We start from the raw sequence: 144,179 nt of genomic DNA on the forward strand, positions 1-144,179 counted from the left end.
CTGCCAAAAGATCAAAAATCATTCATAAAATCCATAAAAATACCTGGACCACTACTAAAATTAAATCATCTGTTCCTTGTGTCACTTTCAACTGTCCTAGATGTTTCATCCAAATCGAATCACAACTTTTTAGATTTATTTTGCGCACAAACAAACTGAAAAACAAAAGGCAATGAAAACATAACCTCCTTCTTTGGCGAAGGTAATAATCAAAATGACATCCCTAGCTAATTTTTGAAGATTCAAACACATTTCCAACATGTTATATTCTATACTATACTTTTGTGTGAAAGGCTTTAAAAATTATCAGTCTCCTTAATAATAAGCTGAGCCTTAAAAACCATGCCCTCAAGGCCACTATGGAGACCATATAATCTTATGTGTTCTGAAGAACTCTGATTTTCCTCCCCACTTTGGATAATTCCTGCCAAATTTAATAAATGTGGCCCCCATCTCTGGAACTGCCATGGAATCAGTTAGCTTTTCCCTTGAAGTAGAGTACACCCATGCAATGCAATTACAGAGTCACACTTGATCTGAAGTTGTTTTCTACAATCAATGCATTGGATCTTAAACTGGGTACTCCCTCTGGTGCCAAATTAGTCCATCTCTGCCAATGCCACAAACATTCCTTCTCTTTACTTCGATCTGGTTGTACTACTTCTAGATCAGAAGAAAATTATCTTTGAAATGCACTGTTTGGACCTTTGAACCTGCTCCTGTGTCCCACTGGGGCTATCAGCAAAACATTTGAAGTAAACAACTTCATATTCACTACTTATCAAAAGAATGAGCCATGCCAAGTTTTGAGAGTGTGTGATCATGCACTGCAAGGTAGAAAATGTGTATGTCAAATTTAACCCTTGTACCCTTCCCACACGTGAGCACAAACCAAAATACACAATTTTTTTTTTTCTTTATGAAGTGGTGGAAGGGTTGTGGAAATCACAGTTCTAATTCACACCTTTCCTTCTTTCACTATCATCTTGAGCATTGAGTTAAAAGCTTCATTTGAAGGGGGAGTTCACTATAAATATATATTCATGAGTAGATTCACTGAATGTACAAATGATAGTACACAGTAGTGAAAAAAATATAAGAATTCCACAAAGTTTCATTTTGTATGTAAAGCACACATTCCTTGGACTTGTTTCAAGACAAACATTAAGTGTAACATTATTCCCCCGTCTTTCAAAAGAGGTAAGTCACATACTCTTTCAATATGCTAGAAAAACCAAAATATGTCAAGTTCTGCATATATATATATTTTCCTTTTATCGTTGCCCTACTGTGACAATACACATTGTTTTAGTTTTCTCGTCTAGTCATGACGGCACATGGATTTGATCAAAACTTGTAGGTAAAAATTTACAACTTCTGAATAGATAGTCCAATGTTACTCAAAATTTGTTGACATGCATTCCTAATATTTCTGCATTTACACTGTATCCACATATCTGGCATAAACTCCCTTTTAATTATTAGAATAGGTGTCATGCTCTAAAATGAGAAGTAAATCTTGTTCACTGCCTTATAGTCCCATGACATGCTTGCTCCTCTTCCACGCAGTAAGCTTTGACTGCGATTCTCCACTAGTCCACCGAACATAACAAGTTCACCTCGAGCTGTTGTCAAGGAGGCCATGATAGTGGAATCTGGTGGTGGGCCATGCTGGGCTGGGAGTACCCCTGAAACCAATCTCTCATGGAACTCTGGTGATGTTGAATCTGGAACAGGCAACCAGCTGACAAGGGCCTGAGTGGTTGCCTGACTAACATCTAACACATACAGCTGCAATGTTGATTTCTTTGGCTGAGGCCCTGGTGTTGGCCATGGATATGGGCTAGCCTGTGCCTCAGGGCGACATTTACATTTTAGGAGATTTAAATGTGCCCTCTCTGTGGTGCTTTCTGTCACAGTCGAATCAAGCGAAGTAACATTCTTTGTGAGCCCCTTCTGTCCATTAATGATCTTCACTTTAGGTCTAGCTCCCCCATAGTCCTTAGGTCGAGCACCACCACATTCCTTTGGTACAGACTCAACAACACTATTCGTTTTAGTACATGTGCTTGGACAAGGACTGCCATTATCTGCATTGTCTGTAGAAGAGTTTGTGCCAGCGTTGATACTGTCCTTGATACCCGACACTGCCACCTGATGGCCAGACAGGTGCTGGCTGCGACGTAACAGGCTCTGCAGATTGTTCTGACCACGGTGGGAGCTACGCCCCTTGTGCTCCAAGTCTGTGGTGCTGCTCCTGGCAGACTGCTTGGTATGAGGCCTTGTGGGGGATGGTGTGTTGGTGGTATGATTCCGCTTGCGGGAAAGTCCGAATGGCTTCTGCCGTTTTGCTGTTGAATAGATGAGCACAGTGTCTCCAACCTGTAATGAATATGAAAGTTTTTAATTGATAAGCAAATTTCTATATATATTTAAGGGCTAGTGTTATCTGAACACGATACCTCCAGGACTTTACTGTATCACACCTAGCAATTTATACCGGGTGCTGTTCGTTATTCCGAGGGTTCGTTAATCCGAAACACACAAATTCCCTATACCTAGAGGTTCGTTAATCTGAAAATGAAAAAGGGTTTTAATCCGAACATTTGTGGCGTTATTCCGAAGGTTCGTTAATCCGAAAATGAAATAGGGTTTGCTATTCCGAAGGCTCGTTTATCCGAAAATGAAAAAGGGGTTGTTATTCCGAAGGTTCGTTAATCCGAAAATGAAATAGGGTTCGCTATTCCGAAGGCTCATTTATCGAAAATGAAAAAGGGTTCGTTATTCCGAAGGTTCATTTATCCAAAAATGAACAAGGGTTCATTACTCCGAAGGTTCGTTAATCCGAAAATGAAATAGGGTTCGCTATTTCGAGGGTTCGTTGATCCGAAATGATATAGGGTCCGTAACAAACTTTCGGAATAACGAGCTTTGTTTCATATTCGGATTAATGAACCTTCGGAATAACAAACCTTATTTCATTTTCGGATCAATGAACCTTCGGAATAACAAACCTCATCACATTTCGATTAATGAACCTTCAGAATAACGAATCTTTGGAATAATGTACCTTCGGAATAACGAACCTTCGGAATATCGAGCTTTAACTATAAAGACCTTGCTAACCAAGAAGGGAGAGTAACACAGATGCAAAGTGTACAATACATGCACACTATTCTTTCTTCTCTTTCACTAAATACATGCATGTATGCACACACAAACATGCACACACATGTAGGCCCCCTACATGCACATACACTGAAACCCTGTTATTCCGGTTATAACGAGGACATTATCGGTGCATCATGATAAAGAAAAACATAATCTGATCGAAAATGATGAGATTCCATTTCTTGACCTGCCGCTTTCAAACATGCGACAAATGAAACACTGAAAACTGAATTCACCCTATCAATGTAATCTATTTCTTGTTCTGCATAATCTGTGCTCAACACAGTAATGTGCAACGTACACACATGTGCATAAGAGATGTACTGTATGCTGTCCCTTGAGACATGAATTATCTGAAGCGGAAAGAGGAAACAAACATGCTTTATCACCCATTATCAGTGACGAATAACTGAGTAACATTCTTTCTATGTTTTCTTATAAACCACCCGATAAGACACACAAATACCGTCCCATGTTCTAAGATCACTGAACATAATCATTAGATTTTTTCTTGTACATTACACATGCTCAAACCAGATTGCAGCGTAAAACAAGAGACCCGCGGGTCTAGCGCTCACCTGAGTATCGCAAGTTCACCTTTCACGCAGTCACTAATCTAATTTATTCACAGCTCTACTAAAATTTGACCAGGCATTCTCAAGTAGAAGATGAAAATGTACAATAAGGGCCCAAATTTTTTAAGATTCCGTAATTTGGGGGGGGGGGGGGGCAGTAGCTGGATCTGCTATGAACAAACTTGAAACTACAGTCATTAATGTACTCACTCATAGTATTATTGTAGCTCTATAACTTCTGATTCTGGAGAAGATTTTTAAAGATTCCTTCATTTTGGGGGGTTTCGGCCCCCCTGGGGGCCCCCTGGGTGGGGCATGGTGCCCACTTTAACAAATTGAGATCCTAACCCCCTAGGGATGCTACCTGCCAAGTTTGGTGAAAATGGGTCATGGGGTTCTCAAGAAGAAGATGAAAATGTACAATTTAGGCCCCATTAGGAACCCTCCCCACCCCCTTCCCCTGGGTCCCAAGGGGGGCACCCCTGATTCTGCCATGAACAAACTTGAAACTACAGTCATCAATGTACTAACTCATAGTATTAACTTAGCTCTATCACTTCTGGTTCTAGAGATGAAGATTTTTACAGATTCCTTAATTTTGGGGGGTTTGGGCCCCCTGGGGGCCCCCTGGGTGGGGCATGGTGCCCATTTTAACAAATGGAGTTCCTAACCCCCTAGGGATGCTACCTGCCAAGTTTGATGAAAATCGGTCCTGGGGTTTTCAAGAAGAAGATGAAAATGTAAAAAGTTTACGCACGACGGACACCGGACGATGGACGCCGGACGAAGGGCGATCGCAATAGCTCACTTGAGCCTTTGGCTCAGGTGAGCTAAAAAACCAAAACAACAAAGTTCATTCAAAAACTTTTCACCTAATGAAACTCGTGGCAGAAAATAGAATGATAATTTACGTTTTTGAAATGCATGTGCAGCTTATCATTATCCTTTCGATTTTTTTTTTTTTTGCTGGTTGGTCAATATTGGCATGTACCGCATTACGTAAAAGATTAAAGCTGAAATAATTTATGAAATCATCGTGATCCCGCTGGGTGGCAATAGTATTTGCAAGTTGAATAGTGCATGTTAACCTATATGAGTTGATGTTCAGAAGAATTAACAAACTATACTGAACGGTTTTAGTAGATCTGATTTTTTACATAACCATTTAACACTGCATTTCACAATTGAATGTTTTCATTCTCTCATAATGGTCAATGATGAGGTAGAGATATGCGTAAAAAGGATCACAAATTCAACCCTGTGAAGCATCTTTCAAGAACGCAAGTACATAATGTAAAGAGATTTCTGTTGCAACCACAAAATCCATCCGTAGAAGCTGCTGGAGGGTGGGGCAACAGCAAAACTAAATAGTAACAATGAAAACAGTGCATCATCAGTACCGCAACGCAGACAAGTCACGCCAGTGAAATGGAGTCAAAAGGAGCCTGAGCTTTTGATCCTAGCAGAATCTTTGTCAGAGGTAAAATGACAAACGGGCAGGGAAAGCAATCACATATAAGAACTACATACAACAGGCACAGTCAGGGGAGGGCTAGGGACACGGAACAGAGAAAACAAAAGGGATGGGTTAGAAGTCAAGGGCAGGGGGCCCAAAAGGCAAGTTAGGGAGGGGGATAAAAGCAAGAGGGTGGACACCCAAATGGCAGAAGTGGGTCAGTGATGATCCAAAGGATCACAGGGCAACTTGTGAAGGATAAAGATGAATAGAGAGGCAACATCACACAAGATAAGCAACAACAGAGTGATAAAGAATGGGAAAAGAGTGATACAGAGCAACAACATGAGTGAAGGGGGGGGGGGGGGCTGAACAAGCAGCATGCCCTAACCTGGTGTACAGAGAAGTAGCAACAAAATGAAAGCGAGAGTCAACCAACGAATTCAAGATACAAAACATATCAAAGTGTGTGTACACTTATTCATGGTGTAAAACAAGGACACACATACGAACTTTACATATAAACCGTGGACAAACAGAGAACCGAGGATGTCCTCGGTACACAGATCATTCCAAACGGTCTGCTTTTGCATGCTTTTGAATGTAGGGGTACATGTTTGTAGGTCCTTGATTAACAATATTGTAGTAAGTCCTCGGTTGGATGGTAATATACTAGTACACATGAGTTCTCGGTTGACAAGAGTCCTACTTACACACAGGTCCTTGGTTATGTGGTAAAATTCCTATGGGTAAGACAGGCCTCGGTTTCCACCATAGACGCGTATACATGTATGTGTGTGTGTGATGTGATCTGTCACATCAAAAGTAGCCACAGGAGCTTAAAGGAGCTTAAAAAGTTCTTTAGAACCCCTGCTGCCCCGGCAACACTAGGGAAACCCCCTCACACACTGCCCTATAAAAGCTTGTGCGCGCGCCATTTCTTCCGCTTTCGATGCTGGTGTATAGGTTGAAACTACAGAGCGGGGATCCGGAGGTGGGAGGGTTCCATAGGTAAGCAAAGCTCATCTCATAGATAAAATGTTTGATACTGAACATACATCTACTTCACTTCGCTTTACTTACCTATCATTATATGATTGCCAGATTCCAACAGATCTGTGGATGGTTGGACTGTGGGAGAGACCTCATTTGTAAGGAAAAATACTTCCCCTATCTTATAGACCACAATTTTAGTGAGCTAGCTCATCGCCGGGGCAATGTGATTCGGTCAAGGATGGGAACTACTTTCTAATAGGGCAAGAGAGGACTGCAGAGGCAAAGATAGCCTCACTTGAAATCACATCTGTTAAGTAACAGGATGTAATTGTGTTAGGGTTATGCCAGTAAGCGGCCTTTAGTATGTCTTCAAGAGGGACTCCCTGAAGAAGGGCCCAGGAGGATGCCATACCCCCAGTATGCATACCCCAGAAAGTTGCTCCACGGCATTGTGAAAGCGTCTGTCGTTAGAGCTGCTGGGTTGTTGTGTTTCGTGCAATACACTGGAAGCTCCCTGTTCAGAGTCGATGCAAACAGGTCGACTTGGGGCAGTCCAAACTTGTTGAAGATCTGTTTGACAGTGCTTGGATTGAGTTGCCACTATGAAGGGAGATAACTGCCCCTTGACAAGAAGTCTGCCACATAGTTATCTTTTCCTGGTATGTGCGAAGCTAATAGTCACAAATTTGGAATCTCTAGGGTTAGACTGCACAAGTGTTTTGATCTTGTGCCCGTTTGTTTACGTAGGATACTACTGTGAGGTTGTCTGACTTTATCAGAACCGTTTTCTTCCGAATTCTGTCTTTGAAAGTGTACAGAGCATTTTGCATTGCCTGCATTTCTAAAATGTTTATGTGCCGACCTTTTTCCCTTTTCTCCCCAAGGCCCTTGAATTTGGTCCGAGTTTAGCACTGCATCCAACCCCATGCTTGACGCGTTTGTGAGAATTGTCAGGGATGGGACTGGGTGTATGAAAGGCTTTCCTTCCTGTAAGGCATTTGGGGTAAGCCACCAATGAACAGCCTGTGTCATAGTTCTCATATGAATGATAATTTTTGTCATCGGGTCCCTTTGTGGGCAATACTGACTTAAGAACGGCATTTGGATTTTTCTCATCCTCCTACTGCACTCTGAGACTGTGTCCATGAGGCTTGCGAGGAGGCCCAAAAATTGTAGCCAGTGCTTGGCCTGTGCTCGAGTTTTGCTCAGCAAGAACCCCCCTACTTGATGTACCTTGTCTACCACAACCCAGTTGTCTAGACAGACGAAAATTCTGATGCCCCTTTGTTGTAAGTGGGCTGCGATTGTCTGTACAATTTGTGTAAATATGCGGGGTGCAGTCTTGAGACCGAACGGCAGAGCCTGATACTGGTACATTTTGGTTCCCACTGCGAAGCCTAAAAGATGCTGGGCAGCACGAGTAATTGGGGACATGAAGATAGGCATCTACTATATCTATGGATGCCGCCCAGTCGTTTTCTTTGATGAGAAGTACGTTGCAAACATTTTCCATTTCAAATATTGAGTTTGCAATGAAGCGGTTCAGCATTTTTACATTCAACACCATGCGGAAACCACCTTTTTGTTTGGGAGTCAAGCAGACTGGGGGAGATTACAAGATGCCTTCTTGAGGGAACATGTTTGATTGCCTGTTTAGTAAGGACTCTTTCTTCTAGAAAGGCCCTTCTTTTTTTTTTTTGTGGGTTTGCTGGCAGTTTTGTTTTCATGTTTATGTTTGGGAGCATGTTTGAGTGTGTCAGCTTGGGGGCATATATATAGCCCTTCTGGATTATTGAAAGAACCAATTTGTCTGTCGTTATCTGTGACCACTGATGGGCAAATACTTTGAGTCTGCCCCCTACTGGGGTTTGCCCTGTGTGCAACTTTAGATAGTCATAACTGCGATGAGTGGCCCCGCTGAGGGGCAGTTGAATGCATTTTAGGGGAGGCTGACTGATGGCCCCGAGTCTTCTGAACGGTCTTCCACCATGCTCTCTACCTTCTGGCCTGCGAGAGCCGAATGATGGCCTGTAAGACTGATTGTACAATTGTCTCCGATAATGAGAAACCTTGGGAGAAACCACCTTCATGAAAGGATCCTGACCGCAGAGGTATTTGCTCTATTGAGGGCCGAAAGGGGCAGTGGGAGTTGCTCAGTCTGTAGGCGGCCGCAATGATGTCCTCCAGCACCTGCTGAAACTTTCCAGCAAAAAGATCTGCACCCGCATATGGCAGTTTTCCGAGCATGGTGTCAGCTTGAGCTGTTCCATTACCTGAGCTCTGCGGAATTTGGTGCACAGTAATGCTGTTTGGGCAGCCTGTTCAAACTAAAAGTCCAAGATATGGAGAAGTAGGTCAGAATTTTTTTCTGATCTTCTTTATCGATTGCTAGGCGGTCTGCTTCCCTTTGGGCTGTGATCAAATAACTCTGATACGCTACTAACCTCATAGAGGAGCGTGCTACTCTGTAGATGAGAGAAATCTGCGAGTCTGCCTTTCTAAATGCCCAAGATCTCATTCCATTGAAGTTTGTTTCATGGGCACATGCATCTCCCACACGGTATGCTGCCTCTGGGACTAAGGGGGTGCTAAATACCGCATTAAAGTCCTTGTTGTTGAAGCGAAAACCGGAGGGCGTGTCATGTTGACATGAACATGGGTGCAGGGATGAGTGAGCCAATTTATTATAGCATGCAGCAAAGGGGGTGTCAAGTTTCACTGCTCTGGATCCCTGACTATGAGCACTCAATTCAGAGTCCAGACAAAATATAAGCTTGGCATCACTGTTTCCCTCAGCACTAGTTGCCTCGGCCTTTAACTGAGGGCAGTACTACATACTTTAACTGAGGGCAGTATTTCAGCAGCTGCCTGACCGTCCTTTCTACCTGCCTGTTTTTTTTTTTTTTTTTTATTTCTTTCTCAGAGGGAGGTTGATTATTGGTAAAAGGGCTTTCCCGACTATCTGATCTGATAGAGTGTACTGAGTGAGAGTATGAAAAACTTGTACATGTATCATCATCTGCCCAGTCTCTCAATCACGAAGCTACACTGTATTTTTGGTGGGTGATAGCCAAACTCATCATCGGTATAATCACCCAAACTAAAAGCTGGTTTGCGAGAGTGGTAGAGAGACCCGATATCTTCCCCCTAGCAGCGGTGGGGGAAGTCCTATCTCGGATTCAGCTTCGTGATTGTCTGTTTGGGGCCGAGTCAGTGTGAGCAGTAACCTCGCGTGTATGCAGGCCGACGGGCCTGGGGAAAACAGGAGCTCGTGATACGGTGGCTGGAGTGGGGTTCTGGGGGCCTGTCGAATCGACTGCCTGTGCGGGAAGGGTCCACTGAGTGTACCAGTTGTCGGAGCTGACAGATTGCTGTAAGAACGGGAAGCCCGAAGAACATGTAGAATCGTCAGCCCATGCAGGAAAGGTTCATTGGCTTTGCATAAGAAAAACTGTAAAGCCTGCATGAAAAAATTGCAGGCCACTGTGGAGTCAATCAGGTTGGCTGGTGTGGAATTTGCATTGCTAGAATTTCCATTAGCAGGCTGATTTGTGCTCGTAGACTTGCCGGTGCCTACTGACTTAGTCGGCAGGGCCAGGTTTGTTTCAGCTGACTTCGCAGCAGAAACAACTGCTGCCTGAGAGGGGGGTTTTTCGGCTGGTTTGTAATTAGAACTAGGTACGTTTTTCGATTTGTTCTTGTTCATTTTCCCCTTTTTAAAGGGATGTTCTGAGGCAGGTGCAGCGAATTTGTTAGGTCTTATCTTCCCACCCTGACCTGCTTCAGCGGTGGATGTGATATTGGAACTCGAATTTGGCATATCGCTATTGTCTGCCTCCGGTATTGAGCAGGGAGGCGAAGATGGCAAAGAGTTTGGCATGTTGCACTAAATGGGAAAACAGGTTAAACAAACCAATAACAAACCAATTTTCGGCTAACAAGGAAGCGGATAGAATGTTCAAATAATAGAGGAAACTATCTGTATAATATCGATCGAAAAATGGGGATAGGGATGTATAAAAATAATAAATCTTACCTGTTTTTGGAAAGCTACTTCAGTGGGCATGTGACACTTCACGTGCGGCAGAAGAAAGAGAAAGAGATTGTGTGTGCACAGGCTTTTATAGGGGTGTGTGTGAGGGTTTCCTTAGCGTTGCTGGGCCAACAGGGGTTCTAAGAACATTTTAAGCTACCGGGGGCAATTCAAATTGGCATTAGAATGGCAATCATTATAATGATAGGTAAGTAGAGTGAAGTGAAGTAGACTTTTGTGCTTTTCACATGAACGCAGCCTCTTGTAACGCACCTTGTGCTGGTGCACCGAAAACCGAGTCATGTACAGGTGTACTTGGACGCAAATAACGTGCCGTAAGACGCCAAAGAAGATCCCTCTTTCTAATGCTAATTACGCATGCAGGGAGGCCTTTTATTCGGCGCATTTGGCCATATTCGTTCCAATTCGGGTCGACATTCGGGTCGTCATTCGGCTGTAATCAGGGCATTCGGGCCACATTTGAATCAATTCTGGCCACTATTCGGGTTGGCATTCGGGTCGTCATTCGGCTGTAATCAGGGCATTCGGGCCACATTTGAATCAATTCTGGCCACTATTCGGGTTGGCATTCGGCTTTATTTGGGATGCCCACAATTGATTCGGGTCAATTCTTGGTGATTCTGTTCTGATTCGGGACTTATTTGAAACCTATTGGTCTCTGATTCGGAGAGCTCCTCGAATCAGAGGCGAATAGGTTCCATATCCACTGAATCTATCAGATTCAGGCCATATCTAGGCAGAATCGGTCCAAATTTATTCGGGAGAATTCGGTTCTAGTGTAACCCTGGCTTTAGACAGAATTCCTCCTTCAATCTTCGTGAAATCTTATGAGTATGAAGTCATACATATTGTGATGCACTGTGTGAATTTTTTTATAAGTAATGGTTCAAGGAAACACATCATTGCTAAGAGGAGTTTATGTACGCAATATTTTCAGTCCCATTACAATGTGAGCAAGTTTCTCCATATTTTGTTGTACAAAAATTCCTACGTTTGCCATATTTGATCAGAATTATCTCTGGATGTAAAAGTGCTACTTGTGCCTTTATATTGCATTATCCTTTAATGCTGCCCTCAGTCTCGCAAAATAAAGACAGAGAAAGCAAAGACGGCCCCACTGATGTGTCCTATATCACCCCAGACCCCAACCATTACTGCCTTGTAAAACCTGCCTAGCAGCAGACATGCTTCCTCTTCCTTTTGCAGATACTATCACACTCCAAGCAAAAGGGGCATGGAGGGTGGGACCTCACAGGTAAGAGTTTATCCATTACAGATAAGATGATCATTACTAATCCTATTAATCTGCCTCATGATAAATTTAACTGTGCCTTTATATTGCAGAATAGCACAGACCCCACAGGCTGTAATGGAAACAGGGTGGTGGCCTGAAACGTCATCCTATTTAAACTTAAAGAACTATATACGGGGACGCGAAGCAACAGAGGGCTAAAGAACCAAAAGAGGCTTCATGTGCTAACTCCTCTTGGGAATCAGATGGAACTTGGGAAAGCCCAAAGGGTAGCCTGTTGAAAACAGTCTAAGAGGGCCCTAAAAAATGTAGGAGCCAAATGAGAGCTAGTTCGAAGTACCACTTCAAGGCCAGTGCAGGCACCACACCTAGTCCTGTACAATTACGGAGGAGGAGGGAAGGCCAGAGGGAAGCCCTCTAGAGGGCCCACAAAGGCTGTCTAATTCTTCACTGAGGAGGCCCTTGGGGACAAGGCAAGTGCCTGCATTTTCCCAGCGCAAAAGCCTGGATCAGCAGAGCAAGGATCAAGCTGCAAGATGGACCAGAGTCAAGAGCTAAAAGGAATACCGACTTGAGTGTCTCTTACTCATGCAAGAGGGTCAACACCTTTGGTGCAGTAACATGAAAGGTGAAGCATCAGGGAACAAGAGAAAGATTCATCTGAGGAAGAGTTAAAGACCCACAAAAACTTAGAAACACAGACAAGGTGGTGAACACTGCAGAAAGAGGAAGTCACCCCCGCTTAGCAAGTCTGAGATCACACAACATTCTCCTGAAAAGAGAGAGGATAAGTGGAAAGTGGAAATTACATGATGCTGAACTAAAAGACCAAGTGTCAGCTGGCAGAGTACAATTGCAGGGAGTTGTAGGGGTCCAAAATGTGCTGAAAGAAGGACCTCTCATCCCGTTCAAGGTGCATCTGACAAGATGAAGGGAAGGCGGGAGGGCTTGAGAATGGCAGGCTCAGGACAAAGGTTCTCAAGATAACCACATCCATGACAGGGACCTCAACTGCTAGGACTTGGCTTAGGTAAAAGAAGCTGTTGTACATGTAGATGCAGGAACCTATGACAAACTACAATCAGGTCTGCAAGATTGGTAAGGTACTGTACGAGCTGAAATTTTCGCGAATTGCTACTGGGAGGACATTTGCGCGTGTTGTTAATTTCGCGGTTGCGACGGTCTAACTGAACGTAGCTATTTGCGCGTTGTTATATACGCGTGTTGTTATTTTCGCGGTTCAAAGGCGATTCGCGAAATTCGCGAAAATAAAACCACCGCGAAAATTTCAGCTCGTACAGTAGTCCACAACTAGAAATGTCGCTAAAGCGACTGGTATGCCTCCGCCATAATGCATGATTCTCCTAATAGGTCTATAGTACATGTGGACAATGTGTGATTACATTTTCACAAAATTGGCAAAATATCAAAATGACAAGTTTGTCACAATGTTGAATGTTCACCTTCCTTGACCTAGGTTTAATTGGATGAATAGGAGAGCATGTATTTGGGGATTTAAGGAATTTAACTTGACTTTGACCCATTCATAAGGTTATGCATTGAGTAATTTTCAAGGTATGGAGAAAAAGTGCAATTTCTGTATTGAAAAGTACATTGTTACCATTTTCATCTGGCCTTTGACCCTAAAATTCATAAGATTATCACTGTCAGGCAGAACATGCATAGATATGTAGTAAGTTTCAAGATAACTTGAGCCACTTCAGAGGAATTCAGATGGAGGAAAAAGTTAGTTCAGCACCGTCCCTTGATCTTTGACCTTTTGACCTTTGAGGCAAGCAAAATAAGAAGAAAAAAAAAGAAAGTTTCCAGAGAATCTCTATTAGGTTATACATACATACACCAAGTGTAAAAAAAAAATAATCCTGCTGGCACTGCATAAATATGAGGGAAGTAGTAAAATTTTGAAGTGTTGACCTTTGACCCATGAACCCTAAATTCTCTAGATAATCACTGCCAGTCAGTACATGATTATATACTATGTTCCATGAAGATAACTTGAACAATTTCCAAGGTACAGAGAAAAAAGTGAAGTTTTAATATTTTCACTTGACCTTTTGACCTTTGACCTCATGATCCCAAACTTTCACCAAGAGAATCGTAATTGGGTAATACATGTATACACTAAGTTTCAAGAAAATATCTTCAGGCATTGCATAGATATGGTGGAAATAGTCAAATTTTATGTATTTGACCTTGACCTTGAGCATGTGCACCCAAAAGGCACAACTTCACCCCCTGATACACATGCCAAGTTTCATTAGGATACCTCAAAAGGTTTTTTAGTTACTCTGTCCACAAAATTCATTACGGACGGACAGAAGGACGGACGGACGGATGGACGGACAACCCGAAAACATTTATGCCTCCGGCAGAACTTCATGGCGGAGGCATAAAAAGACTTCAACCCTAGTCCCCCTGTAAGGGCAGAGAAGGGAGGAAAAGCTGCCACAGCAAGCCTGTGGGTTAAGAGGGCAGATACCACTTACTTAAGGGGCCACAAAAAGATGCATGCTGGTTGGGGGTGGGGGGGGGGGGTGGCACCCTCTGGATAAGGGCATGCACAGGATAGCTAAACCTCTTTGAGGACGGCTAAGACCTGGGTGTGAAAAGCCAAAAGGGGGCTTACATCTGGACGGGCAGACTCGCTCTTGACCTGTGACAAACATGAGATAACAGGATAAAGGGTACAAATATGTAGGCATCAAGGGATGACAGAAAGTACACACGTACCAAGTTGCCAGCAGAGAGCAGAGGCAGGCGGCCGAAGGAGTCTCTACCCAAACTGTTGGAAGGAAGGGCTAAAAGATACATAAGAGATTTAAATGACACAGAGGTTGCCTATCCTTCTCAGAACCTTAGAGAATAGGAGTAAATAGGGAGGTGTACAGTTGATCACCTGAACTACAAAGACCACAAACTAATCAAAACTGATTGTGGTGACTTATGGCCAGAAGGAAACCAGCCAAGAAAGGGGGCCACTGACAGACCCAAGGGAACATCTGAACCTGTTGGGTGTTGGGAGGTTGAAGAGAGGGAAGTGAGGAGGGAAAGAGGGAATAGAAGACTTTCACATGAACTGTGTCGCGCAAGAGAGAGAGAGAGAGTCTAAACTCTGAGACACTGCGCGAGAGGCTTTATACACTCTGATGCATAGATATCTCCCTGTCCACTGCTTCAAGGAACTGCACCATAAACAAAACATGGCCCAGGAAATAGTATGAAGAAGCACCAATAATGACTGAACGCAGCTCTAGACAGAGGGTGCAGAGAGCAACCCTAAAAACTCTGCTGCAGGTGGCTAGCCAACATACAGTCCTCCTGTGAGACAAATACTGTAAAAGTGGAAATTTTCGCGATATTGAAATTTTTGCGCATTTCGTGCAACCAAAACTAGCGCGAAAATTAAAGCACATGAACATTTTTGTTTGCCATATGTTCCAGCAGTTGAGGACTTGATTCAATTAAAAACATACGAAACTCTTCTTACCCCGCCGAGCGTGAAAAATTAATCGCGCGAAAATTATCCACTTTTACAGTAGCTTGCCTGCACAGTGCAAGGATTGAAAAGGACCGACGCAACACTGCTAACCTTGGAGCATGCTGCAATGCCCGAGAGACAAGGTGCAAGCTCTCCATGCTTAACCTGTACACGCCAGTTCAGTTCCACTTCGCAGAAGAGCAAAAATGGATCATTAGTTCTAATAAACAAGTTGGACTTTAAATTCACTGGGGAAGAAATAGTATTAAAATGATTATCAAAAAAAACCCTATTGTAACTGCTTGTCAGTACTTTACGCCGAAAGCAAGCAAGATATTTGACCAAAATTAGTTAATGCAGTTACTGCAAAACAACACAGGGAAGCTTCCCAAAGAATCAAAAGAAGGACTAATCTGGTTCCCTAGTCAATGCAAGAAGTTCATTGTGAGAACATGCATATGAAGAAAAGTCCAATTGGAACAGCTTTAACTCAAGTTGATTAAAGGACAAACAAGGTGCCAAACCAACTGAAAGGAGGAATGACTTCTGCACCAAAGTGTACCTTCAAACTGGCTTATACACAAAGTATATGTGCACATTGGGGGTAGAATGGATACCCCCAGGACAAACGTTTGAACAGCACTTCTCCTGCGCTCTCAAGAAGTTGCTCACCTCCCCTTACATGCAGCAAGGACAACCGAATGATGCAAAGCGCAAATGCCAGGGAATATTCTGCCGGAAGAGAGATGCAAGAGCCTGGGATACCAGACTAGACAGAAGCATCACAGTACTGTGAAGACTAAAAGGAATGTTTGTTTGTTGATGTTTATATGAAAATGGCAGTATTTCACCTTTCAAGCAAACAGAAGTGCACAAACACCAATAGAGGAATAAGAATATTCCAAACTAGAACTATCACTCAATGTGATTAATACCCCCACCTAACACTGAGGGAGTTAGCTCAACCAGCAATTATTTCGTAAGCTTTTTATTGAAAGAAAAAATAGAAACCATGGCAATGAATTGTTCAACATTGAATAAATGTATATTTTGCTCACTGATAGTCACATGTGCCATATCTCAAGTCGAGTGTTCAAAACATGAGGGAGCAAGATAAGTTAATGAGGAATTTTTATGATTTTCCTGAAAAAATGTTGTTACCAATACAACACAATGTTTGACATTCACAAAAAAATGAAGTTTGCACAACTATATATCACAGCCGTCACATGTGCCAAATTTCAAAAAGCCAAATGCTTAAAAGCTTAAAATTAGCTGAATTCATATTATTGCATAATTTTCATTCAAAATATGCTGTCACCATATCAACACACTTGCCTATGAATACCGTGAAAAGAAAGATTAAAAGCAAAAAGCAGCAAATACATGCTGCATTCTAGGGAAGTTTTGAGGTGAAATATGTATGACTCACACAATATTTGCGTGGAAGTTTGCTTGTTTTTTGTTATTTTCAATTTTAGATCCGAAAGTAGGGGTGCATCTTATACACGGAACTTTGGGGTAGTTTTTGGAATTTAAGTGATAAATCTTGTGCACTCAAAATTATTATTCAGATTTTTTTTACTGTCAATCCTAAAAGTGTACTTATACTAGCGAAAGGGTCACACAGGGAGGGTGTGGGAGGGGGTATCCCACTCCCAAGGAAGAGAGATTTTGCAATTTCAGAATTGAAATTCAACAATCTGGTGCACACTTTAAGTGAAATATTAAAACAATCTTACTTGAAATCTTACTTGATGGGCAAGGAACCCTGTAAAAGTAATAACAAACATTTAAGAGATGTTCAGGACTCCTGAAAAGTCATGGCTACTCCATGGCAGTTACAACTGCCAAATATGCAAAACAGCACTAGAGGTTTGCTGCTGATAGCCTACCAGACCCAGCCTAAAAGGAAGTAGGGGGATTTGGGAGCTAAAATTTGGGGTGTGTCATAGAGAGGAAGCCAAATGCAGAGACCAAATGTCTTTAGAAAGTGACAGAAAAACTTTTAGTTTTTCTGTCACTGTGTGCACTTCTTTGGGGTTGAGGAGAATCACTGAAAAAAATGCATGAGCCTTCAACTCACATCACCCAATCTCTACCAAATGAGAAGCAGTCAGATACCTCTACAATCGAGCCAGCAAGATCATCACTCAACCCTCAGGCAACTAGCTGAGAAGCATCACTTGCCGTTAGCATTGTCTGCCAATGGCTATTCCAGGTGCTTCATTGACTAGGCACTACTAGCAAAAAGCCTAAGCGAACAGGACACAAAGGAATACAAGTCCATGATTGTGCTTCCCTACGCGGAATCAATCGCTTCCATTCTCAGACACCAGCTGGCGAAACACAACTTCCGTGTCATTTACAAGGCCGACGCCACCATCAGGAACCACCTGGTTCCAGCTAAAGACCTGGTACCACCCCTCAGGAAAGATGGAGTAGTCTACCGAAACCCGTGCAGAGACTGTGGGAAGCATTATTATTAGCATTATTTGTTATTGTGCATTCATATACATGTACTACATTAATAATGTAAGAACAATATTACCAAGAACAAGGATTACACAAATTTAGAGTCCATGATTTTAGGCCAACTGAAGTAGCTTGCCTGGCCTGCTTCAGAAGAGCTGCCAAATGGGTCATTGCATAGCAGGGTGTTGCAGAAGCCATCATACTCATTCTTTGTGTCATCAAGTTCCCTAGGACTTTTGTAGAGAGGCTTGAATGGAACTCAGTTTGTTCTTGATTACCCAACTAAAACTCCTCTCATAGTGCTGAGTATGTCCATGGTCATGAACTGATGAACGCCGTGCCGTGGGGCTAAATTCACAAGAACTAGTACCGGTATGGCAAGGGTCTGTCGTTTATCAATCTCCCGTAGTACAGCACAGTTGGCAGGCCTGCAGTGTGGTAGGGCCTATTTCACGAGTATTCCTTCAAAAATGTGTGTAGGGTCCAGCAAACTAATAAGTCCAGTGCTCTAATTAAAACTTATTAAAGTAAAAGTAGATCTAATCTAATTTGCCTACTCGAATTCAAAACGTCCATTTCCAACTCCAATCCAAAGAAGAGTAAGATGGATTTCAATCACAACATTCAAGTTAGTCCACGCAATTCCCACATTGTCATTAACACAACACATCAATTGAATGACTTTTCGAACTGCTCGAACTTCCAAAATATATTCCACAATACAAGAAGTCCATCAAAAAGGATAAAAATAACAAGGCAATGACAATGTGATCCAAAATATGTCCATGAAATTGAATTTCAGCAGTACGGATACGATACTAGCTTGAGCTTGAAGGGATGCTGTATGCACTTAAGAAAAGCCGGCATGTGCCATTTTGAGTCTCCTAAGACGCAAGCCTTACTTTTGCGTAGTGTAGACCAAAGAAAAGTGCATGCACCTCACTGTGTGCACTTCTTTGGGGTTGGGGAGAATCACTGAAAAAAAAATGCATGGGTATGGGTGACTCAAAATGGCTGCAGGAACCCTTCCCATGGCTTTAATTCTTGTACCGAGCTCAATAGCCCTTCAGTGTGTACCTGTGCACAGCATCCCTTCCAGTAGCAGTTAAGAGTTCAGTGAGCTGGACACACACCGAAGTTCAGTGTGCACATAACTTTTTATTGTATGTACATGAATACGACACCACAGCAAAGCGCATAATAGCACTAGCGTTATGGTAGCCGCAAGCTCCAGCCATTTAATATTGTGGTATGTGTTAGTCGCATAATACAGCTGTTTCAATAATTTAAATACAGTTTGACCTCGATTATCCGGCCATGTCGGGACCGGCGCTCATCCGGATTAAAGCGAATTGGCCGGATATGGGAGACACAATGTTAATGTATATAGCTGCCGTCCAAGCTGCCTTCCCAGTGCACTGGCAGCTGTAGGCAGGTAGCGTACCCCGCAACGGTGGTGTAATCTATGCTAGCCTGTGCAAAAATTGTAGTCCCTTCTTCACAAAAATAAAGTATAGGCCTATCTCTATGCGAAAATCATACATGTTTTACCTCATAAGATATTGAGAAACCTATCATGCACATCTTATGAAATAAGTGAAATAGATCCATGAAAGTCACTGTTTTTTCTCAATTTTTGGATGAAAAAAAAAAGTCCTTCACTGCGTGAACGCGTCCGGATAACAGAGATTTCCGGATAAAAGGAGGCCGGATAATCGAGGTCGAACTGTACTATACTGGTTTACCCCAAAATCAGAATTTTGATTTTAACAAGAGACCCAGGGGTCTCGCGCTCACCTTCCATGCGTTCTTGCAGACTCTCAACTGAGAACATTGTGAAACGTGGGGCGGGGGCAGCTTTGAGAGCTGGAGGCAATGGTGTCCATTTGAATATTCCATCACACTGGTAAAAGTACCTGCCAAGTACATTGTACTCAGAAAGTGGGACTATGCAGTTTGGAGGGAAAGACTTAAAGCTCTATCATTTCTGACTCTAGAGAAGAATATATTGAATATTCCTTAATTAAGGAGGTTTGGGCCCCCTGGGGCCCCAAAGGGGTAGCATGGGGCCCATTTGAACATATTGAGATCCTATCCCCCTAGGAATGCTACCATAGGTACTTGCAAAGTTTGGTGAAAATCCATCGCTTTTAAGAAGAAGAGGAAAATGTACAATTTAGACCTGCATCTGGATCCCTTCAGAAATCTTCGACTCAAAGGTGGGCATCCCAGAATTGGAGCTAAAAAATCGGAAAAAATCCACAACAATCGGAATGGTTAGCAGGTATGGGACGGGTGTGAAGTGCATAGACACAGCCCGACACTGGTACACCAGGAGAGTGAAGGAAGTCATCCATCTACGACTCAAAAAAGAAAACATCAACAGAGATGTTGGCATTGGAGTTGCCCGAGTCATGGATGCGCTGCATATGAATTCACCAATGCACAAGACACAAAACGCATGCAGTCTCACCTTCAATGTCGACAGCAGAGCCTCTGAAATGGAATGTCAACCAGCAGACACAGGATGGTGCACTGCCTGGCACGTCCTGGGAGAGGGCATGTTGCCAACTAGGCATGCTGCCAACTAGGTCGGCATGAATGCTGTGAACATCAGTCAGAGGATGGCGCACTGCCCCACTCGTTCTGGGAGACTGCATACTGCCAACTAGGTCCGCATGAATGCAGTAAACAGCAGACACAGGATGGTGCACTGCCCTACCCGGCCCAGAAGATGGCATACATGCCTACAACCAAGTCCACATACATGCTATAACATGCATGCATGCGCTACCATGTCTCATTGTACCTGATGAAGCTCAGCAGTAGCGAACAAAATGTTGTACACACCTTACTACAATTTTCTTCGCGAGACAAACAATTAATTTTACCCCTATCGTCTTAGATAGCTGTATTCTTCATCAGAAATATCTGTCAGATGAATTTGAGGCAGTTGGTAAGTGTGAAGTGCCCCGATATTTGCGGTTTCATATTGCCCAGAGGTCACCCCTTCCCTGGTACGGCTTCGCAATTTTCTGAAAAATAACTAATTTTCCCCATCAATGTCAATCAGCTCCCTTGCTTAAGCCTGACAAATACGAGGGTGCTGTGACTCTGGACTTCGCCGCAAATATTGGAGCACTTCACACTTACCAACTGCCTCAAATTCATCTGACATATATTTCTGATGAAGAATACAGCTATCTTAGAGGATAGGGGTAAAATTAATTGGGCATATCATATCGTCTTTGGGGGCAGGTAGGACTGATGTTACTTCATGCACGAGAGTGCTTGAGCCTGAGTTCAATTCGGAATAGCCTTTAGAGCCTGCCGTATTCTTCACTCATGGAGACAGGGTTCCCAATATTTGGTTGTGAAACACCACTTGAAGAGGCTTCAGAAACACATTACACAAAGTTGTTGGGTCTAAAGCCAGATTTGTGGTAGTGTTCTGAATACCAGTAATCGTGCATGTATTTGTTGCAGGTCGCAACATGGGCAGGTTTTTGTTCTGTACTGCCGGAGAGGCAGGAGGTTTACTTGTGGCCTCATCTCTGGCTATGACTGTGGAGGTGGGAGTTTACCCTATGGCCTCATGCACAGTGGCTTTCTCTTTGGATTTGGTTGTCTTACATTTCCAAGTATCAGCAGTAGCTTTGCTGCCCTTCATATTCTTTTGGGAGAATGTTTTCATTTTGTTGGGGGGACCTTTGGATGATATTTCAGACTCATTCAGTCTTTTCTGTCCGTCCCTACTAGCGTTAGAACTTATCTCCCGCATCCCATGTTGAGACGTGGTCGCAAGAGACTTGCTCGCTGAGACAGCGTGGTTGCAAGAGACTTGCTTGATTCCCCATCTTGTTTAGGCGGCATGACTACCGATCACGAAGCCCTTAAAAGGGCTTATAATATCTCATACTGTAAAAGGGAAATTTTCACACATTTCATGCAACCAGAAACTAGTGCAAAAATGAAAGCACACAAATATTTTTGCATGCCATATGTTCCAGTACTTACAAAAAGGTGACTTGAATCTGGGGGTCGGGTAATGAATGAAGAGGCATTCATTCCAATCATTTATTCAATTATATTACAATTTGTTTTTATCACATAATGTCATATTTCAGCAATACATTACATAAGAGTTAACCATTTTAGCATAAAGTTTAAAATAAATTCAATCATGTCTCACATACCTTGCAGGAGGGATGTTGCCAGATCTGAGGAGCAGCAAACTCTTCATTGCATACTCTCATTTCTTGCCATTTCCACTTAGGGCCACTCATGTCCAGCAGCCAGGCATCTGACAGAATCTCTAGAGGGGCCTGTAGCAGGGACAGAATATCAAGAGATATTGTGCATGCTATTAAAGCCAAAACATAGTTATCAGAAGGGCTCAAAATTCATCTTCCATCCTTTGGAGTTTGCATGCAATATATCGAAAGTGTCTTTAAAACAAAAGGCAAGTACCAAAATGAGTCTCGCCCATCTGCCTAGAAGAAATTAATGTTTTTCTAACAATGGGCCCTAAAAGTTTGTTGACCCCTGTCTGCGACTGTAGACCTCATGGTGACCTTCAACTCCCCAAGGGACATCTACCATCCAAATTTGGTAACAAACGGACCTATACATCAAAAGTTATGAGCCATAATCGAAACACGCCGTAAAACATTGGGCCCTAAAGTTTATTAACCCCTGCCTGTGATCTTTGACCATGAGGTGACCTTCATGTTTGGTAAAATGTGTAACTTTGCATAACCACTCTTCCCTCCAAGTTTGATTGAAATTGAAGTCCTCAGCAGAGAATTATTCTAGTTTTCGTAGCATTACAGACGGACTGACGGATGACGGATGGAGGACGGACAGAAGCCACAGGCGATCCCTTAGTCTCCCCGCACCTCCGGTGGGCTCGACAAAATAACTTGTCTGGCTGATGCGATTAACCAGGATAATGGACTGTTTTGGAGTATTTTTAGATCAAAGTGTGAAATAGTAAAAGTCAATTTACGCGACTGTTATTTCTGAAGTGCCCTCCTGATTCAATACTGGATACACTAGTCGTATGTGATGACTGAATCATGCCCTAGCGGCAGTATTGAAAAGCATTCAGCTAACATGCTGCACACAATTCACTCTCGTGTTTGATACTGCTGTGGCCCTATATATTGTAATTGTGCAAATATTATATATGAAACATCGAAAAGCAACCACCATCGGGGTATGCTCTGAGACTGTAGTACTTCCGGCAAACCTTTTTTGGTTGGTATTTTGCATCTTTATTGTTTCCCAACTGAAACTGCGTGTTTAATCATTTTTCACACATTCCTTATGCATCATGTGTACATTTTAGAGGAAAAATTGACAGTTCTGCAGGTAACTGAGAAGAATATTGTCTCCATAAAAGTTGAGAAATATGGCTCCCTGTATTAATTGTGCATGCAACGCACATATTTATACAATGTACGTCCCAAGAAAATGAAAGTGTTTAACAGATATCACCCATACAGCCATATAAAGAAATGTCATATGAAACCACTGTCCCTACATCAAGCGTTACCACAATTGCAAAAACAACTATGTAACTATTTCTATTCAGACCGCAAAATCCTGCATTAAATGTACCTGAACACACTTGCAAGGTGTAATGCATTGATTTCTACATTTTCTACCATATAATACTAACATTAGACGATGCCTGTACCAGCTGAAAAAGGATTTAAGCAAAAGTTCAAGGATGTTTGACCTTGAACGATTTTGCCCATGATCTTATTGAGTTCATGTGCACTTAGTGGAGCATTCCTTGGCCAAGTACCAAGAGAATGAATTAAAAAAAAAAAAAAGTTGTTTAATTGCACTGAGGAGACATGTGACAGACAAATACATAATGGACAGGCAACCTGAACAGAGACCATGCACATTGTATTGATGAGAATACGAATATGTCGTGGAGTAAATCATTGCCAAGGCATACTTGGCAACATTTGAAAATCAGACAAGAGACCCGCGGGTCTAGCGCTCACCTGAGTATCGCAAGTTCACCTTTCACGCAGTCACTAATCTAAATTATTCACAGCTCTACTAAAATTTGACCAGGCATTCTCAAGTAGAAGATGAAAATGTACAATAAGGGCCCAATTTTTTTTTAAGATTCCTTAATTTGGGGGGATTGGGAGCCCCCTGGGGCCCTCTGGGTGGGGAATGGTGCCCATTTTGATAAATTGAGATCCTGACCCCCTAGGGATGCTACCTGCCAAGTTTGACGAAAATCCATCATGAGGTTTTCAGGAAGAAGCTGAAAATGTACAATTCAAGCCCCCATTTGGACCTTCCCAACCCCCCCCCCCCCCCGCCCCCAAGAGGGGCACCCCTGGATTTGCTATGAACAAACTTGAAACTACAGTCATCAATGTACTAACTCATAGTATTAACTTAGCTCTATCACTTCTGGTTCTAGAGAAGAAGATTTTTACAGATTCCTTAATTTTGGGGGGTTTGGGCCCCCCTGGGGCCCCTGGGTGGGGCATGGTGCCCATTTTAACAAATTGAGATCCTAACCCCCTAGGGATGCTACCTGCCAAGTTTGGTGAAAATTGGTCTTGGGGTTCTCAAGAAGAAGATGAAAATGTATAATTTAGGCCCCATTAGGACCCCTCCCCACCCCCCTCCCCTGGGTCCCAAGGGGGGGCACCCCTGACTCTGCCATGAACAAACTTGAAACTACAGTCATCAATGTACTAACTCATAGTATTAACTTAGCTCTATCACTTCTGGTTCTAGAGAAGAAGATTTTTACAGATTCCTTAATTTTGGGGGGTTTGGGGCCCCCTGGGGGCCCCCTGGGTGGGGCATGGTGCCCATTTTAACAAATTGAGTTCTTAACCCCCTAGGGATGCTACCTGCCAAGTTTGATGAAAATCGGTCTTGGGGTTTTCAAGAAGAAGATGAAAATGTAAAAAGTTTATGCACGACGGACGACGGACGACGCACGACGGACGCCGGACGAAGGGCGATCGCAATAGCTCACTTGAGCCTTTGGCTCAGGTGAGCTAAAAATGGAACACTTTTTGAAAGGAAGAAACCATCCCCAAAATGTGCAATTCACAAGCATGAAGGCTCTTCAGGCAAGGCCTGTCTAGGGGCCCTGGAAACTCTGGGGTACTAGACGCTCTGATGCAATCTGAGTTTATTTTAGAGATCATTTTCCCGAAAGTATAGAACCTATTTACAGGTGATTTTCATATAAGCACCTGTCTGGATAATGCTATTTTCCCACTGTCATGCGATCCGTTATGAACACCACGATTGGCCATTTGTATTTGACCGTGGAAATTTTAAGCTTCTCTGAAATTTCACATTTAGGTATAAGGTGATGCAAATCCATATGTGCTAATATCATTTGGTGTGTTTGGATGCAATATGGTTATGATTAGTCAATTTTATGTGACACAATCTGTCACGGTCTGGTCTCCCATGATTCAGATAGAAACCCATAGGATTATCCCAATCAAATCCATCAGTGATACTGAACTGACATGATCGTAGCAATCAAGGTCCCTGATTTGGGACTATCTGGTACATGGTGTATGTGCAGATATATTCCGATTCATTCCAGTACGACCATCACATACTGACTCACTCTGTTGAGATAGGATACGATATCTTTCACAATCAGGATCAAGAGCAACCATCATTTGAGCTACATGTATGATTGGATATAGAGCCGGGGGGGGCCTCCCCCCAAGATCTCGGCCATCAACCGTGATGAAAATTCACACACACATTGCCTATGACATAATCTAAAGTACCACCAAGTTAAATTAAAACAAAAAAAATTATCATCTATGCTAAATAATGCTAATTTATGCTTAATGATGCATGAAATCAGACAATTTGGTATAAATCACTAAATAAAGCTCAAAATGGGCACATTTTTTTTGGTAAATATTCTTTTTAGTGTCCTGAGCAAAATAGAGAAAAAGAAATTGTGCCATTAGAAAAAATTTCTGAAGTATTTTATTGTTTTTTGAATTTCTTATGTATTTCTTTGTTTTTCAACTTTATGTTTTTCATTGTTTTTTCAATGAATCTTGTCCACGACACTGTACCTAACAAGAAAATATGTTGATTTTACTCAATAAAACCCTAAAATAATCATGCTTTTATGAAATTTGCCTGTAAGCACAGTTTGCATTGAAATTGTACACAAATTCACGTTTTTGAGCAATTTTTGGTCGACATGCACGTACATATTTATGCGCAACTTCGGAACAACGCACCAAGGCATCGCAAATTTGGTGTCAAAAGATGCAGGCCCAGGAGACTCGAAAGAAAAAAGTCATGAAATGTCGCAGCTACAGCTCTTTGCGTTAGCGATACATCGTGCGAAACGTTGAGGGTGGGGAATGTTTTCACAGTGCTGATGTTGTTATTACCACTCACTGTGTGACCCCGTTATACAATATGTGACCGTGCATCACAAAACGAACAAAAAGTCACACCCTTTGATTTCACGTGAGGATTCAAAAAAGGTGAAATGGGTCAACCGTGTCAATCTTCAGTTTTCAGTATTTTCTGAAAGAGCTATCCTTCTTCTACACTATTCCTTAGTTTGGGATCATAACATGAATGGGAAAGTGTGTTTTCATCAGTTTTTCTACAACCCATTTTTGGGGGAGAATAGAATGATCAGGTATGTCTTATCGTCCCCTTTTCATTTCTTGAAATCCTTTGGACACTCTTCACTTTCAAGTCTAATAACTTTTGAAAGGATGATTCTTCTGCCTTGAAAGTTGGCATTAATCATGGGTAGAATGTGTTGATAGAACATGTTAATTTCAGCTTAATCTGATAATTCCTTCATTGTTGTTGCTGAGGTGGTTTACATCCTGTGTTTTATACCTTTCATTGCACAGCTAGCACGGCTCGGTAAAGATTAAGCGCTTGAATAGACTCTGTACTTCAGAGCCTATTTTCTCAGTTCGCACTTTCCAAGAGTGTGCACTTTCCTTCTAGTATTTATATAAGGTACCGGTAGTCCATTTAATATGAGTTACACATCATCTTAAAGCTTACAGTTGGCTCTTTAAGAATCTGTCCTCAACTAAAAATCCATATCTGGCGGCTTTTTGTTTTGAGATGCAGGGTCACATATTAAAAATATATTTTAGCATTTACTGTTCATCTTTATAGTGTGTCCACTCAATCACTCCTTATGTTCACACAACATGTGCTATTACTTTGGTAACAATATCTGATGTCAATTCTGTTAACTAGAAATTATTATATGTCCATCACTGCGCAATGCGATTGTATCCCCTGGCACCAGCAGCAGCTTTTGCTTTATTTTCACGTTTGAGTGAGGGACAAAGATCCCCTCCCCTTCTTCAAACATAAAGGTGAATATTGTGAAGACTAGGCGCAGCTTCACAAAACAATATTTATGGATATAGATCAGAGTATAATGCATCTGAATACAAATTCAAAAGTACTAGATCTGAAGATATGTCACCTGCATGCAGAGTGGCTACAGGATAGCCACTAATGTCCCAGTCACACAGTTGCTCAAACAATGCTCTGAGTCTGGTGTTGCATCATAAAAAGTGTAATTTTTAAATGGACTTTTTGGACGCAACGCTGATGTAGAGGACTGTTTGAGCAACTGTGTGATTGGGGCTTAAAATGTGATATTTGACCATTTGTAAGGAACATCAGAGTAGCATCAACTAGAAATGTCGCCATGGCGACTGGTATGCCTCCACCATAATGTATGATTTTCCTAATAGGTCTATAGTACGTCCTGACAATGTGTCATGACAGTTTCATCTAAATGGCAAAATATCATGTTGACATGTTATAATGTCTTGAATGTCCACTTTCCTTTAACCAGGCTTAATATGATGAACGGCTACATTTTCTAAGAGAGCATTTTTTTTTTTTTTTTGGGGGGGGGGGATTCAGGGACCTTTACTTGACTTTTGACCCTTTCATAAGTCTCTATGCATTGAGTAATTTTCAAGGTACAGAGAAAAAGTGTAATTTCTGTATTAAAAAGTAAATTGTTAGCATCTTGACCTGGCCTTTAACCCTTGACCTTTGAACCTTGACCATTGACCCTATGACCTTAAAATTCTCAAGAGAATCACTGTCAGGCACAACATGCATATAGTTTCATGATGATACCTTGAACCACTTCCAAGATATGGAGGAAGTGAAATTTAGCACTTTCACTTGACCTTTAACATTTTGGCTAAAAACTTCCCAGAGAATCTCTATTGGGTAATACATGCATACACCAAGTTTAAAGAAAAATCCGGCAGATATTGCATAAATATGATGGAAAAAGTGAAATTTAATGAGTTTACCTTGACCCCCTGATCTTTGACCTCATGACCCCCAAATTCCGTAGATAATCACTATCAGTCAGTACATGCATATGTACTATGTTCCATGAAAATACCTTGAACCATTTCCAAGATATGGAGGAAAAAAAATAAATCTTTTACATTTTTACTTGACCTTTGACCTCATGACCCCAAACTCTCACTAGAAACTCTTTATTGGGTAATACATGTATACACAAAGTTTCAAGAAAATACCATCTGGCATTTCACATATATGGGGGAAATAGTGAAATTTTGAGCATTTGACCTTGACCTTTGAACTTGAGCATCTGCACTCAAAAGTTGAAAGGCACAACTTCACCCCCTCATACACATCACATACCAGTCAAGTTTTATTAGGATAATTCAAATAGTTTTTTAGTTATGCTGTCCACAAAATTGATTACGGACGGACGGATGGAAGGACGGACGGACGGAACTTGGAAATACAACCTGAAAACATAATGCCTCTGGCGACACTTCGTGGCTGAGGCATAAAAACTGTGGAAGAGTAAACTATGATGCTCACTATAAATAATCTGGAAGAAGTCAGTTTAAAATGTGACTGTCAAGTGCATGCAAGACAGCAACCAATATGCGACATTTGACCTGTAACAGATGGAACACTGGGGCAGTATCAGAATAAAATTAGGTAGAGTAAAGTACATGTATGGTACTCCTTACAAATCTGAATGGAATTAACTGGGAAAAAAAAGGTGATTGCCGGAGAGGAGGCAAGACAAAAATCAAAATGTGGTATTTGTCCCTGTAAGAAAAAAAGGAAGAAGAAAAAAAAAAGGTGGATCAACAAGAGCATTACATCAAGTATAGACACATCCAAAATCTTTTGACTCATACAACTTGTAGCTCATATCATGGCAGACCTTCATACCAAATTTGAATAAAATCCATCAAGAAATGTAGCCTATAGAGAGCACACAAACCATCCACCAACAACCTGACCTTTGACCCCATAAAAGACGGAACACTGGGGGTAGCACACCTAAAATCTATAAACTTGTAGATTACATCATGATAAACCTCCAAACCAATTTTGAACAAAATCTGTTAACAAATGCAGCCTACAGATGTCACACAAACCATCCATCAACAATATGACCTTTGACCCTATAAAAGACGGAACAATAGGGGTGGCACATCCAAAATCTTTTGACTTGTAGCTCATATCATGGTAGACCTTCATACCAAATTTGAGCAAAATCCGTTCTGAAATGCAAAGTTTGGCACTTTTTTTTTCTTCAGAAAATATGAAAAATCGGGGGTGCGTCTTATACACAGGAACAGTTGAATCACAGAAAAAAGTCTGTCACGAACACCCAATTTTATAAGGACTTGGGGCGATGTACCCCCATCGATGTCTGCAGGGTAAGACCCCAAACTTTCACCAGAGAATCTTAATTGGGTAATACATGTATACACTAAGTTTCAAAAAAATATCTTCAGGCATTGCATAGATATGGTGGAAATAGTGACATTTTACGTATTTGACCTTGACCTTGAGCATGTGCACCCAAAAGTTGATAGGCACAACTTCACCCCCTAATACACATACATGCCAAGTTTCATTAGGATACCTCAAACGGTTTTTTAGTTACGCTGTCCACAAAATTCATTACAGACGGACGGACAACCCGAAAACATAATGCCTCCGGCACCACTTCGTGGCGGAGGCATAAAAACAATAGGGGAGGGTAGGAGGTCATGGGCAAGGAGCCCATCAGGTAAAGGGAGGGGGATCAAAGCAGGAGGGTGATTGCTTTCCCTGCCTATTTGTCATTTTGCCGCTGACAAAGGGGGGGGGGGGGGAGGGGGCACCCCTGATTCCGCCAACCCCATAAACAGACTTGAAACTACAGTCATCAATGTACTAATTAAACTCATCTCTAAGCCCTATCACTTCTGGGCCATGGTGCCCATTTGAACAAATTGAGATCCTATCCCCCTAGGGATGCTACCTACCAAGTTTGGTGAAAATCAGGCATGGTGATCTCAAAGTGAAGATGAAAATGTACAAATTAGGCCCCACTATGAACCCTCCCCACCTCCCTCCCCTGGGTCCCAAGGGGGGCACCCCTGATTCCCCCATGAACAAACTTGAAACTACAGTCATCAATGTACTTACTCATAGTATCAACTAAGCCCTATCACTTCTGATTCTAGAGAAGAAGATTTTTAAAGATTCCTTAATTTTAGGGTGTTTGGGCCCCCCTGGGGCCCCCCAGGTGGGCCATGGTGCCCATATGAACAAATTGAGATCCTATCCCCCTAGGGATGCTACCTGCCAAGTTTGGTGAAAATCGGTCATGGGGTTCTCAAGAAGAAGATGAAAATGTAAAAAGTTTACGCACGACGGACGACGCACGACGCACGCCGGACGCCAGACGAAGAGCGATCGCAATAGCTCACTTGAGCCTTTGGCTCAGGTGAGCTAACAAACTTTTGTTCATAAAATGAGAAGTACTAAATGCTATTGCTGAAAAATATCATGTCATCTGAAAGCTGAATAAATTCTCAACAACATTTGTGAGACTTTTTCGTGATACATGAGGAAGCTTTGTGTGAAAAAATGGGGTGGAAACATGTAGAAGTAAGTCTGCAAAGATAATTATGTGACATAAGATGGCTTCCTACTTAAAACTTAAGGGCGTCCTAACTCAGATTATTACGTTATATGGAAGTTGAGACCATAAGCTTTCAAATGATGTACAATGTATAACATGACACATTAATGTCAAAAACAACATTCAGAAACGGCCATCAACAATCTTGTGCCTGCGCACTGCAAAATGTCTGAGCAGTCTGGCTTCACCTTATATGATGTGACAGAAATAGGGTTTAAGAAAGTGAAATGCTGTGACATTTGGGAATGACAGTCCCACAAACAAAACAGTGTATCTGTCTGTGGGAGTCCTTCCTCCAAATAGACATGTTTTATGCCAATACATTCACTTTTTGTTATTACATTGGTAAATGAAATTATCTCAGCATTTCTATGTGACGTATACTTACTTGAGCATGACTTACCTCTTGAGAGGAGGTACAGCCACCAATGATCATTACATGGCGATCATCAATCACAACCTGCACCAAAGACAAAATGGTTTTTCAAGAGTTTCTCTAGATAACAAACATATTATTGTTGCCAGCATTGTTATAGGAGAAATTAGCTAACTTCACATTGAGTTGCTCTGCTTATAATATAAGAATTACTCTAATATATATTTGGATTCTGTAAATTGGTGAAATTTGAGGAAAACTGGACAATCTGTTAAAAAGTTGCTTTAAAGTTTGGGTAGATCCATGTGTCATCATTGTTGAATGCATATTTGGAGTAAATTCCCCATAGATACAGTGGAATTTGGGGATATCATAATAATCACGCTTCTATTTGCTTTCCATGTGCACATTCCTTTACTTTTAAAGAATAGTTGACAAAATGAATTCTTGATCTTCACACAATTGAATGTCAATACAGGTAGAGATTACTCCTTGAGAATTCAATATCAAAGAACATGGCAAAATCAAAAGTAATCTTGTATATTTTCAGAATTGCCTCCTCATGATGTTTTGATTTTATTTCAGATCTGATTGAGAAGTTCACAGTTGATTAACCCTAACTAGGCCGGGGGGGGGGGGGGGGGGGGCCTCCGAGGCCCCCCCCTCGACGTTCCGCGCAATGTATCGCTAACGCGAAAAGCTATCGCCGCGACGTTTTGTGACTTTTTTCTTTCGAGTCTCCCGCATCTTTTGACATCAAATTTGCGATACCCGGGCGCGCGGTTCTGAAGTTGCGCATAAATATGTATGTGCATGTCAGACCAAAAATTGCTCAAAAACGTGAATTCGTGTACAATTTCAATGCAAACTGTGCTTACAGGCACATTTCATAAAAGCATGATTATTTTGAGGTTTTATGGATTAATATCAATTAATAACATATTTTCTTGTTCGGAACAATGTCGCGGACAAGTTTCATTGAAAAAACAATGAAAAACATAAAGTTAAAAAAACAAAGAAATACATAAGAAATTCAAAAAACAATAAAATACTTAGGAAATTTTTTCTAATGGCGTAATTTTTTTCTCTTGTATTTGCTCAGGACACTGAAAAGAATATTTCCACAAAAAATGTGCCCATTTTGAGCTTTATTTAGTGATTTATACAAAATTGTCTGATTTCATGCATCATTACGTATAAATTAGCATAATTTAGCATAAATGATAATTTCTTTAAAATTTAACTTCATGGTACTTTAGATTACATCATAGGCAACGTGTGTGCCAATTTTTGTTGCGATCGCGCGGTCGACGGCCGAGATCTGGAGGGGGGGCCTGGGAGGCCCCCCCCCGGCTCTATGATCTACCTAAATAGCCCGGCCTAGTTAGGGTTAAGCCTAATAAAAATGGGGGGGGGGGGGGGGGGGGCGCCTGCACGTCACAGTCACAGTAGTTTGAGAGTGACTTTGCATGCTCCAGCTGAGTGTAGTTTGATTGCGCTCACATCAGGAAAAATCCACGACATATGGGGAACAGATGCCCAAAATGATCTTTGTTTCTAACACCTTACGTTTTCAAAAGATAATTGAGTTGAAGACTTAAGAATCAGCATGTGACAAAGTTGGTGATGCGCATATTATTGGCATAATTTAGTTTATGAAAGAAGTTAAAAACCTGGAGATTCTCCTGCCTGGATCCCCTAACAATGGCATGGAGACTCTGATCACTTGGACATGCACATATTATTACAAATGTGAAATGTGACATCCCATGCGGCGAAGTCCCTAATGAAGACGCGAGTTTTACTTTTTTTCTGCCACTAAATGAGACATTTTCACTTTTGTGAACCGTCCATTGGTAGCTGGGTGGACAAGAAAGTAGCTATACTACGGTTTCCACAACATCCAGAAGATAGGCTGCTTACAAGAAAACAGAATTTTCACCACTGACCTCTCTTTCATTTCCTATTTATGAACTGCTGCCAATACAAAGTATGGAGTTTTTGCATGGTTTCTGTGAGAATATGCCTCTCACAACGCTCATTACATCTCGGTGAAAAAGTCTCATTTGTGGCATTTTAGTTGAGATTCAACGGTGTTGTAATGAACATTACAAAGTCTTCAATGGAGGGGGATCCCCTCCCATACCTCCCCCCCCCCCTTGCGCAGGGTGCATTATAAACACAGCAATATTTACATTAATATTCATCCCAGACAATCGTGAGGAAATTCCACACTGAGAACCATGTCTACCTTGAAGGTTGCTGATTACCATGACTCACATGTCTGATCTTCTACATGTTTTATGTTGGAATAGAAGCCAGATTTCTTGTCTCTGTTGAATGAGGGTATGTTACATGTGACAATTTGTTAGCAGTTTTGCTAGTCTTTCTTATTTATCACCTTAATTTCTTTACACATCTGCTGGTTCAGGACAGTAAGTCTTTGTCTTCATGCTGCGTACTTCCTTGTGTTACAATCATTTTGGCCAAGTAAACAAAACCACATGATTAGGCTTAACCTAATTGCTGCAGAATGCTCCATTGCTCACCTGTTCATGGCCATATCTTTCACATGGTTTATCATGACTCCTTGTCTCCACCTCTCTCCATGACATCTCCCGCAGATCCAGGACCCACACACTATTTGACCTGCAAAAATACAACACAACGAGAAAGAGGTCTCTATGTAGAGGTCACCACATTTAATATGTCTTTGTTCCCTCGTGATTGTCATTTAGTCTTTGATTCATCTGAAGAAATGATTGCCTCCATGTTAAATACAGTACCTGATAGTAGAAAATGCAACAAGATATGTGAGGGTCTTGCGCTCACCCGAGTATCACTAGTTCACCTTCCACGCATTCACTTGGCAACCTGAGAACATTGTAAACTTGGGAGGGGGTGGGGGCAGCTTTGAAGGTTTTTATGGGGGCATTGTGTCCATTTGCAGATTCCATCACACTGGTAAAGTACCTGCCAATTACACTATATACAGAAAATTTAACAATGCAGTTTAAAAACAAGGGGAAGGGGGAGTCTCGCGCTCACCCGAGTATCCTAAGTTAACTTTGGAACTGTTTAAACGATGAGCACAGTGAGTGGGTTCTAGATCATTTTCAAAGTTAAACAAGAGCATCCAACTCATCAATCCATGAAATAGGCCTGTGTATCACCTGTAAATTCATGAAATTCAACCTTTCTCCCCATCATGCGTCCGGTACATCTACCAACACAACACCAAATGAGGCTTGAGCCATGCGTTCAGAATTCACTGGACACATGGCTCAGTGTGGATCAGTATACAATATGACACACAGGTCTGAGTGCGTCAGTCGGAATTGTGTGCATAAGGTAACTATGGAATGCTTAACCCACGAGGCGAAGCCGAGTGGGTTTAGGTTAAATTCCATAGTTATCGCATGCACACTACATTCCGACTGACGCATGAAAAGACATGCGTCATCTACTTGCCCAAAACCCATTTTTCTATCGTGTTACCCGATGACAAATTTACTAGATACATTTCCTTTTGGCTTGCAATAGACGACCATACATCAGTTTTTACTGGATGCATGGTTTCTCTTCAGAACCATGCATCCAGTAAATACTGATGCGTGGTTGCTTTAGCCAATAGACATCTCGTACTGAATGCGCAAACGCTTACTTAATGCGCGATAACATGTTTACCACTGTCTCGGCCAGTACAAAATATCATATACATTGTAGCTCTCGACCAATGAGATCGCAGGATTCTTGCTACCCATTCTATAATAAAAATCAATGCAGGATAATTGACCAATCAGACTGCAGAGATTCTTAAGCCCATTCTATTTTGTTGGATTAGGATCTTTACCTTTGTTGGCCATCCAAGAGGCCACCAAATACAACCATCTTGGTGCCGACAACACTTGCTGTGTGTCCTGCCATTGGAGGAGGGCAGAGGCTTGTGGCAACTGCTGACCACTTGTTCTTGTGGGGATAATATATGTGTAGTTCGTTGAAGATCTGCGGAGCAAGGTGAGGTGGGTGTGGCACAGGTGGAGCCATGCCACCAAAGAGTATCAGGTTCCCCTTGTAGTTGACCATAGTTGCAGAGCCCTTTGGACTAGGGTATGTTCCTGATAAAGAGAATGAAGTTGAATGAAGTTAAATCAAACTATCACTTCATTGACAGCTAAAGATAACCCTGAAAATAATCATTATTTGCAAAAAGTGACTTAGCCCTGACATTGGTATTTGTAGTACTAGTATTCTTAAAACAGGGGTGGGGGCATTATGGCCCTTTCAAGATCTCGGCCGAGGATCACCCAATTGCCTCAAAATTTTGCATGATGGTAGAGGATGAAATATTCTATAAAGATGTATAACTGAATATCCAAAAGTCCTTGTCTTTTATTCTTTATGAATTTATTTATAATGCTCATGTGAAAAAACATAGCTTTGGTTAATTCTCACTGAATAAAGCTTTAGGAATACATTAAGCTATTTTTTTTTTTTTGTACATATCATGTCTTTTATAACTTTCCTCATCAATACCCTAGAGAAAATAATACCTTGTGATTTTATTGCTTATGTATTTTATGTTTTCCAATTTTTGTATATATTTCTTTGATTTTTTTTCAACCTGATTTGGCTGTGCATGGGTGTGTGTGTGTGTGTGTCTGAGAGAGAGTGTGTGTGGTATTTGTTTTACACTATTATAAAAGTGGAAATTTTTGAGGTGTTAAAACTTTTGCGTATTTTGCACAACCAGAAACCAATGTGAAAACAAAACAACGCAAATATTTTTGCTTGCCATATGTTCCAATAGTTGATGTCTTGATTCTGTGGAATTAAAAAACATGCGAAACTCTTCTTATCCCACCAAGCTGTTCTATTGTATAAGCTGCTTGCGTACAGATATTTTCGCGAATGAGGTCACAGACATTTTTGTGGGATGTTGTTTTTGCGAATTGACACTGACGCTGTCATTACTGGGCTATAAGTGTAGTGCATTGAAACATTTTTGTGTGTCGTTAAAGGGAAGATAAACCCCAAGAGCAATGTGGATTGAGTGAAAGCAGCAACATTAGTAGAACACATCAGTGAAAGTTTGAAGAAAATCGGACAATCGATGCAAAAGTTATGATTTTTTAAAGTTTTGGTGTTGGAACCGCTGGATGAGGAGACTACTAGAGGTTATGACGTATGAGTGGACAACAATACCAAGAAAATACAAAGAAAATTCTACAAAATTCCATTTTTCATGAAAATTACAAATTCCATCAACTTGATATTGACATATGTTAAGGGTAGCAATTATTCCCCATGCTTTCTGAAAGCGGTTGGTCCATTGCTCTTTCATAATTCTAGAAAAGTGAATTTTTGTTGAATTTCCTTTATATTTTCTTTGTATTGTTGTCCACTCATACGTCATATCCTCTAGTAGTCTCCTCATCCAGCGGTTCCAACACCAAAACTTTAAAAATTCATAACTTTTGCATCGATTGTCCAATTTTCCTCAAACTTTCACTTATGTGTTCTACTAATGTTGCTGCTTTCACTCAATCCACATTGCTCTTGGGGTTTACCTTCCCTTTAAAGGTAAAACATAGTTCTAGTACGCCTGCACAATTGTTGAATTTCACTCCAAAATGTACAAGTATGCCTAACAAATGTGTGGAATAACGATGTAATAACAAGGTATATATCAATTTCATTGGATAATGATCAAAATGCGAAGTATTAACCAAAAAGGTTTGCCAGAGCCATAGTCTCAGAACGGGGTCAGGCTAACTTAGACTCAGGGACAACTCGGCCTCACTTTGATGGCGGGCCAAGTTGTCCCTTTGGATTGTAGAGTGCTGTACTATGGGAGTGCTTCGCATTCTGGCTGGCCGCAGTTCTGGGCCGAGTTGATACAACGCGGTCATCAAAGAACCTCTTTAGCATGCATACAAAATGAATGTGTGCCTTTGTATAAATATGGTGACCACGAACTGCATGTAAATTGTTGTCCCTGAGACCGAGTTAGCCTGGATCCTGCTGGAATAAACGTCGAAATACTGACTTTTATTTTTGATCTCAAAATACTCTGAACAACTCATCATCCCAGCAAATTGCGTCAGCCAGGTAAGTTTCTTGGTAGACTAGATATTGCAAGCAAATATGAAATGGTGCAAGACGGGTTCTCAAACCATCCAAGAATTATGTTTTCACTTTAAACTTGTGGTCCAAATGCGATTCACAAAATTCGCAAAAACTACACCCTCACAAAAATAACAGCTTCTACACTACTTACCTGAGGCCAAGACTCTTGTCCATTCACGCCCGCATAGGTCCAGCTGCCACATGTCATTGAAGGCAGTTCGAGAGCCAGAACAGCCACCAAAGATAAAAACCTTGCCATTCATATACACCACACTGTGCGAATTACGTCCTGTCACTGGTGTAGAGGGGCATTCACAAGAGCTCCACTTGAGGACTCCCTCACAGGCAGCATTGACAAAGGACTGTTTCCGCTTAAGAATGACCCCTGTGATGGGGAAAAGAAGTCAGTGTAGAAAAATACTTAAATAAAATTAACCATAAAGTCCTGTGATTGCAACTGCTTGACAAATTGCCCTTCATTGACGAAAAAAACACACTAAATCAATCAGTGTTTAGTAGTAGTTATGATAAAAAAAAAATAATGGGTACACATTACTCAGGAAGGATTCAAACCTACAATTGTACGACCTCATGATAAGCGGACAGGCGTCTTGTCCACTAGACCACCCAGCCTCCCCCAACAGCCAGTGCTGGTTCTAATCCTTACAGCATGCAGTGGGTACTGCACATTAAGAGGAATTCCAGTGTAGTTGAAAGTTAGTCTGAAAAGGAGTACAATTTTCTCAACACAAGAATGGAAATTTGATCAAAATTGGATGAAAAAAAGGAAGTTACAACATTTCGAAGTCGCGCTGATTTTTTTTTTTAGGAAACAGTTCTCGAACAGTCAATATTAATATGCGAATAGCAAAGTGATGATGTCATCAGTCGGTAGAGCAACGGACTAGCTCGGGAGGTCTCACGTTCGAATCCAGATGGAATCCCATTTTCTTTGCTCAATTTTCCCCTCACAACTTGCCACATACAGTTGTAGTTAGTTGGTACTCAATTTGAAATATTCACTTTTTTCCTCAAATGGAAGAATGCCCTAGTTTCAAATCCTGATATACCTTACATATCTGCTGGGCCCTGTTTTATGAAGAGTTAAAATTGATTTTATATTTGATTTCGACTGTAAGTCTATGGCAGCTTGTGTGGTAAGGAAATTTAAAATCGACCTTATGTTTTGATAAAATGGGGCCCTGCAGTCATCATTGTATCCCCAGATGTATGCTGGAGGATACTTTTGATTCAGCAGCGTTATGCCGCCACCGTCTCCGCCGCGTCACATTCTTGTGTGTGCTCTACATGTAGCAGCCACAAATCTGGACGGATTTCTTTGAAATTTTGTATGGAGGTTCATATTAGTAATATCCCCACGCCTACAATTTTGGGTGATGCTGCCCCCACTATTCAGTCTGTTATAGGGTAAAATGCCATTTTTTTGTGTGCATAGTTCGTGTGCGCTCTAGAGGTCATATTTGTCAACAGATTTTATTAAAATTTGGTATGGAGGTTTATCGCGATGTAATCTGCAAGCCTTTAGATTTTACATGTGCTGCCCCATTGTTCCGTCTTCTATAGGGTCAAAGGTCATGTTGTTTATGGATGGTTTGTGTGCGCTCTATAGGCTACATTTGTTTACAGATTTTGTTTAAATTTGGTATGAAGGTCTACCATGATATGAGCTACAAGTCCAAAGATTTTGGATGTGCTGCCCTCAGTGTTCTGTCTTTTTTGTGGTCAAAGGTCATATTGTTGATGGATGGTTTGTGTGCACTCTTTAGGCATTATTTCTTGATGGATTTTGTTCAAATTTGGTATGGAAGTTTATCATGATGTAATCGACAAACCTATAGATTTTGTATGTGCTGCCCCCGGTGTTCAGTCTTTTAAAGGGTCAAAGGTCATGTTGGTGGATGGTTTGTGTGAGCCCTATAGGCTACATTTCTTGACGGATTTTGTTCAAATTTTGTATGTCTACCATAACATAATCTACAAGCCTACAGATTTTGGATCTGCTGCCCCCAGTGTTCCATCTTTTAGAGTGTCAAAGGTCATATTGTTAATGGATGGTTTGTGTGCACTCTTTAGGCTACACTTCTTAACAGTTTTTGTTAAAATTTGGTATAAAGGTCTACCATGATATGAGCTTAAAGTCTATAGATTTTGGATGTGCTGCCCAGTGTTCCGTCTTTTATGGAGTCAAAGGTCATATTGTTGATTGATGGTTTGTGGGCGCCATATAGGCTGCATTTCTCGATGGATATTGTTCAAATCTGGTATGAAGGTCTACCATGATATAGGCTACATGTCCATAGATTTTGGATCTGCTGCCTCAAGTGTTTCATCTTTTATAGGGTCAAAGGTCATATAGTTGGATTGTTTGTTTGCGCTCTGAGCGCTACATTTGTTAACAGACTTTTAATTTAGTATGGAGGTTTATCATGATGTAATCTACAAGCCTATAGATTTTGTATGTGCACCCCCAGTGTTCCGTCTTTTATAGGGCCAAAGGTCATATTGTTGTTGATGGATGATTTATGTGCGCTCTATAGGCTATATTTCTCGACAGACTTTGTTCAAATTTGGTAAGAAGCTCTACCACGATATCATCTACAAGCCTATTTATTTTGGAAGTGCTGTCTCCAGTGTACTGTCTTTTATAGGGTCAAAGGTCATATTGTTGGTGGATGGTTTGTGTGCCATCTCTAGTGCCAGGGGATGCAATCGCATTGCGTGGTAATGGAAATTTCTAGTTATTCTGTTATAATTTAGCCACTGGGAATAACATGCTTTTCGCTTCAATAACAGACACATTGAATTTTCGTCATTTTTTGTACATGATCAATGGAAAATTGTGGTGATGACATCCTCAGTTCACTCAGTTGCATTTTTATATCAACTTGTACAAGAACTGTTTTGCAGAAATTAGCAAAACTTCACAATCTTATAACATTTTACTTGATTTTTATAAAATTTTCATTGTTGTACTCTTGAATAAGCTTTCACTTTCTTACGAGACCAACATACACATGTCATGTACACTGTACATGCATGTAACTGAACTAGAATTCCTCTTTTTAAATACAAATTAATTCTTGCAATAAGTTGTTTTTATTACAACTGATTGACAACTTGCCTTTAATCAATGTAAATAAGCACTGAATTAATCAGTGTTTAGTCGTACATACATATTTAAGTATTTTTCTACACTGACTTCTTTTCCCCATACATACTTACATACTTGGGCAGGATTCAAACCTACGACCTTGTTGAACTAACAAATTATGTGAAAATGCCCACTAATGTAGAAATACATCAACCACAAATGTAGGTAGTCACCCACAAATGTATAAATTGAACAGGGGCCGGTAATGTAGAAATAACGTGTTGGTGTGCTGTGCAACCGCATATTGTATGTGTGCGTGAGTGTGTGTATGTGAAATATGATGGTATTTTACATGGCCAGTGCAACATATTTGTGTGTGTGTGTGTGGGGGGGGGGGGCATTTTCGGGTTTCATGAGCTAACAAGCAAAAAAAAAAAAATAAATAAATGAATAAAAAAGGCCTTTAGCACAAATTCATAAAAAGTTGATAACTCTTGCTGGAATGCCAGTTGTCATGGTAATGACAAGAATGCAGCTTCCTGATTGGCTGTTGCTATGGGAAGTTGTCATTCAAGTAAGAGTTGACATCCTAACATCTTTTAAGAAACGGGGCCCTGTTGCAACTCCGGTATTCTTCAGCTGACAAGCAAAATAAAGAAAAGTATTCACCACATGTGCTTAAAGGTTTCATTTTTTTTTCTCTACTACTGCTTCTTGGGTAAAATAAGGCAAGTGCCAAAATGTGTCTCAAACATTCGTGCAGAAGAATTAATGTTTTTATAACTCCCAGAAGTTCATTGACTCCGCCTATGACCTTTGACCTTGTGGTGACCTTCAACTCACCAAGGGACATTTACCAGCCAAGTTTGGTCACAAACGCACATAGGGATCAAAAGTTATGAGCCATAATCGAAACGTGCCATAAAAACTTTACATTGGGCCATAAAAGTTCATTGACCCCTGTCTGTGACCTTTTACCTTGTGATGACCTTCAACTCCCCAAGGGACATCTACCATCCAAGTTTGGACACAAACGGACATAGGAATCACAAGTTAGGAGCCATAATCGAAACACACTGTAAACACTTAACATTGGGCCCTACAAGTTCATTGACCCCTGTCTGTGACCTTTGTCCTTGTGGTGACCTTGAACTCCCCAAGGGACACCTACCATCCAAGTTTGATCACAAACGGACACATACATTAAAACTTATGAGCCACAATCGAAATGTGCCGTAAAAACGTGACATTGGGCCCTAATGTGTAACTTTGTATTTATACAGTTAAACTCGCCTAAGTCGACGTCCTATATGTCGAATAATCGCGTAAGTCGATGATTTTAAAAAGTCCCGATTTTTCCCCATTGACGTACGTGTATTAATTCACTCACAAGTCGAATTTTGTAAGTCGAATACTTGCCTAAGTCGATGAAATTCCAAGAACGCTTTCACGGAAAACCATTGAATTCACTGTGCCTAAATCGAATAAGATTTTATTGTGTAATAAATCACTGTCATTTATTATTCATTATTTGTTACTCATCATTATTTTGTTTGTCAGATGAGTTTGAGGTGACAAAAAAATGATCTAAAATCAAAATTCAAATCGATCGCATGGGATCGTTTAACTCTCTTCATATTTGCAGGTCCGCTGGTACAGCCCTGTCAGCTGTCGCGCTACGTACGTACAGCGTTCGTACAGTACACATGCGTTCATTTACACGTACAGTATTGAGCTTGCAGTGTACATGTAGCTTGGCATTTGCAGCGCTGTGCAGTGGAGTGGTATAATGGATGAAGCTGCTGAGTTTTCAAAGCGGAAAGTAGGGGGAAAGTTACGGGCACGGGTAAATCAGAATTGCACCTCTACACGCATTTCAAGCCACGGTATGGTAAACTGGAATCAATCACTGCTCAAATATCGTTCATATTCACTTCCCCAAGGTTTAACAAGGGTGTAAAGTAATCGGACCTGTGCCAATACTAATGCACTGTCCATGCAAAGTTAGCCGCGGCCCTGCTGGGCGACCCGTGCTGCGGCACACCGCTCCAGCTCTCGGCTCCAGAGTAGACAATATACATGTCATTATGTACCTGTGGTGAAACTGTAAGTCGATTTTTTTCGACTTACGCACAAGTCGAAAATCGCCTAAGTCGATGTGTTTTGCTCAGTCCCGAGAAGATCGACTTATGCGAGTTTAACTGTACCAAGAAGGTTTGAGAAACGGTTATCAACAGTCTCATTCCCTTTGATCCCATGTTTCATGCCACCACTCGGAAATATCTGAAGTATGTGCTAAACTGGAGCTGCCTCACAGATAGGAAGACAATAGATTCATGTGGCATTGTATCATGTCTCGTCACTCTCAGAGGAAGATATGTCTTTATGATGGTAATTGCTTTTCGCCGTCCCTTCGTAGTGAGTTCTCAGAAAACAAGTGGCACATTATAAGTACAGGCACGGGGATGTGTGAATAAAAATTGAACAAAAATTGATGAAATGAAAACTAAAATTACTTGCTTTTACATGACTTTACACTAATCCATAAATGAATAAAGAACTATATTTGAAAATTGTACCATATCAGTTTCATTTGTCGGAAGCGATCGGAAAGATGATAAAATCAGCTTTGTAGTGAGAGTATACTAGTAGTTTCAAATATTTTTACAACATACAGCTCAGGTTTACATTTTTGCACATAATCTTGGACGGGATTTACTTTTGTTTCATATGTTTTATCATTAAGAGAACATTCATTCTATTTGACAAATAAACAAGCAGAATGTTAGAGTTTAAAATGAATCTTCAGATTGCTCAAAAAGACGGCGGCATGGAACCCTGATAATCAAAAGGCACAAGTGCATCTGTGGAATTCTTTTGTGCATCAATGGAAAAATGGCAGCTGTTTGAATAATTACAGCCAGTTGGAACTCCATCTCTTACACCTCCTTGGTATAACCACTCTTCCCTCCAAGTTTGATTGAAATTATAGTCTTCAGTAGAGAGTTATTCAAGTTTTTGTAGTGTTACAGACGAAGACAGACGACGGGCGATCCCTTAGTCTCCCCGCACCTCCCGTGGGCTCCACAAAAATGATGTCAAGAATGAGAACCCCAATATTATCAACATTTTCCCTTTGTGGTTTGGACCTTCTTGGTACAGCGCTGTCGTGTTTTTACAGCGACTGGGCTGTGTATAGTTAAGACAATGGTACGTGCAGGCAAAGAGAGCACGAGATACAGTAAAACACAATTACAACATAGTTACTTTCAACTTTCAACAGAAGTTACAACATTGCGATAAAATGGTGTTCAGAATATAAATGACTGATTTGTTACAGCAGACTTAAAGGTCAAGTTCACCTTCATAAACATAAGGATTGAGAGAGTGCAGCAATATTAGTAGAACACATCAGTGAAAGTCAGCAGTAAAAATTGGACAATCGATGCAAAAGTTATGAATTTTTACAATTTTTGTGTTGGAACCGCTGGATGAGAAGACTACTAAGGCTCATGATGTCATATGAGTACAACAGTATAAAGAAAATGTAAAGGAAATTCAACATATTTTCACTTTTTTCGCATAATAAAAGAGCACTTGACTTGCCTCTTTCTAAAGGCAATGGAAATAATATTACCCATAACATATGTCAGTAACGAATCAAGGGAATGTGTACTTTTTTCAAAAGATGAAATTTTGTGAAATTCTCTAAATTTTCCTTATATTGTTGTACGCATGTGACATCATACACTGCAGTAGTCTTCTCATCCAGCGGTGACTGCACAAAAACTTTAAAAATTCATAACTTCTGAACGGATTGTCCGATTTTCCTCAAACTTTCAATGATGTGTTCTACTAATATTGCTACATTCTCTCAATCCTGATGTTAATGAAGGTGAACTTGTCCTTGAAAGGGATGGTACATTGATTGAGATGAGAATTGGGCTTTTAACTTTTTGTGAGATACCAAGAAAACACTTATGATATAGTACAGAGCATACCATTTGAAAAGGAATTCAAAGTTTATTTGATTAAAATCCGGTTTGGAATGACTGAAACATCCAAAAACAAAGTAAAACAAAGCGATCGTAATAAAGTGTGGGTCCCACACTTCATTAAAATTGCTCTTTTTTGGATATCTCAGCCATTTCAAAACCAATTTTCATCAAACAAATGTTGAATTCCTCAGAGAATGACATGCTCTTTCATATTTCATAGGAGGTTTCTCATTAATATCTCACCAAAAAAATGTTAGAAACTTGAAATTAGGTCTCAACCAAAACTATACGTTCCCTTTAAGGACGTTCCTCAGTTAAAGGGACTGTACAGTACTGGTTGGGGTGGGGATTCATGTTTTGAACATTCCTAAGTGAGATGATGAGAAACCTCTTATGAAATATGAAAGAGCATGTAATTTTAAGAAGGATTCAACATTTATTTGATGAAAATTGGTTTTCAAATGGCCGAGATATCCAAAAATAATGCCTCCGGCACCACTTCGTGGCGGAGGCATAAAAAATGATAACAATAAAAGGCGACAGGCCACGCCTTTTATTAGAATCTCTTTGTTTCACCCTGTTTTTGGATATCTGAGCCATTTCAAAACCGATTGTCATCAAATAAACTTTTGATACCCCTTAGAATTGCATGCTCTTTGACATCTCATAGAGTGGTTTCAGAATATCTCGCAAAACATTAAAAGCTAAATCCTCACCTCAACCAGAACTGTAGACACCCTTTAAAGTGAAGTCCATGTCATTTTCCTCAACCTTTCCATACCGTAACTTTGACCCATCCGAGGCCCATATGTAAATAAAACCACAAAGTGCTTGTTTTTCTTCTACAGGACTTTGAAGAATATGACTAAAAGATTGTGTTACAGGATCAAGACCATGACTGGCAACAAAATATGCAATGACAAACTGAAATCCCCATAATTCTTTCAAAATCCATGTTATTTTCTCCAAATTTGCAAGAATTGCAGAGAAAGATACCCAAAATAAGGAAAAGGTTTTAAGATTAGGGTTTATTAGGGGCCATGTGCTCGTTTTTGTGCTAAAATATAACATCTTTCCTCTATTTTGCAGAAAACCCCATTCAATTTGCTTAAGCGGTTACAGAGAATTGTGGATTGTTGTAAAGCATATCATCAGTCTGATTCTTCCAAGTTTAGCACTTGGATGCTCTTGCGTGTGAAAACAATAGACAGAACTTGGAGGGAAGAGATTCTTGACACCCTCTACAAATTCCTTTCTCTTTGACCACTACAGCAAATCGAATGGGGCTTTCTGTAAGATGTGAGCAATGAGTTATACTTTCATACCCTGAATTTGTACTTGGATTGATTCACTATTTCTAAAGATATCATTGCGGAGGGTCCCGTTGTAATTTTTTGGGGGACATACGGTACATTCAAAACCCATGTCATTTTCACCAAACTTGACCAAATTGTAGAAGAAGGCTTACTAATTCCAGAAAAACAATAATAAGTGGGGGTTCATGTGCTTTTTGTGTGTGCTAGCAGTGCCCCCAAGCGACATATATCATTGTAAGACCCCAAAATCTGGTCAGGAACCTATGCAGAAATGCCCTGACAGGGTGGGTTCATAAATCTCACGCAGTACATTCAAAACCCATGTCATTTTCACGAAACTTGACCAAATTGTAGGAGAAGGCTTACCAATTCCAGAAAAAAACAAATAAAGTGGGGGTTTGTGCGCTAGTTTTTGTCCAGTGGTAGCACCCCGATATGATAAAAATAAGCCTAGGACCCCAAAATCCATATATATAATACGCGAAGTTGTTGTTGTTGTCACGGCCTTATGTATTTCCTGTTTTATTCCGCCGTTGCTGGATTGTCTATAGCATCTCCTCCCGAGACATTCAAAACCCATGTCATTTTCATTAAACTTGATCAAATTGTAAAAGAAGGGTTACTCAGTTGATGCAAAACAATTGTAAAAATGGTGGGGGGGGGGGGGTTTGTGTGCTCGCTTTTGTGCTAGCAGCGCCTCAGGAACCAATGCAGGGATACCCTGATAGGATGCATAAATCTTATGCGGTTCACTCAAAAACCAATGTTTAAAAAAACAAGCATCACAATTGCAGTGACAGGGTGGAAAAATATTCAGAAAGGAAGGTCCATGTGCGTTTTTGTTATTATTTCCCTTGCACAGCCATATAATGTTATCAGGCCTATAATGACGCAAGCGTGGAAAACTCCGCTTTGACATGCCTGTTTGTTGTTGTTTTTTACCCACTTACTGTAACCATGTGCAGAAAGTGATACTGGAAGAAGAAGAATCAATACGGAAATGGGAGTTTTGGCATAAGTCTGACGGTCTTCCAAAGGAAAAACGAATCTTAATATAATGGCGTTGATTGTAGATTGCATTTGTTGGTTGTTGCAGTGGTTGGTAAAAGTGTGTGTTGTAAACTATGGAGATGTACCTTGAGTACCCCGACTATAGGGGCTACAGGCCCTACACAATTGTAGGTACCTTGGCACTCGACTTTACCATGTTGATGAACAGATAATGAACTGTATGTTACAAAACAGATCTCAGAAATGTACAGAAATGTACCATTATTTAAAAAAAGAAGAAGAGATGAATGAATAAATAAACAAATAAATAAATGAATAAATAATAGCCATAATAATACTAATAATATAGTCTGAAGCAACGTCAGTAGCGAACCGCCGAGTCCCTGCCGGAGAGCTAGTTTGGTGTGTATGGTAACCCCACTACATATCGACCACACGTTCTTTTAAACCGACCGCGTATAATTCGCGCACTGAACACTTAGTACGCACTTCGTCTGCGCGCAAAGCACATAAAAATGGATCGGCTTTGAATGTAGATGAGGATGGTGTGGAAAAACACGATAATTCACTGTTCATTAATGGTTTTAATGAAGGACAAAATTTCGACTGAATATTTTCACCGAATCGTAATGACAGCACAATGTAATGTCTATGGAAGTTTCTAAAAAGCTTCATTGACGTTTTCTACAACACGGTGTTCAATACAACTCGGTTTGCGTGCATTGTCAATGCAAAAAACAGCGGTCGATCCTGATAACGCGATTTACCGCGGGGAGCTGAAACGAGGCCACGCTAGTTCGTCGGCGACATTTTTGCACTGAAACTTCGAATCAAAAAGGGAACAACGGCATTTGATAGAGCTGGATTTTCTCAATCACGTAGGTCAAGTTTTTTATGTGAATTTCAGTGTTAAATATTCTTATCAAGCAAATAAACATTAGGCGGTCGATGAGTAGTAGGTCCAACCCTACATAGGCTACTCCACTACGTAGATCCTTACGTTAGCTAGGTCAGAGTTCTTGTTCTACCGTAACGTTAGGCTCTACTACTGTACTAACTAGGCCTATTAAACGGTTACTATAAGCCGTTTAAGAGTAGAGACTGAGGCGCGAAAGCGCAAGTAGAAATTTAAAAAGGTATACTTCATGGTAATTCGAAGGAAGGAAGACTCACTTTTGCTTGATAGAGTAAACAAGACACGTACAGATACCTCGGTGCACTCAGGCCATCGCCCTCGGCGGCGTGATACAGAGCGTAGCTTAGGTGCAAAGTTAGCTAGCGGTAGCGTATCACATCAGCGAGCGCAGGGCTGATTCGTCCATGTCATGACGTCATAATTTTGGTCACCAAAATTTCGCCATCAGATCGGGTTCAGGTGGTCTAAAAAGGGCCTCAAAACACCATCTCTCAATCGTTCTAAAGACATTTTCACCTTCTGAAAGTTAACTATTCATATTCCTAGAGACTTAAGCTTTGCAGAAATATATAAATCACTTTGTTTATGAATACCGACATTTTTTTCTTGATCACCATACTTTAAGATTTGTTTTTCCTTTGGAGGACAGAGTACTTCAGTAATGTCAAAACTCCAATTTCCTTGAATATTTTTTCTTCTTCCTCCAGTATAATTTTCTGAAGTTACAGCAAGTGGGTAAAACAAACAAACTTGTCAGCTGTGGAGTTTTTCACAATTGCGTCCACTCTCATTATGGACTGTGTAAGCGAAATAAAAAAATAAATAACTTAAAAAACACACATATGGACCTTCCTTCCTGAATATTTTCAACCCTACCACTGCAATTTTGACAAGTTTTCTTTTTTTCTTTTTTAAATACATGGGGTTTTTAGTGTACAGCATGAGATTCATGAACCCATCCTATCAGGCTCAGGGTATCCCTGCATTGGTTCCTGACCAGATTTGGGGGTCTTGTGATGATTTCTGTTGCACGGAGGCACTGATACTTTTTAGCACAAAAGTGAGCACACGAACCCCCCATTTTTACAATTGTTCTTCATTAAGTACTGTAAAAGTGGAAAGTTTCATGGTGTTGAAATTTTCGCGTATTTCGCGCAACTAGAAACTTGCGCGAAAACAAAAGCATGCAAATATTTTTGCTAGCCTTATGTCCCTGTGCGTGATGTCTTGATTCCGCGGAATTAAAAACACGCGAAACTCTTCTTACCCGGCAAAGCATTAAAAATTAGTTGCGCGAAAATATCCACTTTTACAGTAACCCTTCTTCTACAATTTGATCAAGTTTCGCGAAAATGATAAGAGTTTTGAATGTAGAGCATGACATTCATGAACCCCACTCACTCAGGGCACCCAGGATAGGTTTATATTATAACCAGATTTTTGGGTCCTATGATGATTTCTGTCATATGTGGGTGCTACCAGCACAAAAATGAGCATAAACCCCTCATTTTTATTGTTTTTCTGCAATTAGTAAGACTTCTTCGACAATTTTGTCAGGTTTTGTAAAAATGACATAGGTTCTGAATGTACAGCATGAGATTCTTGAACCCACAATCAGGGCTTCCCTGGATAGGTTTATGACCAAATCTTGGGGTGTTACAATGATTCCTGCCACATGGGGGTGCTGCTAGCGCAGAAACAAGCACAAACCACTCATTTTTACAATTGTTCTGCATTAAGTAACCTTTCTTCTACAATTTGGTTAAATGTCATAAAATTGACATGGGTTTTGAATGTACAGCACAAGTTCTATGAACGTTTTCCTTCAGCCCAGCCCTAACAGTAACAGAAAAACGCTCCTGACAAGGATTTGATAGATTTCTGTGGTTTTCTTTCTCAAGAATGAGGGTGCACTGTAAACCCCAATTTTAAAACATTTTCCTTGTTTTGGGTACCTAACTCTGCAATTCTTGCAAATTTGGAGAAAATAGGCCCATTTACACTTACTTGGAAAAATCGTGATTTTTCTAAAATCGTGACATTTGGGTGCAAGTTGCTAAGCAACTACACCCAAACGCCCTGGAAACATCGCCAGAAAAATCGCCAGCAGGAGTGCGACTTTTTGAAACATCGTGATGTTTGAGGCAAAGTTAGCGAGTGTAAATCCCAGCTGCAGAAATATCGCGATTTTTCATCACGTGACTTTCGGTCTCGGATTGCACCGGGAGTTTACGCGCGCTCCCGATCCCTCTTTGGGACGTGTAGAGAGTACGTCGGTCATTGGCCAGAGTACTGGTACATGGTATTTGCTGTACAGGTCTACTAAACGGCCGATCCTCGATCGGCTCGTGATCTCTCACCTCCCTCTCCCTGATGAAACTACAGGGTGTAGTACATGAAAACTAGTAGCAGACTTGTACAACCACGTATCATCACCCCATGATGACTTAACAAAATAATGTTCTCCCAGAAATGCGTTGATTTTGGGAGTGCCCATACTGCTCTCGGTATTATATACATTGTTTGTGGAATACAGGAGTATGTAACAAGTGTCGGTAAAACAATGGTGAGTTCTTGCTGTCGCCTGATAGAATACCAGTCCTAAAAAAAAAACGAGCCTGCTTCTCACTTTTGTCGGGATATCGGTGAAATTTCATGATCCTCCTGAATGCCGCTTTCATCAGCTTTCTCATACTTAGATGAAGTTTTACACACCTACTACTAAGTGATCTAATATAGCAAGCTATGCAGTTTTACCGTAAGTTTACACTCTCGAGAAACACAAATATATGTGTGCACTGTACTGATGATAAAAAGCCCTGGCTCAACGTTCCAACCAGCTAGCTGTAAACAAAATATACTGCACTGCAGTGAAAACGAACAGAATAGCGCGCGCTTCCACTCAGCTACCATGTTGAAAAGAGGTAAATTATACATGCGCACTACGGACCAAAAAATCGCGATGTTTCGTGAAGCTCAAACTTCGCAAATTTTTGCGCAAGTGGAAACGGTGGAACCAAAATATCGCGATTTTAAAAATCACAATGTTAGTGGTGTAGGTGTAAATGCGGCTAATAAAGTGGATTTTGAATGAATTATCATGGGGATTTAAATTTGCCCTTACAGATTTTGTTACCTATCATGGTCTTATCCTGTAACGCTATCATTTCTGCACTGGACCGCAAAATGTGACAAAGTCCCGAAGAAGAAAAACAAGCACATGAACCTGTGGTTTTATATGCATATTTGGGTTTCGGATTAATCACAGCTAGGGTATGGGAAGTTTGAAGAAAATGACATGGACTTCACTTTAAGTTAACTGAGGAATGTCCTTAAACAGTCTTAGAATACCACCCACAGGTGTTTCACAGTAAATTTTGAAGTCTCTGTGCGAAGACTGCACTGGAGGTGTAATCCCGGTGCGGGGCGCTTCAACTCATACGGGTTGGGGTCGCTGACCGTGCGGTTACACTGGAAATAAAATATTACAGCCGTAGTAATTCATGAAATCTTCACAATCCCGCTAGTATTTGAGGTAGAAATGGGCACAAAAAGGATTGTGAATTCAGCCCTGCATGTCGTGTACCTTTAAAGAATGCATGCACAAATGCGAAGAGATTATTGGGAAAAAATAAAGAACCCCTTGTAGCGCATGCATCAGAAAATATCACAGCTAAAATAATTCATTAAATCATCGCAATCCAACTCAGCACCAAGAGTACAAGTGTAGGTTACGCAGCAAGTTCGTGCGCCGATGTTCAGAAAAAGTCACAAACGCATTTGATACAATCTGATTTTGTTCATTATCATTTTACACTGTAATTCACAAACAAACATTCTATTTTTTTTCTTATTTTTTTTAAAATTTCTTGTGCGAGAAATAACGCAAGTTTTAAAAAAATCAATCTGTAAAATGTACATGGGGGGGGGGTACGTCCATAAAAAACAAGAAAATAAGTTTGCAAGTCATTTAATGTTTTTTTAGGTTGTCGTTGTTGACTGGTAAATTTTCTGTTCGGATCAGTAAAAAATGGTAAAACGGGGCATTTACCGGTCCGACAGGGACAGGTCGGACCGGCAGAAAAAATGGGTTAGTGTGCAGCCCTGCCTTTTGCCATTAAAAGTTAAATTTAGTGGACAGTGCATTTATATCAGTCTGGGAAACCCGCTCACAAGGCCTGCTCCCCCGTGCGAGCACTCCTCCGCCTCACGAGGCCCCCGGGGAGCCTAATGAGGCCTCCGGGGAGAGAGACTCAAGAAGCTCCCTGTTCACTTTTTATTCATCTCACATCTGACATATAAATTGTCGCAACTTTGCACGGTGATTTTTTGTTACACACACATGTCCACTATCCATAATGAAAAGAAGAAAAAATTATGTCTGTTTTTTTTTATAATACAAAAATCGAGTTTTATTCAACTGATGCACAGTGACCCATCAAAACACGGGCGCCAGCGTGTTTGCACAATGCAAGACTGCCGCACCTAGCAGCCTGATCCAACTAAATATTTTCGATGCTTTTTTCTGCGGCTCTCACCTCTCCACGCATGAATTAGCCTCGTGAAGCTGAAGTCTGACATCTTTTTACAACAAGGCAAGTGCCATAATGTGTCTCACCCATTTGCGTACAAGAAATTGCACGCGAATGGGATATAAAAGATTAAAAAAAGAGATATAACAGATAAAAAGAGATATAAAAGGGCAAAAATTTATGGCAAAAAAAAAAGTACCATAAAAACTTAACATTGGGCCCTTAAAGTTTGTTGACCCCTGCTTGTGACTTTTGACCTTGTGGTGATCATCCACTCCCCAAGGGACATCTACCATCCAAGTTCAGTCACAAATGGACCTATGGATCAAAAGTTATGACCGATAATAGAAACACGCCATAAAAGCTTAACATTGGCCTCTAAAAGTTTGTTGACCCCAGCTTGTGATGTCTGACCTTGTGGTGATCATCCACTCCCCAAGGGACATCTACTATCGAAGTTTAGTCACAAATGGAATTATGGATCAAAAGTTATGATCCATAATAGAAACGTGCCATAAAAACTTAACATTGGGCCCTACAGTTCATTGACCCCTGCCTGTGAGCTTTGACCTCGAGGTGACCTTCATGTATGGTAGAATGTGAAACTTTGCATGACCCCTCTACCCTCGAAGTTTGATTGCAATTGAAGCCCAGAGTACAGAGTTATTGAAGTCTTTGTAGCGTTACGGACAGACAACAGACGGACGGACGACGGACGACGGACGGACAGATGCAGCAGGCGATCCCTTAGTCTCCCCTCACCTCCAGTGGGCTCGACAAAAATTTGTAACAAGAAAAACAAAATAAGTACTAACCTGATCTTGTGAATATATTCCAAATTACTATTCCACACTGATAGAGTAGGTGGGTACTCCAGTTTGCTAGCAAACTAATCACTTTGTAGGTATGACGGGTTCACTTTCTTCGTCAATTCCGCCGTCCGCAAACCTTTGGGTGCTTTTTCTGGAATTCCGCGACGCAACTGCGACATTACATCACATCACATCACGCATCCAGCACATACAGACAGCGCGCAAGCTGTGAGATTTTCAGAGCGAGCTTGCGCACGCACTGGAGGATACTAGTACTGTATCCTCCGGTGCGTGCGCAAAGGTTTGTGGGCGGCGGAATTGACGAAGAAAGTGAACTCATCATCATACTATAATTCGAGCAACGTTTGTCTTTCTGTTTGTCTGTCTGTCTGTTTGTTCCTCTACTCCTCCCAGGTCCTTGGTCCGATCTCCATTAAACTTAGTGGGTGGATGCAGGTTGACCGCGAAATTGCCCTTGAGGGGTTCATTTTTGGAAAGGTCAAGGTTACTGGGGTTAAAGGTCAAATAACTTCTAATCTTCGTCAGCTGCAATAATCAGACACCCGATAGAGGGCGCTATATTGATATCTTACTTTACCTACCTTGGCTGCATTGGTACATGCGGTGGCACCTCGGTATGACATATTTCCCCCAGAAATATCCTCAATGGGGGTTTCCCAGGCCTTCTCATACTTCCAGCAAGTTTGGCCAAGATCGGACCAAGGAGTAGCGCAAAACAGTTATTTGACCTCCGTTGACCCAGTGACCATGACCATTTCTGGGGGGAATCCCCATAGAGGATTTCTGGGCACTGGCTGAAACCAAACAAGCATGATACATGTACTTCATCATAGCCCCCCCCCCCCCCCCCCCTCTATGCCCCATTTCGGCTGATTCAGCACTCCACAGGTACATTGACTAGTACCTACAAAGTGACTAGTTTGCGAACAAACTGGAGTACCCACCTACTCTATCAGTGTGAATAGTAATTTGGAATGTATGCACAAGATCATGTTAGTACTGATTTTATTTTTTCTCCTTACGAATTTTTGTAAAAAGATGTCAGACTTCAGCTTCACGAGGCTGATTTGTGCGTGGAGAGGTGAGAGCCGCAGAAAAAAAGCACCGAAAATATTTAGTCGGATCAGGCCGCTAGGTGCGGCAGTCTTGCATTGTGCGAACACGCTGGTGCTGTGTTTTGATGGGTCGCTGTGCATCAGTTGATTAAAACTCGATATTTGTAAAAAAAAAAAAAAAAAAAAAAACATAATTTTTTCTTCTTTTCATCATGGATAGTAGACATGTGTGTGTAACAAAAAATCACCGTGCAAAGTTGCAAAAAAAGTGAACAGGGAGCTTCTTGAGTCTCTCTCCCCGGAGGCCTCATGAGGCTCCCCGGGGGCCTCGTGAGGCGGACGAATGCTCGTACGGGGGAGCAGGCCTCGTGAGCGGGTTTCCCGGACTGATATTACTAGACCTCTAGTGGGCATTGTGGGTGGGTTCATCAGAATTCTTATTTCAAACACTGAAACAAACGTCCCGACTCCTATCCATTAAATTTGCTAGGACAATGCGACTAAACTTTGAGACTAGCTACAATATGTATATAGAAATAGGGAATTAGACTATTGACTAGTACTGTTGTAGATAACTGAAGTCTAGAACAGTGAGTTTACTGAGTTAGTGACAATTCTTCCACAGGACAGCAGTAGACTGGAACCTAGGGTGGTATTCTGAAAATCTTCCTAAGTTTCTTCCTAAGTTTCTTCCTAAGTCAGAAACTCGGAAAGTGCTTAGGAAAGACAAAATTGGTAGGATGTCTATTCTGAAATTTCTTCCTACGTAGGCACTTCTTAATGCAAATTAGGCCATCCTCATCCCCGCCCACGTCAAGCCAATGCGAAATGCCGTATCATAAGGAACTAACCAACGACAATCGCATATAAGTAGGGTCAAATCAAAGAGGTTCTATATTATGTAATAGAGCGCGCGCTCACATATAGAAGCGGGGCCAATTGAACGACCCGCCGCCATTAGCAAAGAGGTCGACTACCAGAAGCCTGAACCCGGAAGTACCTATCGACCATAGTAATACACTTAAAGTACAGCTTCGAAGATGGGGTTGGGTTGGAAAAATCATTCTAATTTTAAGGAAAATCAATATTTCTCCATATGCCTCCGGATTTTATAAGACGGATACATTCTCAACACAGTAGCCTATTATAATATACTGTACGAGCTGAAATTTACACGGTGGTTTTATTTTCGCGAATTTCGCGAATCGCCTTCGAACCGCGAAAATAACAACACGCGAAAATAACAACGCGCAATTAACTAAGTTCAGTTAGACCCTCGTAACAGCGAAATTAACAACACGCGAAAATGTCCTCCAAGTAGCAATTCGCGAAAATATCTGTACGCGAAAATTTCAGCTCGTACAGTATGTGTTCTGATGAAAAAAGGACTTGCTCTAATGTGTCAAATTGCCATACAGGCATTCATGCATTCATACTACATAAAAAGTTGGCAGAAAGGTAGTGTATACTCTTTGGTATGGGAGTACCGATTTACACATAATATATGTCACTTAGAAACATCAGACACACATACAACACACACTCCCACACACACATACATTTGTACAACAAACACACACACTCACACACCCACACACATATGCACACACATGTACGCCTACACACCAAACCATTTTTTTTTCAAATTCCAACTCACACATACAACACACACACACAAAAACACTTTTTTGTTTTTCAATTTCAACATGCACGCACACACACACGCACACACACACACACACACACAATGCATGTCTTGAGTCCAGACCATGCGCATAACTCAAGGCACAGACAGCAGGAAGGACTGCAAAAACACTATTGGATACAGTACACTATCACCTTGGAGGCTTTAAAGTTGATTGCATAGTGTACTCTTATAATAGTTATTGGATGGTACGCATATGGACAGTTAATTATGTGCGATCCTGTCTTAAATGTTGTTTGTGGCACCGGTTTATTAGGCAGTAGGTAATCATTCACTGACAGAAGGCACAAATATTCAGTGGTTATTCATCGAGTGCCTCATCATAGTACTGTATTTGAGGCATTTTGTCCTAAACAAAGTTAATCATGTCAGCAAAAGTGAGAGTGATGGGTATTATGTGTGGGAGTGTGTGTTGTATGTATGTGTGTCTGATGTTTCTAAGTGACATATATTACTGTAAAACATGATATATTCGCGGCATGAAATTTTCGCGAATTGGAGCCAACAGCCTTTTTCGTGGCATGAAATTTTCGCGAATTGCCACTGGCGTTCAATGCATGTAAGTGTAGAAAAAAACTTTCGCGTGCATTTTAATTTCGCGAATTTTGGCGCTCGCGAAATTCGCGAAATTAAAATGCACGCGCAAATTCCTCGTTTTACAGTATGTGAAATCAGTACTCCCATACCAAAGAGTACACACTGTACCTTTCTGCAATCTTTATATGTAGTATGAAATAATGAATGCATGAATGCCTGTTTGGCAATTTTGGCTTCATGTTAAAGGCACATATTTGACACATAATAGAGCAAGTCCTTTTTTCATCAAAACATGTATACTGTGTTGAGAATGTCTCTCTCTTATAAAATCCGGAGGCATATAGACAAATATTGATTTTCCTTAAAATTAGAATGATTTTTCCAACCCAATCCTATCTTCGAAGCTGTACTTTACGTGTATTACTAGTATAGGCACTTCCGGGTTCAGGCTTCTGGTAGTCGACCTCTTTCGTGCGCGCGCGCCACTGTTCAATTGGCCCCGTTTTCATTAATGTACCTACTGAATGGTGAGCGCTTACTCTATTAGTACATGTGGTAGAACCCCTTTGGGTCAAATACGCTTGTGCGCGGCATGTTCCCTTTCTCACGTTCATTTTGCGCACCAAAGTACAACATCATAGTGCGCGCAGTGACTGACAAGCGCGCCTATCACGATGCTTGCAGTTTGCAATTCATAACAACGTACTTCGGACAGGGGAGTAGTAACTTTCCTAAATATCTTCCTAAAATTCTACATCTACTGATCTAGAATACCGACTTCTTCCAAAGTCAGAAATTTGCATATTCCCGCCCCCTCCCTAAGTTTCTTCCCAAGTTTACTTTCGGAAGAAACTTGGGAAGATTTTCAGAATACCACCTAGGAAAAAATCCTAACGCGTTATTTCTTCCTAGCCAAGTAGGAAGGATTTCATTTATCAGAATACCACCCCTACATTAACGAGGAAACAGTCACGTCTATTTAACCGTGTTAGAACCTATCCAATAACATTGATAATATTAATACAGTCCAGAAATCTAGAGACTTCAAAATGTGAAACACTTTTCCTGCCCTGCACATAAACGACCATACTAGTACTAGTTATAACATTGGTGGAGTACAGTTAATTCTGAGTATACCAAAGCCAAAGGCCTACAAACATAATGACAAAGTCAAGGATATCCAACAATCCCACTTTCTCATTACCTTGTATCAACCGCCTCCATAGCTTACACACGCGCGCGGCAAGTTGTAATTCACCGTACGGTGAAAGATGTACCAATACGCGTTCTAATATTTCCTCAGGGAGGTCATTGATGATAAATGTCGTCGTAGAAGAGTCTGAATCTGATGAGCTGTCATCGTTTTCCTTCATACTGGACTTCACTCAGATTCGGACGATACGATCCTGAAACTGAAGTATGCCGGTGTACAAACAACGTTATAAAGCTTCACTTAAATACCAGCTTAGCCTTCGAAAAACAGGGGAGGTCAGTGTTGACGAATCGGTCACATCAGATAGAGATCTATGACGATTGTATACACCATTTCCATGTCCGTATAGAGAACACACTGCACTGAGCTGATCTAAATTGAGTGAGAAAACAGTTCAAATGCTCTTACGAGATCGAGAATAACACGAAAAGTGTATACTGGTCTACTCTTTCGGCGTGTCTTCACGGTCATTTAAACTGCATTCCAGTCTGAATCGATGTGGGTCATTAAACCCAACTCCTCTGTGATGACGATTCACAATTTCTTGACGACTATAAATGCGGTGTTATTATCACTCATACAACACAACAGAAATTTTGTACAGAAACAAATTGCACAGACCTATACACGTATAAAATGCACGCACACGACGACGAGCTAGCTAGCTGCGCTGAGCGAGCTGCATGCGCTGCGTATAAAATTTTGCATGCTCGCAACTACTAGGGGTGATGCATTGCACTCACTCCGCGGCGAGTGTTAGCCTGCTGGAAGCCCACGTCACGCGCCCATTACAGAAATCCTAGTACACATCACCACACAGTCAGTGCGCATATACAGCAAGCGGTTCCGCGTACTAACGTTAGTAACTTCCAGTACGTCGAGAGCTGCAAGGGTTGGTTGTCATTTCGGCCGTCATGTCCTCCACTCTGGCTAATGTTATGATAATTTTACGCAGACTAGTCTTGTAGAAACTCCTTTTGGATATACAACCTTCACACTGCATGACGAGTGGTAAAAAATCAAGTCGAATCCGTGGAATCGAGTAGAGTTCTATAGATATAGCGAATGAAAAGTTTAAGAAGCACACAAAAGAAAAAAAAACCAACAACACAAAATGAAATAAAAAGGAAGAAAAAAAAAAAAAAATGAAGGCACTCTTTCTCTGAGAGCGCAGACCTCCGCCAAACAGGTCATTTCCACCACTTGTTATCATACGCATGCTGAAAATCGCCCAATTTCCCAATATAGAAGCCTTTGTACTAGTAGTACATGTACGTCATCAGCTTCCAGCTGCGTTATCCCGCATCACCTCGCATCATCCCGCATCATCTCGCATCACCGCCAATTTTTGTCCAAGATCCGGGCATGTATTCTTTGGTCTTCTATTATAATCATAATTGTAAGTGCGGACATTTTATCAAATATCTGCCTCCTTATTGTCAGACCGTGTTTTCAACAACGGAGGACACCGAGAAGTGAAATTTGGCACTTTTTCATTGTTTGATTATTCTCGATGATTTTTACCACGAGTTAATGCTTGACTTCAGGAGGTCGTCACCATCAAGAATCAAAATCTTAACGCCAAATCAATATCCATTAGCATGGTTCCAAGGATTTAATTTGTATAATTGCTCATCTCTATGCACTGAAGCGTAACATAGTGGGATTTTTATCCAAATAAGATCAGAATAGAATGCTTCAATCCATACTTCCTATTGAATTTTAATCGATTAGCATAAAAAAAAAGTTGTTTTCCAGACCCACATGCTCATTCAGGCATAAAATTTTGAAAGAAATGCCATAGGAATACTAATACACTTACATCTGCTATAGGTACAATAACAGAATGTTATTCAGTTGATTTTCAGTACACGAAATTAAAGCTCGATACTGCACAACTAACGTGGTATTTTTTTTTTTTTTTTTTTGGTTTTACAATTATCTGCTCATTCAACCACGGATTAACACATTATTATGTGGAAACATCGTAATTATTGGATAGCTTTCCAAAACATGAATTTGATTGCTTAAAGGCATAATTTACCATTTGCAGATGAAACAAAACCCAGCATTATGGCTTTAAAATTGTTCTAAAATGTGATTTAGGGATAGAAACAACCACTGTAAAAATTTGCATCAGTAAAATCGATGTGTAGTATTGTTAAATATACAAAATGTGATCAATAGTTATAATGAATATGTTTCGAGACTAAACCGTCTAGGCCTACAGTCACAGTTTTATTAAGAAAAATATTGATATCTCCTTATGAGTAGGCTTTATTGCAAAAATTTTATATGGTAGGATGTTTTGTGGTAATGGTAAACAACATTCCTCCTGACATGCATCAAATGTGATATCTGGAACATTTTTTGAATTACTACTCCCAAAGGTAAACTGGACTTTTAAGATAAAATTTACCACAGGAAACATTTAAAAACTGCGGTATTGGAAATTTTTACCCCATGGTCACTAAACCGTGAAATTTTACCAACAAGTCATAATAATTAGGCATATGGTACAATATGAGGCACATAAGTAATTTGCATACCTTCTTGTACTGGAAATGTGAAATTTGTTCTGACGTCTTTAAACTGAAGTTATGAAATTGAGCTCGTGAACACATAGCACTACTGTCGCCTATCGCTTACAATTTGAGAAAAGAAGATTTTTCAAAGATTCCTCAATTTGACGGTTTTGACTGTTGTAGTGTTCCCCACCCCCCCCCCCCCCACTTTGGGCATCGTGCTTCAGCCACTCCCCCCCCCCTTCCCGTGGGGAATCATGCCCAAAAAATATCACGCAAACAATAACTGCCAAGTTTGGTAAAAATGTGATCACGCATTCTTAAGAAAAAGATGAAAATGTACAAGAATGGTCCCGATTGTCTAGAGAAATAGAGTTTTAAAGATTCTTAATGGGGGGGGGGGGCCTTTTGGTCCAAGGGGGAGCATGGTGGCAACTGATTTAAAAAAAAAATGCGATCCTATCCCCCTAGGGATGCTACCTGCCAAGTTTGGTGAAAATCCATCATGGGGTTTTCAAGAAGATGAAAATGTAGGCCTACAATTTAGGCTCCCGATTAGGACCCCTCCCACTCCCTCCCCTGGGTCCCAATGGGGGCACAACTGATTCCGTCATGAACAAACTTGGAATTATAGTCATTAATGTGTACTACTCATAGGCCTATAGTATTAACTTAGCTTTATCATTGCACTATAGCTCTAGCGAATAAATTTTTGTTTTAAGATTCCTTACTTTTTTCGGGGGGGGGGTGGGAGGAGTTGGGGACCCCCAGGGGCACCTCAGGTAGATCATGGTGCCTATTTAAACAAATTAAGATCTTATCCCCGCTAGGGATGCTACTTCCCAAGTTTGATGAAAATCGGTTTGGGGGTTTTCAAGAAGAAGATGAAAATGTACAATTTTTACCCCCATTAGGACCCCTCCCATGGCAGCACCCCCACCCCAGGGTCACAAAGGGGCACCCCTGATTCCGCCATGAAAAAAAAAATGAAAATGAAACTACAGTCATGAATGTACTCCTATCTGGTTCCTATCTGGTTCTAGAGAAGAACATTTTCTTAGATTCCTTGCCCCTGCCCCCCCCCCCCCAAGATGAGGCATGGTACCTTTACCCATTTGAACAAATTGAGATGCTACCTGCCAAGTTTGTTGAAAATTGGTTTGGGATTTTCAAGAAGAAGATGAAATGTTGGACCCCATTAGGACCCCTCCCCGGGGTCCTAAGGGAGGCACCCTTAATAAAATAATAAAACAAACTTGAATGATATACTGCTTACTCATCAATTATCTAGGGATCCACGTCCTACAAGCTTAGCTTTTTTGTGGATCGCTATTTTCCAAAATTGAAGTTATTTTCTGAAAGCTCGCGAAGTATACATGTATACGCATCGTTCCTTCTGATTATTGTACATATGTTGATGTATATAATTTATTTCGTATATTACATGAACCTTTTGTAAAAGTGTAGACAATATCATTTTATGATATGTATACTTTGCATTACGTTTTGATTTTCTTTGATTGGAAATAAACTATGATTGAACTTGAACTTGAACTTGAACCTCTGATTCCTCCGTGAACAAACTTGAAACTACTGTCATTAATGTATAAATTCATAGTAGTAACTTAGCTCTGTCACTTCTGGTTCTAGAGAGGAGGATGAAAATGTAAAAAGTTTAGGCACGACGTACGACGGACGCCGGACGCCAAACGAAGAGCGTTCGCAATAGCTCACTTGAGCCTTTGGCTCAGTTGAGCTAAAGAGCGAGTTTATCTACCATCTTTATACACAATATCGGTAACGTAAATGATTTGCACATTGTTGAACGTTTGCACATATTCCTGGCGTTTGCACATTTCCCGGCTCCACAAACCTCCACCACTATTTCTTTTATATTTTGGGTGTTGTGTGTATGTGTGTGAATGTGTGTAATCGTAGGTGTACTCATGTACACATCGTTTGCGTATACTGTATAGCTGTTTGCGCCCAGGTGGTTGCGTGCACCAACCATGATCTGAACTTGAACAAAAAGATATAAGGGCAATTCCATGGGAATGTGGACATGGCACTAAAATTTCAAGTTTATTATATTGCAAAAGAATTACTCATTATGTATTACCCATATATTGAAGTTGAAGAAACTCAAAGAATTATATCAATCGGTCAAATATTTCCCGAGAAACAGCTACAAATGTTCAAGACAATTTTTCAGTCATCCAAATTGCTAAAAATGCATGCTTAACTTGATATACATTTTTTTAAAGAAAAATCCTGCTAGCACTTCAGTTAAATCATTTTAAAGAAGCAAATTGGTTCTACTTCAGTCTCCCATGAGAAAATTTCTATGCCACCTTCAAAATTTTTTATCACCACCTGAAAGTTCAGCCCTTGAGCCATGTAACGCGAGTTACCGAAACAAAAATATTTTTCATTCTGAAGGAAGCAGTGGAGGTAATTTGTTGGGATTCATAATTTTCTAAATTCATCACACCCTGATACTGTACACAGGATGTTGACTTGAATAAACACTGTCATCACATTAAAAAATGTCAATGAAAAGTGTAACGCGAGTTACCATGTAACGCGAGTTACCGGTATGTAACGCGAGTTACCGACTAAAAACACAAGTTTCCACCAACGTAAGCAAATTCTAACACTTATTGAGCTATATCATGGTGAAAACAATCAAATCTAGTGTTATACATACTATGCTGGACTGAAACAAAGGAGAGTAGCCTAATAAACTGTGATTGTATAATACTAGCATCAAGGCCACTGATCACATGCAACATTGAGGAGTCTAGCCAGGCTTTCACTGCATGTGTACATGTACATGTACATCCAGCAGTGGACGAGGTTAACCTAAAATTTATCTTCTGAAATTCCTGCATTAGTATTACAGAATTTTTATTACAGAATGCTATAAAGCAGCAAGTGTTGGTTCTAATACTTATTCGGTGGTCTAGTGAAAATGACGCCTGTCCGGAGATCAGGAGGTTGTGGGTTCGAATCCAGCCTGCTCAAGTATGTGTGCCCATGATTTTTTATCATGGCTACTAATAAAACACTGATCAATTCAGTTTTTATTATGTTGATGTAGGGCAATTTGTCAATTAGTTGCAATAATAACATCTCAACGAAAGAATTTCATGAATTTGAATAATCATGCAGTACCCGCTGCATGCAAAGGATTAGAACCAACACTTCTTGTCGGGCGGAAGTTCGGTGGTCTAGTTCCGAGATGATGCCCGTCCGGAGATCAGGAGGTCTTAGTTCGAATACTGCTCGAGTATGCACGCCCATGACTTTTTTTTTTTTTTATCATGGCTACTACTAAAACACTGATCAATTGAGTGCTTATTTAAGTTGATGTAGGGTAATAAGCCAGTTCGTAATTACACTGTAGCTCATGTACACATTGGTACAAATGACCTTTCTTTTCTCTCAGTTGGTTCGGCACTTCACTCTTTTTCAAAGTGCCATAATGCATAAAACTTGCCCGACATAACAATTTATGGAATTCATGTTCAAAAAAAGAATGAACTTGCATTTGGATCAGGGGATCAGAATACTCCCATCAGTTTATAATTTAGCAAGCATCCATTTCATTGTTTTGTATTGAATGCAGTAACAGCTTATTTCCTTTTATATTGCAAAATACCATTCTTGCTGTAAGGTGGATGTGCTGGCAAGCATCATTTAGATAAGGATCACATGAATAATCATCGCATCATGCTTATATCAGTGAATTTACAAACCAAAATGCCTGTTGGTACAAATGAACTTTTTCTGCTCATGCGCAAAGTGGAATTACGAACTGGTCTATTTGTCAATTAGTTGCAAAGAAATTAGAGTTTTCAAAAAGACAGGATTTTAATTTTTGAAAGATTGTAGGCTTTTTTGTAAACTTGTCAATAGGGTTTGATACTTTTATGTTTTGTTTTTAAAAGAATTTCAACATCTTTCATTTTTACACTCTGAAAATTATGTACATATACACCTAAATCATCTGGGTATATATTGAAACATATTCAGGGTCTCTTTGAGGAGTGAAGCTCTTTTTAGTCTTAAACACATTCTTCTCTATCAATTGGGTTGATTAGTAAAATATTTGTTTAACATTTATTCATTTTACTATGTACTAAGCATCTCTCAAAATATTCAACACAAGATTCAGTGCCATCAGAACAGTTGTATGTCATCAATTTGAGTCACCCTGTGTTAGTGGACATAATGTAACGCGAGTTACCGTAACGCGAGTTACCGATATAAAGGCTCCCTACATTTTACCAGGTCATTGTTACTCAACTTTGATAGTGTTAATTCATGAGTCCTAACCCACTATCAATTCAAGGTAGGAAAACTTTTATCAGGATTGTCTAGTATGAGGAGACTTTCCAAAAAGAGGCCTTTATAGAATTGACCATGTCCTTTTTGTGTAACGCGAGTTACCAAAATTAAATGATTCAAGAATCCCAACATGTTTGTCCTTTATTTTTCTTTTTGGATTCATTTAGTTGGTGTATGTCTACTTAACCGATGATGAAAAAAGTAACTTGTGGATCCTTCCAATTACAAAGATATTGGCACATTATCCCATAAATGTACCCATTATTTGTAACGCGAGTTACCGTGGAATTGCCCATAAGATGGTTCTCGGCAACTATTATGCAGATAAATGTTATGGGGCAAATAGTAAGTAGTCTGGCATTCACCGAACACCGAATACCAAAGGGGGCATCCCACGAGACCGACACCCACGAATCATACGGTCCACGAGACCGACATCAATAATAGGCCCATGAGTCATACAGCCCACGAGTTATACGGCTCAGGAGTCATACAGCCCATGAGTTCGACACTACGCACAAAAGGCTCATGAGACCGACACTAAGCAAACATAGCCCACGAGACCGACACTAAGCAATAAAGGCTCATGAGACCGACACTAAGCAAAGAAAGCCCACGAGACCGACAGTAGGCAGAAAAGGCCCACGAGACCGACACTAAGCTAAAAAGGCTCACGAGACCGACACTAAGCAAAGAAAGCTCACGAGACCGACAGTAGGCAAAGAAGGCCCACGAGACCGACAGGATAAACAGCAATGTCAATTAGCTGTACAGGGTGTTCCATGAACGGAAAAATAAGATACTGGCGGTTGTAATTTGTAAATTTTAATGAACGACATCAAACATGTATTTCTACATACTTCTGGTGGGGAGGGGGGGGGGGGGCAAGTGTGGGAGCGACATTGTTATCAAGTAGAAAAATAGAATTGTATTCTTCATGCCTCCCCCCCCCAAAAAAAATAGAAGAATTAGTATTCTTCATCCCCCCCCCCAAAAAAAAAAAAGACAACCCCCCACAAATGAATTAAAAAGAGGGCAACAACGATGTACGGATTAATTTTAAAGTTTTGATAATGCCATTGTGCTATTTTAATAGGCTTACCCAGTTTTTAGCTAGAAGATGGACAGAATATAATTTTTACCTCTTCTCTTTCCCTATTCACTTGCTACTTATTCTATATTAGATTTTCTACCCTCCTGCATGGAAGTTTTGCAGTAAGATCTATTTGTAATTTTCTCTGTAACTGTAATGTAATGCTACTGATTAAAACGTTTTATATCGCAGGGATTCACCTCAATTTGTGGCTTGTGTTATTCTCCTCTAAACAGTACATTTTTCGTGAAATATAATAGCTGTTTTCATGGATGCATCTATTTTTTTCCGAATCCCTTACGCTACCTTAATAGACGATTACGTTATTTTTATTTTTTATTGATACTAAATCAACACCCTCACAGGTTTATTGTAGAAAGATCTGTTACACACTTTTACTGTACTTTGTTCATTTTGTTTCACAAACACACACCCATGCAAACACAATTAAAGATCCTGATCATTTCAGGGGGGGGGGGGGCAACTGATGGGGTTACACCCTGCCGGAGATGGCAACTCTTCTTTTCCATCTCTCATATCTTCCTATGCTAAGTATCAGGACACCCTATACAATTTATTGGTCTATAGGTGGCGCTGTTCATCCTGTCGGTCTCGTGGGCCTTCTTTGCTTAGTGTCGGTCTCGTGAACCTCTTTTGCGTAATGTCGGTCTCGTGAGCCTTGTATGCGTAGCGTCGGTCTCGTGGACCTTTTAAGTGTAGTGTCGGTCTCGCGGGCTTTGTTTGCTTACTGTCGGTCTCGTGAGCCTTTTGTGCGTAGTGTCGGTCTCGTGAGCCGTATAACTCCTGGGCTTATTTTACTTGATGTCGAACTCGTGGGCTTTATTCACTCAGTGTCGAACTCGTGGGCTGTATAACTGGTGGGCTGTATGACTTGTGAGCTGTATGACTCGTGGGCTGTATGACTTGTGAGCTGTATAACTTGTGGGCTGTATGACTCGTGGGTGTCGGTCTCGTGACGTGCACCCATACCAAACACTACCCTAACCCGCCCTAACCCTAACTCACCCAAACCCTTACCCTATCCCTAACACCACACACCCAACTGTAACCGTAACTCTAACCCACCCTGTGACCCTAACCCTAACACCAAACACCCAATTGTAGCCCTAGCCCTAACCCACCCAAACCCTATCTCTAACACCAAACACCAAACTGTATATAGCCCTAGCCCTAACCCAAACCCTAACCCTATATTAAATCCCACCCTAACCCTCTTACTCACCCAACCCCAACGCCAAACCCAACACCCACACCCCATCCTAACCCATAACCCCCAACACCCAAACCCCAACCCCACCCCAACCCCCAATATTAAGTGGGTTAGTCAAGCACCGGTTAGTGATGTGGCTGAACACAGTCATGTGATGGAGGCACATTGGTTATGTTCGCCCACGGGCAGAATTTTGAATTGTAAGTTCTCCCATGGAAAAACATTTTCACGTAACAAATGACGAACGATACCAAACGATTGAACGATCACATTTTTGACGCAATTTGCATATTCCATACAATGTGACAAAGCAGATTACCGATTATTGTAATGCGTACGAAACTGTGATTTGAAGGACCCGCGCACAGTGAATTTGGCTCTGCGCGAGCTATCGAGTGCGTTGTGCTGGTGGTTGACGTTGCGAACAAGGCTTCCACGGAAAATTCTGCGCAAAGCGCAAGATTTATGGTATTTGACTAACTCATAAAATAACAGATGATGACTTTTGTTGTCGGGAACATGTACCAAACGTTCCACCCTCAGGGTATGAAATGCTATTTCGGGAGGCTATAAGTCCCTCGACTTCGTCTCGGGGACTTATAACCGGGTGCACGTCACGAGACCGACACCCACGAGTCATACAGCCCACAAGTCATACAGCTCACAAGTCATACAGCCCACGAGTCATACAGCTCACAAGTCATACAGCCCACCAGTTTATCCCACGAGCCAATGAGCCAATGAGTTCGACATTACGCACAAAAGGCTCACGAGACCGACACTACACTTAAAAGGCTCACGAGACCGACACTAGGCAAAAGAGGTTCACGAGACCAACCCTAGGCAAAAGAGGCTCACGAGACCGACACTAGGCAAAGAAGGCCCACGAGACCGACACAGTGCCGTATATAAAGAGAGTCTGGCCAACTCGCTTTTTGGCTCATGAGTTTTGAAGCCTGTGATTGGTCAAAGTGGGTCCCGTGATCTCTGAGGACCCATGTCGTTACCAAGGTGTGCTCATACGCAGTACCCATTGTTCACAACCCTTTATTTGGCAGGTTTTCATTACAAAGTAAAGCTAAGTCATATAAGAGATTTATTCGGAAGGCTTTTAGAAGTTATAATAAAGATTTGTGTAATCGTATGCGAAATTTAAAAACTTGCAAACCAAAAGAGTACTGGAACATTTCAAATAATGCAAGCAATTGTGATGATAAGCTAGGTAAAATAACACTGGATATGTTTAAGGGGCACTTTGAAAAGTTAAGCACTAAGCCTAGTAGTCCAACTACTGAGGCTGGTACAGATTTTGATTCCTCACTATTGCACACTCTAATATTAATGGATATATTGAGAATTGAGAGGAAGTTTTGAAACTCATTACTAGTCTGCGGAATAATGAGGCTTTTGGAATTGATAACATATTGAATGAATATTTGAAGAATTGTCCAAGTGAATTGGTTTCATTTATAGTTAAGATGTTTAATATCATTTTGATATCTGGTGTGGTTCCGTCAGTATGGTGTTTAGGAATGATCAAACCTTTGTACAAGAAGAAAGGTTCGCTAGATGACCCTGACAATATAGGGGAATCACCCTTCTTAGTTGTTTAGGAAAGTTGTTTACTGCTTGTATTAATGCGAGGCTTACAGAATATTTAGATTGTTCTGGAGTAATAGGTGATGAGCAAGCTGGATTTAGAGGGAGCTACAGTACCTTGGATCATATATTTACATTACATGGGCTGATTGATCCGTATTTACAACAGGGAAAGAGGATTTATTGTGCCTTTATTGATTACAGAAAAGCTTTCGATTAATTGACCGGTCTTGTTTGTGGTCAAAATTGATTTCAAGTGGTTTAAATGGAAATGTTATTCGTGTTGTTTATAACATGTATGAAAATGCCAAATCTTGCGTTAAGCTTGGACACGCAGCATTTCAAACTTTTTTTCATGTAATATTGGGGTGAGGCAAGGCGAAAATCTATCTCCTTTATTATTTGCAGTGTATTTAAATGATTTTGAATATTTTGTTAGCAGACATTATAAGGGTCTTGATATGTGTGCATCTGAGATAAGGAAACATCTCAGTGATGATGATGTGGAAATTTTTCTACGCCTTTACGTGTTACGCTGATGACACAATAGTCATGGCCGAGTCAGCTGATGAATTGCAATCTGCTTTGTCTGCTGTTCAGCAATATTGTGACCTTTGGAAGCTATCAGTTAATACAAGTAAGACTAATGGTTATTTTTTCGAGAGGTTAAGTTCGTAAATATCCTGTTTTTACGTTTGGTGAAAGTCAGCTTGATGTTGCGGATGATTATGTTTATTTGGAACAGTGTTCAACTATAATGGATCATTTAATAAGGCTATTAAAAGACAAGTGAATCAAGCTAGGAGGGCTATGTTTAATTTGATCTGTATGGCTAAGAAGTTATGCTTACCCTTAGATATACAATGTGCTCTTTTTGACCAGCTTGTTGTTCCAATTTTATTGTATGGTAGTGAGATTTGGGGTTTTTGTAAGCTGGATTACATTGAAATGTTTCATAAGAAGTTTGTAAAAAGTATCCTTAGGCTTCAGCGTGGTACTGCAAATTGTATGGTGTATGGGGAATTGGGCAGGTTCTCTTTAACAAGTACAGTAGAGAAGCGTTCGGTAAATTTTTGGGCGAGGATTAGTCAAGGAAAAAGTCTAAGCTTTCATACATTATTTATAAATTGTTACGCCAGCTACATGATTATGGTGACATTGAATCAGAGTGGATCAAGAAAGTTAGAGGTGTCTTAGATAAGTGTGGTATGTCAAATTTATGGTTAGAGGATGACCCATTGAATCTAAAATGGGTGAAAATCATCTTTGAATCTTAGTTTGGATGATATGGATAAGCAAAATTGGATTGCTGAAGTTAACAGAAATCGTTTATGTTTTGATTATAGAATTTTTAAACAGGAGGCTGGTTTGGAAAATTACTTATTAAAGTTGGATGAAGTGGACAGAATAAATCTGTGTAAATTTCGTTGTGGGAACCACAAGCTGCCTATTGCTACTCAAGTATCCCAATTATGTACTTTATGTAACTTGCATGTTCAAGGGGATGAATTTCATTACTTGTTGGATTGTCCTTCCTTCAGTGAAACACGTAGGCATTATATTAAGAGGTATTTCTCATGCCGTCCTATAACGTTATTAAATTTCATCAATTATTTAGTAGTAAGAGTATTAAAACGTTGAAGAATTTGTCCAGATTTTGTAAGATAATTATGTTGAAGTTTGACTAGAATCATTTTTAGTATAGGTTTTCCCATTTATTTTCAAACTTTTTTCATTCAGTTTCACAAATTTTTACTTCAATTTCGTCGCGGAATGTCGGGAGTAGGCCAATATTACTTTCAAATTCGTCTTTCGTCGTTCATTTTCAAATAAAGTCCATTCAATTTAGTCATTTGGCATACATTTTCGTCATTTACAATTCAAATTCGTCAGTCTCACTCGCAGCACTCAAAACCGCAGGATCGATTTCGTCTTTTGTCAATCATTTTCGTTAAATTTTCATTCATATTCTACTCATATCTCTACCCGGTGTGATTTTCCAGTCATTCATGTATTGCTTTTTTTCTGTAACCATTCACATTTTACATTCAGGAGTTAACATACACAATTAAGTGCCCCCCCCCCCACACACACACACAGAACCACAGATACAGACACACTCACAAGCAATCCGAGTACACACTGATACAAACAGACGTATACCGTCTCGCAAACGAAAACACTAACAAACGATTTCTAGGCAAACATGATTAAAGACAAAATTTAAAGTATGGTGAACAAGAAAAAAATGTCGGTATTCATAAACAAAGTGATTTATATATTTCTGCAAAGCTTAAGTCTCTAGGAATATGAATAGTTAACTTTCAGAAGGTGAAAATGTCTTTAGAACGATTGAGAGATGGTGTTTTGAGGCCCTTTTTAGACCACCTGAACCCGATCTGATGGCGAAATTTTGGTGACCAAAATTATGACGTCATGACATGGACGAATCAGCCCTGCGCTCGCTGATGTGATACGCTAGCTAACTTTGCACCTAAGCTACGCTCTGTATCACGCCGCGCGCGCCGTGGTTCGCATTCAAAGCGTGAATTCCACATGATGGCCTGAGTGCACCGAGGTATCTGTAGTCAGTCAGTTTTAACTCGCGATTTTTCAGTGGTACGAATATATTTTTAAAAGTCAGATAAAAAATATGTTTTAACAGACATTTCCCTCTGCTTTGACACCTTCTTTTGTATGATTTTCTTGATTTTAATGTCTCGTTCACCATCCTTTAAGTGTAGAATTGTCGCCTGTTTAATGTCAAAGAATGGATAACATAATTATGTTTGCTGCTTTCCAGCGTACAAAATTTAAACTTTGCTTCATCTATTATGATGCGAAAACCTGAACATTACGAGTTAAAGTTCAAAATGTGACACTGACATACTGTCCTGGGTTATGACTTTTGACTGTCGTTTATCCTTCAATCATTTTCGTTGGCAGACTTGTTTTTCGTGTGTATTGTTAAAGCAAATGGTTAGGGAATAATGTGTAACGATACAGTTTACGAGAGAAAGTAAAAATATTTCGGCTTAAAGTTGGTTAACCATCAAAATAAAGAATCGACAATATCTGACTAATTTGAATGAAAAATTCATGAAATTGTGTGAACAAAGACGAATTTGTTCTTCACATTCTGCGATCCGTCAGCGGGAGGGACGAATTTGAATGACAGTTGACGATTCTGGATGCTATGTCTTCGAAAATGTGACGAAAAACGAATTACAATGACAATTGACGAAATTGAAGTTAGGATTTGCGTTCCACCTGCTTCTCGGGACGAAATTGAATAATAAATCTTTGAAATTGAATGACAAAAGTGCGAAAATGGATGGGAAAACCTATAGTGCCAAAACTTGTTTCTTTGGAACCTACATCCTACAAGCATTGCTTTTTAGTAGGTTCCTCATATTTACACATCATTTTATTACGTGTCCTTATACATTTGTGAAATTATGTCTAAAATTGAATGTTGTGTTATACATATTTTACTCCGAAATCAAATGGAATATGAAGCCTGAATATGGAATGTGGAATATGGAACTTGAATAAAAAAAAAATGATTAAAAAAAAACCTGTGAGGTGTGCCAGTTGGCACAGTGTGCTCTATTTGTTAAATCTTACCGATATTATATTACATGTATTTATGTTTTGTGACTGCCAAAGATTTAATCTTTTTTACTGTGTGTTTTATACTCATTGTATTTCTTTCATGCCCCGAGAGGGGCCGTTTTAAGAAATAAAATTCATTTTCATTGTCATTATCATTGTCACGTGTGAGCGTACACGCTAAGCCTGTAACGCGTAATACGCTGGGCAACGACATGGCGTTCAATTTAGTAGTCTTCTTCTTGCTTATGAGGCAGCAGCAGCTAAATAATGTCCCTCAATTGTTGTAGCCAAGTTACAGTCTGTGGAGTAGGGTGTGTCAGGTCCATGTTGTCAGGAGGGTGGAGATCAGGGCACTCACGCAAGATGTGTTGAGCAGTCTGTTCTGGTGCACCACACTGGCAAGCTACTGACGGGCGTAGCCCCCAACGATGCATGGCTGCATTGGAACGCCCCACTCCCGTTCGAATCCGATTTAAGAGACACCCACTAACTCCTTGGGAGGTTTGCTCCTGGGGGGACAGATGTATTGGGCGTGACAACGAGTTGGGCAGGTCGTTGGGTGTCTTCCCAGCTTGTTCTCCATGTCTAGCAGATGTTGAAGTCTGATCCTCTCAGCGTTGCTGCATGGCGGGAGAAAGGGCGGCGAGACTTCAGTCGCTGATGCCGCTGACCCAGAGTTACAGAGCCCTCAACTACGTCGTGGAGGAGGTCGTCCGGGTTGCTGGAGGCCTTGGTGACCAGCCTATGTGTGTGATGTTCTCGGCGCATGGAGGCGGGAGCGATGCCTGAGAGAACAGGTAGGAATTCTGTTGGTGTAGGCCGGAGACATCCTGTAATTAATCTCATGGTGTCATTCAGAACTGAGTCAAGTTTCTTGGTGTGAGAGCTCCTACACCACGCAGGGGAAGCGTATATTCCGCGGCACTGTATACCAGTGCTAGCGCACTAGTGCGGAGAGTGGTTGCACTGGCACCCCATTTTGAGCCTGCAAGTCGGCGAAGGAGGTTGTTCCTTGAAGACACTTTTGCACTTATGGCCTTGAGTTGTTCCTTGTAGGTCAGCTGCCTATCCAACTTCACTCCAAGGTAGGTTGGTGTAGCATTGTATGGAAGAGGTGTTCCATCAAGAATGACACTGAGTTGCCGATTAGCCTCCTTGGTATTCAGGTGGAAGGCTGTTACCGTTGTCTTGGACATGCTAATCTTAAGTCTCCAGATCCTGAAGTACTTCGCGATTTCCGATATATCTGCAGTGAGGGTATTCTCTACATTTGACCAGGCTCTGTCAGAGTGAAGAAGGGCAAGATCATCTGCGTAGCCATACTGTCGTGAGGTTGTGAAGGGGATGTCACTGATGTATATGTTGAAGAGCAAGGGGGATAGTACAGAGCCTTGAGGAACTCCATTCCGCAGTTGCCGTGGTCTGCTGGACTGTCCATCACTAGTCTTCAGAACGAACCTCCTGTTGGCTAGAATGTTGCAGAGGAACCTCACCATGTGGCGATCAGGGATTGTCTTTAATAATTTCAGAGTCAGACCCTGGTGCAGTGTCATAGGCTGCAGTGAGGTCGACAAAGATGGCGCCGGCTTTGTGATTCTTCTCAAAGCTGTCTTCGATGTCATTGGTCAGCTTGACAATTTGGTGGACTGTACTCCGACCACGGCGGAAGCCCGCTTGTTCATCTGGTAATTGTGGGTCAACCACAGGTTCTATCAGAAGGAGACGTTCCAGAAGCTTGTAAGGGACACAGAGAAGGGAGATTGGTCTGTAGCTCTTGGGGTCGTCAACTGGTTTGTTTGGTTTTGGGAGAGCAATTACAGTAGCTTTTCTCCATATCTTAGGGATGACTTGGTTGGTGAAACAGCAAGAATAGAAATCTGTTAACCACTTCTGGCATTTTACCCTGCAATGAATAAGGAATTCCGGTGGGATGTTGTCCGGACCTTGGGCCTTTCCACTCCTAAGTAGGGCTAAAGCATTAGCTAACTCCTCCTGAGAGAAGGGGGCCGACAACCATCCATCCACTCCCGGGGCCTGCCATAGGTTGGTAGTCTCCTGTTTCACAGATCGAGTGTGGGCCTTGTCACAGTCCTTGAATCGCCCATTGCTAACAAGTTGTTCCGCGATGGAGTTGGCTGACACGGGACATGTTCTAGGTTTGGTACTGTTTCCAGTGAGGCGTTTGAGAGTCTTCCAAGCAACTCTGCTAGAGTGAGTGAAGTCTATCCCTTGCACGGTTTCTTCCCAACGTTTACGGCGCTTCCTGTCTAGACAATCAGTCCGTTTTGAGCCTTTGGTGGAAGCCATGTCTCCAGGTTCAGATAGCAAGAACTGGTTGTAGATAGCATCACATTCTTCGTCCCAGGTGGGGATGTAGTGTCGGCGAAAACCGCGCGGGATGGAATTCGTTGCTGCCTTGATAAGTATATTGCAGAAGTCTGAGTAGGCTTGGTCGATGTCACGGGGAGTTGGTGGAGGGAGATTGCATACGGCCTTGTCTACCAAGTTCGAGAATTTTTTCCAGTCAGCCTTGCGGAAATTCCAACGCTTAACAGGCTTGGTTGTGACTGGTCGGACTGGGTTTACCGGTATGAGCAGTGATGGCCTGTGTTGTGACTTGGGAAAGGGGTCTAAGATAATCCGGTGAGGTGATGGGCCTTGAAAGTTGACAAAGGCTAAGTCAGGATTTGACGTTGTATTCCATCTGCAAGAGTGGAAGCTGTCTGGCTGTTTTGGGTCAAACAGTAATTGGACACCAGCTGTTGAGGACCAATCTTCTAGTGCAAAACCATCTGGATTAGTGGATGAGTAGCCCCACGAAGTACTGTGACTGTTGAAATCTCCAGCATAGATGCAAGGAGCACTGAAGATAGGAAGGGTATTTGGTTGGAGTCGAAATGAGGGTGGCTTGTAGATGTTTATAATGGTAACCTCTTCAACTAACGTTGCCGTCCACTCCACTGGTGAGTCTGATGGACATGAAACCAATGCTTTCCAACTGTGAGTACTCTTGACAAAAGTTGCAATCCCATGAATTTCGCTTACTGTATGTGCGGCCAGAGTGAAGCCAGGGATCTTCAGATAAGAGCTGTCCTTAGCATGAGTTTCCTGTAGAAGAACTACTGTTGCTTTATGTGTCTGAAGTAACTGTTCAATAACATTGATCTTGGCTTTGGTTAGGCCTTCTACGTTTAGTTGCAGCACGGAGACGCCTTCCTGTATGACATCAAAAGATGCTTGCCCTGATAACTTTGTGTCAGCTTCAGGCTGTGAACATGAAGGATTCATCTTATTTAGAGCTTTACTGTGTGCTGCTGCTGTCTCAGATTGTTGTCATTCGCCTGATAAATCAGTCACCTGATCGATCAGTTGCCCCGGGCCCACCACAAGGAGGTTGACAACACGGACCCACAAACACTATTCGGTGCTACTCGATATTCGTGTGTATCGACTCGAAGGATATGATTTATAGCTGAAAGTTCTAAAGGAGAAAAAAAAATTGGACGTGTCCTTTAGCTCTTGTGACGTCACAATAATGAATTACGTCAAATCTGGCTGCTTACGGGTGCTTTGTGTGCGTTCCCGAAAGTTAGCTGCGATGACTGTAGGGGATGACTGTAGTAGTGATGGCCAGACTCTCGGCCGACACAGAGCTGTATATAAAGAGAGTCTGGCCAACTCGGTTTTCGGCTCATGAGTTTTGAAGCCTGTGATTGGTCAAAACGGGTCCCGTGATCTTTGTGGAGCCATGTCGTTACTAAAGTGCGCTCATACGTAGTGTATTTGGCTTGGTTATTTTGTTACGTCTGAGCGTAGCGGTTATACACGCTAACCCTGTAGGGCTCACACGGGTAAATAATTCCCCATAGAGACGTGTGTTAAAATTCAAATTTCAAAAAATTCTGTAAAATAGCCAGGAGAAATGAGGTGTTTCAGCTTCACTAACCTGGATAAGTGAGATATACCCTTTCATCCATCAAATTTCTAGGGTGCATGGATTCTTCGGCTCAAATTCTGTCCAAGGGTCCGCAAAGCCAGACTACGAGTTCTTGTCACTCAAAAAATCACCTATTTTCGTACACGTACCCAATGAAATATAGTCCCCTCAAATTCCATCAGAAAAGCTTTCATCTTCCAACCAAAATGCAATTTGTAGAGGAATTCATACTCAATATCTACAGCTATTCAGTTTTTTTTTTTTGCCAAACTACATCATTGATTTTTAATTAATTTTTTTCTTCATTTATTTTGGTATCTTTGTGAAGGGGTCTGGGACAGTCCATTTTATTTACAGGTGTGAGCCCTGTAACGCGTAATATGCGCGGTAACGACATGGCGTGACATGGCGTCCAATTTAGCAGTTGGCCATACTCTCTTTTGATATATACGGCACTGGACCGACACAGTAAAGAGAGTCTGGCCAACTCGGTTTTCGGCTTACGTGTTTTGAAGCCTGCGATTGGTCAAAAGCTGGTCCCGTGATCTACAGGCGCCATGTCGTTACCAAAGTCAATCACGCGGGCGCGAGCAGAGCCCACACGCAGTGACCATTGTTCATTACAATATCAGTCATGGTGCAGTGGGGGTTATAAAATTGTCATTGCCGTTGCGTCTACTATAGTACTTCACTGAAGTAGAAGGTATATACGAAAGATATTTTGATATCTTACTGCAATAAACTAAAGATACACTGAAGATTCAGCCCAACGGCAAAATTACCTCCATGAAAAATACACACCGCTGCATGCTCATTATCCTGAGATTGGGTTAGTGGAAAGAGATAAGGGAAAGATTATGCGAGGGAAGGAGAGAAAGTGAGAGGGAGAGAGAAGGAGATAAGGACAGAGAGAGAGATTGATATTTTCCTCTGGAACATACTTTGTACTAAGTGTGGATTATGTGCTTGTGTGTGTGGCATGCGTTGGGAGTCTGCCCCTCTCATATTGTGTGTGAGCTGTTACGATTGTGGAAAAAATTATATGTATAGGTCTAATCTACATAAATTAAAGACATCTTACATTGTTTACAGGCTGTATGAATACTATATGACATTTTTATGACGCTCATTTTGGATGGTGCAAAGATGGTTGTAGGCCTGTACTGGATGCTTGTAGTCGCCCGGAGGAGCGCACGCAAATCCCTTTTACCCGTACCATGTTAAGGCCTTGTCACACCTTTCCTGGGGACAAAAACCAACTGCACTTACAATTTGTGTTTGTGATGGTTGTGGAGGAGCAGAAAGTTACCAAAATGTGCCGTCAATGTCCTGCACATTTTGGTAAATTTACCAAAATGTGCAATTTACCAAAATGTGCCGTAACATGGTGCGGCAGCTTTAATTTTGTAAAGGCGCCTCGAACCCCTTTACGGAATTCCTGGTTCCGCCCCTGTAATGCAAGCAATGAGTTTTGACATTTGTGGTTGACGCAATCATGGATGGAGAGGGGACGCATCCCTCTCTGGTGCCCCCCCCCCCTCAAACAGAAATTAAAAGAAGGAAATTGGGAGGGGGTGTGGAAGCCTTTGATTTTGTAAAGGCGCCTCCCTTTTACGGAATTCCTGGATCCGCCCTGTAATGCAAACAGTGGGTTTTGACATTGACTTGTGGTTGATGCAGCCGCGGATCTAGAGGGGGACGCGGCGCCCCCTCCCCGTCCTATATTTGTGTTCAAACAAAAGAAAGAAAAAGAAAAAGAAAGGGGAGGGGTTTCGGCCGCCTTTGATTTTGTAAAGGCGCCTCCCCTTTACGGAATTCCTGGATCCGCCCCTGTGACGCGTTTTGACATTAGTGGTCGACGTGTTATGACATTTGTTGTTGACGCAATCGCGGATCGACAGGGGGCGCATCCCCCTCTGGTGCCCCTCTCTATATTTTGTTAAAACAACAGAAATAAAAAGAACAAATTGGGGTTGGGGTCGCGTCAGCCTTTGATTTTGTAAAGGAGCCTCCCCTTTACGGAATTCCTGGATTCGCCCTTGTGACGCGATATCACATTTGCATTAAATTTGGAAATTTTGACATTAAAAAATAAGTTGTCGACGTGTTATGACATTTGTGGTTCATCCGATTTTGACATTTGTCGTCGACGTGTTATGACATTAATGGTCATGACATTCAAGTAATGGTCGTCGACGTGCTATGACATTAGTGGTTGTTATGACATTTGTCGTCGACGTGTTATGACATTAGTGGTTGTTATGACATTTGTCGTCGACGTGTTATGACATTAGTGGTTGTTTTGACATTAGTGGTCGATTTTGACATTAGTGGGCGCTACAGACCCCCCCCCCCAAAAAAAAAAACAAACAAAACAAAACAAACAAACAAACAAACAAAACAAAACCAAAAACCAAAAACACACACACACACACACACAAAATGTATGAAAAAAAAAGTGATACTTCATAATCATTTTTATGCGCGGGGATCTGCTGTCATACGGTGTTTTTTTTTTTCTTCTTTTTTCCCTCACTGGGATATTTATTATTCTCTTTTGTAATACATCATATTTCAAATAACATCATACTTTTTCGAATTCAATACAATATAATATACATCAAGAAAAAAGGTGTCTAAAGAGACACCATTTTTTCTGAAACACTTGCAACTTATGATTATTTCTTGCAATAAATTTCTCTTTATCATAATATTCCCTTATACTATATTTACATAAATCAAAACGAGGTATCATTTTCTTATTTTACAAAGATAAATTTCATATCTCACAAGCATGGTAATACAATTCAATGCCGAATTGTTAATACCCCCAAAACCAAATAATTTATTTTCCGTCGTAAATGTTATGTCTAACCCCGTGTTAAAATTAATCCATTCTCTTACTTCAACCCACAATCATTCAACATATTGACACTCACTCAAAAAATGTATTAAAGTCTCAACATACACATTACAAAATGAACATTCTTTTCTTTCAACCAATCCAATTCTATTCAACATCTTATTTGTATATAAAATTCTATGCTGTCATACGGTTAATAGGGCAGATAAGTCCTGGCAGTGATGCTTGCTGGTAACAAACTCTGGTTAGCCCGGCTCGTACATTGAGCTGGCTTCTCGGTCGCGCACACTGACCTAGAGCCCTCATTATTTTGTCGCACGCAAGGCGCTCGAGAGCCGATCGAGGCAACGAATGCCAAACGGATCCGAAAATTTGGAGATACGCTCACATCCGTTGCTCGTCGTTCGTGACCTGCTTGACATTCGCCGTATCCGCTAGCTGTTCGTAGACATTCGCAGAGATCCGCCGGAGCCAAACGGAATGACGATCCGCTTTGTGTTTGTTTAGCATCCGCTGTACGAATGTTTTGCTCGCTCTGCGTTCGTTTCTTATTCGTCCGCCGTTTGTCCAAATTCACCTAGCAAATCTGCACAGGAACACACGTTAATTAAACGTAGTAGAAAACAACAACAACAACAACAACAACAGATATTCATAGTACACATGACATTTCACTATTCTGGCATTAAGTAATAAATGATAGATATAACCGCACTTGCAGTGCTTGTATCGAGAACATTAGTCTAAACCGCTGCCATAACAGTCAACCTGTTGTAAATGGGAATCTCTACATGGTAATTGGGAATTGTGAAAGTTCGACTTCCGTTATCATAGGAGGAATAATATCAACTGGTGAATATAATGCTTTAACCGTGGTTTAAGGACTTTACCTTATACGCATTGTGTATAGATGTTATTGATAAAACTATGCATTTTATCTCAAGTTGAATTTTGATAGATCGACTCGAAGCACTAAAACATTGAAACTCCGATGCACATTTTGAGCAATACAACATATTAACAACTATCGACAATGTTACTCTGATTTTTCCATTGTTATTGGTGCTGCTGGTGAATATTATTTCCTGTATATTTAATCAGTAGGGCCCACATTTTATTTAAGATAAAGAACGTGAACAAGCATGCTGAAAGAGATGAGATGAAGAGAGGACTGTCGTGAGGAACACATTTTTTTTTCTTCAATATAGTATTTATTTTGATGATCTTTGATGATTCGCCCAATCACTCTTCATGAACATCCAGAAATCCCAGATAATGATTATGTATGAGCCAAAACCAACGCATAATTTTGACAAATATGCCCAATCAAGGTAAATATCACCATCAAGCTAAAATTATAACACACCATTACATGACACACCCATCAAAATGCTTATTTTTAAAGCAAGAGAAGCAGACAAGATCTTGATTGTCCACTCATAAAGACAAGAAAGAAAGATGGCTGTCGCAAGAAAAAAAGAAAAAAAAAAGCGGTCGAATTTAAGTTCTGCTCAAAAAAAAAAAATTGGTGAAGTGTGCGTCAGCCGAGATCCGTCGCGTGATTGCCGCAGTATCGCTTTGCATATGTTGGGCATTCGCTGGTCATTCGTTTTGTTCGCTCAGCATCCGTTGGATGGCCTGTACGCATGCGCTCGTAACACGGTCAGCATGGGTCAGCATATATGCTCATCATTTTTTTTTTAGGCGAACGTTCGAAAACCACAGCGGATTCGAGTGTATCTGGACTTTGCCAAATTTTGCCCCTAAAAATACTATCCGCTAGGCATTCGCTGATTTATACGCAATAGTGTGACGGGGCCTTAACGCATGATATTATGGTACAGAAACCAAGACTCCCGCATGGGATATGTTATAAGCATCAAAACAGATTACTCTGTGTATTTCATATATACGTTTCAATAAATAGACATATACTTTACAATAATTCTAATTTAACGTTATGTAATAAGCAAATATCCGTTGGTGCAATGTGCAAGTCTAAATTAGACAAAAACTCCGTTACATATTAGTACCGTCATCATTTAACAGGCTTGGGTCTTTTAAAACATCTTCTGAGTCTCTTCACGTATAAATGGCTTTAAATGGTTGTCATTTTATGTGGATAATATTTTTCTTATATCCCATTGATCTTTGCCTCCAATGTCTACGATCAACATGGCTCTCTCTATCAGATATTTCGGACAATCACATAAGTAATGACTTAAATTTTCTTTTTCCTGGCAGTGGGGCCAGTTGCCTGTTTCATGCAAATTTACTTTCCACCTGTCATTATTCAGTCCAATATTGCACATACGGATTTGGTGAATAAGGATTTGTTCATCCCTGTTTTTCAATCTGCATTCAACTTTTCCAAAAACATACTTCTGTACTTCTTTTAAAGGGGACTTTATTTCTTCCCATCTTTTTTTTGCCACTTCTTGTTAAAATAACCATTTAAAACATATTTAACTTCTGTCTTATTGAGTCCATTGTTGACTCCGATATGTTTTTCTTGTAGAGCTGTTTTTGCCGCTTTATCTACTGTATCATTGCCCATGATGCCACAGTGGCAGGGCACCCATTCAAGATGCATTATCGTACCCCTGAATAGCAAGTGCATCGAAAGAATGTGTATTTCTTTCACAAAAGCATCCTCAAATGTACATGTTTCAAGGGCCCGGAGAGCACTTAAACTGTCAGTAAAAATTACAACTCCTGTATACACATTACTGAGTTGTCTCAACCAGGTTAATGCCAGAAGAATTACAGCAAGTTCCAACCTATACGATGACGTAAAATCCAGCAGTCTTTTCGATTCAATATATTTGCAACAGGGAACGCAAAAAGTAGGTCTCACTCTGCCTGTTTGACTTCTGGATCCATCCGTGTATACATGCAATATAACTCCATTTCTTTTGTGTAATTTCTAATCTCATTTGATTTTGAAACAATAGATTACCTGACTTTCGATATTAACCTACTTAACTCAGTTGAGACATTCATTTTGGGAATATACCAGAGCCGGGATAGTTAAGGGAGTTACCGGCTCAACAGGCATATCGAGGTAGTTTTCCTCTTTAACTGCATAACCCCTTTTCCAAAAGAGTTACTTGAAAGGGTTTTGCCATCATGAAATCTGTATTGCCGACAGTCCTTGTCATCTTCCTGCAAAGGGTGGTCGAGAATGGTTTCAGTTCATTTTATATACCTTGCACTCAGTATTTGTCTCCGAATGTCTAGGGGCTTCGCTCCTGACTCTGTTTGGAAAGTTCTCAGGGAGGTTCCGACTTCGCTATATACCCAGACATAATTGACAGGGCCTTATATGAACTGAGTTGAGTATGTTTTTGATATGATCAGATGCTGAGGCATATGCTTTATGATTTATATACTGTTATCAAATCTTTTATTCTATTTTACATATGCCAAACATTTAAGTATATTTATTTTCTTTTTACTTCTACATGCCAAGTCTTGTATATGAGATTTCCACGTTAACTTCTTGTCTAATATAACTCCGAGATATCTGTGTTCTTTTCTCCGAATAAGTGGTTGTTCGTCTAGATAGTTTAGAACGGGTTTTTCTTTATTGGAGCGTGAAAACAGTATTGGAACAGTTTTAGGGGATAAGACGAGCATGCCCCGTCTTTTGAACCACTCATTAAGTGTATTGAAGTATCCTTGTAAACATGAGGTCACCTCTGTGATGTCGTTACCCGATTGCCACAATACGTAATCGGCGGCGTATAATAGAACTTTGGGGTTGGGCCTAACCGGAATATCCCTGAGCATCAGGTTGAACAGAATGGGGCTCAAAGGGCTTCCTTGGGGGTAATCCGTTAACCATTTCCATTGTTTCAGATAGTGCATTGCCCACACGCACCTGAAAGGTGCGCTTTGACAGCATGTTTGCGATTTCTCGCGAATGTTTGCCTTCTACAGTTTGACCAGGAGAGCTAAAGAAATACAAAAAAGCTAAGACGATACTTCATAGTATGTCACGCTGAGGCCGCAAGAGCGTATCGGGCAAAAGAAAAACAAACAAAAGAAGGGACACAGAAAACTCCTCTTCTCTTCATTATGCCTTGACTAGATCAATGAATACTGCGATTGTTTTAATACTAACTTTAAGATTGTTCTGTATTTAATTTTCCAGGTGAATTATATTATCCACATAGCTTCTACCTTTACGGAATCCACCTCTGTATCGGGAATTTTAAATTATTCTTTTCCACACACACACACACACAAAAAAAAAAAATTATCCTCTTTTTAACCATACTTTCCATGATTTTCGTAAAGCGAGGTAGTATTGTAATTGGCCGGTAAGAACTCACTTCTGTGGGGGTTATTTGCTTTCAAAATTGGAATCAAGATCTAGTGTTTACATACGTGTGGTGTAAGACCAGTTTCCCAAATTCGCTTGTAAAAAAGTTCCTTAGAAGGTATGGGCATGTTGCAGTAAACCTCATATCCTATTCCGTTCAACCCAGGCGTAATAATAGTGTCTTTTCTTGAGCTAAATGCTCTGTCTAATTCCCGGAGCTGAAAAGGCTCATTATAAACTAATTCACGACTATTGTCAGAATCTACCTTCATCATTTCCAAAACTTCACATGTCCTTATAATTCTTATCATTTTCCTGTTTCCTTCCTATGCTATATACCAAAATATTTTCCTAAAAATATGTGCTTTACGTTTTATCGCTGACGATAATGTCCTCTTCGGAGTGTAAAGTGGCATGTTTCTATGTTTCACAATCCTTTTTATTGTTTGCCATACCTTTGAAACTGAGGAGAAGCGTTTAGTTTCGAACTAATGCCGCTGTCACACTTTGCCGGATAAGGCAAACGCGTGGAAACCAAAGGTCGATTTTTGGCATCCGTTGATATCCATTAAAATGCGTTTCATGTCCTCTTTATCCTTTGGATCGACAATTGTCTTCTGGTGATGTTTGCCAGAGCGGCCAGAAAACTTTGTGCATGCACAAAGTTTTTCCTCGCCAAAAACGGATAGCGCGATCCGACCATTGTCCTATAGTTGGACGTTTTCTCCTGTATCTGACTGTACTTTGTCGTTTTCCCCGCGTTTCGATCCGCAAGGCCTTCTGTAAAGTCCGTTGCTGCAAAATGCCAACATGGCCCTCCATAAGTATATTGCCGCCTGGAGGAGGGAAAGCAAGCAACAGAGAAGGCAGATGCGGTCCAAGAAGTGGCATATTGGTCCAAGAAGTGGCACATTGGTCCTGAGAGACACAGGCAATTTGGTCTGAATGACAAGTTGTCATAGACACAAACGCGAAACAAATTCTAACTATTTTGCTAAGTTTCCCCGATTTGCCATGCAGATGTTGTGTTTCAGGTGAAAAGGTGAGAGGCACATAAAAAAGAAAACAAAATGCATCATTTATGTTTCCAGGTCGAGAAGACCATCATCTTCTTGGGGGGGGGGGGGGGGGGAGGGGGACTTCTCACCCCTCTGTGACAGGACAACAAGTCTTTCGGAGAAGCAAGATATTCAGTCAGGTTACCATCATGGCTGTTGTAAGATTGTCTGAGGAATTGCAGAGATCTGAACAAAATTTATGGAAGCATGCATAATTAACACACTAGTTGTAGGTTTTACCAGCAAAAAGGGTAGCCTTAACCAGATTCGCTATCATGGGGCAATGAAGTATATTTGATATGACTGAGCATCGATTGAGATAAACTGTTGGATATTCACAGGTTAAAAGTTATGAGTCGAACATGAGACAACGAGTAGAAGCCATTAAAATCAAAACCCATGACGTTAAGGTTCGAAAAGCATTAGGAAATCTAAATGAGCCATATTAGTGTCATGTGACTGTGATGCATTTGATTTGATGTAGCAGAGAAACTGTTTGAGAGAAAATAGAGACTGCTTCAAACCTGGAGTCAATGTCCAAATTTGAAAATGTATTGCTGACATTGCTATTTTGAATGCAGTCAAAATTGTGTTTAATGACTTCAGGATCTTCAAATACAATGGATGAGCTCAATGAAGAATAACTATGTGCCTTTACTTGAGAAATCAATGTTCATCCTGCTGTTAATCATTGTAAAGAACATCTGAAAAAATAATCAGAAACAAAAACAGAGACGGTTAAATTTGTAACATCGGGCATGAATGACAGTGATTTTGTGTAAAGTGAGAAACGTTTGTGTATAACAAATCTGCATGTAAGTGATATTTAGGACCGAAATGAAGAAAGTGGTGTAAAAGGTCCAGCAACAAGTAGCTAACATATTGCGAAGGAGGCCAAGTCTTGGCCTTCGATCCCTTGGCATATTGATGGGAGCTGATACGAGATGTGTCAAGTGAAGTGCACAGGTAGTAGAAGCAGAACTGGCCAAGTGTTGGACGCTCCAAGATGATGTAATAAATGTATAGCCCGATTTACTATAGCCGTAACGTCAATGGATCTCGACGTTCGATTTACGTCTCATGCGTTACCTATTTGTTCCTCGTGCGTTTTGTCCTGTGGGCAAGCAGTTCATATTCATTTCTCATTCATTTGCGCACGTTTCACTGTCCTGTACACAATCGCCCCAGGTTCGTTGTTTCTTTATTTGGTTCGGACCCTTTTCCGTGCACGTTTGCTCCTCTATAACGGAATCTTTGCATTCTGTTCACCGGATTGACGATTTGAACAACGGATGAGCAAATATCGCTTTAAGGACTGCCAGTAATCGTGTTTGGCTTTGGCCCCTTTTTCACTTTCACCAAGGAGGTTTAAGAGATGGAGTTCCAACTGGCTGTAATTATTCAAACAGTTGTCACTTTTCTATTGATGTACAAAAGAATTCCACAGGTGCATCTGTGCCTTTGGTGACGGGGTTTGATGCCGCCGTCTTGCTGAGCAATCTGAAGATTCATTTTGAACGTTAACTTAATGTTGGCTATATTTTGCTTGTACATCTATTAAATGAAACGAAATCTCACTTAATGATAAAGCTCATTAAACAAAGGCCAATCCCTTCAAAAAATATGTGCAAAAGTGTATATAAGAGCTGTATCATGTGAAAGTGTTTAAAACTGTACCCTCCCGGAAAGCAGGTTTTATCACTTTTCCACTCAATTCCGCCAAATAAAACTGATATGGAATAATCTTCGAGTATAATTCTATATTAATAGATATATCAGATTAGTGGCCGGGCACGGCCAGTCGAGTAATTTTCATTTTCATTTCATCATTTTTTGCGCAATTTCTATTCGCGCATCCCCGTGTCTTTACCATTATATACCACCTATCTTTTATAAGTAGGGATGGCGAAAAGTAATTACCATCACACAGACATATTTTCGTTAGAAAGTGGCTGATGATTATGCAATGAGACATGAGTCAATTGTCTTCCTATCTGCGCGGCAGATCCAGTTTGCCACATGCTTCAAATACTTTCGAGTGGCAGCATCAAACGTGACTTCAAAGGAAATACGACAGTTGTGACTCCACTCTCTTGAACCTCCTTGCTTTCACGGATCGCATATTCTCCGTATTGTTTCCGGCATAACCATGTTGACTCCTGTATCTGGCATCATCCTTGATCATCCGGCGTGTCCGCGGAAAAAAAAAATAAGCCTGCTTAAGTTTTCATCCCGGACATCACGGAGGAAAATCAATACGAACTCTTCCTTGTTGGCACCGTCTACTCCGTGTTACCTCCGTATTTTTTTCTTGTAGGCACCGGCCACTCCGCGTTACCTCCGTACTCATTCCGGGACAATCCGTGAAGACATCGGGACATCCGTAAATAGCATCGGCTCCATCCACAAAGCCATAAAGGTGACAAAATGGGCAAAATTTCTTTATTTCATTCTTAGATTTTTGGAGTGTAAGAATCCATGAGGCAAATTCAAGAACCAAGAACCAAATGTTGTTTTTTGATTGTCCTAATTTAGAATAACATTTCAAATGTCTATCATTTTTGTTTATATCACTTCTTCTCTAATGCCATTTGAATTCGGATTTGACAGGAGATTCATTTTCCTCCATTACATTCAGCCTTGCATGATATATCTTTGGGGGCTACAAAGGCATTGTAGAGACCATAGTATTATTTTTATTACGAATTCGTGTTTCTTATTGTGTTTATATTGTCTTTTGTTCTCACTTTTATATGGAAGAGCACTTGAGCATGAATGACAACTTGTTCATTTTTGCAATTTCACTTTTGTGCCTTGGAGGAGAAAAACTAATGTGTTCACTAATGCATAAAGTTTCCTTTTCAATGTACCCACCAGGTTGATAGCCAATTAGATTGGAGTCATCCCACGAGACCGACACCCATGCGTCATTAAATTTGTCTTTTGTTCTCATTTTTATATGGAAGAGCACTTGAGCATAAATGACAACTTATTAATTTTTGCAATTTTTACTTTTGTGCCTTTGAAGAGAAAAACTAATGTGTTCACTAATGCATAAAGTTTCCTTTTCAATGTACCCACCAGGTTGATAGCCAATTAGATTGGAGTCATCCCACGAGACCGACACCCTTGAGTCATACTGTCCACAAGACCAACATAAAAAATACATGTAGATCCAGGAGTCATACAACCCACAAGTTACTATATACAGCTCACGAGTCCTACAGCCCATGAGATCAAAACTACATGTACACGCAGAAAACGCTCAAGAGATCGACACTACGCAAAGAAAGTCCACGAGACCGACAATACGCAAAAAAAAAAAAAAAAAAAAGGCTCACAAGACCGACAGAACGCAAAAGAGGCTCACGAGACCGAGACTAGGCAGAGAAAGTCCACGAGACCGACACGAGCAAAGAAGGCTCACGAGACCGACAGGATGAACAGCGCCATCTACATATGTACCTGTACAGGGTGTTCCATGAAGGGGAAAATAACATACTGGCAGGCGCAATTTCGGCACGCAAAGTGAAGAGATTGTAACTACTTGAACAGCACCATCTACATATCGACTACATCAACTACATGTATGTATTTCTACACGTGTGGCTTTTAGGGGGCAGTTCCTTCACAACATTGTTACCAATTTCTTTTTTTTTTTCCAAAATAAAATTGCGCTCTTCGTGGCCCCCCAATAAATGAAAGATGACAAGAATGATATATGGTTTAATTTTAGATCTTTGATATGCCTTTTTTTTTTGCACATACTGCAGTATCTCCCAAAAAAATTACAATCAGATTTTCGCATTGATAACACCCAATATGATTAAATCTTTTTAAATGCTACTTCAGGGTCTTAAGATATAACATTTTAGCTCTATTTTGCAGAAATCCCCATTCGATTTGGTTAAGCGGTCACAGAGAAATGTGGATTGTTGTAAAGCATGTCATGAGTCTGATTCTTTCAAGTTTAGCACTTCGATGATCTTGTGTGTGAATAATAGACAGAACTTGGAGGGAAGAGATTCCCGACATCCTCTACAAAATTCCGTATATCTCTTTGACCACTGAAGCAAATCGAATGGGGTTTTCTGTAAGGTGTGGGCAATGAGTTATAGTTTCATACCCTGAATTTGTATTTGGATTGATTCACTATTTTTAAAGATATCATTGCGGAGGGCCCCGTTGTAATTTTTTTGGGGGACATACGGTATTACGGTCAACCCTGTTGCAACACTAACTCAACTCTATACCATATTACACCGTAACATTTTGGCAACATGAACAAAGTTACACATTGCAATGTTGTGTTACTACCAAAATCACACATGAGAATGATTGCACAGAAAAACCAATGAATTAACGGTCAGGCGGTTTATTAACAGTAATATTTCAGCAATAAATCACCATCGGTACAATCAGAAATATGATCATCAATTTTGTTAGGGTAATCCCCTAAAAATATCCAAAGATGATGTTTGATGCACTGGCTTACATGCACACATATAAGCAACCATATAATATATCATAATAATATGTACATTCATTACAGTTGGGTAACTAGTAATTAACTCAACTCTTTGCCATTAGAAACAAAAGTATGACAGTGGCACAACACTGAGCCAGCGTTTAGCTCATAATTTGCGTCCTTGCCGACCACTGCCAACATTGGCCCAGTGTAAGAAAGTCAAGCAATATCTACAATTTGTACCTTGTATAGATGACAAAACAGCCCTGCTTTAACAGACTTTACTTGACAATGCCAGGACAAAGCCCAGAGAACAAATTCCTCGCCTCCAGCAATAAAAATGCGGGAGAGATCGAGGGGTACTGTTTAAAGAGACACACACTGAAAACCTTAGTAAGTTCCATATCAACCTTACCTTTCATGCCTGAAGAGGGTTTGATTACAATCCATGCACATGATTGGGGAGTAGTGTGTCATTCTGTTTGGACTATTGCACAAGCATGTTGAATGTATCAGGGAATGTTACCGCAAGAGTGTTTTTTAGCAGAAGGTTTGTCAGGGTATAGGGGAGGTGCAAGAGAGTTGAGCCACTTTTTCCATTTTTGGAAATATTTCCTACAATTTGTCTTCCTTTACAAACAAGAGACCCGCAGGTCTAGCGCTCTGTGACCTGAGTATCGCAAGTTCACCTTTCACGCAGTCACTAATCAACTAATCACTATCAAGTACACACAGCTCTACCAAAATTTGACCAGCCATTCTCAAGTAGAATATGAACATGTAAAATTAGGGACGCCCCCCCCCCCACACACACACACACACTCTCATAGTATCAATTTTAGTTCTATCACTTCTGGTTCTAGAGAACACTTTTATTAAGATTCCTTAATTTGGGGGGGGGGGGGATGGGGGAGGGGGGCAGGAGCATGGTGCCTTTTTTCAAACAAATTGAGATCCTAACCCCCTAGGGATGCTACCTGCCAAGTCTGGTGAACATTCATCATGAGGTTTTCAAGAAGATGAAAATGTACAATTTAGGCCCTAATTTGGACCTCCCCACCCCTCCCCCCTGCTGCAAGGGAGGCACCCCTGGATCTGCTATCAAACAAACTTGAAACTACAGTCATTCATGTACTAACTCAAAGTATCAAATTAGCTCTATCACTTCTGATTCTCGAAAAGATTTTTAAAGATTCCTTAATTTTGGGAGGTTTGGGTCCCTTTGGGCCCATCAGGTGGGACACGGTACCCATTTGAACTAATTGAGATCCTACACCCCTAGGGATGCTACCTGCCAAGTTTGGTGAAAATGGGTTATGGGGTTCTCAAGAAGAAGATGAAAATGTACAATTTAGGCCCCATTAGGACCCTTCCCCACCCCCTGCCCTGGGTCCCAAGGGGGGCACCCCTGATTCCACCATGAACAAACTTGAAACTACAGTCAATAATGTACTAACTCATAGTATTAACTTAGCTCTATCACTTCTGGTTCTGGAGAAGATTTTCAAAGATTCCTTGATTTTGGGGGGTTCGGGGCCCTGGGTGGGGCATGGTGCCCATTTTAACAAATTGAGACCCTAACCCCTAGGGATGCTACCTGCAAAGTTTGGTGAAAATCCATCATGAAGTTTTCAAGAAGATAATGAAAATGTAAATTTAGGCCCCATTTGGACCTCCCCCCCCCCCCTCCTGTCCCAAGGGGGGCACCCCTGGATCTGCCATGAACAAACTTGGAACTACAGTCATTAATGTACTAACTCATAGTATTAACTTAGCTCTATCACTTCTGATTCTTGAAAAGATCTTTAAAGATTCCTTTTTTTTTGGGGGGGGGGGGTTTGGTGCCCCCTGGGGGCCCCCTGGGTGGGGCATGGTGCCCATTTTTACAAATTGAAATCCTAACCCCCTAGGGATGCTACCTGCCAAGTTTGGTAAAAATCGGTCTTGGGGTTTTCAAGAAGAAGCTGAAAATGTAAAAAGTTAACGCACAACGGACGATGGATGAAGGGCAATCGCAATAGGTCACTTGAGCCTTCGGCTCAGGTGAGCTAATAAAATGTGTAAAATGTGTAGGAATTTAACAAAATACATGTTGAAAAAGAGGAACCAAGGGACCTAAACCTGTCATCTACTGCTTACCAGGAAGCGACACTACCACCAGGCTACCCCTGGTTGCCCGCCGACATGACGAACTTGGAACAGGCTCCGAAATTCCAACATTATTGCGTTAAAGTAGTCCAAGGCAAACAAGGCAAGAGATTGACATTTCTAAGATCGCAACTGCTGATACGTAATTTAACAAACATGTTGGAAAAAACAGTAGATGACAGGTTTGAGTCCTGTGGTTCCTTTTTTCTGACATGTTTGTTAAATAATAGATCAACAGGTGCGATCTTAAAAAATGTGATTTGTAGAGGGAGACAAATAATTGAAGAAAATTCAACATTCACTCCTCTATTAATATTCTTTTCCTTTAAAAAAACAATTCCTACTTAATCATTGCTTATATCAAGGGTTTGTTACCAAATTAAAGTTACAACTATAAAGCTGTCTTGTAGCTATGGAATTTTATTCTAGCTAATTGCCTAATTAAAAAGACTTTCCTCGAAAAAACAATAACAACTCAAGTGGCTCAACACTCCCGCAGTATGAGGAGAGTTGAGCCAGCTTTCGAAGACATGTGCCACTTGTGGGAGAGTTGAACCATGATGTAAACAGATAAAGATGAAATTTTAAAAATGGGCTGACAAGGAGCTAGAAATAAATCTAACAAAAGCCAACAAAATTGGTTTTTATCTTACCTTCAAGTAAAGAAATATCTGGAAATCTCAGAAGTTCAAACACTCTATTATGTGTCATAAATGTCCACACAAGTACATTGTAGTTATGTACATGTATCAAGGCTGTATGCATGGTTGTTTTAATGTGTATGTACACAGGTGAACCAGATTAATGGAGAACATTCTATATGATATAGATATAGTACATACAGGCTGACCAGATCAGTGGAGAATTTTCTACGTGGTATACAATGTAGCTATAACATGATAATTGATAAAACTCATTATGCTGTTTAGTAATACGCTACCTGTGTTTCCTATCTTTATCAAGATAAACAACATTAATCTGTCAAAGGTCTATAGTGCAACATTTTTGGGTCTTTATATCAATAGTGATTTATCTTGGAGAACCCATGTTAACTATGTAAGAAGAATTATTGCCAGAAATACAGGTGTTCTCAACAAACTTAGATATTATTTTCTATGTAATATTCTACGGAGTATATATTCAAATTCAATTTCTCCTTATCTTAATTATGGGATTCTTGCTTGGGGAAATGCTTCTACAAATCTGATCAATTCTTTATCTATTGTCCAAAAATGCACTATTAGAATTGTAAATCATACTGGATATTTATCCCACACAAATGAATTTATGAGAAACAAAATTTTGAAAATTCCTGAGCTATTCTACTACAAAGTTGGCCTGTTTATGTGTGAATATTCAACTGGTCAACTACCAGATGTATTTTCCCAAATGTTTACAAGAAATTATACAATTAATGATTATCCAACCTGTCAATGGTCAACTACCAGATGTATTTTCCCAAATGTTTACAAGAAATTATACAATTAATGATTATCCAACCTGTCAATGTTATGCGTATCACCTTCCACGTACCCGAACAATTTTTGCAAAGAAAACCATAATGTTCAATGGGCCCAAGTATTGCAATGAACTCCCCACAGAACTTACAAGTTGCACCGTTTTAATTTCATTCAAACAAAAATTGAAGCAATATCTTCTGAGCAGTTACAGCATGCATAGTGTATTGTTGCTCTTCCTCCTTGTCCATCCTTACATTACAGTATGTCCCCAAAAAATCACAATCAGATTTTCACACTGATAACACCCAAAATGATTAAACTGTCTGAATGCTACTTCAAGGTCTTAACCCTAACTGGGTCGGGGGATGGGGGGCCTCCAAGGCCCCCCACTCGACGTTTTGCGCGATGTATCGCTATAGCGAAAAGCTATCGCCGCGACGTTTCATGACTTTTTTCTTTCGAGTCTCCCGCATCTTTTGACACCAAATTTGTGATGCCCGGGCGCACGGTTCCGAAGTTGCGCATAAATATGTACATGCATGTCAGACCAAACTTACTTAGTGTAGGACTTAGTGTAGGACAATTTAGGTTTGCATGTGAATCCCTCCTGCCCCCCCCCCCCCCCACTCCAAAAAGGGGGGAGAGACAGCCCTGAATGTGTGCAATGAAAAAACTTGGAACTAAAGTCATCAATGTACAAATTATTAACTTTGCTTTATCACTTCTGGTTCTAGAGAAGAATTGTAAGGGGAGCATGGTGCCCAGTTGAACAAATTGAGGTGTTCACCCACTGACATGCTACCTGCCAAGTTTGGTGAACATTCATCAAGGGGTTTTCAAGAACATGTTCAAATTAAGTTCTCATTTGGACCCATCCCACCCCACTCCTCTTGGTCCAAAGGGGGGGGGGGGGCACCCCTGAGTATGCCATGAACAAATTTGAAACAACAGTCATCAATATACTGACTCATTGTATCAATCAGCTCCTATCACTTACATGGTACCTCTTTACACTGAGCTTCCCTGCAGTGTCTACATTATCTCTGTGTGTGCCATGCAATGCCGGAGACTACCTATTGACCATGCACACTACCTGGAGTCTCCCCAAATCAAATATTCCAAAGACACAGAGTAATCGTTGCTTGGGTCGCTTGTTGAAGTGAGGTGAAGGACACAGGTAATGTTGGTGTGCTGGTGCCATGACTAGGACGGCCTGGTGGAGGCACAGCCGGGACAGGAGTGTAGGGACTCCTGGATGAAGAGTTCACAGTCCAGGCAAAACAAGTTTCCACATTTTGGACACCTATAAAGCTTTCATTACAAGAAATAAGAAAAATAACCATGGGAAAATTAGTTAAGAGTTACTATTAAGTGTCATTAACAATTGTATTTTCCTACTTTATGAAGGAAAATCATCAGAGTGATGTCAGGCAGCACAGCCCACTCAAAATACTGAGGGATGCCACATTTTAGTCTTCACAGGTCAGTAGGAAGTGGGAATACACTGTCACTATCTCCACATCTTCTTCCTCATGTAAGTTTTGTTTGGAACTAAATTTTCATCAGATTCAGATTCAGATTCAGATCGTTTATTGTCATGCACTACGGCGTAAAAATCTTTGCAACAGTCTCCATAAAAATTTCACATGTGAAGGAAAATAAATACGTATACATAACTGAAGGACAAGGAACATAACACTAAACAAAGTACAGCAAGTACACGTATTATAATAATCAAAATATTGCACTTGGTCCCTGCACATGTACATGACTTATCTTATTACACGTGTGTACACGCAAAAAAAGCATGCATGGCTTGTGACCCGGCTACCCATCCAACACTCAAAAACAATACACGCAAACCCACACTCATCCACCCACACACACACACACACAGACACACCCGCACCTCCCCACGCCTCATACACGCCCACATCACAAATGTACAGCTGAACCAAAGGGCTACTGTAGTAGCTCCGCGGCTCTACATACCCCTACACAATATAATCCACACCCACAGCGTCAGTGTGCGGCTGCGCACCCAAAACACTGACACATATCCACCCACTGCAAAAGCATACCACATACACATACCCAAACAGACGACATAGACACACACTTACACACCCTATCAAGTTCCTGAAGTTCCTGAGCAAAAGTATTTTTCTTTCATCAAAAGAAAATACTTTTGCTCAACTTTACACTCATGGCTCTTTCAATCCTAATAGTAATCCTAAGGATTCATACTTCATGGTGAAACTGAAAGACTCTCTACCCACAAACTGGGTCTTTCAGATATCTTTCATTTTCTGTGGGCATAGTTCAAGGACTCTAACGATCAGGTTTTTCAGGTTAATCATACAGCCCACACTCTTTTGTCTATGTTGCTTTAGATGCTTCTCACTCTGGATAGTAACTGAAGAGTCTTTGAACTGGAACCTAAGTGATTGTCAATTCCATAAAATTTGGTAGGTATATACAGGAAATTTCAGAAACAATACATTGGCAAAACAGAAACAAAACCCTATACACTCATCCCATAATCCTCTGGCATGAATCATTCTGGATCGCTAAACCCAGAGCTCTCCAACCCTGTGACCAGAGACCAGAGAGACCAGAGAGACATGAGTAACAAAATTCTGCTTCACTGATCTCATGTACAGTCTGTATAATAGATATCAGCACCACACATGCCCATCATGAAATCACAACATACTAGTACCCAACCCAGCACCTATGAACACCCAGGCCCAGCAGCCACATCAACTGAAGGTAAACAATACAAATTGCATACACTGTGTATTTCCCACATTTCTTTGCTGATTACTAACCTGACAGCATTAAGATACTGCACTGGTAAGCCATCAGTTTTGAATAATTATGTTAATGAGGTTTTGATGTCAATGTGGCTCCCAATATGGGTTGTGTATGTTATATGTTTTACGTTAAAGCAGAAGTTTGGTCCAGTTATAAGTTAGTCGGATAAGAGTAAAATCTTACAAGTAAAACAGTGAAAATTTTATCAAAGTCGGATAGATATTAGGAAAGTCATGAAATGCAAAGTTTTAATTTCTGCAGAACAGTTTTTGTACATTTAATAGGAACATTCAAATGAGTCAGCTGATCATGTAATCACATCATGATTGTTCATTACATTATTCATGTACACACCAAAAAAAAAATGATAAAAACTCAATGTTTCTGTGATTGAAGTGAAAAACATTATGCCATCTCTGGTTGAAAAACTTCAGAATGATTATCATCTAGATTTATCAGGATGTGAAAATGGGGTGTAAAAACTGGAAATTAAAAAAACAAATTATATAGAAACTGTATGGCAAGTTGAGAGGGGATGAAGTCATCACATCACTATTTGCATTTTCATATCGACTGTTCCAAGAACTGTTTCCAGAAAAATTAATGAGACTTCAAGGTGTCATAACTTCCTGAGTTTTCATCCGATTTTGATCAAATTTTCATTATTGTGCTGAGAAAATTTTACTCCTGTTCAGATAACTTTCAACTGCACTGGAATTACCCTTTAGCATATTATTACTGTGTGATACTTATTCACTGTATAATATATGTTTCTTCAAAGTCAACTCATATTAAAAATTTCAAGTGTATTCTACACACACTGTGGCCCTACATCCCGCAAGTACCGTTTTAAGCAAAGAGCTGCTGAAAGGAGTCATTTCAACTGTCTGTTAAAGGGATGGTACAGTATTGGTAGAGATGAGAATTGCACTTTTTAACTTTTTGTGAGATACCACAAAAACACTGATATAGTACAGAGCATACCACTCTAAGAGGATTTCAAAGTTTATTTGAGTAAAATCGGTTTTGGAATGGCTGAAACATCCAAAAACAAAGTAAAACAAGACCACTGTAATAGAAAGTGGGTCCCACCTATTATTAGAATTGCTCTGTTTTGGATATCTCAGCCATTTCCAAACCAATTTTCATCAAATAAACATTGAATTCCTTGTGAAACTACATAGGCCTAATCTTTCATATTCCATAAGAGGTTTCTTCATTATCTCACCAAAAATGTTAGAAACCTGAAGTTAGGTCTCAACCAAAACTATACAATCCCTTTAATGCAGCCCTGAAGAAAGTCCACTATACAAACCCACCGAAAGCTTGGCCGAAAAAATTACTGCTATAATATAGCTACACCTACAGCTCCTTTCTACTTCTCACTCTGTATGTAATATACATATATATATATTTCTACACAATCTTAAAGTTCACGTTCAAACAAAATTAATATATACTCACTGTTTGATCCTGTATATGTGCTTGACATCCTTGACAAAAGCTGTCAGGTAGAAAAGTAAATCTACATGTATTATTGATTTATGTCAAAATCTATTTAATGGTATTTACACTGTACTTTTCTTTGCATGAAACTTTCATGAATTGGAGCCCACAATCTTTTTTTGTGTCATAAAAATTTTGTGAATTGCTGGCCATGATGGTGTACAGCATTGTACTGGCATTTAATGCATTGTGTAGATAAACAATTTTGCATGTATTTTACTTTTGTGAGTCTTTGCTCCTTGTAAAATTGATGAAAGTTTCATGCAAAAGAAAATTTCTGGTTTCAAAGTACAGTAAACCTTGCTTAAGTCAACATCGTGTAAGTTGACAACTCGCTTAAGTCGACATGGCAAAAAAGTCTGAATTTTTCCTTGTATAAGTCGACAACTTGTGTATTATGACATGATTTTCAGTGCCGACTGTACCAACTTTGTGTGAATTACCTCTTTTAAGTCAATACAATTCTTTGCTCAAATTCTCATCACAGTACTCTAAAAAAGAATTGTTTTCGCGCTCTGGTTCGCAGCACCACTCGCTAATTTGCATTACTGTACAGCACAGAACCATTTGCACTCTGTATCCGTTTTCTTGTACGCTCAAATATAAAGGGTGTACACTCATGTATACACACCCGAGTACTAGTACCCAAGGTAGTTCATTGTCTTAGTCTTTCTCCTACCCTCTCTCTGTTTCTGTGTATGTTTATATGGTGCAGGTGTATACCAGTATAATATATGGTGCAAACAGGGAGCTAATGCTACATATAATGTAGTCCAATAAGGGTGCAGCGGGAAATTGTTCTTGAACTATTTTTTCTCGCTTTTTGTCATACATAAAATTACATGCATTGTACTGTACACTTGCCTTCTAAGCTAAGTCAAAAAAAATATATTTTGTGGGGTGACAGTCATTAATGTGTACAATTTTGTCAAATAACAAGCATCTCATTCCTCTTTGCACGCTCATTGTTTGTTCACATGGTTTGCAGGGATAATGTGTTTGTTATGGATGATGTCCATTACTATATTACTCTAAGGCTTTGTTCATCCGACAATGAAATAAGATTTGATAGTTTTTCCTGTAGATTAGTTATTCTAAAAACACAAAATTTGTATACCTACATGTATATATGTTTGTTATTTATACATGGAATAGACTCCTTCATTAATCCAAATATTTGTGAGGTTGATTATTCTTGAGGGAGGTCAAACCTGGGCCTGTTTCTAGAAACTCAAATATCAAATGCAAGTCCACAAAATCACACACAACTTTGCATTTTAACCATGTGCACTGCTTAAAAAGACTTGCATTTGGTTTCACACAAAACTAGATAATTGAACAAAGGTAGAACTCTATTGTGTTTAAATGCAACTGTAAATATCAAATGGAAGTCCATCAAATCACACAATTTTTTTATTCAAATACACGAGCGTTGTAGAAAAGACTTGTGTTTGATTTCATACGAAAGTGAAAACTTTGCACTTTAATGGAACTAAAAAAAATCAAAGCAAGTGCGTTGCTGAAAAGACTTGTATTTGATTTTGTACACTAATATCACACGCAACTTTCGTTGTTACTGAACTTTAGTAGCAGGGGAAAGACATCGCAACATTCACAGGTTTCAAACTACTGAATTGCAGTGCAGTTCCACAAATTAATGAAAAACGGAAAAAAAATTGTAACAGTTCGTTATGCCAGAGGTTTAAATGTCAGTCCATCATTTCATTAGTCCTAAAATGGAATGAGTCTCATTTTTACAAAGGTTAGTAAATCCAAAAATTAGATGTCGTTTTCAGATCAACAAACTTTTCTTCACTTCCAGACGGTACCGCACCATACAGAGTGCTAACGCTGCGAATCGGAGCATGAGAACAGTTATACTTCAGAGTACAATGATAGGAATTTGAGCAAAGAATTATGGTGACTTAGAAGAAGAAATTAATACACATATTCTAACTCTGTTGGCACTTAAAGGGACTGTACAGTGCTGGTTGAGATGGGGATTCATGTTTTGAACATTCCTAAGTGAGATAATGAGAAACCTCTTACGAAATATGAAAGAGCATGTAATTTTAAGAACGATTCAACGTTTATTCAATGAAAGTTGGTTTTCAAATGGCCGAGATATCCAAAAAAGCGATAATAATAAAAGGCGACAGGCCACGCCTATTAGGTTCTCTTTGTTTCACATTGTTTTTGGATATCAGCCATTTAAAAACCGATTTTCATCAAATAAACTTTTGATACCCCTTAGAATTGCATGCTCTTTGACATCTCATAGAGTGGTTTCTGAATATCTCACAAAACGTTAAAAGCTAAATCCTCACCTCAACCAGAACTGTACACACCCTTCAAAATCATGTCAACAAAATCATACAAAATCAAACAAGTGTTTTCAATGATGCACTTGCATTTAAATGCAAAGTTGAAAATTATTTTGGGAATCTGCACTTTTTTTATGTTGAGTTTAAAAACATAAAGTTTCTACAAACAGGCCCAGGTTTCCAATACCGCTCTCTCAAAATCTCTCTAAATTTCACAACTAGTGCATTGTTGTCACTAGTCCGCGTGTGATTTATGCATGAACTAAAATATGATCGTTGCTAAGATACAATAGGTACGTTTTGATGGCAAAAGGAGTGAGATTTGGATAGCAATCAACATCACAATCCATCCCAAATCTCATTCTGTAGAGGGGAAATTAATTACGCCCAAGCCAACACTTTCGCGTAAATTGACTTTTGTGTAAATCAACATGTTTGCTCAGTCTTATTATGTCGATATAGGCAAGGTTGACTGTGTTTTCAATTAGTATCTAATTGCCATCTTTCTGTGCAGTTCACCTACAATGTCTGTCAGTAAAGAAAACAAATTAACCCTTTGTCAGAGCTGCCAACCAAATTGGAAAAAAATCCTATTTTCTCTAAAAAATCCTATTCTCAACACAAATATCCTATTTTTGTTTTTGACATACACTTTTGCCACATGTTCGTCACTACATGTAGCAAGTTTTCAGCACAGAGACTAGCACACCAAAGTTAACTCGAAATGTCGCTATGGCGACTGATGCCTCTGCCATAATGCATGATTCTCCCAATAGGCGTATAGTACATTGTCTTCACAATGTGTGATCCATGAGAGTTTCACATAACTGGCAAAATATTGAAATGACAGGTTTGTCTTGAACTGGGTTTGCTATAATTTTCTAAGAGTGCAGGTACACATATTTGGGGAATTTTGGGGAAGTTTATGCATTGAGTAATTTCCAAGGTACGAAGAAAGAGTGTGATGACGGTACAAAATAGATTTTTTTTTTTTTTTTTTTTTTTTTGGGGAGGGGGGGCATTGAAATCTGGCCTTTGACCCTTAACCTTTGACCTTTGACCTTCTGGCTGGAAATTTCCCGGAGAGAATCTCCATTAGGTAATGCATGTATTAAGTTTTGAAACTAATAATGCAAGCATTGCATATACTAGTATATGAGGGAAATAGTAAAATTTTGAGGAGTTGACCTTGACCTTTGACCCTTGACTATTGACCCATGACCCCTAAATTCCCTAGATAATCCCTGCCAGACAGTACATGCATATATACCAAATTCCACGAAGATACATTGAACCATTTGTGAGAAAATATTGCAACATTTTCACCTAACCTTTGACCTTTTGACCTTTGACCTTATGACATGAAACTCTCTCTGGAGAATCTTTACAGTAGTACATGTCCACACCAAGTTTCAAGAAAATACCTTCGGGCATTGCATAGATATGGGGGAAATTGCAACATTTGTAGCATTTGACCTTGATCTTTTGACCTTTGACCTCTTGCCAATGTCACTAAAATCTACTCAACTAATTGTCCCATCATACATCATCCTTGGACCAAGTTTGGTGAAAGCTGCTTCATCCAGTTTTGAGTTATCACGTAAACAGATAAATTTTAGGATTTGACCTTGATCTTTGACCTTTGACCTCTGTCCGATTTCACTGAAAAACTAATCAAGTAATTGTCCCATCATACATCATCCGCCAACAAAGTTTCGTGAAATTTGCTCCATCCAGTCTTGAGTTAACTCATCGCGTAAATGGATACAATTTCATAATTTGACCTTGACCTTTGACCTTTAGCCGGTTTCACCAAAAATCTAATCAAATAATTGCCCCATCATACTTCATACTTGAACCAAGTTTGGTAAAATTCCAGTAAATACTACTCAAGTTATCGCGTAAACGAAAGCGGACGGACGGACGTACGGACGTACGGACGGACGGACAACCAGAAAACATAATGCCTCCGGCACCACTTCGTGGCGGAGGCATAAAAATGTTGCTTAAAATAACCACTTACTTAACCATTCACATACATGTAAGTTACCTGCATTACAACTTCTGAGATGCTGCAGCTGCCTGTTTACACTTGCAGAGAACAGCATTAATGAATTTCTCATTTTAGCACTGAGTACCTCTTGACTGACTCAACATCTTTTGGGTTAGTATGTCACACAAGTGCTCTGTCTTCAGACTTGGTGTGAAGTCTGTGCTATTTTTTCGTACAATATGTAAAGTTCTTTCGTCTGAGGCATTGCTATGCCCAACTGACAGAATTGCCATCATGAACTTTGGCAAGAGAGGATACTTTGGCTGTCCAGATGCACTTTTCACACATAATATGTCTGCCCATACATCATCAGCTCTCTTGTCCAGCTGAATTCCATCCAAAGGATCAATTTGACAGTGAGCAAACTCAGTCTCCAACTCATCAATATGCTCCTCCATGTAATGAAACTCCTCCACAAAAAGAGTGTAAGGATGCAATTTTGCTCTCCATTCTATTAACAGGACTAGCAATTCTGGCATGTTGCAACACTACAGAAGTGAAGAATTCTTGCTTTTGTCCTGCTGTAAAGTGCTTTACAGATAAGAAGACAAGGACATCCTTTCCCAGGACAAGGTCATCATCACTACGCTGTTTGCAAACATCCTCATAGTTGCACTGTTAGCAGATGTAGCACTAGTTATAACTGATGGTTTCACAAAGCTCACAAGGATTCTCCAAGAATTCTTGTAACTTATCATGTAAGTTTTGGATTTGTGGTGATTCTTCTTGTAATTCAAGATTATGGTGCCAACTAGGAATAAACAATATAACTTATTGTAGTCATTAAGCTTGGTATAGTTTCAGCAGACTTAGATGATGCAGAGACATTCTTTTCACTTTTAGAACCTGAAGATTTGCAGCTGACAGATGGTGTACCTTTAGAGGCACATGTATTTGACGGTAGAGAACCAGAAGAGTTGCTGCAGAGAGATGATGCAACTTCAGAAGTAGATGCCAGTAGAGAATGAGAAGGTTTGCTGCTGACAGATGCTGCGACTTTAAAGGTAGATGCCGGTAGAGAACCAGAAGATTTGCTGCTGACAGATGCTGTACCTTTAGAGGCACATGTACATGCCGGTAGAGAACCAGAAGGGTTGGTGCAGAGAGATGCTGCAACTTCTGAGGAAGATGCCGGTAGAGAACCAGAAGATTTGCTGCTGGCAGATGCTTCAACTTCAGAGGTAGATGCCGGAAGAGAACCGAAGGTTTGTTGTTGAGATGCTGCACCTTTAGAGGTACATGTATATGCTGGGACAGAACCAGAAGAGTTGCTGCTGAGAGATGCTGCAACTTCAGAGGTAGATGCTGTTAGAGAACCAGGTTTGCTGCTGAGAGATGCTGCACCTTTAGAGGTACATGTATATATGCCGGTAGAGAACCAGAAGAGTCGCTGCTGAGAGATGCTGTAACTTCAGAGGTAGATGCTGTTAGAGAACCAGAAGGTTTGCTGCTGAGAGATGCTGCACCTTAAGAGGTATATGCTGGTAGAGAACCAGAAGAGTTGCTGCTGACAGACGCTGCACCTTTAGAGGTATATGCTGGTAGACAACCAAAAGATTTGCTGCTGAGAGATGCTGCACCTTTAGAGGTAGATGCAGGCAGACAACCAGAACATTTTTGTTGGGAGATTGTGCAAAGGTGGCAGGTTTAGCACAAGATGTTCTTGTAGCTTTGTGCACAAATTTGATGCCCGTCTTGCTCCCAGCAATTAGCCTTTGAGGTACTTTGCTGCTCTCCTCTTTCGACACTGACGCCTTCTCTTTCTTGGAAGCACTTGTGTTTATTTGATTTGTTTCAACTTTATTTTTGCTTCCCTTACATTCTTGGCACTCATGGGCACACAGTGATTTCCACTGCTCTAACCATCGTTGTAGCACTCTTTCCAATGACAGCCATTGAGTGCATACATGTCTTAAAAGGATATGATTTTCCACACTTCAAAGATCTTGAAACTTTGCAAACTCTTTGTTCCTCTTGCTCAATTTCTCAAGATAATAGTATAATGGGATGAACAACTCAAGTGGGACAAATAGCAATTCCTTTGCACCCCTTTCCATTGCAAGGTGCAGCACATGGCACTGACATTTGTATCTATGGACTAAATGTATGTGTCGGGATTCTTCTTCTTGACAAATGCAGCTATGCTATTTTGACAGCCCATCATTACGGCAGCACTGTCTGCTGAAAATGAGATCACATTCTTCCATGGTTTGTTGCTTTTTGTCAAAATTTCATCAAGGAGAGCAAAGGTGTGCTTCTCAGTTGAAGTTTCTTTTGTGACACCAATTTCTACCAATGCACTGATGACCCTGTTTGCATCCCCACCAAAGAACCGTACAATTACTGGATATAACTGTTCTCTGGTGCTGTGGTCAGAACTCCCATTGACTGATAGAGTAAAGGAAGAATCCCTTACCTTGCAAACAATTTCAGCTGTTAAAATATCCCCCCAAAAAACACCACAAGATAACAATCTACATGTATATACCAGATAACAAAATTACCATTTTAACAGACAATCATTCAATACTGATATATATATTTCTTTAATGTTATAAAGGTGGAAATTTACCATTGAATACATTTCTGGCTTAATGTAACTTATTACTTAATATCAGGACATCGAGCCTTTGAGGCCAGGGACACTAACACAAGAAATTGGCCCTCAGAGTGCATAGGCTCCACTGTGACATGGGCATGAATAAAATCAATTCAGTAGGGCAACATATACTACTCATTCTCAACCATACACTTAACAGTAACATTCATAGTAAACAGTTATTTGTACACTGTACATTTGAAGTGATTAAAAAAGTGATTAAAAAGTCAATTTAAGCCCTACCCCTAGTTTATGTCAATATCAATGATATGCAGCAACTGCATTTGGAAAGAAACTGCCTACGTGTAACTTATGTAGATATCAAATTTCACTATCGGACTGTGGTTTGATAACTTAAAATGCATCTTTCAGTATCATAAAGGGAAATCCAGTGCACAAAAATGTTGAGAACACCAGAACATATTCAATACAAAGATATTTCAAACTTAAGTACTTTGGTAAAGTCAAAACACAAATAGGCAGAGATGGGGCCACTTAATTTTAAAACAGTAGGCCTAATACTTACTGTTTTGCAGAGTGGTGAACACAAGAATGAATGCCCATTAATTCAGTGATAATCAAACAGTGGCAATAGTACAATTTCACAGTGATGTTGGAATTAATACATACCCTTAGCTTCTTGTCCAAGTGTCCTTGCTATTGCCATTGATGGAATCCGTTTTGATGCAAATTCCTTTGCTATTTTGCTATCGAGAAACATGACTCATAAAGAGTTTAGTTAGATGGTATGCTGATGAAAACGACAGATTATGTCCTACTAAAAAGTTCATCACCAAAGCCTCTGCTCTGATTACTGAAAAATAACTCTGTTGCTGCAAAAAAGTAGACAAAGAAGTCACATTTCCAAATGTTTTCATAGCAATTTTTGTACTTTTGACTGATGTGTAATGTCCCAAGCATCGCCGTGGGATATGGAGAGTCACATAAGCACACAGTACATCGGACACTACAGTTGTCCTTCTTGCTTGGTTCAATAAATGACCACTTCGACGAGTATTCCGGCTTAAATGTTTGTATATGCACACTTGATGTTGATTTCGAAGCCATGACGAGGAAAAAAAGAAAGAGAAAGAAGTATCCAATTTCGAATGACAAACGACTATCGTTATCACCAATTCACTGACTCTATTTCCAATACCGTGTATGACATGATGCAGTGCAGTTTCAACACGCATAGACGTACATCATGTATTGCAACGTTGCGTTAGGGAATTACAGATATCATCCATACACATTGTATGCAGTGATTGCATGTGCTCTATTTACGATACAGTAACAGGTTCGTTGGGCCGCAGTACCCATAGAGATAGTACATGTATTAGTTTATGAAAGGAAACAGTCAAGCATGTGTGCGTTCTGATCTTTAGACACGAACATGGTTAGGCTCAGCTTAGCACATGCATGTGCATGCAATCAACACAACGGGTGTTTTAGCACATGTATAATACAGCACACATAGGGCACATAGTCAGAATCAATAAAATTGTATTTTATTGAGATATTGTACTGTTGTATTCTCATGCAAAAATCATATGAAATACAATAAAATGTACTGGTTGGCAGCTCTGCTTTCTTAATGTTACTATCTCTAACATTTGCACCGAAGCCTTTATGGGAACTAGAAATGTTGTTATGCCAACTGGTATGCCTCTGACATAATGCATGCTTCTCCCAATAGGTCTTGAGTACATCTTGACAACGTGATATGAAAGTTCACATAATTGACCAAAAATAGAAATGACATGTTTGTCACAAATGTGTTCATTGGTTACTTTCCTTGCACTAGGTTTCATTTTGATAGATGGCTACATTGTTTAAGAGAGAAGGAACTCAGGGACTTAAGCATTTCACTTGACATTTGACCCTTGCCTTTTGACCCAATGGTCCACAATTCTTCAAATAATCGCTAACTGCCAACATGTATTTTCATGACCATACATTGAGCAAAATGTAGGAAAAATGTAGGAAAAGTTTATGGATGACGCGCGCTGGATGCCGGACGAAGAACAATCTTTAGCTTACATGAGCCTTTGGCTCAGGTGAGCTAAAAAGACAGGCATTCTCTGAGCCATGAAAAACAACGCAAGAACTGCCGTCAGTAAGGCCCCCATCTTAATAGGAAGGCGACCATGGCGATCTGTGACGATTTAACAAATCGTGGCTTGATCGCCGTCCGTCTCCATTTTTTGGCCTCCGAGGCGATTACACTACGGTTTCTCCACGCTCAACCTGCGCTGTAAGCGATAGTGCCACGATGATAATACGACTCTGCCACATTGTTGCCACATTTCCAGGCTGATGAGACGCGCTGCTTCTGCGATCGAACCGACTGTGTTGCGATATTCGTACGCTTAACAAGACCTCGCTACAACAATGATACGATCGGAGTGACAATGATACGTTTACGCTGGGCTCATGCTACGATCTCAAGCGATCAGGGTATCAAATGGATTTCATGATTGAATTTCTTCAGGCAGATGTCAGTGTCAAACCAACATGGATATGCAGAATATGGTTTTACCCTTACATCTTAGCATTCTAGAACACACCATTTAGAATCTGATGTGAAATTGCACTATTAGTTAAGTCATCCATTCAATTAGAAAGATTAAACAAGAACTTACCGTTCGAAGTTTGAGATTTATTTTAATGAGTAATTTGAGGGGAGGTATAATATGAGATCCCGCTCGCGCATGCGCCGACAATATTCAAAGCAACAATGTGCCCACAGTCACAAAAATCAGGAGATGAAACTACGAGAACTTACTGAAGTTTGAGTAATCCCAGGGAGGGAAGAGGGGGGCATATTATACCTCCCCTCAAATTACTCATTAAAATAAATCTCAAACTTCGAACGGTAAGTTCTCGTTTAATCTTTCTATTCTAATTCGTAATTCTCCGTACGGCATAATATGAGAGTTCAAAGACACTGTGGGTACATTGACATGCAAAAGATGTGTATCAATTTGATACCATCAAGAAGATTAGACACACAATAAATCAATCACCTGGTGTGGCTGTTAAATTGGTCAGTTCAACCAGCAGGTAAATGTCTTTACTCTCAGGTCAGTATGTACTGCGTACTACACTGTAGATCTGTTGGCATTCAGTGCCCCAACACCGCCAAATCAAATGTTTGTCTTTCTAAGGGCTTATTGTAATATTTTCGGAATGTTTTTTCCCGAGACCATCCGGCTTTGCTTAGAATCTCATCTACCGGAACCTCACTCCTCTTTGCGGCAGAAGTAGCTGCTGCCCTTGTTGAGTGAGGCTTGAATGTGTCCGTATCGATTCCAGCTGCTGACATCGTGGTGCGAAGCCATCGCGAAATCGTTTGTCTCGTCACATGTTTGTGTGGTTTACGGTAACTAATGAAGAGTCGCTTTTCACTTCCTCTTAGTTGTTCGGTATGTCTGACGTACTGGTGCAAATACCGAAGCACACATAAGCGCCTGTCCGCTGGATAAGCTTTCAATTTAATGTGTCTGCAACAACTCTTATTTCTCTGCCGGTGTTGCTTTAGCAGAGTGTCAAATGAAAAAACAACAGAACTCTCTTTCAAAATCATGTTGTCCAATGATAAAAGAGATAATGATTGCACCCTTTGTGCTGTTACAAGCGCCATTAACATGACCACCTTTAGCGTCAGTTGCATGAGTGAAAGTGAATTTGCTGGAGACATTTTTCGGAGATAATTTAGCACCACTTTAACATCCCAGATGTGACTGTATCTGGCTACTGGGGGTCTAAGCTGAAAAACTCCTTTGAAAAACTGGCATATGACGGGATGTGATCCCACTGTGTGAGGACCATCAAGCACCACCACGGTAGATAGTGCACTTCTTGCTGTATTCAAACAGCTGTAACTAGCTCCTTGTTGGTGAAACAACTCTGTGAAGAAATCCAAAACCAGGCTTGTTGTGGTGTGAATGAAGTCAACCTGTCTGCGTCTGCAGAAATCTTTCCATTTTCTGGTGTAGACTCCATATTGTGTCTTGGTTGAGGATCTCCAAGAAGCTGAAATAATGTCAACTGTCTTGTCACTCAGGCCTGTGTTTTTGTACTGTCTCCGCAAATCCTGCAACACAATAATTCGAGACGGTCATTAAGAGGATGTGGGGTATTGGAGACTGGCAGCTTTAATAGATTTCTGCTCTTTTTCAGGCAGAGGGGCTCCCCAACTATAAGCTCTTTAAGTCGTGGATACCACGCTTGTGTGGGCCAATTCGGAACAAATATTATCCCCGTTGCTTTATCTGCCTGTACCTTTTGTAAGCATTTTGCAATTAGACAGAAAGGTGGGAAAGCATAAAACTTCAGCGGACCCCAATCTGTTAGAAAAGCATTGACTGATTCTACCTCTGGCTCTGGATACCATGAGATATATCGAGGTACTTGTGCATTCAATCTCGATGCAAATAGATCGATTTCTGGGGTACCAAATTGATCCACAACATCATTGAACACCTCTCTGTCAAGCATCCACTCTGATTTGTCATTAAATTTTCTGGACATGGTATCTGCCTCTGTGTTAAGCCGCCCAGGGAGGTGCTCTGCAGTTAGCCATATATTCCTCTCAACGCACCATCCCCAGATCCGGCGTGCTACCTCATCACAGTCTCTAGATTTACATCCTCCCATATTGTTTAGATATGCCACAGCTGTGGTATTATCTAGTCTGATTAATATGTGCACATCATGCAAATCTGCACAAAGGGCCATCAATCCAAACTCTGCCGTCAGAGTTTCTAGGAAATTAATGTCATTATTTCTTGCCCTGACTATTTCTTGTTCATTCCATCTTCCTCCCGTCTTTATGCGGAGGTCACTGGCACCCCATCCGGCCCCACTTGCATCAGTGCGTATCTCATGTTGCGGTCCTTTCCGCTGTATTGGGGATTTAAATCCTTTCACATTAAGAATCCACCATCTTAAGTTCTGCTTAGCATTCTCTGATAAATTCATTGGACGGTCAAAATGACCTCTATTCCTCTTAAGAGCATTTATCTTATCCCTTTCTAGGGAGCGATAGTGGAGAGGGCCGTACTGAATAGCTGGGAATGTAGAAATGATTTTCCCAATCACTCTGGCAACAAAGCGGACTGATGGCTTATTCTGCCCAAGTAGGTCTGAACATGCCTCAATTATTTCCTCCTTCTTACTTTCTGGGAGTGAAATGGTCATTGCACGGGAGTCCAAAGTAAACCCTAAGAATTGAATTACTTGGGTTGGTTGGAGTACTGATTTCTCAGGGTGAACAAGGAAACCAAGCTGAGAAAACAAGCTTGTAGTTGCTTGGACTGCTTTGTGAGTAAGCTCTGCATCTTTCCCTATTATGATGGTATCATCCAAGTACCCGACAACCACATGTCCTTCCTGCCGTAGGGAAGCAAAAACTGGTTTGAGGAGTTTAGTGAAAAGTCTACGGGCTGTGCTCAGACCGTTTGGCAGGACCTTAAACTGATACAGCTGTCTTTGCCATACAAACTTCAGGTATTTCTCATGGCGAGGGTGAATTGGGACAGAATAATAGGCATCCTGGAGGTCGACTGAAGCAAGGAAACAATTAGACGAGATCAAATCCATGGCTACGTGAATACCATCCATTTTGAAATGTTGGTAACTCATGTACTTATTAAGATCAGACAGATTTAGAATTATTCTGAGGCTGCCATTTTTCTTCGGCCTCGTGAAAATGTTGGACACAAATTCTCCACTTTCATGTGTACATGGTTCGATCACGTTCTTAGCCACAAGTTTTTGTATCTCTTCCTGAATAGCTTCTCTTTCTTTGTTGTCTTTCTGATATTCAAAGATAGGATAGGATCTCGATGGTGGTCCCAGTTCTGGGTCAAACTCAAGTTCATACCCTTTTTGTATGGCTGACAAAATGAACGGGTCAGCTGTTATTTTGCACCACTCATCATAAAATTGCTTCAGTCGACCTCCAACTTGAGAATTATGCATAGGCCTAGACTGAGAATTTGGATAACTTACCTCTTCAAGGCAAGCTCCTCTTAGACTCTCCTTGGAGCCTGGCCTGTCCCTGGCCTCTGCTGTGAGGGGTGGGGCGGCGGTCTGCTCCTCGTGGCTGGAGGTGCCGCATGGCGTCTGTGCGTCTGCCCCTGAAAACGTGCCCCTAAAAAAGGCCGATTTGAGGTCCCTGACTGTGGCGTATCCCTGTGGGATGTCCAGCCTGCATCTTGATATCTGTTGCGCGAATATGGGTGAAAACCGCGACGCCCTCAGAATTCTCTGTTTTGTCCCCGCATGACACCTGCGGTGGCCTTTTGTTATTCTTGCAGGTCTTTAACTTGTTTGGGCAAGTCATCTCCAAACAGAAATTTCCCAATTGGTGTTGAGGGTTTGCACAAATGCGTGAATCGCGAATTCATGTCGGGGCGGATGAGGTGTTTTCTGATGCAGCTCAGTTCAAACGTAGCATTGCTCAGAAGAGCAAGAGCATCTTGCTGCTGTTCTGAAATATCTTTGGAATCAATTGTGCGCATGAAGGCAACAAGGCCTCTGGAGAGAGAGTGCTGAACCCGCTGGAGTTTCAAGTCTCTGCTTTTTGTGCCCGATTTTAAGTTCTCCCAAATAGGAGGATTAACTCTCGGTACATCAAGCAGGCTGCAGTTGTTTGGCGAGGGATATTTCTTGGCTGTCTCTTCCAGGGAGATTTCTTCCAATTGGTGAGTAAGCATATAAGTTACTGAATGTGCTACATTATCATCCACAGCCTCCCCAATCTCATTTGGGCGTGCAAATTTCGCGGCGAGAGAGGGCACGCTACTAGCATCCGGATCCATCTCCTGTTCCCCTGTGGGGAAAGAAATAGTAGAACTACTTCCCTCTTCATCGTACTGATCATAATCACTGTCATGCTCTCTTTCATAGTCATATGCACCTCCTTGATAGGCAGAGCAGTGGGCATCGTAGCCCGCAGAGGCTGACTGACGTGAGTTGAAGCCGATCTGCCGCTATGCGAGGAGTACGTTTGTCAGACGGGAGATGGTCAATCACTTTTGCTAGCAAACCTTCCAGGTTCTGAAGTCTTTTCTCCATACTAGAAATGTCCGAAGAACCCGCTGTAGCGGTAGAAATGCTCTTCCCTTTGCCAGACTTCTCTTTCCCTTTACTTCCACCCGCTTTTGCAGTGGGCACTAACGAATGCGTCGCACTCGGTTTGCTCTTCGTGCTGTCCGTGCCCGCGCCTGGCTTTGCCGGCGTCTGGGCCGAAGTTCCGGGGGCAGAGCGCGGCTGTGCCGGCCTCACCTCCGCTGCGGTATTCGCGTCCATGCGAGCTGATCAGTCCGAAAAATCTGACGAGAATTTCCCTCTATACAGTAGGGAAGAAATCAAATCAGCTTCGCAATTTAACTACTGACATCCAACAAAAAGCGTAGTAGCTCAAAGTAACGTCGATGTCGAGTAAAAACGGCGATTGAAATGGATTTAGAAATCTGATCGTCGAGAAGAAACTAGAAACGGCGCCATATTGCGAGCGAATTGTCGGCGCATGCGCGAGCGGGATCTCATATTATGCCGTACGGAGAATTACGAATTAAAATAAAAGGGTAAAATGAGTATATAATATTAAAGAACCGGCTTACGAGCAAACTAAAAATCGTATCCTACAACGAGACAATTTTATGAAGATATATTTGAAAATATTACAACTTAATTTTTACTTTCATTGACTTGCAATGATATGTGACAAACAAACAATTTAATAAACAAAGTAGATATGTACTGAGTGTACGTTGAAAAATGAATTTTATGTTTATATTTTTCTCCATGTCCACCTTCCTGGTCTGTGCATCACTTTCTTTCGTTCATGGTTGGTTCCTGTTACGTTATACTGTAAAAAGTGGTAATTTTCATGGGCGATGGGAGCCGCTTCTGATGCGCTTGAGTTACACTTTGCGCGATGTTACCCCGTCAAAGCTACGAATGTGGCGCTTTTTAATGCGCTTGTGAGGCGATGGTGATACGCTCTAAAACCACGGTGATCGGCGACCTCGCTACGGAAGTTTTGGACATATTCAAAACTTCCGTAGCGCGGTCGCCAACCATGGCGATGGTGGCGATCCTCCGCACTTCTGAACCGCTCAAGATATGATGGAGAAGATTTAAAGCAATCAAGCCACGATCCACCGCGCTTTGTGGATTTTTGATGATCGTAGCGCCGTCTAGTGAGATGGGGGTATAATGCAATCATATGAGTAGAGAGTGAGTGCCGTACTTACAGGTACTCTGCTCTCTGATGGCCATCCTGCCGAACTTCCCCAAATCTGTCCAGTGGAAAAAGATGGTGAAAGGACCGAGCAAGGTGTGGAGCAGAAACAAGTATCAAACCTGAAAAGAGTTAAACAAAATCTGTAAGTGCTGACAAATGCTGATAATTCAGAAGCTATCACAGTTAGACCCCGTTTACAGTGAGTGAAAAGGCCGGGCTCGGCCATGGCCGAGTCCGGCCTTCATTTCACTGTAAACGCGCAAAAGGCAAATTGCGGTACCAAAATCGGCCTCACATCGGACGTAAATCAGAAATTCATTTTGATACCAGATTTTTGTTTTTTTTTCAAGTACATATTTAGGAATGCTAAAAATACTTAAACCAAATATTGGGATTCTAGGATTTCATTTTTTTCATTTAGAGTAAAATGCATGATTTCACACATATATTAGCATTATTAATAATAAAATATAAACTAGAATGTCACTATGGCAACTGGAATGCCTCTGCCATAATGCATGATTCTCCTAAAAGGTCTAGAGTACAAAGGGATGTCTTGACCATGTGTGATGACAGTTTAACATAATTGGCAAAATATCAAAATGACATGTTTGTCACAAATGTGTTGAATGTTCAGTTTCCTTGAACTAGGTTTAATCAGATGAATGGTTATATTTTCTAAGAAAGCATGTGTTTGGGGATTTGAGGATTTTCACTTGACTTATGACCCTTGTTTCAAGAAAAATCCTGCAGGCATTGCATAAATATGAGGGAAAAAGTGAAATTTTGAGGAGTTAACCTTGACCATTGACCCTTGACCTCCTGACCCCCAAATTCCCTAGATAATCACGGCCAAGTCAGTGCATGCATATCAGTTCCATGAAGATACCCAGAACCATTTCTGAGATATGGAGGGAAAAAAAGGAAATTTTAACATTTTAACTTGACCTTTGAACTTTGACCTCATGACCCAAAACTCTGTCTAGAGTATCTTCATTCGGTAGTACATGTACACACTAAGTTTTATGAAAATACCTTCAGGCATTGCATAGATATGGGGGCAATAGTGAAATTTTGAACATTTAACCTTGACCATGTGCACACAAAAGTTGATAGGCACAACTTCGCCCACTCATACATATACATGCCAAATTTCATTAGGATACCTCAAATGTGTTTTAGTTACGCTGTCTACAAAATTGATTACGGACAGACGGACAGAAGGACTGATGGAAGGAAGGATGGACGGAAGGAAGGGCTGACAGAAGGATGGATAACCTGAAAACATAATTCCTCCGGTGACACTTCGTGGTGGAGGCATAAAAATGACAATTTCAATCTATTTTTATAGTTTGGTAGATTATGCCACAGGGAATATGGCAATTTTCATGGCAATTTTAATGAGACAGAATAGGCACGGTCAGTTTGGCCAAAGATTGAGAAGTTGAAGTTTGCGATCTTTAAGACCTCAAAGATTTGCCAGTGTGACCAAAAACTTCCTGCAAAATTTCTTGCGAAACTTCCCACTCCAACTAGTGATATCTCCCTCTATGCCACTCCCATCGAACTTCTCAATCTTTTGCCAGTCGGACCGTGCCTACTGAGACCTTTCAGCCAAAGCATGCCACAACAAGGCACTGAGACATACAGAAGACTTGACTTACCACATACTTTACACTCAACAGGCAGCTCACAATACTTGCTTTCACACTGAGGGCAAAAGTAGCCTCCTGTTCCAAAGCCTTCTGACCCCTTGCCATCCAAGTGGCTGCAAAGAATACATTGTTTCTTTTAAAGGTGAATGAAACACAATATGTGGGTTGAGTGAATGCACAAATATTAGTAAAACACAACAGTGAAGTTTGAGGAAAATCAGAAAATCTGTTAAAAAGTTGCAGGGACAGAAGACTACAACTATTTGTGATGTTTTGCATGGACAACTACATACAGAAAATATAAGAAGAATTCAACATATTTTTATTTTTCTTTCCCAAAGGTGGGAATATAACATTACCCTGAGCAAATTTCACTAACAAATGGAAGGAATTTGTACTTTTTATTGAATATAAAATTTTGTGGAATTTTCTTACTATTGTTGAAATTACAATGTGACAGTGCAAAATGTTAGTCTTCTTATCTAGCAATTGAAATGTAGAAACTTCATATAACTCTTGAACAGATTTCCTCCAACGTCACTACGTATTAATTAAGGCGAAATTTCATTTGTACACAACCAGAGAAAATTATTTACCTTGTGTGAGCTTTCACCTACTGTCTGTAGGCTTCATCAGGCTGGCGTTGACTCGCCGTAGATGGAGTGTCGGCAGTCTTACAGTCTGAGAGAATAGGAATGTACGCTGAAGATAATTTGTATTGCCCCACATCACGCCCCCGTTGGATGTGGATAGCCTCTCTTATCCATCGTGTGAATTTATTGCTGTACCAAATACCTTGTAAGGATTGTGACAAAGTTTACATTGGTGAGATAGGCAAAAAATTTGGAGTCAGGAAGTCAGAACATCAACAAGAGGCAGAATCACTGGGGAAGACGTATTTCACAAGGGCCAAGAAGAAGGAGGAAGATCTCACTCCTAAAAAGTCAGCCATTAGTGATCACGTGGCTCAGGAAAACCACACCATTGACTGGAAAAAGAGCAAGATTGTGTCCAAAAATACAGCAATAAATTCAAACCATGGATAAGAGAGGTTATATCCACATCCAACCGGGGCGTGAACACATGATGAATCATGACGTGGGGCAATACAAATTATCTTCAGCGTACATTCCCATTCTCTCGGACTGTAAGACTGCCTACACCCCATCTACGGCGAGTCAACGCCAGTCTGATGAAGCCTAAAGACAGTAGGTGAAAGCTCACACAAGGTAGATATTTTTCTCTGGTTGTGTACAAATGAAATTTCGCCTTAATCAATGCTCCAGGTTATAATGCTCCAGGTTACAATCTCATTGGTCAATTCAAGTCATCCTCTTTTGTTTTACTTTAAAAAAAAAAATGATTGACAAAATTCCACAAGATATTTGGTATACCAGGTTCTCGTGGGAACAACTGATATATGGGAACCTGGTATACCAGGTTATCAATACCAGAATATTATAAACCCGTTCCTTACGAGAACCAGGTACACGTATACCAGGTTCTCGTGGGAACAACTGTATGGGAACCTGGTATACCAGGTTCCCCAGATGAAGACAAGAGTGCCTGCTTTCATGGCCTAAATTCACTTTTTTGTGGTAAAATGCCTAGAAAAGTGGTTTTGATAAAAAGATAAGAGTAAATTCTATCAGCATTTGTTGTCGTCCTGTTCGAAAAATGCATATATCAGTATTATCAACCTTTCTCCTGATTTAGTTTGCCATTGTTCACTGGCACAGGTAATTGACCGTGGAAAGGGGGATGTCATGTACCGTTTGACTGCTTTCGCACAGGTGGATTACCAACCTGTCCATTCTGTCGACGGGCAAAAAGAATCTCGCTTGGGGCATTTAAGGCACTTAAAGAATTGCGGAAGGAATGGGTAAATTCTACAGACTTTGCGCTGAGTCAGTGCCATTCTATTTTTAAAATTTTTTTCTTATAATCTGCGACCTCAAATTAATTTCATGCTTTATTTGTGGCACAGTATCATCTAAATAACTGTCTGCATAAAGGTATGTGAGCTACAAATGGGAAGAAAACAATTAAAAGGCAGTTAGCACTGGCGCCAATGGTGTGAAAATAAAATATCCTGGAATTGATATTGCAGATAATAACAGCGCAATTTCGATGAAAGCTAAGTCATTCAGTCAATTAATCACATTGTCAAGTATGCAGGGGTGATACATTGCTTTCTCAGTTGTTGTTTTAGCACAATGTTGACTTGCATGATGGATGATTTTAACAAACATTGTGATAAGCTTTACTTAATTTCTTCAACAATACTCACCACATACACATGGATAGCTTGCTGATCTTGTTCTTGTCAGAATGAAGAACATGTTGTGGGAATCCTGCAAAAGTGTTTTGTTTTAGACCATTGAACACAGTTTGAAGAACGGGAAATATCACATATTTCAAAGAGGTGTTACACACTACGGGTGAAATCAATTAGACCCCGTTTACAGTGCGGGGCTGGGCCGCGGCCGAGCCCGCCTTCATTTCAGTGTAAACGCGCAAAAGGCCAAATGCGGGGCCAAAATTGGCAGCACATTTGGCAAGGTTCTGGAGGTGGTCTCGGCCTTTTCTCAGTGTAAACGCAAACTGGGCCAAATGCGCGGCCAATTTTAGTCTGGCTTCCAGACCCTTTGCCCGTACTATTTCGCTATTCAGGATATTAACCCCCTCAACGTCGAAAACTAGTATAGTTTAAGGTGGTTTTGTCCTGCAAAGGATTTTTCCTTCGGCAAAGGCCTTTGCCCGAACGGCGACTTTGTCGCCACGGAATCCAGTTGGCAAAGGGTCTGAAAACCAGACTATACCAAATTGTGTTTGTTAACAAGCAGAGCGCCACTACAACAAAATATTGAAAGGTTTGAATTAAAAGCGCGGCCAAGCCAGGCAGTACGCAGTGTAAATGGACAAAATTGCGGGGCTCGGCCCCGCAATTGAGGCTGGGCTCGGCCGCGGCTCGGCCCAGCCCCGCACTGTAAACAGGGTCTTAATGTAACGTAGGAAGGTATTAATTTTTGTCCAGTTTGTGCTCAATTCATTGATATTGTGTTTTGAATGATTATAATATATGTTTATATATTACATATCAACCTATATATATCAACATACTTTTGTCAGGATTTGACTCCAGAAATGTCGCTATGGCGACTGGTGTGCCTCAGCCATAAATGCATGGTTCTCAATAGGTATATAGTACAATGTTTTGACAATGTGTGATGACAGTTTCACATAAGTGGCAAAATATTAAAATGACAGGTTTGTCACAAATGTGTTGAATGTTCACTTTCCTGGAACTAGATTAGCTATATTGTCTAAGAGTGCAGGTATTTGGGGATTTGAAGATTTTTACCTGACTTTTGACTCTTTTATAAGTCTATGCATTGAGGGTGTAATTTCAGTATCAAATAGTAAAATTTTAACATTTTAACCTGGCTTTTGACCATGGACCTTTGACCCTAAAATTCTCAAGAGAATCACTGTCAGTAAGAATATTCATAAACATGTACTAAGTTTCATGATGATACCTTGAGTCACTTTTGAGATAAAGAGAAAGAAGTGAAATTTGAAATTCAGCTCTTCCACTTGAGCTTTGACCCTTGACCTTCTGGCAAGAAACTTCACAGAGAATCTCTTTCGGGTAATAATTAAGTTTCAAGAAAAATCCTGCAGGCATTGCATAAATTAATAAGGGAAATGGTGAAATTTTGAGGAGTTGACCATGACCTTTGACACCCCCCATTCCTAATCACCGCCAGTGATTACATGCATATGTTCTAAGTTCCATGAAGATATCTTGAGCCATTTGCAAGATATGGAGAAAAAAGTGAAATTTTAACATATTTCCTTAACCTTTTGACCTTTGACCTCATGACCCAAAACTCTCTGGGGAATCCTTATTTGGTACTACAAGTCTACACTAAATCTAAAGAAAATACCTTCAGGCATTACATTTATAGATAGAGGGGAAATAGTGAAATTCTGAGCATTTGACCATGACCTTTTGACCTTTGATCTTGAGCATGGGCACCCAAAAGTTGATAGGCACAACTTAGCCCACTCATACATATACATGCCAAGTTTCATTAGGATACCTCAAATGTTTTTTAGTTATGCTGTCCACAAAATTGATTACAAATGGATGGACAACCCAAAAACATAATGCCTCCAGCGACACTTCATGGCAGAGGCATAGAAACAAATTGCTAAAATCAGGATACTTATGAAACAAACACATAAGACTGCTTGGTTCAAAACAAACAACTAGAAATGTCACTATGGTGACTGTATGCCTCCGCCATAAAGCATGGTCCTCCTGGTAGGTCTGGAGTATGTCTTAAAGACCTAATAAAATGCTTGCAAAATGTTTTAATATGCAAAAGAAATGTAAAATATATGTCATGATTATCAATGTAAATATGTTGTCAGTGTCGTTCCGGTTTTTATCGCTTCTAGAAACTCCCCCAAATATCACATTTTTGGAGGACCCCGTTGCAGCTTTTGCGAAAAAGATAGTCACGTGACCAACACCCTTGAACCGATTGATGACGTATAAGCACGGAGTTGTGCTCAGTTAGCAGACGCCGCTCAGCACAAGCACTCAGATAACTAGCTTGGTACACGCGCGTACACGATAGCTAGCCCGGCCAGGCCCGGGCCCTGCGGGATGTGCGCTCCCGGTTGACCCACTGACTGTCGACATGTACGCATTACCACGTACATTATCACTAAGTTAGCTTGCACAGATACCTGGTACCTCGAGCATAATGTCTTCCCCTATATGGGTAAACTTCGACATTGATGATGATGATGAAGACTGCAGCTCTGACGGTAGCGGAGAAGAAGAGGAGGCACATGAAGATGAAGGGGAAGATGGGGAGGGAGAGGCAGCCGATGAACCAGAACGTTATCGTGGGGCTGCACCTTACCGATATGAACCAGCTGCATCTCCCCCGCTGCCAGTGCAAGAGCGTATGAACATGGCACCAAGCCCGAGAATAGACCTCACGGAAACGATCGCCTGGGAAATACAGAGTGGTATGTCTGGTATGCCCCCATATAGTTTAACGTTAGAAAGGATATACTGCATTCTATATGATTGACATTGTAAGTTGTAACTGTTTGTCTAGTAAGTAGATTACAAGAACAGGCCCAGCTCGCTCACAAAGTGAGCGGCTACTCCGGCCGCAGCAAGCAAGCGGGAGCGTCCCGGCCGTGGCCTGGGCCGTCAGCCGGCGCTTACAAGTTAAACTACCAGTAGTAGTCTAGTAGTAGATCTAGTAGCAGTCTACTAGTAGTTATAGTAGTCTACTAGGTTAGTAGTAGTAGTCTACTAGTACTACTACTAGTAGTAGTACTATTACCACTACGGCACTAGGTCTAGTAGACTAGTAGGTAGTAATAGCAAAATCTTTGGTAGTAGTACAGAGGCTACACTCTAACGCCTAACGGTTAGGGGGGTATGTTGTTACAGGGCATGGGTCGAGGCTCAAAAAGGGGAAAAAAAGAAAAAAAAAAGGACTAACCAGTTTCCCATAGTCAGTTTCTGCAATATTTGTTATCAGTAATTTAGATGCGCCATTTTCTAAGAAAAACGATACCAAGAATTATCGTCAATTTTGGTCGAGTAGTTTTTGTTTTATGCTAAAAATCATACTGTGGAAGGAAGCCCAAACGCCGTGCTTATCTACCGATGAATGCCACGGTGGGGCTGGATTCACGAGTAGGTCTAGGCCTATAAAGCAGGCGAGTCGCCGTAGTATTAGTACAGACACGCAGTGGTGGTGGGGCTATCGTGAAATAGGTCCCATCGCAGTGCGCGTGCACCGTACCCGTCCGTTTGTAGCAAGTAAGGGTAGGTCCTAGGGTTTAGGGTTAGGTAGGGTTGTATTTATGGTTAAATTGGCCGTTAAATTAGTCGAGGGCCATATAATGAAGTCATTTTCGCCGCATTCACGAGTATTCACTGTGGAAGGCAGCCCCACCGCCGTGCTTACCTACCGAGATGAACGCCACACAGTGGGGCTGAAACAGGCGAGTCGCCGTTAGTACAGACACGCAGTGGTGGGGCCTATTTCACGAGTTTGCCGAAAATAATGGATATCCAAGCGTACCACAGTTGTAATCTGTATTATTGGCAGTATTAAATCCGATACAGTTCATTAAATATTCTTTTGTCTAAAGGCTTAGCCAATGACAATAATGCAGCGCAGCACCTGCTATGCACTCGCTAGCTCGCTCCCCCGCCAGCGCTAGCCAGTCAGTGCATGCAGCCGCCGGCCGGCTGTCGCTGCGCTGCGCTAGCATAGCCTTGCCAGCTCGCTGGCTACGGCTAGACTGGTCGTGAACGACTCCGTTCTTAGACGTCATCACAATTTAAAAGTGACAGTGCACCGCATGCGCCGAAAGTATAGAAAGTTTTCCAAAACCGAGGAAATTGCATCCATTATGTTAACAAATATAGAACAAAATTCAGAACAGTAAAAAACCCCGCACAACGATAGAATTACTTAGAATCTAACATTTAATATTATTACATCATTGAGAAAAAAATGCCTAAACCATTTTATTAGGTCTTTAACAATGTGAGATGATAGTTTCACATAACTGGCAAAAAATAAAAATGACACATTTCATTTCTGGATAGCTAAATTGTTTGAGAGTGCAGGTATTGTGGACTTTAGCATTTTCACTTGACCTTTAATCCTTGCCATTTGACTCCATGGCCCACAATTCTTCAAATAATCACTAACTGGTAACATCCATTTTTATGACAATGCTTTGAGTTATTTTTCAAAATACGATTAAATTGTGGCATGTGAACATTTTTCCTTGACCTTTGACCCCATGTCCAAAATCTTTTTTCTGACAGAATCATTGTGCAGTGATTCATGTGTAAACATGTACCTAACTTAAAAGTTACATACACAGAGTATTCTCCAAGGTATCGAGAAAAAGTAATTAGAATTACAAAAATGTTAGCATTTTAACCTGACCTTTGACCCCATGTCCAAACTAGAAGTGTCGCCATGGCGACTGGTATGCCTCCGCCATAATGAATGATTCTCCTAATAAGTCTATAGTACATCTGGACAATGTGTGATTACATTTTCACAAAATTGGCAAAATATTAAAATGACATGTTTGTCACAAATGTGTTGAATGTTTACCTACCTTGACCTACCTTTAACTGGATGAATGAGAGAGCATGAATTTGGGGATTTTAGGACTTTTACTTGACTTTGACTCTCTCTTAAGTCTATGCATTGAGTAATTTTCAAGGTATGGAGAAAAAGTGCAATTTCTGTATTGAATAATAAATTGTTACCATTTTCATCTGGTCTTGACCCTTGACCTTTGATCCTAAAATTCATAAGAGAATCATTGTCAGGGAGAACATGCATAAATATGTACTAAGTTTCAAGAAAACTTGAGCCACTTCTGAGATATGGAGGAAGAAGTAAAGTTCAGCACTTTCACTTGATCTTTGACCTTTTTGGCAAAAAAAAAAAAAAAAAAAATGGGCTAAACATGTATACACCAAGTTAAAAAAAAATCCTCCAGGTATTGTATAAATATGAGGGAAATAGTAAAATTTTAAATAGTAAATAGTAAAAATAGTAAAATAGTAAAAACTGTTACCCTTGACATTTGACCCCTGACCTTTGACCCCATGAACCCAAAATTCCCTAGATAATCATTTCCAGTCAGTACATGCATATATACTATGTTCCACGAAGATACCTTGAACCATTTCCAAGATATGGAGAAACAAGAGACCCTTGGGTCTAGCGCTCACCTGAGTATCGCAAGTTCACCTTTCACGCAGTCACTAATCTAAATTACACACAGCTCTACCGAAATTTGACCAGGCATTCTCAAGTAGAAGATGAACATGAACAATTTATTAGGGCCCAAATTCGGACCCCCCCACTCATAGTATCAATTTTAGCTCTATCACTTCTGGTTCTAGAGAAGAACACCTTTTTAAGATCCCTTAATTTGGGGGAAGGGGGGGGGGGGGGCTACGAGCATGGTGCCCATTTTAACAAATTGAGATCCTAACCCCCGAGGGATGCTACCTGCCAAGTTTGGTGAACATTCATCATGAGGTTTTCAAGAAGAGGATGAAAATGTACAATTTAGGCCCTAATTTGGACCTCCCCACCCCTCCCCCCTGCCTGCAAGGGGGGCACCCCTGGATCTGCTATCAAACAAACTTGAAACTAGTCATTAATGTACTGACTCATAGTATTAATTTAGCTCTGTCACTTCTGATTCTCGAAAAGATTTTTAAAGTGAGGCAGTCCTCACGAATTTTAAAAAAATATGTTGTTGTTGGTACCTCCAATGAACTACTTTCACTAAAAACAAACTTCAAATCACCAAATAAGCTCGTAAATTTTGGTTGAAAAACAGCGACAGGGTTCAGTTTCAGCCCACAGGGTGGTGAGTGAGCGAGAGACAAGCCCTGCAATGTGCTTCAACTGTTTCATGCAGCACAAAAACCGATACATCGGACTGCGTACTGTTCATGCTATGGATTTTACACGAGTCAGAAATGACAGTGGTCTTGGTTTTTTTTTTTGTTTTTTTTTTTTCTGGCATAACCGTGCAACAAATATCACAGAAAAGATATGTGGAACACAATATGAGCATACTACCACAAGTCATATACTGAAGTTTCATTATTGGGCAATAACAAAAAATGTGAAAAATATGAAAACTTAACAATTTTTTAAGAGACCAAATTGTCTTTTTTGGAGGCCAAGTTTCGAAGTTACTTTCACAGGTTTATCCTCAATAAAATCCAAACTAACTAGCATTGTCAGTTAGAGAATAGTTTCTCCTTCAATTTGCTGTATAGATTTTATCATTTGATGGCTTCTGAGACAGATATTGTGATTGTCCTGCAACACTTCCCCAGTGTTTCTGCATAATTCTATGCAAATGAGACTTCCAGGTTGTACTCTTTGGCCGAGTTAATTGCACCGCATCGCCGCACCAGTATGGTGAAATGGTGGCAATAAAAAAAAAAAAAAAAAAGAGTCAGTGGTAAGCACAAGATCAAAGAACTCGTAAAAATGATCACTCTTCTTTCCTACTTCCCTGCTCAGGCTCTTTTCAACTTTGTATACAGATAAGCATTTACAATCATAACATCATTTGCAAATTCTACATGATCTATAGACAAAAGTTGCTAATATAAATAAAGGCATGCAAGGGTCTTTACGAATTCATTTGGTGGGGTAAGCATAAATAATGAGTGGACAAAACTAGACTGTAAGTCAGATAAACTCACCCATTCTTATAGGAGATGGTTCTGTGTTCATCTGCAAAGAAAAGTGTAGGTTCGTATTAGTCACAAATGTTGGTTAGAACTGACTGAAATCATAAATGTGCAGGAAATGACTCTTACTTTCATTTTGTTGTCTCCTCTTGGTACACCAGGTTAGGGCTCGCTGCTTGTTCACCCCCCCCCCCCCCATTTGTTGCTACTGTATTTCACTCTTTTCTTTCTTTATCCCTCTTTTGTTCCACATCTTGTTTGATGTTGCCTCCCTATTCATCCTTATCCTTTACAGGTTGCCCCCATGGTCTTCGGGAACATCACCGACCCTCCTCTGCCTTTTGTCTGTCTACCCTCCTGCTTTAATCCCCCTCCTTTACTTGTTGGGCCCCTTGCCCTTGACTTCCAACCCATCCCTTTTGCTTTCTTTGTTCTGTGTCACTAGCCCTCCCCTGACTGTTCTTATTGAGTGTAGTCCTTCAAACTATTGTATGTGATTGCTTTCCGTGCCTGTTTGTCATTTTGCCTCTGACAAAGATTGCTAAGGACTGCTGTATTGTTTTGTTCAGGGAAAGATAAAAGTTGTGAACTTTAATGAAATATGAACTTTGAGAGCAATATTTGCCATTTTTTAGAAAGTGGACTGACACCATAAGTGTTTCAATGCAGTTTAAAATTATTCATTTTTGACCCACTGAGGACGGTTTGATTTTGCTACTAAATGCATTTCCCATAGAAGCTTGCCCGAGTGTACTGGGGACTCGTCCTCAATGGGTAAGGTTTAAGGGGATGTGGAATTGGGTCCTATTTTATATATCACTGTAAAGCTAAGAGTCTATAGAATTCACATACAGGCCTAAATAAAATCTCATTTTTTCGCCACTTTTGACTCATTTTGACAGAGCGTGTCACATATGTACTCATTTATAAACTTTTGATCTTGTGCTGGATCTTTCTACATAAACTATAGGGGTAGAAAATGAAAGAACAAGTTTTTGGCATGTGTGCCAACAGTGTAAATTTACAACAGCATGTTACTTACTCATACACTTCCAAATGCTGATATTTCAAAAAGTACCGAACACATTTAATATGATCTGATTTTATTCATTTTCATATCACTTCAGTTCTCAAATGAATTTTTTTTATTTTAAAGGACAACTCCACTTTCATAAACATGACAATTGAGAGAATGCAGCAATATTAGTAGAACACATAGGTGAAAGTTTGAGGAAAATTGGACAATCCGTTCAAAAGTTATGAATTTTGAAAGTTTCAGTTTCGCGATCGCTGGATGTGAAGACTGCTATAGCTTGTGATGTCATATGAGTACAACCATATAAAGAGACAATGAAGAAAATTCAACATATTTTCATTTTTCTCGCATTATAGAAGAGCACATGACTTGCCTCTTTGAGAAGACAGGGGGAGTAATATTACCCTTAACATATATCAGTTACAAGTTGAGGGAATGTGTTCTTTTTTCAAAAAATGAAATTTTGTGGAATTCTCTTTATATTTTCCTTGTATCGTTGTACGCATGTGACATCATCAAATGCAGTAGTCTTCTCATCCAGCAGTGACTGCACAGAAACTTTAAAAATTCATAACTTTTGAACGGATTGTCCAATTTTCCTCAAACTTTCACTGATGTGTTCCACTTATATTGCTGCATTATCTCAATCCACATGTATACGAAGGTGAACTTGTCCTTTAACTCTTTCTGAACTGTTCCATACAATAATGCTGAAGATGGAACAGGTGTCAAAGGATTAGAAATTCAACCCTGCCATAAACCTTTGAAATTTGCATTTACAATACGCAAAAAGATTTTCAAGAGATACGAAATGCATTTTCGATATGATGCATATGTGTAAACAACGAAAAGACTGCTCATAGGTTTGACTACCATATTCGCCGGCGATAAGGCCACAGCTCCAGATAAGCTGCATCCTGACTTTGATGATAAAAAGTAGGAAAAAATATAGGAGTTTTGTTTTGATCAAAACTTCAGTACTTGTCTACATTATATTTCTGAAAAATTTTGTTATTTTTCCGTTTTTCCATGGGTTTTCTAACAATAATTAATATTTGTTCGATATCAAGTTTTTCCAGTTGATGCAAACATTGTGTCAGGATTTTGAATGATTATTTCTGTGTGTAGGGCTCTAATGTAAAGAATGACTGAGTGTGTGTTCAACATTCACACGCACTATTCAATAGCCTAGTATCAGTGTGTCTTCATTCACACACACTGTACTATTTGATAGCGAGCATTGCAGAGATAGTGTCATTGTGTGATTTGTGCAGGATTGCAATTGCCACAGTGGTTATGCACATTAATTTGCAATTGTGCTGTGCTTTCTCTTTTTAAACTTTTATTGAATTGGCACCATGCAAGTGGTAAGTAGGTAGTGGAAAAAAAAAAGTTACCACTTGACTGCAGATCATAGCATCGTCTGTAAGGTTGATTAATTCAGTGGTTGATATCATGTTGCTCCTATGCACATTGCATAGTCCCATACATGATTCTCTGTGTTGGTTAAGTTAGGTGATTTTCTGAGCTGGAAAGACGATAATTCACTTGGGCTGGCGTATAGGCTGCACCCTGACTTTACGGCTTTATTTTTGTGAGAAATAGTGCAGTCTTATTGTCGGCGAATACGGTAATTGATAAATGTCTTCATACTTATGTTTTTCTCTACTTATAATGTGTACAGTTATAATGAGGAACTGGATATAATGAGGTAATATCAGTGGTCCCAAGGACCTTGTTTGACAGGATTTTACTGTATAATGAAACCAAAACATACTTAGCCATGGTCTCTCTGGAAAAAAGAACTGTGGAAAGGAAAGTAGAAAAAAGTGCCAAATATAGAATTTAATATCAACCTTCTTATGCACGAGGCTTGTTTTGATTTTCACAAAGTTTTGATAATTCTTAATATATCAATGCAAGTCCAAGAGAACACTAACTCCCGCCATGATTAATAATGCTTAAAGAATCAGATAATTATAAGAAGGCAAGATGCTTACCCTAGCTGGTGGAGGAACGGTGTGTTCAATCAAGAGCTCTTTGAAATGACTTTCATCAAGAATGACTCCATAAGTGCCTGCAATATGAATGGAAATAATTTACTGATTGAGTGACTGATCTCACCTCTATCAACAATAAACACAAATGCCAAACTTTATAAAAGTATAAAAGATATTACTAAATGAACACTTGTAAGATATAAATATTATAACTTTAACATTACATGAAGCCCAGGAAAAACTTGTCAATGCTCACTGATTATCACAGAAAGGTAAATAGAGAAGATATGCACAGAAATGACAGGAACAGATTCAGAGATACTATACTAAAAATATATGTAGGGCTTGGGGTTGGTCAGCTCTCTAGCACACTCAAATAGGCACATGGGGCAGCACAAAAGTTGCTTTGCCAAAATCTGCTGGCTAACTGACTTGTAGCTGGATTATAGGAGAACTACAGCTGATTTTTAGCATTTTATATTTGAACAACGATGAATTGGTTATACTTGGTACAGAATCTCATAAGTGGTAGTGGTTGGGGAAGGAATAAGAATGTTTTTCCAAATTTATAACAAATCACAATGAACAAGGATGACGACATAGCAGCTTCATCATACGAATGCATGAGTGAGAGCTTAAGAAAGCAGGACAAATGAAGAAAGCATGACCTTTGTAAAAATTCTACACAGGTGACCTTGTTAAGCAAGCGGTATTGTAATGGACTGCATAGCTACATTTCTGAAATATAATGTGAGCCTCCTACTCATGAATTTTTATGGTGAGCTCCAACTCATGCATTCATATAAATGGTGAAGCTGCCACCTCATTCAGTGTAATTAGCGCTAACGGCGTATTACCTACTGTTTATATGGAATCTTCCTTTTTTTCTTATTCTTCTTTCTAACAAATTTTGTGAATGCAGTATCTCAACAATGACATGACCAATTAATGTGAAATTTTCAGTCAATATATAACATGTCAACATCTGGATAAAGAAATCTTTTCATAACGTCAATTCATCTGTGACGTCATCTAGGCGCCATTTTGTGATTTTGACATGATGTCAAATGATCAGTCATATCTTCATAACTAAATGTCATAACTTTATCATTTTTATTGGACATCAAGTTTCATGTGTCACCTGATCATCTCGCATAGTGTACTGTAAAACAAGGAATGTTCGCGTGCATTTAAATTCGCGAATTTCGTGAGTGCAAAGATTCACAAAATTAAAATGCACGCGAAAGTTCTTGTCTAGACTATATGCATTAAATGCCAGTAGCAGTTCGCGAAAATTTCATGCCACAAAAAAGGCCGTCGGCTCCAATTGGCGAAAAATTCATGCCGCGAATATATCATGTTTTACACTATATCAGTCAGGCATTCAAGACGCTGCATATGATGCATCACATGTTACCCCGGGGTACCACGTTGTGTAGTGCCACCTCACGTCCAACCGAGGACAGCCGCAGAGAAATGCATGCACTATGTGTGCATGTACATAGTCATTCCCATGCCACTGCATGTTATACATGTACTATGCATGCATGGCACGCTGTGCTAGCAATAGCGTTTGCTTCAGTGCAGTGCAGTGCAGTAGCTCCAGCACCAAAATAATTTCCACTTTTTGGGAACCAGGTTATAACCTTTTTAAAAAAATAAATAATTCAACAAAATGGCTAATTTTTATTTGGTACCCCGGGATACCATTTATGTCATCATATGTGCATGTTAAAATTTTGAAATGGCTCAAAATGACTTAATGACCGATTTTCTCCATAGATTAAGGACATGGTGTGGGTGAAGTTCCCAACAGACAAAGTTCATCGGAGAGCGTGGAAAAATCTGCTTCGAAGGAAAGACCACCTCGACCTGAAGTAAAACTTGCGCATTTGTTCGAGACATTTCCAGAAAGGAATGTACGATCAAAGTTCCTACACTATGTAGGATCTCTGGTACGATTTTCCAGAACTGCTAACTAGGAAGTACACGTCCCAAAAGTGATCGATCAAATATTGGTATTGCGAGGTGATATCACTTGATATTGGCTGTGATAGGGAGAATAAAAAAACGATGTCGAATGGAAAGACAACTGTCCGAAATACAACAAATTCAAACGTGGATGCATATCAAGCAACAAGGCAAGTGCCATAATGTCTCGCCTATTCGCGAACAAGAAATTGTACGCGAATGGGATATAACAGATAAAACAAGAGACCCGGGGGTCATGCGCTCACCTGAGTATCGCAATTTCACCTTCCATGCATTTTTGCACACTCATACCTGAGAACATTGGAAACTTAGGTCTGCATATATGGACAAACTTGGAACTAAAGTCATCAATGTACAAACTCATGGTATTAACTTTGCTTTATCATTTCTGATTCTAGAGTAGGAGATTTTAAATATTCCTTAATGTGGGGGGGGGGGGGGCGGGCCCCCTAGGGGCCCCCAAGAGGGACATGGTGCCCATTTGAAGGAATTGAGATTATATCCCCCTAGGGATGCTACCTGCTAAGTTTGGTCAAAATTCATCATGAGGTTTTCAACAAGAAGATGAACATGTACAATTCAGGTCCCATTAGGACACATCCCCATCCCCTCTCCTGGGTCCCAAGGGGGGGGGGGGGGGGAGCACCCCTGATTCCGCCAATCCCATGTACAAACTTGAAACTACAGTCATCAATGTACTAACTCATAGTATTATCTAAGCCCTGTCACTTCTGGTTCTAGAGAAGATTTTTAAAGATTCCTTAATTTTAGGAGGTTTGGGCCCCCTGGGGGCCCCCAGGTGGGCCATGGTGCCCATTTGAACAAATTGAGATCCTATCCCCCTAGGGATGCTACCTACCAAGTTTGGTGAAAATCAGACATGGGGATCTCAAAGTGAAGATGAAAATGTACAATTTAGGCCCCATTAGGACCCCTCCCAACCCCCTCCCCTGGGTCCCAAGGGGGGCACCCCTGATTCCCCCATGAACAAACTTGAAACTACAGTCATTAATGTACTAACTCATAGTATTAACTAAGCCCTATCACTTCTGGTTCTAGAGAAGAAGATTTTTAAAGATTCCTTAATTTTAGGGGGTTTGGGCCCCCCTGGGCCCCCCCCCCCAGGTGGGCCATGGTGCCCATTTGAAGAAATTGAGATCCTATCCCCCTAGGGATGCTACCTGTCAAGTTTGGTGAAAATCGGTCATGGGGTTCTCAAGAAGAAGATGAAAATGTAAAAAGTTTACGCACGACGGACGATGCACGCCGGACGAAGGGAAATCGTAATAGCTCACTTGAGCCTTCGGCTCAGGTGAGCTAAAAAAAAGAGATATAACAGATAAAAAGAGATGTAAAAGGGTAAAAATTTATGGCAAAACAGAAACGTGCCATAAAAACTTAACATTGGGCCCTTAAAGTTCCTTGACCCCTGCCTGTGACCTTTGACCTTGTGGTGACCATCCACTCCCCAAGGGACATCTACCATCCAAGTTTGGTCACAAACGGACCTATGGATCAAAAGTTATGACCCATAATAGAAAAGCGCCATAAAAACTTAACATTGGGCCCTAAAGTTCATTGACGCCTGCCTGTGAGCTTTGACCTTGAGGTGACCTTCATAAATGGTAAAACGTGAAACTTTGTATGACCCCTCTTCCCTCGAAGTTTGATTGCAATTGAAGCCCAGAATAAAGAGTTACTGAAGTTTTTGTAGCGTTACGGACAGACGACAGACAGACGGACAGTCGGACGACAGACGGACGGACGGTCGGAAAACGGACGGACAGATGCCGCAGGCGATCCCTTAGTCTCCCCTCATAGTCTGGGTGCCAAAGCCACTTTTTGGGCCTAACCTTGCTTTACCGTCCACCCAATGTTTTTTGATGGTTTTACCCTATTTCGGGGGTGCTGAATCCGAATCTGGATGATGCAACACTTGCATCCTTGAGGCTTTTGAGATATTCAAGATGGCCGCCAAAATGGCCGCCCGAACTGGAAATTCCCACGTATTTCCTTCTAAATGGTGATGAATTGAAAACAATTGATGGTTTTACCCTATTTCGAGGATGCTGAATCCTAATCTGGATAATACAACTTTTGCATCATTGAGGATTTTGAGATATTCAAGACGGCCGCCAAAATGGCCGCCAAAATCGAAAATTCCCACGTATTTCCTTCTATATAAATGGTGTGAAATTGAAAATAATTGATGATCCTATACCCTATTTGGAAGGTGCTGAATCCGAATCTGGATGATGCAACTCATGCATCCATGAAGTTTTTGAGATATTCAAAATGGCCGCCAATCAAAACCGGAAATTCCCATGTATTTCCTTCTAAGTGGTGAGAAATTTAAAACAATTGATGGTTCTACCCTATCTCTAGGGTGCTGAATCCGAGTCTGGATGATGCAAATCTTGCATCCTTCAGGGTATTGAGATATTCAAGATGGCCGCCAATGTGGCCGCCAAAATGGACGCCAGTTAAAACCGGAAATTTCTATGTATTAGCTTCTAAATGGTGAGAAATAGAAAACAAATGATAGTTTTACCCTATTTCGATGGTACTGAATCCGAATCTGATGGATGATGCACCTCGAGATAGTCAAGATGGCCGCCAAAATGGCGGCCAAAAGGGAAACTCTTATGTATATCCTTCTTATAAAAGGTGAGAAATTGATAAAAATTGATGGTTTTACCCTATTTTTTTTTACTGAAAGATTTCAGGTTTTCGTCAATGGCACAGTATGACATTGCTGTATATACAGTGAAACCAGCTCTATACCCGATATCTTTTGAATTGGTACGATATAAGTGTGCCAGCAATTAACCTTTCAAGAATACAGATACTTTTGAATAATTGCAAGATTACACTGTTTCCTCTACATATAATGGATATGTTTTGAACACTAACAATCAATGGACAAGACATGTTCATCTAAATCATATTGTGATAGTGATGTAGAAAAGTGTATTGAAATTACCCAACATTACCTGTCTTCATCCATGAGCAGTTTTAATCTCTTCATCCATGAACACTCAAATTGGTTATTTGGTTTATATTCCTGGTCTTGATGACATTGGTTGAAGACACGAGTGGGACATTTTTATAGTTATGCTTCAATTTTTTTTGTCGGCAATATGATGTAACATTATATATGTTTATATGGATTATATATATATATATATATATATATATATATATATATATCACAGGTAACGCGCCGTGAAAAAAAAAATGAATAAAAAAAAACACGACAACATGGAAGGTAATAATTGATAATCCAGTACTTACGAATATCATAATCGCGCAGAGTGCTTTTGAAATTACCCTTTTTTTTAATATTGATAGTGGTCATGGATGCAACCATTTCCAATGACGTAATCAGAAAATGCGACAAGTTTCACAAGACTACGAGGCGAGACTCGTCAGCCTATAAACCAAGTTTCGACACCAAATACCAACATGCCATAATTTAATTTTACTCGATTGATAGCCGAAAAGGTTTAACTTCACATCTGTGGAGCCACATTATTGGCGACCACAAGCATTATTTTGTAACAATTATGCATAAAGAAATTTTCAGTCGTATGTTTGTGTTTGTACGTTTCAGTATGATGTCAATATCACTTCTTTTTTTTTTTTTTTTGCAGTACGTGTTAAAGTTCCGTTTGAGATCGGAATATCTCAGTATATTACAATACCATTGTGACAGTCATTTTGGATGTCAATAACTTTTGGCTGATTTGACAAATTCGCTCAACTGAGTTGAATTTAAGAATACGAATTATTGCTTTTCACCCTACATGGTTATAATCCCCCGCTTCACGTTCATTTCATTTCATTTCATTTTTATTTCATTTCCGGCCAAAGCAAATATGACAATTGCATATAAACAAATTTAGTACAATGTAACTTTTACATTTCCAAATAGAATTTAGATACACGTCATAATATGTTTACATGAATCAATAAACATACTTTAGTTGAAGAAATACAGTACATGGACAAAATGTGACTGAATCATAACAAAGAAAAGGTCGAAAATGGAGGGGACTGCTAAAAAGCGTTAGAGCACAGTACTTCACAATTTAAGTGTAAGCAAATGTTAAGGAGTTTTCGTTCATGCAGGACATTTATAGATGTCCCAAAACCTTCAAAGACCTTCAGCACCCTCGAAATAGGGTAAGACCATCAATTTATTCTAAAATTTTTACCATTAAGAAAAATATATTAACATTGGAATTTCTGCCACGTATATTGGCTATCATCTTGGACGTCTAAAAACCCTAAAGAATGGACGAAATTCAGCAACCAAGTTTCGAGGGTGCTGAATAGGGTCTAAAATTTTCCAATATTTGACAGTTATTTTGGCGGTCATCTTGGACATCTCAAAACCCTTTAAAAAGAACACGAAAGTTGCATCAACCAGGTTCGGATTCAGCACCCTCGAAATAGAGTAAAACCGCCAACTGTTTTAAATTTTACACCATTTAGAAGGTAATATAGGGCTTACATGGAAATTTTCGTTTTTGACGGCCATTTAGGGGCCATTCTGGCGGCCATCTTTATTATCTCAAAACCCTCAAGGAAGCAAAAGCTGTATCCTCGAGCTTCAAATTCAGCAAACTCAAAATAGTGTAAAACCACCAACTATTTCATATTTTACACAATTTAGAAGGAAATAGGGGGTCTACATATGAATTTCCGTTTTGGCTGTCATTTTTGGAGACCATCTTTATCATCTCGAAACCCTTAAGGATGCAAGAGTTGTATCCTGAGCTTCGGATTCAGCGCACCCAAAATAAGATAAAAACCACCAATTGCTTTCAAATTGTCACAATTTAGAAGGAAATACATGGGAACTTCCGTTTTGGGCGGTAAATTTTAACGGCCATATTGAATATCTCAAAATCTCCATCAATGCAGGAGTTGCATTATCCAGATTCTGATTCAGCACCCTCGGAATAGGGTAAAACCATCAATAGTTTTCAATTTCTCACCATTTAGAAGGAAATACATGGGAATTTCCGGTTTTAATTGGTGGCCATTTTGGCTGCCATCTTGAATAGCCCAAAAACCTTATGGATGCAAGAGTTCCATCATCCACATTTGGATTCAGCACCTTCCAAATAGGGTAAAACAATAAACTGTTTTTAATTTCTCACCATTTAAAAGGAAATACATGGGAATTTCTGGTTTTCATTGACAGCCATTTTGGCGGCCATCTTTAATATCTCAAAAACTTGTTGAATGTATGAGTTGCATCATCCAGATTCGGATTCAGCATCTTCAAAATAGAGTAGAATCGTCAATTATTTTCAACTTCACACCATTTAGAAGGAAATACATGGGAATTTCCGGTTTAGCGGTCATTTTGGCGGCCATCTTGAATATCTCAAAATCCTCAAGGATGCAAGAGTTGCGTCATCCAGATTCGGATTCAGCACCCTCAAAATAGGGTAAAACCATCAATTGTTTTTAATTTCTCACCATTTAAACGGAAATACATGGGCATTTCTGGTTTTTATTGACAGCCATTTTGGCGGCCATCTTGAATATCTCAAAAACTTGTTGGATGCATGAGTTGCATCATCCAGATTCGGATTCAGCACCTTCAAAATAGAGTAGAATCGTCAATTATTTTCAATTTCACACCAGTTAGAAGGAAATACATGGGAATTTCCGGTTTAGCGGCCATTTTGGCGGCCATCTTAAATATCTCAAAATCCTCAAGGATGCAAGAGTTGCGTCATCCAGATTCGGTTTCAGCACCCTCAAAATAGGGTAAAACCATCAATTGTTTCCAATATCTCACCATTTAGAAGGAAATACGTGGGAATTTCCGGTTTTAATTGCCAGCCATTTTGGCGGCCATCTTGAATATTTCAAAAACTTGATGGATGAATGGGTTGCATCATCCAGATTCGGATTCAGCACCTTCCAAATAGAGAAGAATCATCAATTATTTTCAATTTCATACCATTTAGAAGGAAATACGTGGGAATTTTCGGTTTTGGCGGCCATTTTGGCGGCCATCTTGAATATCTCGAAACCCTCAATGATGCAAGAGTTGCATCATCCAGATTTGGATTCAGCACCCCCGAAATAGGGTAAAACCGTGAATTGTTTTCAATATCTCACCATTTAGAAGGAAATACGTGGGAATTTTCGGTTTTGGCGGCCATTTTGGCGGCCATCTTGAATATCTCGAAACCCTCAAGGATGCAAGAGTTGCATCATCCAGATTTGGATTCAGCACCCCCGAAATAGGGTAAAACCGTCAATTGTTTTCAATATCTCACCATTTAGAAGGAAATACGTGGGAATTTCCGGCTTTGGCGGCCATCTTGAATATCTCAAAACCCTCAAGGATGTAAGAGTTGCATCATCCAGATTCGGATTCAGCATCCCCGAAATAGGGTAAAACTATCAAAAAACACTGGGTGGACGGTAAAACAAGGTTCAGCCTTTGGCACCCAGACTATCACCTCCGTTGGGCTTGACAAAAATGACCGAGGTACACACAAATAAGTGTCAGAAACATTATGTCATGAAATTAAATTTCACTTATCTGAGTTCAGATGACGATATGATGACATCATTCTAATTCGTCTAAATACTTATACTTGAAATGTTACGGTATTTACAAATAATATGCTTTTGGAATTTGGAATAAAAAAGGGGTCACCCTTCATTCTGAGGAGCTATGGTAAAATTAAAAAAAGGCATGCCTTTTCACTATATTTGTACACAGATACGCACATGGAATTATAGCTTTGGCGCACACCCATAACTTTGCTAATGGTTAACTCTTTATGTGCCATGGTGGAAACCCCCTGTGTGCCACGTTATTCTGAGACACGAAGGTAGTCATGCTTTGAGAAAGAATTCTGTTTTTACAATTTGTATAACTTCTACAAATTTCTGTTAAGATGGGCGTAATAGTAGGCAAAGTTAAAGAGGAATGCCAAACTTTGTTTCGATATAAATTGTATGCCGATTCTATTTTCATTTTTTTCTTTTAATAACCAGTTGCTACATTACTATAAAGGCATGACTTTTGCACATTAAACCGTGACAGAAACATAGAATGTACGAGTAAATCTAGTTGGGAACATCGCTTGATAGTCGATCACCACATAGAATGCAAGCCGCATGAGAGGAACAAAAGCACGAGAAACGCTTTCATTGTGCTGCGGGATTAGCAGTAATTAGCGGTTTATCGATCGGTCTTGGCGGCTTTGTTTGTTGAGCAGAATATGCGAAGTTGGCACGCCGTCGACTGAGTCGGAGGTGCGAACGTGGCACATAAAGAGTTAAAGGACAAGTTCACCTTCATAAACATAAGGATTGAGAGAATGCAGCAATATTAGTAGAACACATCAGTGAAAGTTTGAGGAAAATTGGACAATCGATGCAAAAGTTATGAATGTTTACAATTTTTGTGTTGGAACTGCTGGATGAGGAGACTACTAAGGCTTGTGATGTCATATGAGTACAACAGTATAAAGAAAATGTAAAGAAAATTCAACATATTTTCACTTTTTTCGCATAATAAAAGACCACTTGACTTGCCTCTTTCTAAAGGCAATGGGAATAATATTACCCATAACATATGTCAGTAACGAGTCAAGGGAATGTGTACTTTTTTCAAAAGATGAAATTTTGTGAAATTCTCTTTATATTTTCCTTAAATTGTTGTACGCATGTGACATCATACACTGCAGTAGTCTTCTCATCCAGCAGTGACTGCACAAAAACTTCAAAAATTCATAACTTTTGAATGGATTGTCCGATTTTCCTCAAACTTTCAATGATGTGTTCTACTAATATTGCTAGATTCTCTCAATCCTTATGTTAATGAAGGTGAACTTGTCCTTTAAGGTTAATCAGAAATCATTGGACACTATTACTGGATGTATCAGGAATCCAAATCAAGCAGAAAAAGTGCATTTCCTAATTCTACATTTACACCATGTGATCATAGCAGGACTGTTTGCCCAAAACGTAGCGCGCCACAGGTAGATGGAACATTCTCCTGTTTTTTCCCCTGCGTATTCCAGTCATGTTCACTCCAGTCCTCACTCTGGTGAACATGCAGCTATCAGACGCCTTTCTCACAGAGTCTGGTCAGGCTAGACTACACAATATTTTCTGTCACACCCCACTACAGACCACCTCTACAAGTTTTGTTACAGCCTGTTACATGCCATCTCGTTTTGTTGCATTCACTCCATTTCATTATGGCCTACAAGGTTTCTCATTAGCACCGGGACTGTCGAGGCAAATTTTTTGACAGTTTAAAAATCTGACACGGCAATCACAGCCTGTCACGTTTGCCTATCCCGTCTCACCATGCTGTCTCACGTCCATCCCATTTTGTCCACGGAGGCCTGGTGACTGTCCCGGCCACCAGGAACATGGTGTAAACACAGCATTATTGCACGAGTACATGCAAACATTTTTGAAAAGCCTAAAATGATCTGAAAAGCATGTGTCATGATAGCTTGACTGATAAGCACAGTGTAAGAAGATCAGCCGATAAAGATATATATTTAGTTCTGAAGATATGACTGATCATTTGATATCGTCTCAAAATCACGAAATGGTGCCTCCAATTCAACAATTAGCTTTCTGTATCTAGATATTGACGAGATAAGATGATGGAAAATTTCATGTTAATTGCTCAAGTCATTGTTGAGATATATATCACATTCATAAAATCTGTCAGAAAGAAAGAAGGAAAAGAAAAAAGGTAAGCGAGATTCCTTACAACACACAAGGTGATATGCTGGTACAACATGTAACTTTGTCCACTTATACTTTAATAAATACCTGTATGTCAAGCTTCATTTGGATACCTCAAATCTTTTGTAAGTTATGCCATTTACAATATCAAATAAAAAAGTAAGATTGCAAAATATTGATGTCACTGTTTTTAATCATAAGCAGATATTCAAGATATACAAGTTTACAGATTGCATGTCTAGCAGAAAGTAACAGATTTTCTATGGGTTCTTATAGTAACAACAATGAATGTGATGGGGGCCATTTATCAGTAAGGACTCACCGTGAGTTACTGTCGCTAATTTGCGGCACACTCTGACCTCAGCTGCTAAACCAATGACTGAGCAACGAATGCTGTGATCCCTCATAGCCTGAGTAGAAATCAATGGAATTCCATGTGTGATGCAAATGTGGCTTTCTATGTCTTCATCATAAACAGATATTTAATTCTATCTAATTCTTGCTGATCATGTGGTCGCCAATCAAACATATTAAGTACACCTGTATGTGTAAGAGATTTACTTGCGTCATGACATACAAGAGGAATGATACTCTTAGCCTTGTTTTTCCATAAGAATTAAAGAGCAATACATACACTGTAGTATAGTGCTCACCTGTAAATTGGGAACTGCTTTTGCGGGAACCCCCACTTAAGTGCAACAAAACTTGATGTAACAAATTTTTCATGTGTTATTTCCACCGCTTTATCGGGACAAATCTGGCTGAAACACTTCTATTGTTCGTGTATCAATGTCTAAAAATGATAAGTAAATCCCTGGAAATTATTGCAGGGATTTAATTTCCTTACCAGACGGTTTATTTTCTAACCAGATCCTGATAGATTATGCTGACTGCAGTCTAAACATTTGCTGTAGACAGTGAGATGCAATGCAGAGACGGTCTTATTGAGCGTCATCTTATTGTACGTTGTCAGCTTCTACTCATGTACTTATACTGTATCACCCCTTTAGTGTGATACAAAGTGTTACTTTCCCAGCTTGCACCCCATATTTTCCCTGTTCATGCATAGTATACATGCAGGCATTGTGTATATTTGTGCGTGACAGCAGAACAGGGGGCATGACTATGAGAAAAATGTGTTCAATAGTACGGAAGATAAGAGCGTGTAAATTAAATCTGTTTGACTGGACTTACTTGTGAAAATCACAGAGAGAACAGTTTCGTGACTCGTCCGAGTCACTTCTTCAGCTCTGTCTGGCTGACGAGCATTCACCCGTGGAGGGTGGAATGGGCGATGTTGCTGCCTCTATTGTCTGTACGTCAAGGAATTTTGCGGATCACCGACTTGTATGTTGGTGAAAGGTTGTGTCAGTGATTTTCACAAGTCCAGTCGAACAGATTTAATTTATACGCTTTTAGCATACTACCCGGATGAATCAAAATCTACATCAATAAGTACGGAAGATGTTCATCATTTCGGTATTAACTGAAAGAATAAAGCTAATCTTGTCTCACAAAGCGAGGTAAACACACTCACACAAAAGAGAGTGTTTACCTCACTTTGTGAGACAAAAGATTAGCTTTACTCTTTCAAAAATGTGTTCGGACGATCGTCACAATCAGTGTCGACGTAATGTGCATGTTGTTACATGTTAAGCAGCATGTGGAAGTCAGCATAGCTGCCTCTTTCTCTGCATCAATAGGGTAGGCATCGTGACTTGCTATAAACTTTGAACTCTAAAAGAGGGTTATTTTGTGGATCAAATGAATGAAGGTTTGTTCCGATGATGCATTTATCAAAATTATGAGACTGCTGTGTCTTTTCTTATCGCTGTGTCTGCGTGTCGTAGCGTGTGTATTTGTTGCTGTGGTTATCAGCGGGTTTGGTAACTGTGCATGGTTTAGTGTAATGCCCACATACTGTGCTTATGTTGTGCGGTTTGCACGGGCCAATATCGAGCACCGCTAATGAAACGGGAGAAAGACTTGTCTCCAGACCCCTCCCGATTAAGTGGTGAGCACTGTATGGTGATGATGCCTGTTTTATGACGTGTGAATGCTCTCTGCAGGGCTTTCTTTGCAAGGTCTTGCCTGACTTCAGTAACAGCAGTATTATTGCTGTCCCTTCACTATTCTCTCCACAGTTCCTGATCTTTTGAGATATTTACTATCTGGTGAAACATGATGTCTGATGTTCATGCTTGGATGATGGTAGGGGGAAACTAATTTTATGTAGGTGCATGTATTTCCACATAGCCCCGTGTTCACTCTATACAAGAGCTAGAACAAATTAAAGATGCCAACTTGTGGACTAAAGCTTCAACATCAAAGCACAAGAGTGATTGCTATACAGGTGGTAAATATGAGGCAAGTATGAATAGTGCCTACCTGTATGGTGTCATGAATGTTGCCTGGGTCACATGATGTCAGGCTTCCCATGATGACTAGAACTTCTCTGCTAGCATGACCAGGCATGTGCCTACAAAGAGGGTAGGAGGGTAGAGTGAACATAAAATGTGTTTGGTCCCACATTATCGTATGAACACATGCATTTATTTCTGAGGAATATATTGAACTAATTTATTTTTGTTTTCTAAATGTTGAGTGTGATAAGCCTAATAAATACTGGTTAAGGAATAGCATAAAGGTGCAAAAAGTGGTCTCCAAAACATCTGCAATTCACAATCTACTATTGTACCATGGAAACACAAACTTAACTACTAATTTTAGTTGTTGTTGTTGTCATATTACTTAGTTCTCAGGATTAATCTAGTATGTGTATGATCAATTTACCAGGAAACAAGAGACCCGGGGTCTCATGCTAACCTAAGTATCGGGAATTCTCCTTTCATGCATTCTTGCGAACTATTACCCGAGAACATTGCAAACTTTTGGGGTGGGGTAGCTTTGAGGGCTTCTACGGGGGCATGGTGTCCATTTGTATATTCCATCACACTGGTAAAAATACCTGCCAAGTACACTGTATTTAGAAAATTTGACTATGCAGTTAAAAAAAATAAAATAAATGTAACTAGAAATGTCACTATGGCGACTGGTATGCCTATGCCATAAAGCATGGTTTTCCTCCTGGGTCTATAGTACCACTTGACAATGTTGAGATGCTAGTTTCACTTCCTTGGCAAAAAATAAATAATAAAATATGCTGGTCACAAATGTGTCGAGTGTTTACTTTCCTTGAACTCGGTTTCATTTGCATGGATGGCTAAATTGTTTAAGGGAGCAGGTGTTTGAGGATTAGAGACATTTTCATTTCCTTGCCTATTGACCCCCTGGCCCACAATTCTGCAAATAATCCCTAACTAAACTGGAAACATCCATTTTCATATTTTGGGCTACTTTCAAAATGTGGGAAAAAACTGTGACATTTGAACAACTTCCTTGACCTTTGACCCCATGGCCAAAATCTTTCCCTACAGAATCATTACGCTGTAATGCATGGTTGTATATCCTTGTTTTATCAAGTTTATGCATCAAGTAATCTACAATGTATGGCAAAAATGTCAATTTTGCCACTTTAACCTGGCCTTTGACCCTTGACCACTGACCTCAAAATTCCCTCAGAGAATCATTGTCAGGCAGTATATGAATACTTGCCAAATTTCATGAAAACACCTTCAGCCTTTTCAGAGATATGGAGAAAAAAAGTAAAATTTTGACATTTTCACTTGACCTTTGACCCCATGGCCCAAAACTTTCGAGGAAAATCTTTATCTGGTAATACATGTATACACCACATTTAAAGAAAATTCCTTCAGGTATTGCCTGGATATGGGGGAAATAGTGAAATTGTTAACATTTGACCTTGACAATTGGCCCTCATGACCCTAAAAAGTCCCAAGAAAATCACTGACAGGCAGTACATGCAAATGTACTAAGTTTCATGAAGATTCCTTGAGTCATTTCCAAGATATGGAGAAAAAAGTGAAATTTAAGCATTTTTCATTTGACCTTTGACCTTATGGCCTAAAACGTTCCCTAGAAAATTTTTGTTTGGTATTACATGTGGGTAATTCCGTGAAGTTCGGGCACAAAGTGTTACAGTTTAGCATAACTCAATACTAATTATGCTATACATATATTGTTTATAGGCTTTACATTTGTATTGAGACCATACATTTTCCTGGAAATTTTGTGCCATTCAGACTCAATTTTGATGAAGTTATTAAAACAATATGTAACGGTGTCCTGTAACATCGTGACGTGTCCATGTAGCATCGTGATAGTTAAAATCTGGTCCTAAAAGACAAATTAATGCAATTAGCTTTTTTTTTTTCTTTTTTTTTTTTGTCTTAATTTGGGGGAGTTTGGGCTCCCCCCCCCCCCCCCCACCAGAGAGGGGCATGGTGCGCATTAGTTCAAATGAGATTCCATTCCCCAAGGGATGCTAACTGCCAAGAAGTTTGGTGGAAATCCATCCCATTCTTTGTTGACAGGCAAAGAGAATCTTATTTGGGGGCATAGAAGGCTTTTTATGAATTGTGGGAGGAACAGGTTAAAGCAAATGTCTGGCAGTTCAATTAACCTGAGCGTAGCTGCAGCTAGTTCTAGAGCATTCTGCAGAGAAGGCTCCTTCAGCCAAGGCTTGTCACTTAACTTCCCCAGGGCTTCCACGTGTCTCTTGGGATTGCCTGTTTAATACAAGGAATAAATTCAAATGTTCAGAGATGCAAGTACATGTAGGTTATCACTGAAATATTTAAACCGAGAAAGACTACATCTGGTCATGTGTTTGTCGCATACATTTTACAATGCTTTTCACTGCTAAGACACAATACTCTTCACGCAGTGTGAGGAAGAGACTTATGATATATGAAAAAATACAAAGGTCAACTGCACATTTAAAGATATAACACATTAATACCATTTCACGAAATTGCAAATAGAGTTTAAGGCAGCCTGTTATCATGATTCCCGACCTCATAGAAAAGATTTGTGCAACATAAAGCGAGAAGAATACCATTCTTCTTTCTATTTCAAAACCCTACTGGAACTCGCCAAACATGCCTGATATTTGAGACATCACTGAATAGACTCAGCAAAGCCAAAGTAGACTATGTTCTATAGACAATGCACAGATTTAAAGGTGAAACTGTTTTTCCTAGGAGAGTATGTATTGATATTTGGCCAGGATAAATGCCATACCAATGAAAGGTGAATCTCATGCTTTTCCGTGTCAACTGAATAATCTGCTTTAAACACTAACAGAAACGACAATCTGTCAAATACAAGGTAAAATTCCACGTCTCTCATGCACTTGCCTGCCCAAAACATTTTGGCCAAAGTTATTGTCAGCATTTGTGTGGACTTGCTATTTGAGTTATGCATTCAGCCGCACAGCCATGCCAGGTGGTTTGCTGTCTTTTCACATTCATCATTGTTAGGTGGGCTTTCAAACTTCAAAATGTGATGGCCCTTGCCTTTCCAGGGATGGTTTCTAAGCTTGGCACATGTATAGTAACGTTCTGTGCCACCTTTTCTTTCAAAGAATATCACAACAAGCCTAATTTGAAGTAATTTAACTCCTTCTTTAGAAGCAATGAATGCACTATATTTGTTTCAGCTATGAAATGTCATCTGCTGCTCCCTTTTATTATGTTAGTAAAAACTTCACTGAATTTTCCCTAATTCATCCGAGTGCTTTCACTACAGTCAGACATCAAATGAATTTCCTCAAATTTTAACAAAAAAGGTTCGCTGGAAGTACTCCAGTCTCAGAGCTTACACGAGCATGGCTGCTATGTGATATCTTACATTCGATTGCATTGACCATATATCAAGCCACATTGGTATCCATTGCGAGCGAGTGCATCTTCTGCAGTTTGTTTTGCAGGCGATCCAAAACTACTGCTTGGACAGCATTCGATCATCACCATACTAGCAGCGTTCTACAACCCACTACTGAACAAGGATGGCCCTTCCATAATAAAAGTTGATTTAGCGACGTTTATAATTCCACACTTTACACTCGAAATACTACAAAAAATAACTCACTATCTCGACAAACTGTGCCAGCCCAACAAGTTTCTCAGCGGAGCTTTCTGATATATTGCAAGCAAATTGGAATTTGTGAAAGATGAATTTTGGGCCCTTATCAGGACTATGTTTTAGCTTTAATACTTCTTGATTATGTTTAATAATAAAAAATTTAAAAAATGCATTTTCACATATTAGGGCGGTGAGTTGGCTCAGTCGGTAGCGCGTCTGCGTCACAATCACGCGGCCCAGGTTCGAACCCAAGTCTGGACTGAGCAATGTTGTGTGCAAGCATACCGTCCCCTCTAGCAAGAGGCAAAACACTCTGTCCCTCGGATAGAACATAAAATGGAGGTCCCGTGTACGAGAGAGTAACAACTCATACACGTAAAAGATCCCGCTTGATTCATTCATTGCAAAGAGCAGGGTGTTTAACCCGGTGAAGTGGTCCCACCTCACATCCAACTGGACCCCATGGAAGACCAGCTTAACGTAGATCATGGGCTATCCAGCCATCTTTTCAGATGGAAATGAACGAACAAACAAACAAACAAACAAACAAACAAACAAACAAACCTCACCTCCTAATTCTGTGAGTTTTTCTGCTCTCATGTTGCTGGTAGTGATGATTCCAATCTGTATACATCATGAAATTATCATAATAGCAAAGCAATGATACTAACATTATGTGCAAGTGCAAGACACAAACACACAAATATATATCTTTACAAAGAGCCCATCCCACACACACACACACTACAAAACAGGTGAATAATGTGATTCCCCTTGTGGTGACTAACAATAGTCAACAAATGTATTAATCTGGCACATAGTGGCAATCATATGACTAAATTGATTTTCTTGACTAATCTTTTATTCACACCCCTTTTACACTTTCACAAATCTGTCACATATCATCATAGATCGCGTTCCAGGATCATCCTTGCCGTTTCTAGTAAGACCATGTAAACACTGTGAAGTCATCCAGTGTGATTCTTGTTCTTCCAGCATGTCCTTGGAAAAAATGAAGCTTGCTTAAGTTTTCATCCCAAAATTCATGGATGAAAATCAGTCCACACTCTACTTAGAAGGTACTGTGTTCATGTACTCCCTGTAGCCTCCATATTTATTCCGGGACACTACATAATAGCACCAGCTCCATCCAGGATTGAAAATTCCATGTGTTTTGCCACTACATATGAATAGCTGACAATAAATTGCTGCATGCCAGACACAGATATACATATTATTTAGAAGACAGCATTAAATAGTCAAATTCTAGCATTTTAACCTAGTGTTTGACTCTTGACCTTTTCCCCCATGACTCAAAAATTCCCATGAGAATGACTGTCAGGCAGTACATGCATAAATATGTACCAAGTTTCATGATGATACCTTGAGCCACCATGAGTCACATATGGAGGAAAAAGTGAAATTAAGCATTTTCACCTTACCTTTGACCTCAAATCTTTTGGCTAAAAAACTTTATCAGAAAATCTCTACTAGGTAATACATGTATACACTGAGTTTCAATAAAATACCTTCAGGCACTGCATAGCTGTTTGTAATTTGTATGAGGGAAATAGTGAAACTTTGAGGAGTTGGCCTTGACCTCTGACTTCATGACCCCCAAATTTCCAAGAGAATATCACTGTTAGGCAGTACATGCATTAAGTTCCATGAAGATACCTTGAACCACTGCCAAGATATGAAGAAAAAAGTGCAATTTTTGCATTTTCACTTGACCTTTGATCTTTGACCTCATGGTCCAAAACTTTCCCAAGAGAATCTTTATTGGGTAATACATGTATATAGTTAGTTTCAGGAATATACCTTCAAGTATTTCATAGATATATGGGAAATAAAAAGATAATATATTTTGCATTTTTCCAACTTTCTCACAAGTTACATTATGAATATAAAATATGAATGCTAATTAATCTCTTTCAAACACAAAAATAGTATACAAATAGTGAATGGTCACG

The 144,179-nt window shown here is 40.3% G+C and overlaps 2 protein-coding genes across 3 annotated transcripts in view; both read right to left on the reverse strand.

Annotated features, from left to right (window-relative positions):
* Positions 1–1,166: 1,166 nt before the first annotated feature.
* On the reverse strand, positions 1,167–57,735 carry LOC140238855 (uncharacterized). Its single transcript, XM_072318749.1, has 7 exons — positions 57,224–57,735; positions 37,156–37,389; positions 34,729–34,993; positions 33,425–33,524; positions 30,903–30,959; positions 21,675–21,803; positions 1,167–2,382 (listed from the first exon to the last, which is right to left on the reverse strand). Exons 1-7 carry the CDS (start codon positions 57,390–57,392, stop codon positions 1,501–1,503), a joined length of 1,836 nt encoding a protein of 611 aa, XP_072174850.1. The 5' UTR covers positions 57,393–57,735; the 3' UTR covers positions 1,167–1,500.
* A 34,836-nt stretch (positions 57,736–92,571) lies between these two features.
* Positions 92,572–144,179, reverse strand: part of LOC140239130 (general transcription factor IIH subunit 2-like) — a 63,193-nt gene continuing 11,585 nt past the window's right edge. Inside the window, exons 5-15 of one of the 2 annotated variants that reach the window (XM_072319014.1) lie at positions 142,776–142,830; positions 140,744–140,849; positions 138,589–138,679; positions 136,523–136,610; positions 125,458–125,534; positions 122,434–122,464; positions 115,411–115,474; positions 113,130–113,233; positions 111,476–111,584; positions 96,188–96,227; positions 92,572–93,217 (exon numbers count right to left, since the gene is read on the reverse strand). In XM_072319014.1, the coding sequence (XP_072175115.1) occupies positions 93,110–93,217; positions 96,188–96,227; positions 111,476–111,584; positions 113,130–113,233; positions 115,411–115,474; positions 122,434–122,464; positions 125,458–125,534; positions 136,523–136,610; positions 138,589–138,679; positions 140,744–140,849; positions 142,776–142,830 (873 nt within the window). In that variant the 3' untranslated portion in view covers positions 92,572–93,109. The remainder of the gene's footprint in view (positions 93,218–96,187; positions 96,228–111,475; positions 111,585–113,129; positions 113,234–115,410; positions 115,475–122,433; positions 122,465–125,457; positions 125,535–136,522; positions 136,611–138,588; positions 138,680–140,743; positions 140,850–142,775; positions 142,831–144,179) is intronic. The other variant, XM_072319013.1, reaches the window with a different exon arrangement.

The sequence above is a fragment of the Diadema setosum genome, chromosome 15 (assembly GCF_964275005.1).
Source record: "Diadema setosum chromosome 15, eeDiaSeto1, whole genome shotgun sequence".
Taxonomy (NCBI): Eukaryota; Metazoa; Echinodermata; class Echinoidea; order Diadematoida; family Diadematidae; genus Diadema; species Diadema setosum.

What these genes read in the sequence shown, in the direction of transcription:
- LOC140238855 (XM_072318749.1), bottom strand. Translation starts at nt 57,392, where the DNA reads ATGAAGGAAAACGATGACAGCTCATCAGATTCAGACTCTTCTACGACG. An exon ending in GACAAGAGTCTTGGCCTCAG is followed by an intron (nt 34,994 to 37,155) that starts GTAAGTAGTGTA and finishes TCTCTTTATCAG; the next exon opens with GAACATACCCTAGTCCAAAG. An exon ending in CTCTTGGATGGCCAACAAAG is followed by an intron (nt 33,525 to 34,728) that starts GTAAAGATCCTA and finishes GTATTTTTGCAG; the next exon opens with GTCAAATAGTGTGTGGGTCC.